The sequence below is a fragment of the Phaenicophaeus curvirostris genome, chromosome 6 (genome assembly GCF_032191515.1).
Source record: "Phaenicophaeus curvirostris isolate KB17595 chromosome 6, BPBGC_Pcur_1.0, whole genome shotgun sequence".
Classification (NCBI taxonomy): Eukaryota; Metazoa; Chordata; class Aves; order Cuculiformes; family Cuculidae; genus Phaenicophaeus; species Phaenicophaeus curvirostris.
The window spans coordinates 48,676,344-48,789,276 of NC_091397.1; the positions used below are offsets into that span (position 1 = coordinate 48,676,344).

General features: G+C 42.8%; 2 protein-coding genes across 6 annotated transcripts; one reads left to right on the forward strand and one right to left on the reverse strand.

Annotated features, from left to right (window-relative positions):
• Nucleotides 1–6,053: 6,053 nt before the first annotated feature.
• Nucleotides 6,054–63,964, forward strand: SH3BP5 (SH3 domain binding protein 5). The gene is made up of 9 exons (XM_069860145.1): nt 6,054–6,186; nt 9,478–9,540; nt 20,663–20,791; nt 43,969–44,133; nt 51,955–52,085; nt 56,734–56,776; nt 59,462–59,681; nt 61,551–61,811; nt 62,502–63,964. Exons 1-9 carry the CDS (start codon nt 6,106–6,108, stop codon nt 62,681–62,683), a joined length of 1,275 nt encoding a protein of 424 aa, XP_069716246.1. The 5' UTR covers nt 6,054–6,105; the 3' UTR covers nt 62,684–63,964.
• A 1,071-nt stretch (nt 63,965–65,035) lies between these two features.
• On the reverse strand, nt 65,036–99,466 carry CAPN7 (calpain 7). 5 transcript variants are annotated; one of them, XR_011337678.1, is made up of 22 exons: nt 99,327–99,466; nt 95,142–95,250; nt 93,564–93,721; nt 91,301–91,368; nt 90,813–91,013; nt 89,362–89,448; nt 88,350–88,476; nt 87,525–87,610; nt 86,496–86,589; nt 85,391–85,537; nt 83,400–83,506; nt 81,832–81,952; nt 81,435–81,579; nt 79,515–79,614; nt 77,767–77,902; nt 77,266–77,341; nt 73,816–73,961; nt 73,216–73,278; nt 70,552–70,682; nt 69,279–69,371; nt 68,987–69,196; nt 65,036–65,257 (listed from the first exon to the last, which is right to left on the reverse strand). XR_011337678.1 is itself a non-coding variant. In XM_069860105.1 (21 exons), exons 1-21 carry the CDS (start codon nt 99,426–99,428, stop codon nt 69,052–69,054), a joined length of 2,442 nt encoding a protein of 813 aa, XP_069716206.1. In that variant the 5' UTR covers nt 99,429–99,466; the 3' UTR covers nt 65,036–69,051. The 5 variants fall into 5 exon arrangements, 4 of the variants coding, with proteins under 4 accessions (XP_069716206.1, XP_069716209.1, XP_069716207.1 ...); XM_069860105.1 differs by having other exon boundaries at nt 65,036–69,196; XM_069860108.1 differs by lacking the exons at nt 73,816–73,961; nt 77,767–77,902 and having other exon boundaries at nt 65,036–69,196.
• Between the last annotated feature and the right edge of the window lie 13,467 nt (nt 99,467–112,933).

A 112,933-nucleotide genomic window follows, 5' to 3' on the forward strand; every position in this document is an offset into this window, starting at 1 on the left:
TCCCCAGCATCTATTCAGAGATGTAATACGTAACCCACAAACCATCCTTCGGAATGAGGCAGAGAATTCCTCTCTCTACTCCTCTCTCGAAGGACAGATGTTTCCCTCCTTTCCCTGCCAAGGGCTGTCTGCGTACTGAGGATTTCCATGCAACCTAAAAATGGGGTTATCTGGCAACATCCCCCCAAAGTAAGACAGTAGTAGTGCTCCTGGCCAGTGTCACTCTTGCCTATGGATATCTGTGCACCAGGATTTGGTATTAATGATAAAGTTGTCCTCCAAATGGCTGTTGTCATGTCGCAAAACAGAGGTTTTGCCTGGTGCAATTAAATTGGTTGCCAGAGTAACTTGGATCATGTCTCTCCCTGCACCAGCACTTCTCCTTGTGCTTTTTCGTTGAGCTGTACCACCGCCAGGACAGCTCGTGTCAAGCTGCAGCCCAGCCTGGCAGGTCTGGGCTAATTTTCTGCTGCGGCTGCTCTGGAATCCCATTAGTGAAGGAATGAGCTATTTCTTCCTGCCTTAACTACACAGTGCTTTGTTCAAATATTGAATGCTTGGGACTAGGGTTTTGAAATATTGATGCAGAAGAAAGCACAGGCGGTTTCGGTCAAGTCCTATGCAGGCTTTACTCAGCTGCCTTGGTGCATGTAGGACCTTGTAGGGGAAGTGAAAAGGTCAGTATGACTGGATTTCAGTGTCTGGCTTTTAGCATATGATGTAGGAGAGCTTTGCTGGGGTGAGATCACTCGTGACTTGGCAAAAGTAATACCAAAAGCCATTGTTTGCAGTGGACTTCTTGTACCATATTGACTGGTGGAAAAGCACCTGGGGGTATTGGTCAACAGCCAGCTGAATATGAGCCAGCAGTGTGCACAGGTGGCCCAGAAGGCCAACAGCTTCCTGGCCTGTATCAGAAACTGCATGGCCAGCAGGACCAGGGAAGTCACTCTTCCCCTGTACTCAGCTCTGAGGCTACAACTTGAAAACTGTGTTCACTTTGAGACCCCCCCCGCTACAAGAAAGACATTGAGGCACTGGAGCGTGTCCAGACAAGGGCAAAAAAAGTGGTGATAGGGCTGGAGCACAAGTCTTATGACGAGTGACTGAGGGAACTGGAGTTGTTTGGCTTGGAGAAAAGAAGGTTGAGGGGAGATCTTATCGATCACTACAACTACTTGAAAGGAGGTTGTAATGAGGTGGGTGGTGTTGGTCTCTTCTCCCACATCATAGGTGATGGGATGAGAGACCAGGGAAGGTTCAGTTTAGATATCAGGAAAAATTTCTTCACTGAAAGGTTATCAGGCACTGGCACAGGCTGCCCAGGGAAGTGGTTGAGTCACCATCCCTGGAGGTATTTAAAAGTATGGTTTAGTAGTGGACAGGTAAGGTTGGCCTTGGTGATCTAAAAGGTCTTTTCCAACCAAATAATTCTATGATTCTGTGACTTCAGTGGAGCATGAAGCCTGCCTACATGCTGTTCAGGACTGTTCCTTGGATACTTTGAAGGCTCTGCCACCCTTTGCATAGGACAGCAGTTTCAGCCAAAACTATATCATGAGGGAGAGAAAAAAAACTGAGCATGCAAATAATATTCTCAAGTCTTTCATTGATCTTCATGTGTACTAAATAGTCTGCCTTTCCCTTTTCCATCAAACCTTCATCTTAGAGCCACTTTTCTCTTTATGCCTTCGTGATGTCCTCAGTGATGACAGAAGGATGACCTGTGCATTCTTCAGTGGGTTTTTTTTATATATAAATCTTTCTGTTGTATTAGCTTGATATAAAATGATCTCTGTGGCCTTGTGGCTCTGTGTGAGATTTCAGAGCTGTGGGGAAAGAGGCCTGTGTACTCATCCCAGCGCTGAGCTCTGCAGGCAGCCTTCCCAACACGCTAATTCCACTCTACAACTGAGGAAGGAAACAGTTTGCTCTGCCTTAATGGTAGCAGGTTGATGGATTTGGCAGAAAGGGTTTTGAGCTGTGCCAATCAGGGGAGTTGTTGTGGTGGCAACAGAAGAACAGAATTCTTGCTCAAACTTTACAGATCCCTTGGGGAGGGCATGGTCTGCATGGGAGTATTTTGCATACCCCAAGCAGCAGGCAGTGCTTTGCGTGATGTTGTGGGTCATACTGAAATGTGGCCAAGCTACCGTAGCTCTTTTACCTAGCTTTGTTTTCTAGAACTGTAAGCAATAACAGCAGGATTGGCAGCATTAGCTCTTCCATAGCCTGTTTCATGTTCCCTGTGTTCTTTTAAAATGATGAGAACTTTGGACATCTGACCACCATAGTATTGGCATGAGCCACAGCACACCAGGTATGAGAGACACCAGGGCCCTGGAAACACCTGGCTGTTTGTACGCATTGAATTCCCTTAATGGACAGCAGTGAGAGTTAAACACTTTGCTTTCGCTGTTAGAGGCTTCCCCCACACACTTCTTTCTCCTTTACATGGTTTCTTCTGCTGTAAGAAATGAAGATGTTGCAAACAACCCATCTGCGTTTTTGCAACACCTCCTCTGTGCCTTGATTATTTTAGTTTGTTGGTGTCACTTTGCATGTTTATGCTATTTTCAAATGTTTGTGCCACTCTCCTCTTCCTCTCTCTTATTTTCTTTCCCCCCTAGTTGCTTTACAGTGTTTGGAAAATCTTGACTGCTTTCCCTTTGAATTTTTATCTTCTTGTCTTTGCTGAGATTTTTATTTTCATCTTCTGTCTCAAAAAGGTTATTCCTCACACCTAAACTTTTTTTTTTTAATCTTCTGAGAAGTTTCCTATCAAAAATTGTAGAATCATTAAGGTTGGAAAAGACCTCCAAGATCAAATCCAATTGTCAGTCCAACACCACTGTGCCTACTAAACCATGTACTGAAGTGCCGTGTCTACATGCTTTTTGGGCACCTCCAGGGATGTTCACCACTTCCCTGGGCAGCGTGTTCCAATGCTTGGTAACCCTTACAATGAAGAATTTTTTCCTAATATTCAATCTAAACCTCCCCTGGCACAACTTGAGGCCATTCCCTCTTGTCCTAATGCCTGTTATTTGGAAAGAGACTAACACCTACCTCTCCACAACCTCCTTTCAAGTAGCTGCAGAGAGTGAAAAGGTCTTTCCTTGTGCTTCTCTTCTTCAGGCTAAACAGCTCCAGTTCCCTCAGCCGCTTTTCAGAAGAGTTGTGCTCCGGACCCTTCACCAGCTTTGTTGACCTTCCTTGCACACACTCCACCACCTAAATGTCCTTCTTTTATTGACAGGCCCCAAACTGAACACAGTATTTGAGGTGCGGCCTCACCAGTGCTAAGTAAGATTAAACCCAAAGTGACACTTTCAAGGTGGGCATCTTCCTCACCTGTTTGAAATGACTTGTTACACCAAGAGGGAGTCAGAAAGTAGTTCAGCACAATTGTGAGATTTGAGGAAAGGTCTTGGTTCAGCCAGTTGCCACTTCTTGCCTTATTTTTCACATGAGAGTAGCCTAGCTCACGTGCTCTGGTGGGACTGTCTTCTCTATGTCTTCAGGAGGGCAAAGCATAATGTTTTTCCTTTTCAATTGCAAGGGAAGACACTGCTAACCTCTCTCTGGGCTTGCTGCGTGGGGGGAAGAGGAAATAATTGTTTAAAATTTTATGTCTTTGCTGCAGTCCACTGAGGAAGTTTCATCCGTGCTGGAGGTAGGTGAGACTTGGAGGCACTGAAGCCTGTCCCTGCTGGCTCGCTGCTGGTCAGAAGGGTTACCCACTCTTTTCCCGTAAGTGTTCACACGGTAGTGTGGGCATTGCCCCATGATTAAGGAGACCCTAATATGAAATGCTCTGCTAGCCAGGGGACGTGCAGGTACAGAACATCAGTGCTTCCTGTAAGAAATTCCTCTTCACTGGCAACAAGAGGACATGTCTTTAGTGTGTCTTTTCCTGCTTCATCCAGGAGGTACAACAGCGGCTTGCTCAGCTGCCACATAATGGAAGTCTCAGTTTCATATGAATTTCCAGAGTTGTTGGAAGTGCCTTTGTTATTTTTATCTTGGAGAATCGTGGAATCACTAAGGTTGGAAAAGACGCCTAAGATCATCCACTCCAACCAACAGCCCAGCATCACCGTGCCTGCTAAACCATGTCCCAAAGTGCCACGTCTACAGGCGTTTTGAGCTCTTCCAGGGATGGAGACTCTACCACTTCCCTGGTCAGCCCATTCCACTGCTTCACCACTCTGACAGTAAAGGTATTTTTCCTGATATCCAATCTAAACTTCCCCTGGTGCAACTTGAGGTCATTTCCTCTCACCCCTCTTTTCTTCTCCATAGACACATCAGCCTCAAGTAGAATGTGGAAAAAGAGGAATGAAAAAAAGAAGGGAGGGGGGATAAAATAAAGAAAATAAACAGGTGAAGTATTGCTTTGGAAACTGTTATCCTCTGGACTGGACAGGCGCACACTCTCCTGGGTGGAAAACAGTTTGGATGGCCAGGCCCAGAGAGTGGTGGTAAATGTGTGAAATCCAGCTGGAGGCCAGTGACAAGTGGGGTTCCCCAGGGCTCAGTGCTGGGTCCAGCCCTCTTCAATGTCTTTATCAATGACCTGGATGAAGGCATCGAGTGCACCCTTAGCAAGTTTGTGGACGCACTAAGCTGGGTGGGTCAATCTGCTGGAGGGTAGGGAGGCTCTGCAAAGGGATCTGAACAGGCTGGACCGCTGGGCAGAGTCCAATGGCATGAGGTTTAACAAGGCCAAATGCCGGGTCCTGCACTTGGGGCACAACAACCCTATGCAGTGCTACAGACTAGGAGAAGTCTGTCTAGAAAGCTGCCTGGAGGAGAGGGACCTGGGGGTGTTGGTTGACAGTGACTGAACAGGAGCCAGCAGTGTGCCCAGGTGGCCAAGAAGGCCAATGGCATCTTGGCTTGGATCAGAAACGGCGTGACCAGCAGGTCCAGGGAGGTTATTCTCCCTCTGTACTCGGCACTGGTGAGACCGCTCCTCGAACCCTGTGTTCAGCTCTGGGCCCCTCACCACAAGAAGGATGTTGAGGCTCTGGAGAGAGTCCAGAGAAGAGCAACAAAGCTGGTGAAGGGGCTGGAGAACAGGCCTTATGAGGAACGGCTGAGAGAGCTGGGGGTGTTTAGCCTGGAGAAGAGGAGGCTGAGGGGAGACCTCATTGCTCTCTACAACTACCTGAAAGGAGGTTGTAGAGAGGAGGGTGCTGGCCTCTTCTCCCAAGTGACAGGGGACAGGACAAGAGGGAATGGCCTCAAGCTCTGCCAGGGGAGGTTTAGGCTGGACATTAGGAAAAAAATTTTCACGGAAAAAGGGTCATTGGGCACTGGAACAGCCTACCCAGGGAGGTGGTTGATTCACCTTCCCTGGAGGTGTTTAAAGGACAGGTGGATGAGGTGCTGAGGGGCATGGTTCAGTGGTTGATAGGAATAGTTGGACTCAATGATCTGGTGGGTCTTTTCCAACCTGGTGATTCTGTGATTCCGTAAAGAAAGCAGGTGAGGTATTGTTGGTGTTTCTGGAACGACTCATTTTGGCTTCAGGCGCTGCAGTTGTGAGCATTCGGGGAGGGCTGTTCACAAAGGCTTGTAGTGATCGGCCGAGGGCCAGTGGGTATAAACTGGAGAGGGGCAGATTTACACTCGACATTAGAAAGAAATTCTTCACGCTGAGGGTAGGGAGGCGCTGGCACAGGTTGCCCCGGGAAGCTGTGGCTGCCCCATCCCTGGGGGTGCTCAAGGCCCGGCTGCATGGGCTGCAGCGGGAGGTGTCCCTGCCTGCGGCGGGGGGCGCTGGGACTGGAGGGGCTTTAAGGTCCCTTCGAACCCAAACCACTGCACGACGCCGCGAATGCGGGGAGGACGCGGGGGGAGCCCCGAGCGCTGACACACGCCCCCCCCGCGGGGCGGGGAAGGAGGCCGCGAAAGAGGGGAAACCCCGCAGGCCGGCGCTCATTTCCTCCGCGCGGCGCGAACGCACAAAGAGCCGCGGGGAGGAGGAGGAAGAGGAGGAGGAGGAGGAAAAGGAGGAGGAGGAGGAGGAGGAGGAGGGAGAGGCTCCCCCGTAGGCGGGGCGGCGGCGCCGGGCGCGGAGCGGCGGGGAGCGGCGGGATGGAGCCGGGCGGCAGGCGCGGGCGCGGCGGCGAGGAGGCAGCGCGCCCCGAGGAGGAGGAGGTGGATCCGCGCATCCAGGTGAGGGCCGGGGTGGGGGACACCGGGGTGCCGGCCTCCCTCCTTTCTCCCCTCGCTCTGGCGTTCTAGTGCGTGTGTGCGCGCACAGACCCGCGTAGATGCGCGCGTATAGAGGGGGGGTGCGCGCCTAAAAATGTGCGCGCACCCCTGGGTGTGTGCGTGTGTGTGCCCGCATCGCTAAAAACGGGAATGGTCGAGTCTGTTTATAGATAAACACTGGGATTTACAGGTGACGAGGGAACAGGCTGTTCAGGGAACAGGCTGATGTGGTTTTATCTATATAAAACCATTATTTGTAATAGATATTAAAATATTGCATGAAAAATCGTTATATAATCTTTCTTATAGTGATTTTATATATGTATTTTAATATCTATTACGTATCATGATTATATAGAATATGTATACAACACGTGTGTGTGTCTATATATAAAAATATATACATATATATGTGTGTATATAAAATATATGCATGCATATGTGTGTGTATACATCTTATATATGTGTGTATATAAAATATATACATATATGTGTGTATACATCTTATATATGTGTGTATATAAAATATATGCATGCATATGTGTGTGTATACATCTTATATATGTGTGTATATAAAATATATGCATGCATATGTGTGTGTATACATCTTATATATGTGTGTATATAAAATATATACATATATATGTGTGTATACATCTTATATGTGTGTGTATATAAATTATATACATATATATGTGTGTATACATCTTATATGTGTGTATATAAATTATATACATGTATATGTGTGTATACATCTTATATGTGTGTGTATATAAATTATATACATATATATGTGTGTATGCATCTTATATATGTGTGTATATAAATTATATACATGTATATGTGTGTGTACACATCTTGTATATAAAATATATACACACATATTTGCACACACATGTATTTTATATATACACATGTATTTTATATATATACGTACACACGTGTTGTATATATAAAATGTGTGTGTATGTTTTATATGTACAATGCATGCCTATGTGCATGTATATTAAATATATGCACACATATGCGTGTATGTGGGTATATATTCAAATATATGCACACATATATATGTGTATATGTGTATATATGTATATGTAAAAATATGCATACACACATATGTGTATGTGTATATATTAAAATTATATGTACATGCATGCATATATGTCTGTATGTGAGGATATATATATATATGTACACATATGTATATGTATGAGTATATATATATTTATTTGCGGGTGCCAGGTGGGGATGCAAGCAGCCCCAGGCTTCTAGACACCCACTGGGTGCTGGGGAAACAGCCCCAGGGTGCCCCAGCCCTTTGTTGCCCCGAGCAGTGCTCTGCTACAGGCTCCACTGGGCATCCTTCCCTTCCTTCTTGGAATCACAGAGTCGAAGAATTCTATGATTTACCCCACAGTCTCAGGCTGTGCTCTGCTTCAGACTGCGCTTGGCGTCCTTCCCTTCCTCCTTCTCCATCTGACATCCCCCACCCCATTTATATTTGACCATGACAGCGTGACCTTGCTTGTGAAACAGGGCTGATGGTCAGAAATTCGTAAACGGGGGAAAAGATAGATTTTTTGTTTTAAATTATTATTTTCATTTGTTTAAAAAAGGAGCCTGAGTGGGAGTATGAATGCCTTCTGAAATGCTTTTTATTCCTGCGTGGTTTTCTAAACAAAGCTTTTCTCCCCCAAATCATGCCTTGACGAATTGCCTGGTGCAAACTCGAGCATGCTGTAGTCCCTGAAATGAAATGTATTTTTAGGTCTCTGCAGATTTATGGCTTTTGCTTCCAGCATTGCTGGGACCGCTTGTCATTAGTGAATATAAGCGCGTGTGTACATTGCTGAGCGGATTGGACCCTTGGCGTAGGGCCCTCTTTGCTTAATTGTCATTCTTTTCTCCATCGTGAAGCATTTCTTTTCCAGGGCTGAGTAGAGCGATTGCAAAATTCACAAACCGTGATTACACAGAGCGAGGCCCTCAGACAAAAGCTACCCTGTTACTGCCCTGATTTTGGGAAGCTGAGCTCCCGTCGTGCCTATTGATCTAATTTTGGCCTCTGTTCTTCAGTTTGAAACACGTTTCCACATACCTGATTTGCAAGTTGTCAGTGAAGCAGGGTTTTTTGAGTTTTCTGCTTGGTTGAAAGAACAGGCTGCTGTTTCTGCCTCCATGAGAGCCTTTAATGTTCTTAGTCTTACAGTAAAAGGCAGTTAGGTAATTTCTGTATGAGTGTTTCACAAAACATGGATTTGCAAATATGTATCTTCCAAATCCTAGAGGCTGGAATTGAAATCTGACCTCTGAGGAAAAGAGAGCTAAACTGTTGCAATTAATTCCTTTCTGATTGTAACCAGAGTAATTCTTGTAATCCAGTGGGAAATCACTCAAGTGACAATCAATTTACAGTGTTTGGTTTATACAGCTGAAGGTTTCAAGGCAGATACTGTTACACTGGTTGAAAATTAAATAACATTTGAGTTAGAGAACACTCTTGTTGAAATCTGGGACCTCACATGGAGTAACATGTTGCTCAAATAAAGAAGACTATTAGAGTCTGCTCCTGAGGATTGCTTTTTGTTGTAAGAAAGTAATTAAGAATGAGCTTTATTTTTACAGTAACTTCATTCATGCCTACACCACCTCTAGTAAATATTTATTCAAGGGATTTAACACCTTTGTTTTTGCTGTTAAAAGATCAAAATGTTGGCACGAAGGCAAGCTAAGTAAACGTAATCCTATGTCCCATTGACTGGCTGTGTTATAAAATGGTTTGCCAAAACCCAGAAAAAAAACCTCCTCTCATGCTGCAAAACGTCTTTCTTATCAATGCTGGGCTCTCACAGTATGTGATGCTACTAACTTTATGGTAATCCTTTTGGGAGGTGTGTGTATATCTCACTGGCAAGTAGCAGATACTGACTACATTGATTAATACGACAGAACTTGCTGTACCCTGTGTTTATTTTTAATAGTGAGCTATAAGCCAGAACAGGAAATGTAGTGCCTTAAGATAAAACTATAGAGCTTCTCCTGATTATTTGTCTTGTGAGTAGCAAAACAGAAGACCAGTGGCAGAGTTATTCTAAATGTCTCAAGGTTTCCTCTTTTCACTGACTCTGTACGCCACAGCCATTATGAGCTTTCGGTGGGGATGCTAAATGAGAACAGACACGTTCTTAGTATGCCTTAATATGCCTGATTTCTTAATATGCCTTTGACCTTTCTTTCTTTCTTTCTTTCTAGGGAGAGCTGGAAAAACTAAATCAATCTACAGATGCTATCAATCGGAGGGAGACAGAGCTAGAGGTACAGAATTCCTACTTGCATTTTCCTTTGGGGCATGTTGGATTTTGTGAGCAATAGAACAGTATTTCTGAGTAGGCTTCCCCATGAATTGTGCTGTCCTGAATGGTAGTTTGGCAGCAAGTCTGGTGATGATTCTTTAAAGGTGTGAATTGAGCTAGCAGCTGGAATGGAAAGGGAGCTGGAAGGTACAGGGATGCTGACCCTGTAAAAGCCTGACATGGAGAACCCCACCCCCCTCACGCTGCCAAACCCTATTTTTAGGTTTTGAAACTAAAGTTAGACAAGTTCTGTCTTTCAAAGTCACCATTCTGGGCTTGTGATCTTGTGATTACAGACAGTGAAAGTTTATTTGGTTAAGAGGTCTTTGCCATACAATTACCTGCCAGGATCTCCTCCTCCTTGGTGGCTGGCTTTTTTAGCTTGTTGGTTTTGCTGAGTAAGGAAAGTAATAAAGGAATTGAAGGAAAAGACTTCCTAGATGGAAAAAGAAGTTTTCCTGGGTACTTAAAAATCTAATAGAAAGTTCTGAAGAAATTGTTTCTAAAGCTGCAAATTTGAGTTTCAGCCACTTGGTAGTTATTCTGGAAGGCTCAATATTATTGATCTAACAACAAGTAAAACCAAACTGTCCTACTTGTGTGTCTAAGTTTTCTTTTGTTAATTGCAAACCAAAGAAAATAAACCCGGGGGAACTGTAAGATAAATATGCTCCTAAGGGAAAACTGGCATAAAATGCTACTTTACATCCTGAATAATTTTGATAACATTACAATATTTTGCATGCTGTATCAAAACGTGGTGAGGTTGCCGTGATGAACATACTCTAAAAGTACTGCATCTTCAAAATGTTCAAGTCTGGGTTTTTTTTTTTTTTCTTGCTTGTATATGTGTTTTTATAAGATGAGTACCTGGAGCATGCGATGGTTCCTGCTAGTATTTGGGAATATTGAACTACTCACTGTGTGCACTGAACAGAATATAGGGTGGTGAATTTCTTTAAAAACAAAGCAGCCTTGTATGTGGTTATTTCCTTCTCCCTGCTCATTTGCATTTTCTGTGCTTTGTGGTATGAATTTATTGGCAAATAAACTTAGTGGAATGGGGGACGATTTGTTTTGCAAAATTAAACTATATTTCAGCTGTGAAAACCGTTAAGTGTCACCAGCTGATTTAAATTCTGTGAGTAAACTTTAAAAATCAGTATGCTGGTCTGCAATGTTTCCAATTAAATGGACTTCAGGACTATTTCTATACATGTATTGAAAAAAAATCATTACATATATCTCTTCAGTCTCCTTATTTCATGCTGAGGTACTGAAATTGAGAGATGGTGCTGTGAGTAGTTGCCTGGATTTCATTAATCTTGTCATAACCTTGCACTGAGGATGTATTATGAAGCAGATAGAATAGTAATAATAATGCAAATGCATACTCATGAAATAAGGCCCAATGATTTAAGATGGGATTTTACTGCTTGATTAAAATTATTCATGTGTTCAAGTGTTTGTAGAGCCTGGAGATTTGTACCTACTCTCTGTGTGTGAGACATGCTGAGCTCTAAAGGCCGAAAGGCTCCTGGATATATCATTGCAAATAAGAACAGTGTTTCCACATTAGCTTGATCATGCATTGTTGCTTACCCAATTTAGGAAATATTAGGTGTCCAGTATGCGGAGAATGGTTATGTGATGCTTTTCCACCTCTATGTCATTGAATGTTTACTGCAGATCTGTCTATAGTACTTAGTGTAAGCAGTGTTTTAAGGAATTAAGTTGAAATATCATTAGCCGTACGCTTTCATATCATTAGCTGTACGCTTTCATGAATGTTTTCTCTTTGCTTTTCATCCAAAAAAATCTTACTGGATTGAAGCGAGTTTGTGGCATCAATGCAACTGCATAATTTTTAATCTGGAAAGATTTTCCTTACTTTTGATCTGCTTAAATTTTGAGGATAAATGCAGCTCGATGATGTAAGCAAGGCTTAATTTATATAAGTGTTGATAAATGTATTTTAAATAGACTTAAGACCTTTCTAGAGGAAAGGTATTAATAAAAACCTCACAACGCTTGTGGTTAGAAGAAAATTCCTGCATTTCATACTCTGGACAAGAAAAGAAAGCTTTGCTAAGCAACCTTACAGGACAAATCGAGAGTTGGGAAGGGGGAGCTTATGACCTGGATCATTCTGCTTCAAAGACTTCCAAAATATTTGAATGCTGCTGAAATCCTGAGGTTTTGGGAGAGCCACGCTGAGTTTGCCTTTGAAGATTTGCTGTTGTGGCTGTTATTAGCTGCTTCGGGTCCCTCTTGCTACCACTTCCTAGTTTGTGGTGTTGCTGATATTGCCAGATATTTCATTAGAAGAAAGATATGGAGGGGTTAAACAGAAAATGGACTTATATTTATGCTATTCTTCTATTATTATTTTCTTCATCTTTTCAATGAGAATGTAGTCAGTGTCATTAGGCTGTTGACAGCACAAGATGCAGATCACCAGCTTCCTGTAGCATTAGTTTGTGGTCCATACATTCCTACTGTTGACTTTTTTCCTTGGAATAATCTGGAAAAGCAATAGGAGCATTTGAATAGAAGGAATACTTCTTCGAAGGAAGTCCAGAAAAAGACACCCATGTTTTTGTGACTTGATGTACACTCTGATAAGCAGGAAGAGTAACCTTGTGGCATTGAAGGAGTGCAAGTGTGTTCTGGACTTCCTGTAGCTTTGCACGAGTCTCACTAACTGGGACTGCTGACTGTCTCCAGTTCCCATTAACTGGAAAAAAAAAAAAAAAGGCTGTAGGTGTTAAATGCTTCTAAACCCCATGCTTCTGTTCTCACTGTGCCACAAGTCTAAATCTGCAAAACAGAAGTAAGAATGATGCATTACCCGGTGGAAATGTTACGGTGCTGAAATCAGTAGAGGCTTCTGGGGTTTTGAGACTTGAGAGGAGAAGGCTTAGGGGAGACCTTATTGCAATGTACCAGTACCCAAAGGGCGTCTACCGAGAGGATGGAGACTCCCTTTTTAGAGGAGTCACATTGAAAACACAAAAGGTAGTGGGTATAAGTTGCTCCTGGGGAGATTCCAGTTGGATTACAGAAGAAAATTTTTTACCTTTGACCAGTTAAACGTTGGAATAATCTCCCTAGGGAAGTGTTAAGATTCCACTACACTGGACATCTTGAGGCTCAGCTTGACAGGGTTCTGGGCCATCTCACTTAAACTATGCATCACCTAAAGCAATTGGACCAGATAATCTCTGAGGTCCCTTCCAACCTGATATTCTATGACTATGCTCTCTTGGTGTAGTCACAGACATGACCATGTTTGAATGATGTAGAAAATATTGGTGCTTGCTGTTTACAGAGGTGATAAAATAGGGAATTCTGTTTTATGTTGTTCAGCCTGACATTATTTATTTATTTATTTAAAGTTCTGTACCTGAACTGTTATGGAATCTGTTCTGAACTTATGAGCCTGCATTTTTTTTCTTAATATTTTAAAGTAATGTCTGCACCCAAACCACCTGGGAGAGGGGTGGATTTACCTGTTTGGCATGACTTGAACAGACACGTTGAAGTTAGCTACATCTATTCTTTTAATAATTACTCATTTTTTTGCTCTTTTGACCCCATCCTGCTAAACCCTAGTGAAATACCCTGACTTGATGATGCTCACAGCCTGTTCAGGAGTTGTGGAGCTGCTAAAGGGCACTGAGATGCTGATAGTTGTATATTGTGTTAATGTATTGCCTGTTAATGAATCTTTGATTGGGCTTGATTTAAAATCCATAATGCTGCTCTGTGGTAAGTGCCACGCTGAGCATTACTGACACAGCAAAAGGATGATAAGGGTCCTCTGAGAGATTTAACACTTGACTTCGCTAATGTCCCTGTTTATGTTTGAAGTGTCTTTGAGGAGGAGGTGGGGGAAACATCTTACAGTGGAGGTAAAAGTATATTTTGCAAGTTAGAGGTGCACCTTGCTATTGGAGGCTTTTTCCTGTTTATTGGAAGTGCGCTTCTGCCTGAACTTACATCAGGAGTTGCAAATGTACTTAACAAATGTGCATGACTTGCCTGTCCAGCCAACTCATGCTCTTTGGCTCCTGAAAATATAATTCCAATGTAACAAACTCACCCAGGGACCCTCTGGCAGAATTGCGGGGAGGGGAAATACAGCACATGCCATTAAAATTACCACTGGAATCTCAGCTATCCCAAATGTGGTTTTTGTTAGAGTTTTTGTGTTGCCGGAGCTACGAGCTTGCTGATGTTTAAGGGGAGATGACTGCACATGAAAACTGGAGCTGAACAGTGCTGCTTTCAGCCATGCTTGTCATAAGTAGGGCTTGCTTAGGATCCTTGTATGCTTTCTTAGATCCTCTAGTGCTGATCTGCAAGACTTCATGTTACTTTTATTCCTGGATTCATCCTAAAGGTCACCCTGAGTTGGTGTTGGATAGAGTCAAAGGAAAGGGGGTGTTGTTATCAGCTGTGGTGCTCTTTCACTTGTGAGACTTGTCCGCATTTGAACCCTTCTGTGAAGAGGAAGGGCTATTTTAGTTAAAGTTGCTTTTACTTCCTTACTAAATACTTGAGTTCGGGGTAAAAAGCTCAGCCTTCTGACCGTGTGGCACACAAGATTTTTAAGTAGACTTAAAAAAAAAAAAAAAATAAAATCCTCTGTCTCCAAACTTTTAGAAAAATGGGCTGTCAGTGGCAGGAATCTTGTTCTGGACATGCCTGCTTGGCCTGGGGAAACGTTTGCCTGTAGAAACATCCATAGCCTTATCAGCATTCTTGTGCAGCTTTTTCCAGTGTCCATAAAAGAGTACACAGATAAGAGAGAAGCAGCTCACTGGCTTGTGTTCCTGCTGTTTTTTCGAGTGCACATGCACGACGCATTTGTCCAGCGCTAGACAAGTATTTCCATATCTCTTATTTCCAGAGGAAATGGCTCCTGCGTATGGATTGCTTGTTATTTTGCCTTCTGCTTTTATCCATGGATGAGTAAGGGAAGGCTCCTTCCTCTGCTATGGCTCTGGAAAGATTTTGTCGCCCCAGTGAGTCAAAGGGCTTTACTTGGTTCACGTTCTTGAAGCAGATATGGGGAGGAAGAGAGGAAGGAAGGGTTAGGCAGAGAAATTTTGCTTTGGAAGGAGCACCCTGCCTTTCCCTGCCTGCTTTCCTCTCCTTTATTCTAAGAGGACTAAACATACCAGTGCATTTGTAGTCTCAGTCTGTAAGTGCAAGCAGGAGGTTAGAACAACTTCCAGATACCAATTTGTATTGTTCCTAAGTGACAGATGCGTAGTTGTGTGGAAAAAGACTTTTCCCCATGCTTAAAAATTGAGATGTTACTTAACCCCTTCCTTGCACTTTTTTTTTTTAAGGTTCAATAGTCAATCTGGTTTACTTGAGCTGCTCAGACACCAAACAGATATGTTAAAGATGTTGTTAACCTGTTCAGTGCTCCGAGGTAGATTGCTGAGCGTGTGCATGTGTGTCTTATCTGGTGTGTATGTAATTGGGAAGCCTACCTTCTTTAACACTTGGACATTGTTGATACTGATGCTATCTGAACTTGGAAATGAGCTTTTGCAGTTGGTAGGTCTCTGTAGCAGAGGAAGGCAGGTATGAATGCTGCCTGCCTCTTGGAAGTAGAAGCAGCCTGTCTCTCAGTCAGCAATTTCATTTCCCGTTCATCTCCCAGGCTGGTTTAATGGGTTGTTGGAGGTTCTGTACACCAAATTCTCAGAAAGGTCCTAGGTCAACCTTTGTAAATGAAATTTAGATGTACTTGGTGCTAAAATGCTTCATACCCAGTTGTTAAGCTTATTCAAAAAAGAGAACTGTTTGCAAATACATGCTTCACTTGATGGGCAGAAATAGTTATTTGCCTGTCATCTGGCTTCTGACACCAGCTTATCTCAATCGCTCATGAGAAGGGAAAACAAGCATGCTTTATTCTTCAACAGGTGCAGTGTAAGTGTAAAGTTGTGTTTTAGTTTTTTTCCACATTTGAGAGTGGATCTCCAAAATGCTGCTGTATGGATGGCTTCTCGTTAAGTGTGGTCCCTCTTTTGGTGGAGTACCAGGCAGCTGCCAACAGCAAGTTACTGGAAACGAAGTCTGTATTTAATAATGAACTATGGTAGCAAAAGCATATATGGGATAAAAGTCGGGCATGCTTCCTAAAGCTTGTGAAATCTGTCACTTGGGAGAAGAGTGCTAAGGATTTCCAGGAAGGAATTTGATGAGAGTGGAGCTCTTGCACCTGTAAAACAAGGTGATTAAAAGTAAACTGCTGTTCACACGATGTGCTAAGTGCTACACCTGCTAGAGCACATGTATGACAAACACCTTGGTAGTGAAAGCCTAGTTATTAAGACTATAACTTAAGTGAGTTACTGCTACTGTTTTTCATATACCTTGTGACACACATTGAGGTTCAAGTGCCTTAATTAGCTTTTGTTCAGCCTTGAAAAGGTTTATCGTCATCTCATTTGAGCAAGTAGGAGGGAGAAAACATTGGAAATGTTAGCCAGCCAGCTTTCAGTATCCACTTTCTGCTTGCAAAATCAGTAATGAGGCATTCTTAAAAATGATCACAGAAGATTACGAGCTGCCAGAGGGGAAAACATGCTTTTGAAATGTCGTCTGGGCGTTTGAGATGTCTTGTCGGTTACTTTGCTTCTGTTGCAGTTTATCTGGTCTGTGCATATATTCAGTGATGAGAAAAACAAGCCCACGTGGGTTTTTTTCCAAAAATCCCCCAGAAATGCTGAGTGTGACTCACAGGGTTTGTACCTACAGCTGACTTCTTGCTTTTATCAACAACTTGCATTTCTGCTGGAAAAGCATCATCTATCAAGGCACTGAAAACTAGGAATTAAGGACTGTGCTAAAAAAGTTGCATGGCATGTGCTGCGCTGTCTCAGATGCTGGCAACTCACAGCAGCAAGATGCAGAAATTGTCATCTTTTCCTTTTTCTATTATCCGTATGTGCTAGGTAAAGGTCTGAATGAAGCAAGAGTTTGGTAGCTGAGCGGTAGCACTTGTAAGGAGATGCATTACACCAGAGGATTTCATAAGTAAGTTGAAGGTGGTGCGATTGTTTTCCTGACTTCCCTAAGGCTTCCCTTGTGCTGGGACCATGGATGAACTGCACTGCTGTGGTGTTCCTGAGTCTCTAAGTTTTTGATCTGACTATTCTTACAGAAAACATGGTTAAGAGGATTTATAGCTTTGAATCACTTCACATGTGGGTCGGAGTCTCTCACTGACAGTAGCACAGAAAGCTAGACGTAGAGCAGGCAATTAAATTGGTTCTCAAGTTAAGTTGAGTCCCAAGTTACTGCCTTGACCACAGTCCCATCCTTCCTGTGAACCACAAATGCGCTTTTCATGTCACGTAAGTAGCAATTGCACCAAGCCAAGTGCTCCTGGTGAAGTTGGCTTGGTGCTTCTGACCTTCCCAGTTTCACATGAAGAGTAAAAATAGCTGCTGCATTTGTACTTCTTACATAAACTTCCCCAGGGGCACCTGCCCCAGGGGATTTTAGCACTGCCCCGAGTGTGATGACTTTCACAGATGCTCTGCTAGCACGTGGCAGGGCCGATGCATTGAGGGTGGCTGCACGTTTGCAGGATGGAGCTGTGCCCCTGCTCACAGGAGATGTTGCTGTAGCTCCCAGATCAGAGCTGCAGTCACAGAGACTGTGAGAGCTGAACTGGTTTGGACTGAGAAGGCTGGGTGCTGTGAATGCAGTGGGGGGCTGCTGGACCACACGTGGTGTAGATACACAATGTGGAATTGCTTGCTTTTGAAGTGTAGTTGGGGCTAGGTAGAATAAACGTGGTGCGTGTTGTGCAGGAGAGAGCATGGCTTTGTCATTACACCTTCTCAGAGACATCTTGTAGTGTCCAAAGAGGATGGCCGGAAAGCTTCGTTAGGGGGACTCATCCCAGTAGAGTAGGATCATTTGCTTATTCTCTCATCCAGAGGGCGGTGGAGTCTGTAGGCTTGCGTTCCTGACAATCAGGAGCCTGAGAACAAATGTCATTTTAAATAAGTCAGGTGATGATAATGTGGGTATAAAGTTTTGGGGTGTTTTGGTTTTTGTTATTGTTCTTCGCTGGAAAAAATGAGGTTGGTTGGACCCCAATAAGCCCTCAAAATAGGAAGCCAATGTTTTTTGGGGAATATGATAAATTAGAAGTTCACACCAGTATATTCTCTAGCTAGCCCTGTGGAGAAGGACTTCGGGGTGCTGATTGATGACATGAGCTGGCAATGTGCGCTTACAGCCAACGCCAACCGTATCCTGGGCTGCATCAAAAAGCAGCGTGGCCAGCAGGGTGACAGAGGTGATTCTGCCCATCTATTCCACTCTTGTGAGACCCTACCTCTGGAGTATTGTGTCCAGTTCTGGAATACTCAACATGAGATATGGAGCTGCTTGAACGGGTCCAGAGGAGAGCTACAAAGATGATCAGACGGCTGGAGCACCTTCCATATGAGGACAGGCTGAGAGAGTTGGGCTTGGGCAGCCTGGAGAAGAGAAGGCTCTGAGGAGACTTTATAGCAACCTTCCAGTATGCAAAAAGGCTGAGGAGGGACTTTTTACAAAGGCTTGTAGTGATAGGACTAGGGGCCATGGCTTTTAGTTGGAGAGGGAATATTTAGACTAGGCATAAGGAGCAATGTCTTCGCCATGAGGGTGGTGAGACACTAGCACAGGTTGCCCAGGGAAGCTGTGGCTGCCCCATCCCTGGAGGTGTTCAAGGCCAGGCTGGATGGGACCTTGGGCAGCCTGGTCTGGTGGGATGTCCCTGCCCATGGCAGGGGAGTTGGAACTGGATGATCTCTAAGATCATTCAAACTCAAACCATTCTATGATTCTATGACTCTGTGTAACAGACTTCTGTGTGAAGTGGCGTTGTGCTCATGGATAAACATGCGCTTAACCGTTTTCCAGACTTATGCTTCAGGTGCCAGTTACAGTTTTCCTTATGGTTTAGTAATTTGTGTGTGCTTCAACTGGATCGGTAGGAGATCAGTGGGTACAGAAATTGCTGTTAGTTTCTCTGCTCTATCCTTGGTGGTTTTTGGTATGTTTTTTGTCTGGGTGGAAACTAGTCCTCTTTTTCCTATTGAATAAGAGTGTATGTAATTATCACATGAAGAAATTTGGGGTAGGTCTCTTAAGCTCAGATTTGGTAATGTTGGCTTCTGTGTTCCAAGTGCTTATCTGACAAACATGGGAATAAAATTTTGGAATGAATCACAGTGTAGGGCTTTTTTTACTTTATGCCTATTCATTTATATTTAACTATTTGCTTTCCACAACAAGTGTCCTAATGCAGCTTTCAGAAAGAAAGTGAAAAGCAAATCTTCAGGCTCACTCATTTATGAAATAGTTTTTAACTTTGTTCCTGCGTTTGTAGGAAAAATAAATTGTTAAATATACTTCAGTACTTAATGTTTTTCTTGCAACACAGTCATCATGCTTGCAGTCTTATTTCAGTTTCTTGTGAAATTCATTCTGTGTAGTGAACATGTAGCGTCCAGTACTTTATTTGGAAATATTCGAAGTCTTATTACTGAGAAAATCATAGACTCAATACATATTGTTTCAGAGATAGATTTCAGGCTTTCATTCAAAATTGAGATTATTGACTGGGTTGGAGTTAATAAAATACTAAGCTAATGTGCATTTAATTCTTGATTTTTGACCATTTAAATACTTCCTTACAGAAAAGTCAGAGAACCATAAGAATCTAAAGCTATTTGCATAGGACTAAAATATAAGTGATGCTGATTAAGGTTGCAGGTAACCCTTAAAAGGAAGCAGAGAAGCTTGTACTTAAGTATAGGGTTTTTTTCCGTTAAAAATAATGTATTATAGCAGGTTTTTTTCCTCTTCTGAGAGCATAGTGGTAGGTTCCAAAGTATTTCAGTTCTTCCAGTGAATAAACATTTGTGCATTCTAGAAACCCTGAACAACAATGACAAAAACCTCCTGAATTAGAGCACTTCTTGAAGCCATCTGCTTCCTGATAATCAACATGTCACTCCAGCAGTCTGCGCAAATCCTGCTCTCTAATTAGAATTACAAGGCTTGTCAAGAGCTCACATGGCCCTTCCTCTTCATCTCCTTAAATCCTGGGTCAGGTCCCAGCCTGAATTTGCATCTCTCTGCAATAATTCCATAGATTTAGAATCTGTGTCATGTGCTGAGATCAAAATCAGAATCACTTTACTTAAAGGTGTGGAAATTTCAGTGGAGTGGAGAAAATATTTTGATTGTTTGAGCTAATCCTGTAAAAGAGTGCAACACTTCCAGTTTGGAAGTAGTTGGAATTTACTTTTCTTATATACGTAGTAAATAACGATGAAGTGGAAAGTAGGCATCCTTACACATTGATACAAACCATAGCTGAAAAAAATGGGCATTTGTGGCTGGAAGTCTTGCTATGAGGACTTGGAAGCTTTTTTGCTGCTGTGGAAGCAAGTAGGGTGTGTTTATAAAAGGAAAGAGGAGCTGACTTGAAAACATACCATGTGGGTAGCATCCAGTTCTTCCCACAGAGAAGCAGATCCTGCCCATTCTCACTTACATTGTGAAATGGGGTCTCTGGGGGTAACAGTACTAGGGATGGGACACACTGAGGTTTAAGAGATGTAGATTCCAGATGACTTGCCTGCCTGGTGTGGGATTTGGCCTGCCTGCTAGCCCCATCCTAATGTTGTCTAGATGAGATATCTTTGCCACTAAACTCGTTTTAGAACTGATTTATATACAAGCTGTTCCTGTCTGAGAAACCCTGCCAGAAGTGACATCTATCACTGGCTATCGCAAGCTTTGTGTAAAAGCTGTCTACGAAAGACAAAGATTTGGTGTCTAGGATGTGAGCTTTTGGATGTGGTTCTGGGTTCCTATTATTACCTCTGCTGAAGAAATCTGGCTTAGTCCAAATGACAGTGGTTGTTTTGAATGTATCAGGTTGTGTGTGAATACAAAGAGCAACCTGAAGGTGGGAACAAACAGGTAGAAATAAATTTTAAAGCTCTAATCTTTGTCCTTTCTTTCTCTTCTGCAACATTTTGAAGGATGCACGCCAGAAGTTCCGCTCTGTGCTGGTCGAAGCAACAGTAAAACTGGATGAACTGGTAAAGAAGATTGGAAAAGCTGTAGAAGACTCTAAACCTTACTGGGAAGCTCGGAGGGTGGCCAGGCAGGTGAGAACTTTCTGCCTTACAGGCTTGTGCTGGTGATTGGAGAGCACATACTGATTGCATTGCTTTCTTGCTATTAATAGCATCTTAAGCACATGCACTTGGCTAACCATGTCTATGTCTTGAATTGCATGTCAGCCATGTGAAACAAAGGCAAAAATGTGTTTCTTCATAGCTACAGCTGCTCATGTTCTTCAGTTTAGGAACAGCCACAGCAGACACAAACTATCAATCGCGAAAGACTAATTTTGTTCTCCTTTCATTATCAATGGCCTTTCAGAGCCCTGCTCTTTCCCATCAGTAGTTGCAATTATTTGAAAATACAGTGTAGACTTTGTGTATCTGCTTTTTCTTCTTAAAGCAAAATGCTCAGCAGCTGAATTGGCTGCAGCTGGAAGCTCTTGGGAAAGAGACTGGAGTGGGGCAGACCTGGGAAAACCTGCAGGGTTTAGTGCTGTATTAGGTTGTGCGAAGGAGGAACATGCTAAATGTGGCTCTAAAATGTGCTGGTATGGGGCGAAACTGAACTCTGCTTTCTGTATTGCCACCAGGACCTTACCTCCCTTGCCCCACCTTCTACTTGATTATTAATAGGCACCTAAAATAGTTTTTTTGTGGGGGTTGTAAAGGGCCTGTGTGGCTGAGACAGGGAGGGATGAGGTGTGGAAGTAAGGGTGTGACCTGCTAGTTGCATGGAGAGCAAGAAAGCTTGTGAGGTGTTGGGCAGCTTCTTGCTTCAGGGAAAAAGTAGCTGAGATTTGAGTGTGTGGTGGCTTAGGCAGTGCTTCTGCTTGGTGTCTGTAATGGGGTTTGCTGGTGTTTGAGGCTTTTTGTTTTTTCCCCAGAGGGGAGAATGTTCCTGAGTGCTGCTCCTGTTTTCTCTCAAGACAGGGAGAGGCAGAAGTAGAGGAAGAGTTGCTTAGAGGGGCTGCTTCTGTGTTTGGCTAGAAGGATGTTTGGGGTGGCATCTGGCTGGGTAGCCAGGATGTGATTGTGTTCAAGGTGGGAGTAAGAGATGGGTAGCAGGTGTGATGTACGTGAAAATTATGGAATTCTAGGAGTAGCTAGGAGGTGAGGTTGAGGGATGAGAAGAGTCGTGTAGGGGTGTGCCCGAAGACAGAATGTAAACTCACAGGATAAGAGAAGGGGTGAGAGGGTAATACCCATAAGTCCTCAGAACAAGACGCAGCAAAGGGAGGCCTGAACGCAAGCTTTATCAGTTTGAAAGCTGATGAAGCAAGACTTGGGTTGATGGAATATGGCATGCAAGATAATACATGACCATGTTGATCCTTTAAATTGCACAGCATTGTTTTGGAGGTATTGTCTCAAGCAGTGGGGTTGATGTGTGTGGGGCTATTAAGCTTAATCCTTCAGACTAGAAGCACGTGGCAAATAGGTAAACTTTGCTTCAAAGCACAGTAAGCATAGTATCTACTACTCATCTGTAGCTGCTGTGAAAGCAATCCCTGCTCACGGGGTCTGTGGCGTGTGCTCGAAAGAAACCAGTAGTGAGCTAGAGGGGACGTTAGCAAAAAAATAAGATCAAGAGACCAATTGATCAATAAGATCAATTAATTATATTGTGTTAATTAGCATGTGCAATTCAAAAAAAAGAAAAAATCTCCAAACCCCACCTCAAATATGAACGTCTACTTCTGTTGCTATAAATAGCTATGTAAGGCACAGAATGCATAGGACTCAGAGTTATACCTGGAAAAGTCAATGGCAGAAGTGTGTACTCTGCAGTACAAAAAAATCAGTTAGCTTTGAAGTTTGTAACATCAGGCATTGAGAGCAGTGAACTTTGTCCTCTGTCCTGAAGCTGGCAGCAGATTGTGTCCTGGAAATGGATTTTTTTATTCCTGTGTCTTTGCCCCAGAAATCCATTCAATCATGCTGGTTCAAAGGTGCTTTGTAAGAGCACTAAAAAAATCCAAACGACTTAAGGCCCTTCGGTTTGTGGAATTGCTATTCCAATACTGGGCTTGTTAGAGAGAACCATATTTTTCTCCCAGTCCATACTGTCATTAGTAGGGTTTAAATGCTCCTTATCCCAGATATGCTGATTTACTGCACACTCAATTTTCTTTTAATTCCTTGATAGCATTTTTTTTTTTTTAAAGCTGGGATTCACTTTCTAAGTGTTCATTTCACGTTTTCCATTTTCTGTTACGGAGCTGGTCGTGGAACAGAGCTCCCTCTTTGTATCTGCTCAGCAGGAAGAGCTGGAGGACGGTCTCTGGTTTCAACCCCTTTGGCTCTCTGTCTAATAAAACCTTAAAATAGGAAATGTGAGTGCCAAGAGGAATATTAGTGTTGAAGGGCAGCAAATCTGTGTGGAAACCAGGACACTGGAAAAATTAATACCAGTCATCAGCAAAAAGCATCTGCCTAAAGAGTTGATCCAGTCTTAATTTAGTCTAGAAAAGTTCCATTTAACTGGGATCAAATTTTCTATGTTACAGTGGGGAGAAGGAGTGAGTTGGGAAAATGGAACTGAAGGAATGTACCAGAATGTTAATAAGTTGAGGTGCCACCCCATCTTTATTTTGTACTTTGATTTCTAAAGCTGTAGAGAAATCATGGGAATAGCTTGGTGTTGTTCTCTTCAAATTTATAAAACCATCTAGCTTAGGAAGACTGTCTTCTGGCTTTTGTTTTTATGGTTATTTTAGAGCCACTAGGCTACCTCTGAAAGCACAGGCACAAGGTTCTTGGTGGCTGAACCAGCTTTAGTTAAACAATAAGGGAAAAATGCATGGCTGTGCCTGTAAGAGAAAGGGAAGTGTAAATTCTTGTTTGTTCTCAGTAAAAGGAAGTAAAAATATGACCTATAAATTGCAGTCTTATGGGAACAAAGAACTGCATAATTAATGCTATCTAGTTTGGCAGAAATGCAGGAGTCATCCAGACTTACTTGCATTTAAGAGGTCAGTTGTAGGGTGAGTTGGCTGATGCAAGCTGTGTTTAGTCATACTGAGGGGCTTGTTTTCATTTGGCATGAACGTGATTCCCTAATGGAAATATCTGTTTAAAGATAAAACCCATTAAAATGGTAGAAGGGCATTAATGTGGGGTCAGCAAAAACCAGGTTCCTGAGTCAAGTACTTCCCTGGAGAAGCTTTAGGACCTTGAGCCCTTTCATCTCCTCACCCTTATACCCATCTTGTGCAATCCTCTGTTGGCAGAAGATGGTGGATTCAAAACAAATTAATTCTCCCATGCAAGAGTTCTGTAGCATCTTGTTTGTGTAACATATGCCAAGAGAATTTCATCTTGTCCTGTCTCAGGGTGAAACTTTGCTCTAGCTTTAACAGAACAATGGACTCTTGGTATTAGGATTTGAGTGCTTTGCCCTCTGAAGAGGTGGTGTAGGGAATTGGGATGCTGTTTGTTGGCACCAAAGCAGTAATATCTAGCTTTTGCTGAGGCTGAAGTGAGAGCTGGCTAATATTCTTGCCTCTGCAGATTTTGTGCAGCTTCTGCCGAGACATCTTTGTTGTGATTCCTCATTTGGAATGCCAGTGGGCCTTTCATGTTGACTGCAGGGGCACCTTACTGGCTTGGAGCATTTCAGTCCAAACTGGTTGTTTAATCAAATTTTAGTTTATTTCTGCTGCAAGAACTTCTTTCGCATTTAGCGTATTCTCTTTTCATATTGTTCTTTAATTTATGCCATAGTTCAGTGGAAGAACCTCAGCATGTAGCTGAGGGTTGTGTATGTACACAAGCAATGACCACATTGCAGCGATATGAAATTTGTGTAATCCAGAAGATGGTCCAGGTCCTAAAGGTTGGGAAGACCAGTCTTCCCATGTATGCATTATCTTTCCCCCCACCCCCAGTAATCTGCTTCCCTGGTTAACTAGTCAGAGAATTAGACTTTTCATAGAATCACAGAATGTCAGGTTGGAAGACACCTGAAGGATCATCTGGTTCAACCTTTTTAGATGATGTATGGTTTAAGTGAGATATCCCAGAACCCTGTCAAGCTGAGCCTTGGAAGTATCCAGCGTAGAGAAATCTACCACTTCCATGGGGAGATTATTCCAATGTTTAATTGTTCCCATGGTGAAAAGTTTTCTTCTAGAATCCAGTCAGAATCTGCCTAGGAGCAACTTATACCCTTGTCTTCTCCATGTGACTTTTTGTAAAAATGGAGTCTCCGTCCTCTCAGTAGACACCCTTTATGAACTGGTACGTGGTAATAAGGTCTCTCCTAAGCCTTCTCCTCTCAAGGCTGGACAAACCCAGTTCTCTCAGCATGACTTTGTATGGAAGGTTTCCCAATTATCTGATCATCTTAGTAGCCTTTCTGTGGATTCTCTCCAGCCTGTCCACATCATTTTTGTATAGTGGGGACCAAAACTGACGGTAGTACTCCAGGTGTGGCCTGGCCAATGCTGAGTGGGATAACGACTTCTTTCTCTGCTGGTGATGTCCTTATTGATGCACCCCAGCATCCTGTCGGCCTTCTTTGCTGCAGCAGCACACCGTTCACTCATGTCGAGTCTGTTGTTCACCAAGACCCCCAGGGCCTCCTCCACACGGAGAAGAATGGTGAAGTTGCCAGGAAACAAAAATAATGTCAACAACATTGTAGGTCTTGAGCCTCTGAGGTAAGGAGTGTTGTAAGCCACTGTTGACTTAGCATTTTGCAGGGCTGGGGCTGGAAAGTGCCTTCGCAATAGTGTCTGGGCAAGTGATAGTGTTCGAGAAGTGTGTTACCTCCCTAGTGACAGCGTGCTCTGGAACAGGATGCTGTGCAAAAGCGAGTGTGGTGTATTGCATAAATCACTGGGCTGGTGGAAACCCATCTTGTGCTGCTGCATGGGGTAGATAAATTACTTCATCTCTCTTTTAGTTCCCTTGTAAAGTGGAGCTGTCAGGCTACTGTGAAGCTGAGTTCATTAAGGAAAATAAAAGCACTTTGGGGTTGTTGGGTGAAAGGTGCTACTAAAACACTGTGATCTGTATGTCATCACTTGTGAAACCAGGGAGAAACTTAACAGGATGATTTGCCTTTTTGCTTTGCCTCTGCTGGAAAAAAAAATGTGATAGAAGTATGTTCCCACCCACTGTCACAAATAAAACAATCTGTGCATTTGTAGTGACCCCAAACAGAATAAAAAGTCTGAGAGCATTGCTTATAGTTGAGCTTCAGCTCCTATTATGGAGCGATTTTTTGCAGAGTGAGGAGTTACACTTTATTCCCCAGTACTGGCTCACATTGGGAGTAGGAGCGAGCAGATGCTTTGCTCAGCTTTAGTATTGAGCTTGTTTGGGAGGGACATGGTTTTGCTTTGTGATATTCCTCTCACCCTCTCCGCACCATTTAGCTTTTACAAAAGAGTGTCAGAAAACTTGCTTCAGGCAAAAATAGATGAAAGGTCTATTCTGGGTCATCTCTACATGTATCTCTCACTAAGGGTCCCATCCGTAGCAAGCGTTCACAGAGCAATGTGTTGAAGGGAATGCATGTTCTGCTTCCTCTGGGTCGCTCTTCCTGGTTTGGTTTTACAACTAATGCTTCTTTTCATGTTGTTGGCGTACATTCTTAAGCAGTTCTCTTTTATCGCAAAAGGCTCAGAAAAACACGCTAGAATCCGTATGTATAATGGTTCTTCCTATCTGATGTCAAGGCATATTTGAGAGGAAATGAAATTGGTAGACAAGTAGATGGTGTTCAGTAGTGACAGGTAACCTGTCCTGTCCACTGCCACTTTTTATGTAGTAGAGCTCCTTCCTCTCACTTCACTAATAATCTTTCTCTCATGTAATATTTTTATACTGGATTGCTGTATCTGTTTGCAGAAATCGAGTGTTGGGCTTGTTTAGGGTGGAGACGAGAAGGCTGTGGGGAGATCTTATAGCAGCCTCTAGTACTTAAAGGGGCCACAGGAAAGCTGGGAAGGGGCTCTGTATCGTGGAGTGTAGTGATGGGACTAGGTGTAATAGTTTTAGGCTGAAAGAGGGGAGATTTAGATTAGACATTAGGAAGAAGTTTTTTACTGTGAGGGCGGTGTGGCACTGGAACAGGTTGCTTAAAGAAATCATGGATGCCCCATCCCTGGTGGTTTTCAAGGCCAGGTTGGACGAGGCTTTGTGGACAGTATCTCTGCCCATGGCAAGGGGAGTGGAAACGGATGAATTTTAAGGTCGTTTTCAACCCAAATCATTCTATGATTCTATGAGTCTAAATCAGCTGACAGGGTAAAGAATTATTAGGAGTGAACTTTCAGATATTTAGACCCTGGGTCTCTATTCTGCCTGTCTTCACAAAACTTAAGGCCCTTAATAACTGACTGTAGTCAGTGGTGAGAGGCAGGTGTATTTGAAAAGCCTTTTGAGGTACATACATCTTCCTTAAATGCAGAGGGAGTTAAGACATCTTGTCTTGGGTTGTTTAGCTGTCAAGTGGTTCTATGAATCTTATGTCCAAATTGAATCAGGATGAGAAGTAGCTACTGTAACCTTGCAGAACAGGAACTGAGGAGGAATTGAAGCGTATATAAACACACTTGCCAAGTTGGAAGGATTTTCCTAAGCAGATGAGACTGATACCATTCTTTGCAGAAGTCAGGATTGCAGTACCTATAAAGGAACAAAACTTTGAAAAGTGTCTGTTGTGTCTCTTTTTCTAGGTGCTTAGCTTGAGATGTCTGATAGTTGAGTGGCAAGTGTGGAAAGTCACAAATGGAAACTTCCTTATCTCAGGAGACAAAAGCTCTTTGAATTCACATGACTTGGAGGTTCAAAACTGCCAATCACCCTTAAAAATTAATTAGGAACTGGAAACTGTGGTCTTGCCAGTGTTGCTTCCTGCAGTACCCAAGTTTCCCATGCAAATTTGTTCAGTGAGTGAGAGCTAATTGGATCATAGCACCAGCCAGTTCTCCTGTGGACAAGAGGGCGGCACTGAGTGTGGGTGACAGCTCCTGGGTCCAGATCCAGCAGTGATGGGTTACCAGGTCATTCTCCTCTGGTTTATAGACACTAGATATGTTGTTATCCATCAGTATGGAGGTAGCCATGTCATATGGAGTCTCCTTTTCAATCCTGTTTTTATGAGCTGGAGTCCTCATGCTCATGTTTAAGACAACAAGTAGTTAAACTGATTCATATTATCTGCTAAGCTTATCTTGGCAAAAAAGGTGAAGGGAGAGGGAACTTGAGAAGCAAAAATTAAATGTCAGCAGAACTGTGACAGACTTGCATTCCTGTTTGGCAACTTGCCATGGAGCTAGTAAAAGCCAAAATTATTGGCATGGTTACAGTCGAACAACCAACTGACCTTGCCTGGTGGAAGGAGTGTTGCTAGTTAACTGTTTAGAAACCAAATGGCTACCTCCTGGATTCGTGTTTTCAAAGCAGGGGTTTAGAAACTTGAAAGTTGACTTTGACAGACCTTCTACAAATCCTTCCAACTGTTTAAGAAACAACCCCAAGACCCAGAACACTTGACTGCTTTCCATGGCTGTAGTTCAGTGCTGTGTTTTCTTAGATAAGTGATCATCATCTGGGCAGTGTTGCTGTTAGCAGAGTATTAATTCCAGTCCCTCTTAACGATTTGTTCATCTTGAACATAGGGAAAGCAGTAGAAAATGATGTGTGTAAAATTGTCTCTTTTATCAAATGAGAACAACTCCTGTCAATATGGAGACAGTAACTCCCATCAGCTCCTGTTTGTGGTGGTGGAGCCATCAGAAGGTATTTTATATGGACATTGGTCCTCTGGCCATTTAAATAATTAGTTTAGGCTGGCAATAGAGGTTATGTTATTTGTGGTCTACCTATGCAGATAGCTTCTGTTTTAATTGAAGATGCTGTGTTGCAGCTGCCCTGGTGGCTCCTGGGGAGCCTCACAGTAGTGTGAGGATAGCAGAGGTAGTGATTTCTGATTTAGAAAGGTGGGAGAAATGATGTGAGAAGGGGCTTGCTCTGCAAATGTGTAAATCAACCATACAGAAATGGCTGTTATTTGGGTTTTTTTTGACTACTCAGGTGAGTGGAGTGGTAAGGCCACTCAGAGACATAGGAGCAGCTCTTTTCCTGAATTGGGACTTAACCTGTTGGTGGTCAAGAGACCTGTCTGTTGGGTGGAGGCTGACACAATGGCCTCGGTTTCTGCTGAGGCAGGCCAGGCATGGGAGGGGGGCAGACAGATAGGCAGCACAAGCCTTGCCTGGGAAGAGAGGGCTGGAGTGCTCCAAAGGGAAAGGAAGCATTGAAGTTGCCAGGTGGGCAACTGGGAAAGCCAGTGCTGTATAGAATGGGTGAGGAGATGAAGTGCAGGTGAGCTGAGCAAGAAGTGGTGCCCCAAACGATGAAGCCTGGAGGTTTCATATTGTATCTGATGGCCTAAGAAATTTTCTGTGTCCTTTTACCCTTTCCGCTCCCTGTGGACCTGCTCTAGACCTGAACCCCTTCTTCCCACCAAGACTTTAACTTTTTTGTTATGAAAATACATCATTAAGTCTTAGGGAAACCATGCTGATGTGACGTCAGTCCTCTTGTGAAATATGGAGTTCCTGTTGCTGTGATCCCAAGGGCCGTTCTCAGTGTATACATCTCACTTCCCACATGATGCGTGGCTTGCTGTAGGGGCTGGCACCCATCTAAAGAGGAAATAAGCCAAGCAAGGGAATCTGTCATCAGTAATTTTATTATTGAGGGTGAGGAGTCACTTCCTGGATTTCCACCAGGGAATCCACTGAGTTTCGTAAACTGTGTTTCTAAAGTTGAATGCACTTTGGGTTAAGTAAAGAAAATATTTTGCCACATTCAAAATTTGATGGAGTGCCTCTTGTGCTCTCTGGTCATGTTGGCAGAGTTGTGATTGAAATCCTGGAAGTAGCATGTAGAAGTAACAACCCCACGTTCAGAGCTTGTGCTCAGTGTATTCAGTTTGCTCCACTTGAATGCTTAAAACCTTAAAACTGTACTTCAAGTCTTGCATTATGGTTCTGTTGCATTTTTCTTCAGGCCAAAGTTGTGATGATGCTTAGGAATCAGGGAGCTCAGGGAGACTTACCTGGGTCATCCTGATGGGTTTTGCCTGGCTGATTTACTAGCACTGTTATCCGAGGCCTTAAAGTTTAAATAAATAATCTTACATTTGTGTTCTGGCTCTGTCATCTGGTTGAGCAGTGTGGTATCAGAATGTCTCAAACTAGCTGTCCTTAAACTGATGAGAAGATAACAGATGTTGCCTGGTCGGATTTGGAAAGTTACACCAAAGATCTGATCTGTGATGGAGAGCTCCTGAATGTGCTTGTCTTCCCATCCTAATGCAGGATAGTAGGTCAGTATGACTGGCAGGTTTCTGCCCTCTTAATCCTGAGCAGCTGGAAATCTGTCCGGTGTTTGGGAACACTGACAGCTGCTGCTTCACAGCTGAACTGAAGAAAAACCTTACCTGACTCATATTCAGTGCTCTGTGACTTGGTGTTTCCTTCAGACTAGGTGGCACCTGTAGCAAACCCATCTGCAGATACTATGTTCTTGGCACCTTTGGATAATAGGGACTAATTTTTAGCTACTTGGTTGTTGAAATATCTGCATGGATCAGTTCTGAGCAAGTATGTGCCTTCTCTGAATGTTAGACCTCCTGCGTTTGTCTGTGCTTTCTATGCCTCACTGAACTGATTTGGTTATTTTGAGTTGGTATTTATACATTCTACTTTTTCATTTATTGTGAGCCTTACTCTGTTGGTGGATGGTTAGTTTGTATAAGCTATTGATGCAAAACCTGTAATTGGTTTTCTTGTCATTACTAGAGGATGTGCCTGGTAGGGCTCCGTTATTTAGATTTGTTAGCTCCATACTGTAAATTAGAGGTTCTTCCCTCTTCTGCTTTTCTTTCCAGAAATAGAAGAAAGTACTGTTTTCATCTAAGTGTTTTAAAGAATTTATCTAGAAGAGATGGAAAAAATTACTCTCTCTTTTTTTTTGGTGTCTCTCTCACTTGCTTTCTCCTGTGTCACAAAGCATCCACCAGTTCTTAGCTATTCTGGATGGCAGCAATACAAAGCCTGCTACGGCTGTTCAACCTTCTCTCCAGTAATTTTCAACAATGCAATTATTTTCCCTGCCCTTCAAGAGTGTTTTTTTCACATTCTTTTTCTATTGTGAAATACTAGAAGTGTTGGGCAAGTAGGTCTGAAATATGGGAATGCTGGGGTAAGTTAATGTAGAAATAGAATTATGGTTTGTGTTGGAAGGGAATTTAAAGGTCGTCTAGTTCCAGCTGCCTTGCCATGGACAAGGACACCTCCCACTAGATCAGGTTACCCAAGGCCCCATCCAACCTGGCCTCGAACCCTTCCAGGGATGGGGCATCCACAACTTCCCTGGCCAAGCTGTTCCAGTGCCTCACTACCCTCATTGTGAAGAATTTCTTCCTAATGTCTAATCTAAATCATCCCGCTTCCAATTTACAGCTGTTCCCCCTAGTCCTATCACTATGTGCCCTTTTCCAAAGTCCCTCCCCAGCTTTCTTGTAGGTCCCTTCAGGTACTGGAACGTCACTATAAGGTCTCCTTGGAACCTTCTCTTCTCCAGGCTGTACAACCCCAACTCTCTCAGCCTGTCCTCATAGCAGAGGTGCTCCAGAAATCCCCTCAAATCATTGGAGTAAGAAGGAAAGGGCTAGGGCAGGAAAGTTGTATTTGGCTTTTTTTTTTTTGTTACTTGTCAGCTGTTTTAGGCAGAAAGAAGTAATACAGTTGATATGGCTATTGTGCTTATCCACAAATGCAATAGAAGATGCTGGAACTGTCAGGAAAGGTATAAGCAGTTCTCAAAGGGTGCTGGGATGTGAAAATAGAGATGAATTCCTTTTTCCTCTGCTGTTGTCTAAAGATTTCATGAAGAGGATGCAAAATTATGTTAAAGTTGGAAAACCCCAAGAGATTTAGATGGTGGATTCCTTTGCACAGCTGTAGCATTTTGCATAGTTACGGCCAAAAAGAAAATCTACAGCATTTGGAAAAACAATAACTTAAAGGAAAGAATTCGTTGCTTTGTTCATTCTTAGTGTTTCCCCTCCCAATCTTTTCTGGCCATTAGTAAAGGCTGTTTCAAGAGTTTGGATGCCACAGACAGGATCATCTGTTAAAGTTAGTAGCTGGTATTTGAGCCTGGGTGACTTGATGTCAAGGTGATACCTTATGTACCTGTTTTGTGAGGTAATTGCTCAGGGATAACTGCTGTGAAGGCAGCACAAGTCTTGCAACTCTGAGGAAGTTGTTCAGCCATCCCACAATCTTTATTGTGTACAATGGTCTAAATAGGTGGGAGTTTATTATGAAATTATGTGTTTATGTTAGAGGCAGCTGCCAAAACAAATCTGATATGGATGTTTACTGCCTTCTGAGTGTGTTTTGTTTTATCTTCTAGGAAAACAGTAAGAATTTATGAGCTCTTGCTTATTGTTGCTGGAAAAGATTATATCTGGAGAGTCTTAATTTCTCTGCAACGTGTGTGGGAATGGCTCTGTCTTGACTCAGTTTCTCTAAGAAAAGTCTCTCTTAATTGCCTCAAACTCACAGTTCTACTATTAGAAGGTCAATTTAACGGCCAGGATGTGGAAGAAATTTATCTGCTTCTGGTATTTGGGTTTTTTTTTGGTTTTTTTGTTTTTTTCACTTAGTAAAGGGTGCTAACAGTTTGTTCTTAAAGCTGGATTTCATTGCTGTCTAATAAAATTAAATTTTTTGACTGTTCCTGCTGCTACCCAGGCTGTTTCCTTCAAAGAATGGAGTTGGTCCTTCATTGGTCCAGGACACCACCCCCAACTTTTTCCTTCCTGTTATTCACACAGGCCATGGAGACATAAATAATTCTATGAGGAAAGAGTTTGAAGGATCAATAGAGCAATTATCTTCAACAGGCCCCTTAGGAAAATGACTGTCTCAAAAGTAGCTGTGAGCATGCTGTCAAAGATGTACAACATCAGTCTAGGCTTTTCTTCCAGAGTGTGCCCCTGCTGTTGAGGATGGGCAGTTGCTGATGGCTCTGAGGCTTTCTGAGGACTGGGAGAACATGCCCAGAACAGCCTGTCACCCAGGTGGAACTCCTCACTGTGCACGGTTTCTCTGCTATGTTGCTGTCCGTGCATGCACAAAATGTTCTTTCAGAACCAGTCTGCCATTTCCTTGGCAAACCTCTGGAAACTTCTGTGAACAAACACTTGCTGGTTTTGTAGCAATTAGGTGAGATAACCATCTGGTGTTTCTCCTGAACATATCTGTTGCATTTATATGTGCTGAAGGTTTATTTTCTTGGATAATTAGCAGTGTCCACTAAGGCAGGCTGTGTAAATCTTGCCGTGTGTATTTGTGGGAGTTTATTGCTTGATTCTGTGTTTGATTTCAGGAAAGGCAGCTCCTGCCAGGTGCAGATAAGCACACAGAGAGCCTCTGTAAACCTAGAAACCAGATGTAAACCTAGAAATCATCTGTAAACTCTAAACTCGATGAGTCACTGCCTAAGCCCTGAGAATGCAGGTGCATGTGTGGAGAGGGTTATCTTGATATTTTTTTTCTGTTAATAAGATATTTTACCTTGCAGAGAAAAACATGGAGATATTCTATGATTCCCTCTTCCAGAAGGCAGCAGCTTTATGCTTTTGGCCACAAACAAGTGCACAACTAACAAGCAGATGGCAGCGAGTGCCCAAGAAGGCTGTGTCTGGATGATAATAGGATGAACAATTTGTTGTATTCTGGTGCCATAGACTCATTAATTAGCGTGAGTAACTCCAAGCAGACCAGCATCTTGCAGCAATCTCATGAAAAATGAGGGAGGGCCAAAAGGCTTGCTGTAATATCTCCCATATCATCTTTGTGCCTGAATGAGCATTGCCTCCCTACTGCTGTGTAGCAAGGAGCTAGATCAATTAAAAACAACAAGGACTCCAGTAAGTTTCAAATGTCTCAGTGCACGATGGTGATGATTGGCTCAGAGATTATATTATTGCCCTTGTTTCACAAGATCCTGGTGTACAGCCTAGATGGGAACCACGGGAGAACAGAGGGTGGCTGGCAACTGTTTGTTCAGTCCAGTCCAGGGCTGGTCTAAACAGCATTTAAGGGAATTGTATGTTTAGATATTTTCTTTCTCATTTCCTTCCATAGCTCCTAAAGAAGAGAGGAGACCAATGCTCTGTATGCTGGTAACAGAAGTAGTAATGAAGTGCCCTGAATTTTTTGTCTCTTGGAATGTAGCTTGTGATCCTGTCTGAAGAGGAGTTACGCATATAACCTAACTTTAGCACAGAGTTAAATATCTCTCAGAACATGCTCTGTAGGTCTGCTCTGATTTCCTGAGCCTTTTTATAGACTACAGGTTTACTAGAAAATAAAACAGAGCCAGGAGTCAGGTCAGTTCTCTAGTAATTAAGCTGTTATAAGAGAAAGGATGGATGCATGAATGGGACCAAAAAGCCCTGCATGAGAACAAGAGACCTAATCACAAGCAGAGACTAAGAGATATCTAGTCATTGTCTTCCACAGGCAGTTCATTAGTTAAGCAGCAGGGAGAAGATGGCTTATGCTCCAGAAAACTCTATCAAGGCTTATTTTCACTTTCTCTCTTTCCTCTTCCCACCCAAATAAAAAAAAAATATTCAAATCTGCTTTTGAAAAAGTAAATTTTAAACTGTGTACAATTGTGTATTTTCAATAAATAGCTTAAATAATACAAGGGTGTTTCATATTCTTCAGAGATTGTATTTTCTGCCAGTAATGTGAACCATCGTAGATTAGTATATAGCTCACAAAAAGCCTCATAGATCTGCCAAAATGAGGTCACTTCTGAGGCTTTGGATTTTATAAGTTGTTTATTAGCATCTGGACATGGCCTATAGCACAAAGGAGTTTCTGGTTTTTACTTGCAGTTCTGGTTTGGCTTGGTATTTTTAGTCCATAGAGAGAGGGGAAGGAAGGTCGTGGTCCTTGAAAAAAGCAAGCAAAACCTCCACCCCATACTGCATCACTATTCTGATTATTCAAACAAATAAATGCGTATATGTGAGAATCTAGAAGAACATTCAGCATCACTGCAAGTTTTTCTACTATGTTATTTTTTCTTTTTTTTTTTTTTGTGAAAATGTAAGAACAAGTGGTGGTATTTGATAGAAATGCTAGTCATACAGGACCTCTAAAGGTCATCTGGTCAGCCTCCTGCTCAAAACAGGAGTGTCACCATTGCACCATTGCTTAATCACATCAATGGTGGCTTTGCCAAGTCTTGAAAACCTCTAGAGATTTGTCACCTGTCTGTGGGTCACACTGCCCTCCTGGTAAGAAATGGTTTTTAACCTGAACTTCTGGGCTGCTGTCTTTGGCTGCTGCTGCGTATTGTATCATCCCCTAGTGCCAAGAAGCATTTGTTTGACTCTGTCATTTCTGCAGCTCCCCTTCAAATTTTAGCTGGCAGCTAATTAGATCACTCCTTAATCTCCTCCTTGCTACAATAAAACAGCCCACACCTCACAGCACTGCTTGTAGGAGTCACTGTAGGCCCATCTTGACGTCGCTCTTGAACTTGGGGGCCTGGTCGTGATATTTGGTGTGCAACCTCACCTGCGCTGAGTCAGGAGGAGTGATAACTTTCCATGGTCAGCCAGCCATAGCCCTCCAATGTGGCCTAGGACATGGTTTGCCTGGCTTGCAAGAAGATGGTACCTTTTTGAGCTTTTTCAGCCTGACAGTCGTAATGCGCAGGTCCTTTTTGGCAGGGTTGATCTTCCTGTCTGTGATGATCATGGGCTTAATTCATGCCAGGTGCAGGACTCCACGCTTCTTCTTGTTGAACCTTGTGTAAATTCCCTTGGCCCAGTTGAGTTTCACAAGGTCTATTTGGGTTGAGGTTCTGCTATTTGCCTTTTCAACCACATCCTCTAATTTAGTATCATCTGCAGATTTGTTGGGGGTGCAGCTGCATTGGTTTTGAGGTGGTTATTAGGATGCTGAACATTATGGAAGAGGTCGGCCAGGGAAGTTGTGGATGCCCAGTACTTGAGGTGTTTTGAGGCCGGGCTGGATGAGGCTATGAGCAGCCTGGTCCAGCGGGAGGTGTTCGTGCCCATGCCAGGGGGGTTGGAACTGGATGATCTTTGAGGTCCCTTCCAACCCAACCCATTCCGTGATCATGGGACCTTGTGTTGATGTCTGAGCCACTGCTTTTGTTACTGGCTGCTGGCTGCATTGAAACAGGCTGAGGAAAACTGGAGCCAAAATAGCAGCACTCAGTGGTCAGTTACTGTGAACAGTGCAGCAAACACTTAACTACTTCCACCTTGTAGGCTTCTGGATTATTGAACCCACTGCAGTGATGGGCAAGACAGGTATGCCATGGTCAAGGCATGGTGATCCTGCAGTCCTCATCCCTGCTGGAAGCTTGTGCGGGATGCAGTGGTGCAATCGCTGTGATCAGAGTTATCCTTGAAGGCAGGCAGTGCCATGGCAACTCTGGTGGGCGACTGATGGAGGGAAGTTTCCGTTTTGAAACATGTTCCCCTGTTGTACTTTGCGCAGCAAATTAGCTGTGGAATGTTGTTAAATGAATAAGAGGAGGTCAGAATGGAGAGATCTGAAACTTGCTTCCTCCTGAACACTGTGACTGGAACGCAGTTAATCATTATCTCTTTGGTAGGAGCATGTATGTGTTTGCTGCTAGCAATTAATTTATTGCTTTAAAGATTAACAAGTGGGAGAGCTATTGGCTTCACAGGAACAAACAAGCAAGTTTCAGAGCGAAGGCCTTGGGTCAGCACGTAATGTGCCGGTGCCTTGTTCTGAGTGGCAGCTGTGTATTCCCTTCATGCTCCAGCTTACAGTGATTTTTTGTAAACAGAGATTGTTCCTGTGTTCTATTGGTAGTAACACACAGAATGTTGAAATAAAGTGGCTGTCAAGACCTTGGCAGTGTGGGATGAAAGGTTCACCTGGATAAATGAAAAGCCAGCTTAGTAAATACTTGGAAATAATTGATCCTTGCTGACTGCCATTTCTAATGGGGGATTTGCTGGTTGTGTCAATGATGCCCTTCTCGTGAATTTACTGGCACTTGTGGTCTGGCCCTCTTGTGAGGGATGCTGGCCAAGGGGAGAAATTCTGTAGCAGGCTTGGCCCCACAAAGATGTACCCTCTGCATCTATTTCTGACAATCTGGCTTGGCTGTTAGCTGTGTGCACATGTGCTCATGGGTCAGAGGCTCGGCAGTGTCTGCCAGGGTGTATTTGATGTCACCTAACCTTGGAGGAATGCTGTAGCTGAGTTGCACCATGCTTTTGATATTTTGCAGTCCAATATAACAAGGTAGGCAAACAAAAATTGAAGACGAGGTGAAATGAGGAAAAGGAGTATATGTCTTGGTTGATGTTACCGCAGAAGATTCAAACTGTGTGTGGTAAGTGGGGAAAATTTTCTATTAGGTCTGTAGAGCAAAGACACTGGCTATACGGCGAGATTGGGCCAATAAAACCAAAGTGGACTAAGCAGAAAATTGTATTTTATAATTAAGGAGTACAGGTTTTTCTGCTTTGAAAGCGGACAAGGAGATGTGTCTGTGCTGGCCTGAAAATCTGCCTGTATGCTGCTGCCAGTTCCAGAAGAATGACTGCATTTTCAAATGTGTCTAGTTTTGTTTCATTCTATTAGCTTGACATGACCGAGCTTTTTTGTTTTCCTCCCTATCTTTAGCTAAAAACATAATCCAGCTGTTGTGCACGGTTCCCTTCTGTGCAAGTCCCTGTGTAGACTAAGCAGAGGATTACACACGAGGGGGCAGCTTTTATTGCCCCAAGAGGGATTTGTCAGGACTGAGCTCCTTTCTGGAATACATCAATAGGTTGCAATTATGAACCCTGTCAGTACCCCTTTAATTTTACATCTTTGTTTTAAAAGTCGACAGATTTTGTATCGCAGTGCTCCATTTGCATCTCTTGAGTGCTGCTACTGCGTTTCGCCTCTGAGTCTTTGGGAGCTGTCTAGGAGATTTGAGGCTGTGCATATCAGAGCCAGGGAGATCGGCAGCAGATGAGCTGGTGAGAGGAGGTTGCCTGTGTGGAAGAGTGCAGGGTGAATAGTGGTGAAGAGAAAGGTCTTCGGCATGAGGAGAGGGATAGGTGTGCAAAGAAGGGCCCTTGGGTGTGTTGCTTGTTGTAGGGAAGGGATTTACTATTGCACGAGGCTTGTTTGTAGTGGATTTCTTGTAGAGTATTGAGGTGCAGAGGAGGGATGAATGCAGCAGCAGAAAGAGTTGGTGCTCTGTGTGGACGGTGCTTGACAGAGGCTGCTGTGACTGGGGTTTTCCTTAGTTGAGATCTCTGTGGCTTCTTAATTGCATTTCTCAAGGGGTCCCACTTGATGTTTTATGCTGATGGGGGAAGGGTTTGCAGTGATGAAGACTTTCAGGTGAGTTTCCTGGGAGAAAGCACTGATGATGAGGCACAGTGAGCTCCCAGTCACTGTGTAAGTGGGAGCTGGGGCACAGGTTCCCCAGTTCCCAAGGTCTCAAGGCTCTCTTGTTTTCAATAAAGGGTTTCCCTAGCCTAGCTCGTTCTGACTTCCTTTGAAAGAGATGCTCACTTTTATATTGGGTAGACTCCATCAAGCACCAGAGATACGGGTGACAGGTAGAAAGTTGACATCCTACTTGCCTCCAACCTCCCTTGGAGATTTTTGTCCTCATCCCTGATACATTTTCCCTCATGCCACCCCAGGGCTAAACCTCTATCAACGCAAGCACTGGTTTGTTCTTGAAAGCAAAACAACCTTGTTTTCAACCATTCATTTGAATTTTGAATTCTGATCTTTTGAGAGAAACAGTGTCTGTCTAAAGTGGTGAAGTTTATACGTAATGTCAGGAGGCTGGATGGAGATGTGAGTTTCTGTTGTTCTCTCTAGTTTTAAAAGTACATGAAGAACATGGCTACGCTCTCTTCCATCAAGCTGAGTGACCTACAGGCTTGAGACTGTCAGCGTGAGAGCAATCTGTTGGTGATGGTGCAGAACAACCTGTGCGTGCTAGAGGGAGTTTTAAATGAAGGCTGGTTGTTGAGTAACTGTACTAACTAAAGCGTGTTTAAATATCCTTTTTCACATTGGCAAAACCACAAACCTGTTGATGTTTTTCTAATGACTAATGCATCATTCTTCACCCTAGTGTTTGGCTTTTTTCTTTCCCAGGCTTTCAGTAAGTAGCTTAAAACAAAAGCCTCTAGACTGACTTAGGATAATTGTTGAAGCTAAATTGCTGTTTGGACTAACTCTTTAGCTTAAACCAAAAAACTTCTGTGTTCCAAAACAGTGTTTCCAAACGGCTATTGCAGAGTACCATTCAACAAATACAGCTGGGATACGATATTTAAGTACGGTCTTGTTTCAGTTTTCCATTTGCCCACACAATTACAGGGCACAAAGCTGAATGTGGCCAGAGTTACGGGCTTGCCTGTTAGTAGCTTCAGCTCTCACTGCCCTGCCGGTCCAGGTGCAAGTGGAAATCTAGCTGAACTGTAAATTTAGCTTCTGGTTTCCTTATCATAAAGAACGTTTTCCTGCTGTGCAGCCAATTATGCTTTAGAGGCTTCGTCAGAAGAGCTACTAATACTGCAGGCTATCAGTAAATGTTGTTTTCTGTGGAGTTTTAGTAACTTGACTCCTAATGCTTTGCAGACTTTTGCTGGCTTAGATGTGTTGATCCCTAACGAGGGTATCTGTGCCAACAGAAACTTCCAAGCGCTGATGCAGTTACAGCGAGAAAACTGTACTACTACTGAGTTCACATTGCCCCTGGATCTGGTTTTACCAGAGTTTCGAAAGCAGTTACTTGGTAATGCAGTTCTGCCTGTGCTAGGAATGGATCCACCAGCCTGTTCTGTGTTTCTAAGTTGGTTCTTGTGTGGGCAGCCCACTCCTGCAGCAGGGCAGCCGTGGAGTAGGAGCCTTCACTGAGTCTGGGCTTTGACAACCTTACTGAGTGGAAGTTATCGGGGCTTGGCTCCTTCTGTTAGAGTCTTCTGTGAAAATAAGTCCTTCTTTTCTTTCCAGCATCCTTGACTTTTTTTCTGGGTGCAGACTTTTACTAGAGTCTTGCATTTTATTTCACTTTTTAAAATCCTAGCCTAAACTATTTTTATGGGAAACTTTTGGCCTTTGTTTGCATTTGAGCCCTTTACTAGCGTAGGTCAAACTTACTGGAAGGAATAAAAGAAAAAGGTCTTGAATTTTCAGGGAGTTCATAGAATCATAGAATGACCTGAGTTGGAAGTGACCCACAAGGATCATAGGGTCCAATTGCTCTCTCTGCATAGGACTACCCCAAAATTCACACCATGTGTCTGAGGGCATTGTCCAAATGCTTCTTGAATATTGTCAGGTTTGGCACCATGTCTGCTTCCCTGGGTGAAGAAGCTTTTCCTAATGTCCAACCTAAACCTCTCCTGGAACAGCTTGCTGCCATTCCCTTGGGTCCTATCGTTGGTCACCGGAGAGAAGGGGTCAGCACTTGCTCCTCCACCTCCCCTTGTGGGAAAGCTGTAGACTATGATGACTTCTCCCCTCAGTCTCTTCTCCAGGCTGAATAGAGCAAGTGTCTTCAGCCGCTCCTCATATGACTTATCCTCTAGACCCTTAATCAACTTTGTGACCTTCCTCTGCAGGAGGTGTTCTGGTGACTAAGATTCAGTCTTCCTGCTGTGTCCTTTGTTGGAAACTTAGGTTAAGCCTTGTTTAAAGACCCTCAGATGGCTTTTCTGTGCTTGGGTGGGTACCATGATTTTAGGTTAGGCAGTGGATGAATTAAAATATTCTTCAGTCAGGCTTATTCTGAATTTATTAAATGTGCTAATATGTTTGAAATGGGTATCTCTGACTGGGATGGTGACAAGATATAATGTGTTTTGGGTTTTTTTTCTAGACTTTCTAAAAGACCATATAAATGAGGAATGTATCCCAGGATGCTGTTCCTCCACAAACATTGCCCCTAAGCTCTGTGCTGCTTTGGGATGTGCAGTCCTGCATAGAAATGAACATTTTAATGCCTTGGTCCTTCATGAAGGCTTTAGGCAGGGTGGTGTGGTGTAAGCAGCCTGAAGCAGCGAAGGGCATGGTTAGATGAATTTCTCTTCTGTGGAAAACAGCAGCAGCCACTTTAGAAGGAAATGCATCAAGAACCTTGGTTGAAAGGAAATCACTGCACTGATTGTGATTACTTTGATTTCCGTCCCCAGCTTGTAGCTGAAGGACCTCTGACACATAGCTCCTGTTTTTCCATGGTCACTTTGGGGTGAAGTACCTCTCTGCGACAGGGGGAAGGAAGTAAGACGAGCTTTGCTGCTATTTCAGGGCATCGTGAGGGAAAATAGTGTGCTTTATTTCCTTTTGAGACTTCATGTTTAAATTGGGAGTCCGTCTCCCCTGCCACAGGGCAGGGAGGGAAGGATTTTTTCCATTACCTTTACAAATGACTGTGGTTTCTCAGGTGTGGAGGTATTTGATGCAGCTGGTGTTAAGGATGTGTAGCCAGATATTTGCTGGTGAAATCCACCATTGTTCTACTTGTTTCCCACTTTTTTTATCAGAGATTTTTAGCTGCTTCCCAAATGACCACCATTTCTTCACTCTAAAACTTCTTTCTTAATCAGAAGACTTCATCTTTCTCTATTTAGTATTCTGTATTTCAGAGTTCTTTCACCTCTTTCAGCCTGAGATGACTCATCTGTATATCATGACATGTAAAGTTTTATTCACTATTTTGTTCTGCCAGTCACACCAGGTTAAAGACGTTTCCTGTAGGTACGAACTGGGTAATTCCATTCTATTTTTAAAAAAATCATTGAAGCGTAAATGCGAACTGTCCTAATTGAATGTGAAGCTTACATTGGATGGGTGGTGTTTCAGCGCAAGACAGCTCAAAATTCCTACTTTACATGGAAATTTATGACATAGATAAATCTTTACCTGAACTTTTCTGCATTTACTTCTGAGCTGAACGAGGTATTTGTGCTTCAGTCTCAAAAGGGCTCAAGAGCAGGAAAGTGCTGGTATGTAGTTAAGAGACAGTGAATATGCATAAAGACTTCAGAAATTAAAAATTTCTCCTGGTTTGGGCCATTTTGTCTACATTACTGGAATACAGAGGCTCTGCGGAATGTTCAGACTAGTCACAAAAAAGTGGTATGGATGAGAGTGTGCCGGTTTTGGTTCCTCTGCTCTTCAACACTGGCCTTCAGCTTTATCTCAGCAGGCTTTGTGCCTTGAAGCTCACCCTGCATGCCTTCATGCCATTCCCACCAAGGGAGGCAATAGAAATTAAAAATTTCTGATGAAGGAAAACAATGTGAAACGTGCTCATTTGAAAGCCTGAATATTAAAATTGCTAGTAGTTCAGTGGTAACTATAAAGAGATGACATCTTTATCTTACTAAAGAAAAAATCATCTAACCAACCAGCCAACACCAGTAATTTGTTTATGGATACACTTTATCTGTTTGTCCTAGTGTCACCAATTTTGAACATGTAAGTGTTGCTGCTGATACTAAAATGCAACACTGCAGACTGTTAAACTCTGTGATGACTTTTGTCACCACGGTACTACTGAAACCTGCAGTATGACTTGCATTATCTCTGCTTTATTGGCCACTCTCCCTTTTTGGGCTGAATAGGTAAGGACTTGCTGCTCTGTTAGGGACCCTGGAGGGCTGGCGCTTGGCTGTGAAGGATGGAGGCATCTCCAGCCTGTTAGATGAGATGTGAGGGTTTTACTTGAGGATGGTTCAGAGTGGGATTTGGATACTGTAAGATCATAGAACCATAGAATGGTTTGGGTTGGAAGGGGCCTTGAAGATCACCCGTTCCAACCCACCTGCCATGGGCAGGGGTGCCTCCCACCAGACCAGGCTGCTCAAAGCTCCATCCAGCCTGGCCTTGAACACTTCCAGTGATGGGGCCATTCACAACTTCCCTGGGCAACCTGTGCCACTGCCTCACCACCCTCATAGCAAAGAATTTCTTCCTAATGTCTAATCTAAATCTTCCCCTTTCAATTTAAAGCCGTTCCCCCTCATCCTATCCCCCTCGCCTATGTAAAAAATTCCTCCTGAGCTTTCCTGTAGCTCCTTCAGATACTGGAAGGCTGCTATAAGTTCTCCCTGGAGCCTTCTCTTCTCCATGTTGAACAACCCCAACTCTCTCAGCCTGTCCTCATCTGAGAGGTGCTCCAGCCCTCTGATCATCTTCGCGGCCCTCCTCTGGGCCCTTGTTAAAACCTTCAGGAGAGATGAAGGTGGTCTGTAAATGTAATGTATTGGAGATTTTTTTTTCCTCCAGAATAAAAGAGATCACAGCTCGTTGATTAGATGGCTTCTAAGCTGTGCTTGTTTTACTGGGAAAGTCTTATGTTGTTCTGGAGGAGTATTTGCTCAAAGGAAGAACCGTGTAATTCACCAGGAGACTGTTCTCCCCTGCTTCCATGCAGATACTTGAAAGTGCTTCCTTCAAGCTCAAACTTTGTGTTATTTTGCTGAAAACAAGCAGCAGTTTCCAAAAGGACATAGCAGGGCCTTTGTCTGTGTTTTACGTGCATTGCAAATTCCCTTGGTTACCTTCGTGGCTGTGTACTGAGGACCTGCTGTACCAGTTGTGTCCCAGCGGTAGCAAAGTAGAAAAACATACAGTGAATTAGCAGCCACCCTCTCAGGAAACTTATTTAAGCTGTATAGCAATGTAATACTTCCAAAACATTTTCTCAGCACTATTAATTGTGCTCCAGATGACAATCCACCCTGACTAAACTTGGGGAGTGCCATTCTCTGTGTATTCTTGACACGTTACAAGTTTGCTATTGCATTTTTTTTTGTTTTGTTTCTCGGTGATTAAACCTATATCGTAAGGGGTTTGTGCCTTAGCCAGATGCTTATTTGTAGACAATCAGCTGTGTACTTTTTAACTATGAACACCAGGAGACAGTTGTTTGGAAATTACCTGTTTGAGTGGGAACTACTGTCTTAGCAGTACTTATTCCAGTGAGGAAATATGTGTCATTTCCAAGAAAAATCTTGGGAAATACTAGTGCCGATATGTTTTTAAGGTCCTGGGATTAGTGTGGTAGATGTTCTAGACGTGACTGTGAGGGTTCCTTTGATTCTGATCCCAGCTTCTCTTTTTTAGGCACAGCTGGAAGCTCAGAGGGCGACTCAGGATTTTCAGAGGGCCACTGAAGTGCTGCGTGCTGCGAAAGAAACCATTTCACTTGCTGAGCAGAGGCTACTGGAAGATGACAAACGTCAATTTGACTCTGCCTGGCAAGAGATGCTCAACCATGCTACTCAGAGGGTAATACAAACATGCCTTAGTATCTCTCTTTTCCATGTTTTGTGTTCTCCTGTGGTGTACGACACCTGGTTTCTGAAAAAACAAATTTTTCATAGGTCCAGATACGTGACATGTAGGAAATGAAGCTACAGAAAATTATGAAGCCTAAGATTAAATGACTGGGGCCTTGGGCTGCTACTGGGACAGCTGTAGTTCTCTGTCTGGCTGTGATAGTAACTAGTAGAGTAGCTCTCTAAAGAGACAAAACTTGCCATCTATATAATGTGCATAAACAATGTCTTAAGGATATCTACATTTGAAATCATGCCAGAATGATTGCATGGGGATGCCGATTCCTGAATACACGTTATGGAAACTCTTACTCTGGAAACAGGTAAACATTCCAGTTTTAATATAACCTGTTCTTAGTATGGAGTAACTTGAACAAGGCACTTTGCTTCAGAGATGTGTGTTTGAATGTGTAGAATTACTCAAAAACGTGTGTTGAATTTTAAGCTTGCAGACTGCTCTGTCCTGAATTAACTTTTGAATTTAAACAAGGTCTTACCTCCTTTGTAAAGTTTTTGTTAGTCTACGGAAGAGATGCACCGTCTAACAATGAAAGGTACTATTCATTTTCGCAGCTGTCAAGAAGAATTTTCCTGTCATTTGCCCTGTCTCTTTTTCCCGTCTGCTTAGAAAAAGGCACTTTTTTAACATGAAAGAACTAAAAATTGAAGTTAAAAACCTTTGTTCTGCTGCAGTTCCCTTAATATGCCAGTGAAGCTGAACTTGCTATTCCAGATATGCTAGCATGCCATACAATGTTCCTATTGTCTCGCAGTCCTCAATGTCACAGCTCTGTTCTGCTGCAGAAGCTTCTCAGTTACAAGAAAGCCTCTATTTCAGAAGGAATTGTAAAAACCAGCTGCCTGATGAAGAAACAGTGAACAAAAGGAACGTTGGCGATGTGTAGGGGAGAGATGGAAAACCTGGTGTATATTAAAAAAGAGAAAACAGGCTTCAGGGCACTGTTTGTGTTATTTTCCCTGTTATCCTTAAGTATTTGCAGATCTGGTAAGCTCTGTGTATTTCTGAAGGGAGCCCCACAATTTTGCAGTGCACATGCACCAGGGCACCAGCAGCTGTCGTTTTCCCCAGTTGTTCTCCCTGCTCAGTATGAGCAAAGTCCAGAGAAGCATATGTGATTTTTGATTCTCAGAATAGACAGGTGAGAAAACAGGAAGCATCTAGGGAGTTGTGTAGAGCTCCTGACTGTTAAACTGCTGAGGTCTGGTGGAGAGTGATAGCAACCGTGGATCAGCCACCTCTTTCTAGCTGGCATAATGAAAATTTGTCTTGGAGTGGGTGAGGAAAGAAATGCTAGCAATTTTGAGAATTCAAGTGGATTCCACTTTTCCTTGGATATTTCAAGGGGATCTCTGTGTTCTTGTACAATCCTTAATCCTTCCCTGATGGTTTGTGAGAGGAGTATAGCTGAGATGGGCAAACCCAGTGATTTGGAGCAGGAGGTAGCTCCTGACCGTGTTCGGTGGAGTCAGAGTACTGACTGAAACCATGTCTCTGATGGTTAGAACTGAAACAGTAAATAGGAACCTTACCCTTCTATACTGCAGTTAGAAAATCTCCAAGGCACAGACTGGATTGTATGGAGCAGATGATGGCTCCTTGATTGGAAAGTGTGTTACCCAGCTCTTCTGGTGCTTAAAATAGTCTGGGTAAGCTGAGTTCCAGAGAGCACCCATCTGCACCTTTCCAGGGTAGAGCAGATTTTGAAAGAGCTACACGGAAGTTTGTCTCGTGATTTTCGCTGGCCGTATCGGAGGCCTTAAGGGTAAGGCCAGAGCCAAGAAGGGTGAAAATGTTACTGGAAGTCCTGACAGAACAGAATCAGCATTTGTTTGGAGTGCTTGTCTGTGTTTTATAACTTCTTTAGGAGCAGAGTGGATACTTCCTTGGTTTCAGTGCATGCAATTAGTGAAGTGCTTAGTGTTCAGTGATGTAAACAGAGTAATTGTTTGGATTTGCCAGCTTTTTTGCATGTAGTTATAAATGACAGTTGCACTGGGCAGAGAAAAATCTTGCACTGGGCCTTGCACAGCAATGAATCAAGTGCAGAAAAGCACCTCTGTGCCAAATGTTAGAAGTGGGCTACTAATTCATTTGATTCTCTATTGATAAAAATGTCAGGCAAGAATAAAGTGCTTTTATTTGCTATTCTTAGGCAGATGTAGCAGGCTCTGTTGAATTAATCTGAAATTTGGAACAAAAGCTGAGCCCTGTAGCAGATTGGTAGCTGACAAAGCAAACAGCACAAAGGAAAAGGGTAAGCAAGAGAACAAATGAAACACTTATTTTTTCACAGGCATATATGGAAATACTGCTAGGTTACTTGTGTACTTGATCCAATGGATGTGGACAAAAACTTGAGTTCTGGAGTACGAATCAAGAAATTTTGTTTGCAGACCCTCACTGGAGGGAAGTGGAGATATGGGTTGCGTGTTGTAATTGCTTTTTGATTTTGTCATAGACTGGGAAGCTATTAACACTATTTTTAATGTGATGGTCTAATGAGTTACTGTGGTTTTTGTAGCCACTGATATAGAAAATCGTATAATTTAACTGATGAAAAATGGGAGAGTTACTTACCATGGGTGGGCTGGAAGCATAACAGGTGGAAGTTGTTTGTTTTTATTCACGGAGCAAACAGGAGCAGGATGAATAGGTACAGGGAGTACAGGCTGTCACAGAGCATTTTTTTCCACCTTGCAGTTTGAGCCGTGTTTCCAAAGGAAGCTGGGTGCCTAAATAGAAGCTAGATGCCTCCCTGTGGAGATGCAGCTACTCCCTGTAGATGTCTGTGCTTGAACTATGTGTTGACCACAGTGAAACAGTGGACTGTGATGTGATCCTGCAAGTCAGGCAGCTGCTTTACCTGCTTCTACTCTTAACTTGATATGTATTTTTGGGAGAATTCCTGTGCTGTTTTTTTTCTAGGTGTCCGTTTCTTCACAGGTCTGAAATGTGTAATGACACTTAGGCTGGGATTTAGCTCATCAGTTGCAGGTGCCTAGAACATTACTTTGTACAACCCAGTTACTTGCCTGAATTACTGTTGTAGTCAGAGGAGGTCTGGTCAGTAAGTTGATGGGGTCTGGAGAGCAATTCATGCGATCAGAGGGGCAATTTAATTGTAAGAAGAATTGTAATGGACATGTAGTCACCTAGCTTGCATGGAAATGGATTTGATGAGCTTCTAAGCTACCTGGAGAAGAAAAAGTGCTGTTCACTTTTAGCCATTGCAGTTACCAAAAAGCTAGTAAGCCAGTTTGTCTTCGAAATTTAGAAAAAATATTTTTGGGAAATGGAAGTGTGTTGCCTACCTGCTAGTATCTTGAATTATAATGCTGCAGTTTAGGGTGCAGAGAGTGGGACTATAGAAGGGCCAAAGGATGGGGAATTTTGGAGGGATAAAGGAGAGAGATCTTCACATTTATACTGCTGTTGAAAATCATCCATAAATGTATACAAAAGGAAAGTGCTGGCAGATGTGTTACCTCAAGGTTGAGACAAACTGGAGCAGAAAGGAACATACCTCATGAATTTCAAGAGAAATTTCTAATTTCTAATTGCCGATGCAATCTGCAATCTTAAAAAAGTTTTGCTTTTACAGTCTTTCCTGAGATATGTTCAGTTCATAAATTCTGGCAGGGAGAAGAAATGTTTTGGCTCTTGATCATGAGACATTTTAAAAAGGAAGGAATGAGGGGAGAGTGAAGAGGGAGGAGGCACGCTCCCTCCTGGTTTCATTTGGCTTGTGAAGCTCCCTTTGATATTACACCGTGAAGTGCCATCTGTCAGTGAAAAATGCGTGGGTGCTCTCATGATATAGAGAGAAGAGAGACTTCCTGCACTCAGAAGTACTTAGAGAAAAGGCAGGGGGGAAGAACAGTCTGTAAAAGAAATAACAAAAATATCCACATCCTTCTCTGCCCTCACCTTTGTCACTTCACCCTGGAAGTGCAGGGGTTAAAAGCAATCCCTTGTATTATCAATTCTGTCCTTCTGGTGTACCTCTCTTACCTCTTTTATTTCAAATTCTTCCCCTGCAAGAGCCATCAATTTAATTTTTTTGAGAAAGAAACAGTTATTCAGAGTAATTCTGTGGCTTAGATGGTCAGCTTTGCTTAATTTCGCTGACAGATTTTTTCATTTGCATCTATTGTTATTACTGAATTTTTGCCTGAGTCCATCTTTGATTTCAGATCATGCAAATCTTTTGAAGGAAACAAAGCTACTTAGATTCATATAATTGTTTCATTGGAAAAGACCTTTGAGATCATGGAATCCAACCATACCTGTCCATTACTAACCCACATCCCTGATCACTGTGTCTACCCATCTTTTAAATATCTCCAGGATGGTGATTCAGCCAGTTCCTTGGGCAGCCTGTGCCAGTGCCTGATAATCCTTCCAGTGAAGAAATTTTTCCTGATATCTAGTGTGAAGCTGCCCTGGCACAACTTGAGGCCATTTTTTCTTGTCCTGTCACTTGTCACACCCACCTCTCTACAACCTACTTGCAGGCAGTTGTAGACAGTGATAAGGTCTCCCCTCAGCCTCCTTTTTGCTAGGCTAAACAACCCCAGCTCCCTCAGCTGCCTCTCATAAGGCTTATTCTCCAGCCATTTCACCAGCTTCGTTGCCCTTCTACTTGTACAGACTGATTCACTACAAATATATACTCTACGCTGACCTTCCTTTGCCAGACATCTGGGTTGGAAATACGAGGAAATACAAGAGAAGATTTGATTGATTCCTGTGCTGGTTTTTTTGGTTTGGTTTGTTTTCCAATAGTTGTGTCTTGTTGCCTGTGCTGCCTGGGAGAATGAGTTCTGCCTGGAATAGGTGATCTAGTAATTAGGGACAGATGTGGGCTACAGAGATGTGAGCAACAGTGTGAGCACCCTAGAAGTTCATGCACCATGAATGTTTCTGTAAGAGTACTATATCCCCTGCGTGCCCCAAGGGTATGGATGGCAGGTACAGCTAAGGAGGAAAGGTGTGTCTAGAGCACTCTTATGTGAAGAGGCATCCTCGCTTTTATCTCTGCCTTTTTCTAAGTGATGCTATTGCATCTGTGATGGCTTAGAAGCATCAGCAAGGCAAGCTTTGGTGGTAGAAGCATAGCGGCTTTTATTAGGTGAAACAACTTATTCGGTAACTGTAACCAAAAGCTTGTTTACAAGTCCGTATAAGACTGCTTTTCCCCCAAACATATTATTAGGTCTGATCAAAAGTACTTCTTTCCCACACAAGCCTTGTAAGACTTTTTTAAAAGGTGAGGGGTTTCCTTAGCTGGTCTGAACGTTGAACCTCCCAGGTGCAGAGTTGGCAGCATAGTTTGCAGTCTGTTTCTGTCCAGCTGCCCTGAGGGAGAGCTTCTTTATTAAAAGGCCGTTTGGCTTTTGTGTAAGGCTGGACGATCTTGTTTATTCTTGTCCAAATGAAATACTTTAAATGCATCTTGGTAGATGATGGATCTCCGTGGAGTTACCTCACAATCTTCCAGATACTGTTGTTGGTTGTGGGCGGGCATCTTGAGCTGCTGTCCTGGGGAAAGGAGTCAGGCTGTTTCTGGCCTCTCCACAGACATTTGTGGGTAATGTAAGTGTGGTGACAGAATACCTGCAGGAAAACAAGGGAGGGGGGAAAGATGGTTTTCCTTACATCATTAATTTTGCAAAAGGATGAAGTATGCAACCTTTTTTTTTCCTTTCTGTAAAGCATAATGAATGTGGGCATACAGGGCTGGCAGCAAATTTCATATTTTGTAAGATATTTTGAGGTGTTTACAATCTGTCATCCTCAAATCCCAGTTCTGTGGGGTTCAGCATTTCTGTGATGTTTGGTATGAAAGATGTGCAAAAAACCCCATGATACTGGACACCTAGCCTGGGTTATGACCTTGATGCTGGTAGCATTATCATGTGGATCATCCCAGATATCAAAGTTGGTGCTAATTTTGCCCCAGGAATGGATGCGAGGGGTTGACATTTAATTGAGCTTTGCAAATTCCAGCCACTCCATTATTTTGCACCTTCCAGCATTTTTACGCTGCAGTTCCCTTGCCACACTGCAAAGAAGGCAAACCAGCTTTTGTGCAGCCTTTGGAGACTGCATTTTAATTTAAGACAGTTCCATGCTGAAACTGCCTTTCCTGACATTTTTCACTGAGGAAAGTCATTGCATCAACCTAGCTTTCAAACATTTGCTCAAGATGAAGCTGCAGCTTATTTTCAGGATGCAGGAGACGGCCTGTTATGAATCTGAGATACATATATAGGTATATTTTGCTTCAAAAGTTGATGCCTCATTTATATATAAAGTAGTTGAAGGGCACTGGAGTTGAGTATATTATTTTACGTCTGGTCAAAAGAAACTTTGGAACCCTTACTTTCAAATTTGCACAATAAAAGTACCCTAGATAGAATTACCTGCAAAATGTGACTATAGGGTACCAGCTGAACAGCTAATGGAGGGATGTTCACTTTTCGTGTTGCTTTGTAGACTCCTGTTTGTTGCAAAATGCCATGTTTGGTTACAAAGCTTTGAAGAAATGATTGCTTCTGTGTAGGGCTGCAGCCCAGGTGGCCAGAGAAGACCTAGCCTGGCTGTGGAGAGCCACTGATGTGTGGGGCCTGGGACTGCAGTGCGTTATGCATCTGCCTGTCCCCTGTGAGGACAGGCTGAGGGAGTTGGGGTTATTCAGCCTAGAGAAGGCTCCATGGAGACCTTATGGCAGCCTTCCAGTACTTAAAGGGTGCCTACAGGAAAGCTGGGGAGGGTCTCTTTATCAGGGATAGGACAAGGGGTAACAGTTTTAAGCTGAAAGAGAGGAGATTTAGATTAGACATTAGGAAGGAATTTTTTACTGTGAGAGTGGTGAGGCACTGGAACAGGTTGCCCAGAGAAGTCGTGGCTGCTCCATCCCTGGAGTTGTTCAAGACCACATTGCATGAGGCTTTGGGCAACGTGAGCCAGTGGAAGGTGTCTCTGCCCATGGCAGGGAGGTGGTGGGATTAGGTGATCTATTAAGGTCCCTTCCAACCCAAACCATTCTATGATTCTTTAATAGTGGGTTGGTCATCAGCATAGCTTCAGCCATCTGCATGATAGGTGTGTCAGCTCAGGGCTCAAACCTCTGGGTATTTTCAGTGTTGAAACTGTGATTTGAGGTTGGTCAGCTGTTTTAAGAGAAAAAATAGCTTCCTGACCTTCTGCAAACAGGCAGTCATTGGACACACTATTTTCTGGCGACAGGTGATTCAGGCTGAATTGTGTTTTAGTCCTTCCACTGCCTTGGTTGGTTTTCAACCCTTTCCAGACTGGTGGAACTGCAAGCTGGGGGCTAAGCAGCCTGTTGGCTCCCTGCGGGGAGAGGCAGGCTGCCATAAGGGAACAGAAACAACGCTGTTAAATGTAACTGGGCAACTTCTACTAGTGCTGTTCTACTCCTGAATGTCTAACTGGGTTAAATAATGGATGATCCCAAAATCTGAGGCTTTTCTGAACTTCCCATAAGGTGCATTATGCAAGAACCTGCAACACCTCTGTCAAAATTAACAGTGTTTGCAAATCTGACACGCATTCCTGCTCCTTTCAGGAAACACTTTTAAGTAGGTTCATTGCAAGTAATTTTTGTATACTCTCACTTTCCTGACATGAGCTGATTGGAGAGGTTATGAAGATGCTGTTAATTAAAATGATAAGAATGGATCATTGTTTCTTTCCACTCAACCTGGTTTTTCCCTCTTGAAGGTCATGGAGGCAGAGCAGACCAAAACGAGAAGCGAGTTGGTTCACAAGGAGACTGCAGCCAAATACAATGCTGCCATGGGAAGGATGAAGCAACTGGAGAAGAAGCTGAAAAGAGCCATCAATAAATCTAAGTACGTTTTGCATTCGGAGATGGGTTTAATGGTGAAATCTGGTTGGGGGAAATACAAGTTCTGTGGGGTTTTTGAAACTTGTGAAACTGTGTTGCCCTTCGTACCTCTTCCTTTGGGCTCCCGTCTGTGTGCAACAACCTCACTGCACAATTGGTTCTGCGATTTGTCTTTGCATTTGTTGGCCTTCTAAGTGTCTTTTGAAGCTCCGGACTTGATAGATTCGTGAACTAAGTGGAACTAGGAACGTTTTCTGGGCATATTCTTGGTCTTGTTCTAGTGCATTGAACCCTTTGTAGCGTCTGAGGAACAGTCTCATGGGATTGTATAGATGCTGCCTGCAGAACTGCAGAGCTCTGTGTGTAAATGTTTTGCAGCTTAGGATTGTTTACCGTTTAGTACTTATTTTTAGTTAGGAGATCAACAAAGCAAGTGACAGAAACCCAAAAGGTGTGAGACTGCGTCAGTGTAGCATGCCATGCATCAGACTTGTTTATTTCCTGACGCTGCCGTAGCAAAGCTGTGCGAGAGCTGTTCTTAGGGAAGGAAAGGTGCTTCTGAGAGCATAGCTAAGCAGCAAGCATCATTAATAAATGCATCTGCACTTGCTGTGCAGTTTTGCTCTGTTGTAGAGAAGTGAAACAGTTTTTTTGCTCAGAACCTGTTTAAAATTTTGGCTCTCTTTCCAGCCAATTCTTACTCCTCTTTGTATTTTGCAGTCTGTATATTCTTTATATTTCCAGACTGTAGCTTGTCTAAACAATCTGCTTGCTGTATTTAGCTTTAATCCTTCCATCCAAAAATGTCTTTTTTGGTGAAATCGGTCAACTAAAGATCTATTTTGGTTGGTGTTTGTTCAATTCAAGAAAGGGCTAGCACTTTCCAAGGAAGACTGGAGCATGTTTGAAACAGTGTAGCAGCCTGGCCTCATAGAATGAACTGCGTGCTGTTTGTCTAGCAAGGCACTGCGGCTGCGAAAGACACCATCAGATCACTAAATGACACATTCCTCTGGATAAGAGCAGTATTTGAGAAGTGGTTTTGCTGCTAGGAGTTCCTTCCTTATGTTAAGATTTAAGATAAAGACCCTGGTAAGTTGTCAGTGGGGTCCTATGTACCATTTTATACAAGTGAAGGTGCAGAATCTGATGACCCAGCTACCTCTTGTGAGATTTGCAAATGAGTCTTCATTTCCTTGCTGGATCCACCCTCATGGGGCTGGTGTCTTGTGTCAATCTCCTTGGGACAAGCTGTTTTTTAGTGGAGTAGAAAGATTCCCACATATTCATTTGTCTCACAGCATAAACCAACCAGCTAAGATGTTTCAGAGATCCTTTAATAAGGGGTGTACAGAAACACCAGTTCTTAACTAGTATTAAAGTGGAAGATGCCTGATGACACAAACAGGCTTATTGTAGATGTGTTTGAAGTCATACTACATAACTATGTTGGTAAAGGAAAATTAAAACTGAGCTGAAAACATCGCTGCTGTCAATTGCCTACATAAAACTGGGAAATGAGGCTGTTGAATTTGTGGCTGCTTATATTGTAGTGTGTAACAGGCTAATAGCCGCTTTTCAGGAAGGATTTAAAACTCACAAAATGCTCTGCCCTTCTCCCTGGATGGTGTGGAAAGGTTGGCTGTAATGCCTGGGCCTTTGAGGCCAGTGTTGTCCATCCTCTCTCTCCATAAACTTGCAGGCAGATGTGCTGAAAGAGTTGTTCTTTTCCATGCAAAAGCCAATTTGCATTAGCTCCTCACTTCAGTCTGCATTAAGATGCTTAAAGCATTGCTATTTGTAAGTAAGACTGGGACAACCTGGAGGAAAGTAATTTAGATAATTTGCCGTGTAAATTTGATGAGTGGATGATTATTGGATTGTTTTGTTTTGGTTTTGCTTTTAATTTTGTTTCTGGATGCTTACTTGTTTGTGAGCTATGAATTTGCATACGGCTGCGTGTTCTTAACAGTCTCAGGATCTCCTGGCTCAGTGTCTCTGAGCTGTAGGATAATGAATTTGCCTGTGTTAGTGGGTTTTTGGAAGTCACTTTCTGCTCTGGTGACTTGGGCAAAGTGCCTTTCAGTCTTCCTGTCATCTACTTATCTTCCTGTCATGACTTTGCTTGACTATGCAATGTCAGGATCTTAAACAACGGACACCAATTTTATCAGTGAATGATTCACCATCCCTGCTGTGTCATGGACCAGGTTTCAATAGTTACACTGTTGTGGATGTAAGAGATTGAAGTGTCCCAGGTAGATGTGAGACCCTACTCTGCCAGTGCCTTGCTTTCTGCTGCCCTTGGATGCCCAGCTGTGCTAGCAGTGTGTGAGGAAGAGTGCTTACGTTTTAAAACCCACATCTCAGACTGCTGATATCCTTCTCCTGACTTAGGTGGCATCTTTTTCATCTGTTACCTGTAAATATGCCTGCTCATATGCACATGTGTATGTGTTTACACACATGTGTGTACACACACGTACACATGTCTGTATATGTATTATCTTCTTCACTCCACACAAATGTACATGTGCTTGTTTGCTGATTGAAAGGGGACTTTTTCCCCTAGGCTTGTGGAAGCTGATGGGAGGTTAGGATTCAAGCCTGGTTGCTCCTTCCCAGTTTGCACCAGGTTAAAGAAGGGAGAAAAGAGAATCGAGTCATTTGAGGTGAGTGGGTTACGCTCTGTTCCCTGCAGGTGTTTCCCTGCAACACTGTTCTGTCAGTGTCTCTGCCCTCCCATTGCTTTCAGGTGTGGCTGAAGGAGTCCTTCAGCCATTGGGTTCAGACTCTCAACCGCAGTTTTGCCATGCCTGGCAGGTCCATCTGTGTAGATAGACTTTGGCAGGGTTATATCCCAGTGAGGGTAGGCAGAAGTGAAGTTTGACTGGATCAGTGTCACTGGAAACGTTGCAGACTTGGCTGTGCTCTCCTAGTGACAGCAGGGGGTTGTTGAGTGAAAACAAAGAAGCTGCAAAATAAGCTGCTCTCAAGGAAATGCAACTCGGTTATTTTGTGTGTGACTTTGTAGTGAATTCAACCCTTCTAAGTATCAGAAAGCCAGAGTTTCACACTCCTGAGTTCTGGTGCACAGTCCAAAATGTAGCTGCAGTAGGACTTACAGCTCAGAAGAGGCTTTCTGTCAGGGTAGAAATATGACAAGGGTAGTTCACATTCTAGTTCGTATGAATCTGTACCTAATTGTTTATCTCTCCTATACTTTCCAAGAGAGCTTCTGAGAGGTGAAGAGGGTAGGGAGTGTGCCCTGTTAAAAAAAATGGCTTTTTTGCTGTCGAGTGTTTTATCAGATGATGTTTGCTTGTGGGCTTCATAACTTTGAAGCTGGAATGTGGTTTCTAGGCTTTGTACTGAACCTCTTGTTGTCCCTGTCCTCCTGCACCTTATAAGCAAGTTTTGTTGGCTATAGTGGGAAACAGACTGGGTGTGACAACTGTCCTCTTCTGTGTCCAAGCAAAGTATTGCAGAGCTATGCAGTGGGAGGGAAGAGCCTGGTGGGCCGCTGGTGGGAAGTGCTTTGCCCTTGCATGTGGTGCTCTGACCTCTCTTCATCCCCCTCATCTCCACTGAAAAACTTCAGAACTGCATCTCCGCCCCAATATGTAAACATGGGGAAATCTAAGGTTTACCTCTGTGGGGAATTTCTGTGTGCTGTGGGCTTAAAAATTAGATGGATACAGAGAGAATACCTAGGCCTGATGCTGGACATTGCATTTAATATGACTATGAGCCAGCAGTGTGCCCAGCTGGCCAAGAAGGCCAAGAGCTATTTGGCCTGTAACAGAAACAGTGTGGCCAGCAGGACCAGGGAAGAGATTCTGCCCCTGTTCTCGGTATTGGTGAGGCTGCACCTCGAATGCTGTGTTCAGTTTTGGGCCCCTCGCTACAAAAAAAAAATTGAGGTCATAGAGTGTGTCCAGAGAAGGGCAGTGAAACCGGTGAAGGGGCTGGTGCACAAGTCTTAGGAGGAGCGGCTGAGGGAGCTGGGGTTATTTAGCCTAGAGAAAAAGAGGCTGAGGGGAGACCTTATCACTGTTTACAAGTACCTGAAAGGAGGTTGTAGAGAGGTAGGTGTTGGTCTCTTCTCCCACGTGACAGGCTATAGGACAAGAGGGAATGGCCTCAAGTTGTGCCAGGGCAGGTTCAGATTGGACATTAGGAAAAACTTCTTCACTGAAAGGGCTATTGGGCACTGGCATGGGCTGCTCAGGGAGGTGGTTGAATCACCATCCCTGGAGGTATTTAAAAGACAGGCAGATGAAGTGCTTAGGGATATGATTGAGTAGTGGACAGGTATGGTTGGACTTGATGATCTGAAAGGTCTTTTCCAACCTAGTGATTCTATGATTCTATGATTTTAATAGCTTGCAGAACCTAGGCCTGAAGGAATTCCGCTGTCAGCTCCAAAAACTGTGATTTGTATTTAGGTCAAAAGACCCATGAGAACTTAGATAAGTTAGAGGAGAAAAGAGAGACATTGAGAACACATGTAGGTAGGTGTTCTGTCATCTAGATAGTACTCTCTTGGGGTTGCAGTAAAAGACAAAATAGCTGTGTTACTACTATGGAGAACAACTCCCACTCCCGTGCTCTGCATTGATTGTAAACAGTTGCTCTTTGTTTTTCCACAGACCTTACTTTGAACTCAAGGCGAAGTACTACGTCCAACTAGAGGTATGTGTGTAACTCGGATCCATCTGAAACTGCTTACAGTAAATACTGAAATTGCATCTAATGTGCTCTGACAACTGTGTTGCATTTCTGCACAAGACCAGTTCAATTCAAATCCTCTTGAGCAGTTTGCTAAGCTCATTTTGAAGATAAAAGGCTAAGAGAGGCTTTGTTTCCTTATGTGAAATAAGCATTTGAACCCTGCTGCTTGCTGCTAGAACTGAACAAATACGGTTTGACTGTTTACTCCCTGTAGTTTGAAGTCTCTGGGGTTGGTTGGTTTGATTGGTTGGTTTTCCCCTATGTTTTATGTGTCAGACTGTTTAACTGTGCTTGGGATGTTCTTTTCCATTCACTGAGTCAATTGACAGAAGCAGTAACCTGCTTCTAGTACTCAAACATCATTCAGATAATGAATTTCTGATTTTTGGTTTTGCAGAAGAGGGATTTTGGGTTTGGCTAGGTAGGCTGCCAGGGCTTTTTTTGGCATCTCTGTGCTGCACTCTGTGTGGTGCAAAATCATGTCTGGCCAGTGCCTGAGCACAGTACACGCCTTGCAGTGCGCAGTGGCCTCAGGGTGAGTATTGCCATTGTGCATGGGATGGTAATCCCTGCTGTTGCAGCCCTTAATCTTGGAACTGCCAGGGGTAGGAGAGCAGAGTCACACTGAAAAGTCAAACGCAAGAACTGCTGTCTTTATTGTATTTGGTTGACTTTTGCTGCATGTCCTCCCTCCCCCACCCCGAAACAGGGAGCCTGGCTCCTCTGAGTTCAAGGGTAGTGGCTGGTGCTGCAGGCACTGATGGCCATGGGTGCAGGAAGGCTCCAGCAGGGCGCTAGGTTAGCAGGATCCTGGCTAGGAGGTGATTCCCATTCCTTGCCTGGGATGCAAAGTATGTCCCACACCTGTTTTCTGAGCACTTCCCTGGGCTCCTTGAGACACAACAGCTCTTCGTAAGCCTTGGAGACTCTGGTGCGCATCTTTTCCTTGCCAGGATCCAGGCTTGGGCTGTCCTCTGCTCCTCTATCTTGCCTACCTGTGTAGCCATGGTCAGCAGCTGCTGCTGCACGGAGCTAAACCCTCACCTGTCCTGGGCTGGGCAGCAGCCCAATAATCCCTTCTGGCTAGAGGCGTCTTTTGAGAATTCCCCTTTTCTCCATGGGCAAAGGCCACTATTTGAAGGCCTGTTTCTTCTCTGGAACAGCTGCACAGTGCCCTCCTGAAGCAGAGTGATCGTGTAAAATGTAATACAAAAGCACAGGCTGCTTTTAATGTACAATATAAACCAGCGTAGAGACAGCTACAGATACACAGGCAGTGTTTTACCTTTGGGACACGGGGTGTACAACACTTTTGCCCTTGCTGTAGAGTGGGGTGTGTGCCTGGGAACACGGAAAGTGTGTTGGGGTCTGAGGCTGGCTGCTTTCTGGTCCGCAGGTTTAGTAACCGAGAAGTGATGGGTTTGGTGCTCAGGTGAGGGGAGAGTGAGGCTTAGCCCATTTCGTGATAACCAGCGGCCATGCTGTGCCCTGCAGGCAAGGAGCTGTCAGAGCAAACCCTGTAGGGGTTGTGGGAAAAGCAGCGACATCCTGTTGAGAGGTGCACTCGCTAACAAGAGATCCTGTGCGTTACAAGGGAGACCCCTGCTCTGTGCTTAGTCAGAGGACATTACCCCACTCTGGAGGCAGTCCCAGCCCCTGGCTCCCAGGGTTTGCCTTGTTGCTGTCTCCTTCACAAGCGCCACTGCTTGCGATGGGATGTACTTGAATTACAAACTCTCTTATCACCTGAACATCAACCTTGGTTTATGCTACTGTGCAGAGCTAAGTCATGTGGACTCATAAGGTTAAACTTGAGGTTTAACAAGGCCAAGTGCCGGGTCCTGCACTTGGGGCACAACAACCCTGTGCAGTGCTACAGACTAGGAGAAGTCTGTCTAGAAAGCTGCCTGGAGGAGAGGGACCTGGGGGTGTTGGTTGACAGCGACTGAACATGAGCCAGCAGTGTGCCCAGGTGGCCAAGAAGGCCAATGGCATCTTGGCTTGTATCAGAAACGGCGTGACCAGCAGGTCCAGGGAGGTTATTCTCCCTCTGTACTCGGCACTGGTGAGACCGCTCCTCGAACCCTGTGTTCAGTTCTGGGCCCCTCACCACAAGAAGGATGTTGAGGCTCTGGAGCGAGTCCAGAGAAGAGCAACAAAGCTGGTGAAGGGGCTGGAGAGCAGGTCTTACGAGGAGCGGCTGAGAGAGCTGGGGGTGTTTAGCCTGGAGAAGAGAGGGCTGAGGGGAGACCTCATTGCTCTCTACAACTACCTGAAAGGACGTTGTGGAGAGGAGGGTGCTGGCCTCTTCTCCCAAGTGACAGGGGACAGGACAAGAGGGAATGGCCTCAAGCTCTGCCAGGGGAGGTTTAGGCTGGACATTAGGAAAAAGTTCTTCACAGAAAGGGTCATTGGGCACTGGAACAGGCTGCCCAGGGAGGTGGTTGAGTCACCTTCCCTGGAGGTGTTTAAGGGACGGGTAGATGAGGTGCTAAGGGTCATGGTTTAGTGTTTGATAGGAATGGTTGGACTCGATGATCCAGTGGGTCTCTTCAAACCTGGTTATTCTATGATTCTGTAATGGAGAACTGTGTCCTTTGCATTGTTCGTGATGAAAGCACATCTAATACCTGCATTTCTTGTTAGCAACTGAAGAAGACGGTGGATGACCTGCAGGCAAAACTGGCCCTGGCAAAGGGAGAGTATAAGACTGCCTTGAAAAACTTGGAGATGATCTCTGATGAGATTCATGAGAGGAGGAGGTCCACTGCCATGGGGCCCCGAGGATGTGGCGTGGGTGCTGAAGGGAACAATACCTCTGTGGAAGACCTGTCAGCAAGTAAACCGGAGTCAGACACTATCTCCAGTGAGTACAGAGCTCCCCCACGCCTGATACAACCGAGTTGACAGTTTCCTTGTGCTGTACGAGTTCAGGGGCCTGGAAAGTAGGTGCAGAAAGATCCAATAAAGTTAATTCAGAGCAGCCAGTTGCCGGCTTTCCTGGCCGCTGCTGAAGCTGCCCACAAGGATGGCAGCATGGGCTCATCCTTCTCTTTGAATGGCACAGTCTGACATAGGTGTAAGGACTCCAGGTTGCGTCCGGTGCCAACGCAGAACTGGGTAACAACAGGGCAGGACTAGCAGCCTGCCAGACATAATAACGAAAATAGCCTCGACAGGTTAAGCTCTTGTGCATTGTAACGTGTTGGGGAGGTTCCACCAAGGCCATTCTGTGTCTTGATTTGTCTGATGGAGTTTAATAAAGCACCTCAGCAGCAGCAAGAGTTTCTTAGACCTACAAATGCTCCTGTGGTAAATTTAGATGGTGATAAAATAAGCTACAGTTTAAGTTGTGCTTGTTGTAGATTGGCCGGTGGCAGTGCTTCTGGCCAAGTAGAGGATTCCTGTAATTGGAAACATCTTTCTTGCCCAACCTTCTTTAGCTTTCACCCCTACAAAGTTATCTGTATTGCTTACCATATATTGATAAAACACAGCAAGTGAGAAGAAAGGCCGCTCTGCAGTCTTGAATTTGACAGCATTAAAAACAAAACAGCAAAACCCAGACCACAGTGAACTGGCTCTGAACAGAGCGCCCTGGGTGCAGCTCAAGAAGGTGGTTAATGCTTTTAGCCGTTCTGTGTTTGAAGCCTTTTAGGTCAATTCTGCGGTGCGCAGGTGCAGTTCTGCAGTCTGCAAATAAAGCAGAAAGAGGCTGAACATCTCTGCAACCCCCATGACAGCATCTGCCTCTTTTGGCACCCTTCGTGTCTCAGGCTGCTGGCGTAAGAGAAGAACTACTTTGAAACTTCTGCATTGAGCCATTTTGTTAATGTTGCTGCTTTGCTCCTGCTGCTCCTTCAGGGCAGTTCTGAGCCTCTCTTACAATGACAGGAATCACATGGAGGCGTAACTGAAGATAACCTCAGGTCACTGTAAAGGTCTTGTTATTCCTGAGACTTCTTCAGACGAGTGTGATTCCAGCACATGCTTTTGTTGTGTAGAGGCAGATGCACATCAGAACCCTTCTGATCCCAGTGGGACTACTGGTGTGCAGAAGTCTTTGGTTCACAGGTCCCCATCCTGGAATGGGGCAAGACTGAAAGATGTTGAATTTTAGCAAAATCTGCACCCCTGTTTTGCACAAAATAGAACCTTCTTTAATGGATTCCTCCTCCTGTTGCTATCAAAGAGCCTGCAGCTTAATCTAGCCAGACAGCTTGGAGTTGGTTTGCTTCAATTACACTTCAGATCTGAGCAAACATGAGCAGGGAAAATGATGTATCTGCATGGGGCACTTTTAAATTTGGTGTTGGTTGGTGATCCTCATCCGAAATCTTGGAAGTTCATGCTGGATTTTTTCTGCAGAAATGGGAAGATAATGTGGAAGCAATCAGCCCCTAGAGCTGTCTAAGTAGTACGTTAAGGGGGCAGGGTATGAGAAGAGGCGCCTGTGGATTATCATGCTTGTACAGAAAGAGTGGTGAAGCCCTGGAACAGGCTGCCCAGGGAAGTGGTGGAGTCTCTATTCCTGGAGGTGTTAAAAAAATGTGTAGACATGGCATCTGGGGACATGGTTCAGCAGGCACGGTGGTGCTGGGCTGGCGGTTGGACTGGATGACCCTAGAGGTCTTTTCCAACCTTATGATTCTGTGATTCCATGAAACTGTCTCTGCCTGGGTAGGTGCAGGAGGGGGGTTGATTTGCTAAGTGGAATATGCTTTGAACATTGCAGTGGCTTCAGAAGTGTTTGAGGATGACAACGGTAGCAGCTTTGTATCCGAAGAAGATTCAGAAACTCAGTCAGTGTCCAGCTTCAGCTCTGGTCCTACGAGTCCCTCTGAGGTGCCCACTCAGTTTCCTCCCGCAACGCGACCTGGAAGCCTGGATCTGCCCAGCCCCGTATCCCTCTCTGAGTTTGGGATGATCTTTCCTGTCCTCGGCCCCCGAAGCGAGTGCAGCGGAGCATCGTCCCCTGAGTGCGAAGCTGAAAGAGGTACGCACAGCTGGATACGCCCTGGGCCAATGTTTTTCAGCTTTATAAAGGGAGTGGGAAAACCTTCTCAGCTCCCTTAGGCATCGCCAGCTCACTGAGCTCTGACCCGCTGGCCACTTCCTTGGGGAAGGCAGTTCTTGAAGGCCCAGCGTCCCACAGTTAACGATGGCATCTAAAATGTGTCAGTTATTCTCCTGGCTGGGAAGGTTCCCCGGTTCTGTCTCAGTGGAAGGGTTTGAGGTTTCTCATGAAGTAAGTAAGTAAGCGGTCAGTGGGATTCTGATGATATGTTTATTTTAAGGAAAATCTGAGTCTAATTTATTTTTTTTTTAAATTACTGCCTGCTTGCTGAAAAATCCTGCTTTCCAGGAAAAAAAAAACCCAAAAGAAATAACAAGCTAAAAGGAACCTCTTGCAGGTCTTACCAGCCCTTGCTGACACATTCAGACTAGAGAATTACTACTGCTCTTGTACTCCAACCTAAGGCTGTTTGTGCTGTAATTTGCTGATGTGGTACACAAGACGAGCGTGGCTTGGAAGGCCAATTCCAGTTTCCTTAAAGCGTCTTGCTCCTGCTCCTGTATTTTTTTTTGCGCACTTCAGCAAAGGGAGTTGCAGAGGTACCCGCTTGAAGCCTAAGTTGCCAAATGAACTCCAGGTTTAACATCCAGTTTAATCCTTTCTTTGCAGGGGATAGGGCAGAAGGGGCTGAGAACAAGGCAAGCGACAGAGTGAACAAGAGTAGGAGCAGCAACAGGAGCGGCTCCACTGAGGGGCTGGCTTTGGAAAACCGAATGAAGCAGCTCTCCCTTCAGTGCATGAAAATCAAAGAGGGAATATGCGCAGGCAGAAAAGCTGCCCAGATTGGCTGAGTCCTCCTTGGGCCCCGTCCTGATTAATGGGAGTATAAATATTTATACATGAACTTCTAAGTGTTTGAAGAACATTGTGCCAATAATATATGCCAAATCCTAAGCGTTTACTCTTAAGAATTTAAAACTGCACTAAGAAGTTGAATTGATGTGGAGGGCTGAAGTTTTTATTCACTAAATCCTTTGCAGGCCGGACAAGTTATCAAATGTTTAAGCTGTGCTCGTATTTCACAGACTTTGTAAATTGTTTTGTAGCAGCCTGGCTGAAGCAATAACTAGGAATGGTCCCGTGTAAATTCATGCCAGCAGGGGGTCTGAAATTCAAGCCAGACATTTGCAGAGAGCAGTTTGGCTTTGGTTTTGTAGAATGAAATGCTCTTTAGATACGGTGGATCTCGAGTATAAGTGGCATCTTCTTTAAACCTCTGTATGTGTCTGTATTACGCTGAAACTGTAGAAATATTTTGTATACAAGAAAGCTGTTGCATGTGTGGGGTCTAAAAGCCTTTGCTCTTCCCTTGGTGCTCACAGAAAAATGAGTCATGCCTATAAAAACTGGTGTCAAGAGACAGACAGCAGGGGGATGGTAACACTCGGGGGTCGTAGGCCCTTTCTAGCCACCTTTCCCAGTCTGGCTTGGACACTTGAGGGTGATTCCAGTGACCAAAAAGAGTTGATTGGCCCCTTGCCCTTCCCCTCTCCTGAGGAGTGAAATATTATTTTTCAGCACTTTAAGTGGGTCTGGATTTTTTTGGTTTTTTTTTTTTGCTCGAAAATGGGAGTCGTAGATGTTTTCAGGACAGTCATGAAAAGGGATTCGTCCTCAAAATATGCATGAAGAAAAGGAATTGCCAGTGTAGATTGACAATGTGTTCTTAAGCTTCTCCGTAGCTTGTACTGTGTGGGGTTTTATAACTGTTAAAGGGACATGGGGTTTTAGTATGCCCAGCAGAAAGTGTTCAATAAAATTAGGAAGGGCATGGGCATGTTTTGCCAGCAGCTGTTAGGCAGTAGTAGTGTCTGGTAATTATGCTAATAAGTGGTAGTAAAAATCCTAGGACTCTTCCATTTTGGTGGCTTAAGCATTTCTGAAAGCACCATTTTATCTAAGATGTCAGTTTCTATTGTTAATTTGATGGGAACTTTAGTATTGCCCAAAGTATTTTCTATTCTATGTTTTTGCAGTCCTGTTGTATTTCATCCCTGCCACGGCTTGTGTATCTATTTGCAAAGTTCATGTTAAAATTCTTCACACTACAGTAAACATTTTTGTTTTCCACATTTTGAGTCTGTGCTTCATCTGTCTCAAGTGCTAAGAACCGAACCTTCTCCCACAGCAAACCGAGTTTTTAAATATCCACTTCTAGTCCAAGATTGCAGCCTGGCGTCACTCTGGTATAGAATCCTTTGCAGTGTGTGGAGAACTGTTACCTCCTGTGTCTCCGCAGCCACGATTCACCTTTCATTCTGAACTCTGCGAGACAAGAGCTTTGTCAAGTTTTCCAAAATCCCTCAGTAGGCAGAGAAGAGGAAGATATTTTGCTACCCAGCACCTCTGTACATTGTGCTACTGCTGGAATCTGCTGTAAGGCCACACAGCATTGGAGGTACAGAAACCTGTTTTGATAAAAATTAGACTCAACCCCTTATAGCTGTTAGGGTGTAATTGGTTTAAATATTTATGTGTTTACATTGTGCAAAGACCAAAGGCTGAACTCTGCCACTGGGAGTAGCTCCTAGCCCAATAAATGCTTAGGAAAGAAGTCAGTGGTTCCAACTTCTGCTGTGACCAACAGCTGGGGAAAAGCTGGGATTGACAGTATTAAATACAAAGTGAAAAGCAGCAGGGAAGCACCACACTGCATGAAGTGTTTTTACTTAAACTTCTGTAGTAAAGCTGGTGCCTGGGCTGCATACAATTAGAAGGAACGTGGCCGAGTATCTTATTTTTGCAGACTTGCCAGATCACCCCTATTATGCTTTCCTGGGTTGCTTGGGTAGTTTGAATTTTGTGCTTGCTTGTTTTTTATTTGATTGGTTTAACCTCTCGCTATAAAATTTCCTCTCACCTTGACAGTTCTTACTGGAAACCCAAACTCCCGGCACTTGGGCAATTAATTTGATGTTCAGCAGGACATAAAACCAGTTGCATGCGCTGCCCTGCACGTGTCCTGATTGGGTTCAGCTCCCAGCAGGAAAGAACCCACCCTACCCTCACTTTTACACCATGCTTCTGCAAGATTTGTTTAAAGGTCCTGTTGCAGCCTTCTTCCTTTGATGACCTCCTGGACTTGGCAGATAAATCACCCTTAAAACATGCAAGCAAAAAGGCAAAACTCCATGCCTAATAAATTAATGGAAAACTCATTTTATTTTAAACTTCATAAAAGCCATAATTATAAATACAACAAACTTAAATGAAAATACATCACTATGGAGGCACAGGCCAACAAACAGGCTTTCTCCAGCTGGAGCTCCTTCTGCATTCTGAATTGGACCAGGGTGGTAGCTGCGCTCATGGATATAAAAATAAGCCTCTGGTGTATCAATGTATATGTGATCACTTCAGCTGCCCTGAAGTGAAAATGTATAAAGCAAATGTTAACCTAGGAATTCTGCTTCTTTGGTATTATTGAACAATTAAAATGTCCTTTTTCTGACTAGTGGAAACCTCTACAATGCACACGCACACTTAATTCTAAACAGCACAGACGGCATTGGTCGAGTGCATAATCGCTGTACAAAAAGTTACACGACACTTGCATCAGGAAACTAGGACAGAATCTCAGACTCCTGGGGTGGATGGAATAGAAGCTGTTTATAACATTCATCCACGTACTGCTGCTCACTGAGTCTTTGACAACTGAGGGATTGGATTAACCAAGGACTAACCTGTGTGTTCATGACAAAGCAGCCAGGGGCTGTGTCAGGTTATGTGCTTCACCCTGAGCTATAAACAAACAGCAGCATTATGGGGGGTTGGAGGGAGCTTTAAGGTAGGATTTAAAAGAAAAAAAAAAATACACAGAAAAGGTTTTGCAGTGTGCAAATGCATAATGTCAAAACTTCTGAGGAGGCTCTCCAAGTTATCCTTCTGCACCACTAATAGAAAATGAAAAGTAATTTCTTTGTGGTAGCCTTCCCTTAGTGAATCAAAGGATGTATAAATCCTCTTAAAGCCCCTTGCAGCACGTGGATTTCATTTTGGGATTTATGCCCCTCATTCTGTAGCTTGGGCAGTAGTTCAGAACTGTACAGTGTGTGCCAAACAACTGAGGGCAGGATGCTTGTTAGTATAGTTTATGAGGCTTTGTTTATTAATGGTTAAAAGCTTGAATTGTGTGTTTACGGGCACAGAAGACTTAAGGCTCAAGAGGTGCACGACTTAACGGGGAAGTAAAACAGGAGCAAAAAACCTTTGTTGCACCCTGAGCTGTTACACAGCCATTTCAATTTTTGCACATGCAGACCTTGTTAAGCATCCTGTATAACATTCCCATGCTTACATCAGCATATAATATTTTGTCCTATGGACTAAAAAATGCTCAATTGTATACAGGAAAGAAAAGCTCAGCCTAGGCGTGGGCCTGAGGCTGTGTTAAAATGCAAGGATCAGTTCACTTCCCAATATTTTTTTCAGATTTGTGGAAAAATTATTGAAGTATTTGACAGAAAATATCAAAGCAGATGGTAAGTGCGTACATGAACTTTTTTTTCTGAGAAAAAAAAGGGGCAAGAAAACTTTTTTCTAAAATCAGTTTGCCACAACCAGAAGGTAAAGACTAGGATTTATAAGAATATTTTGTATTTCCCTCTAAATTCTTCACCTGAGTGTTCCATCCTCTATCCAAGGGGAAGTGTATACAGCAGTGATGTTCTACTTGACTACGTGGGCACAATTTTGAATAGGACTTGTGTTACAAAACACACTGATATGAAGCATAAACTCGATGCACCAACTGTACTGTATTTGTTAGCACACTGACAGTGTATTGTGGTGGGGACAGGATCCTTTGTCCTTAACGCCTTTGTCTGGCATTAAGAAAGTGAGCACGTTCCTTGCTTTTAGCTTAGCACGGTAGGGACTCTGAGCCTTACGCTTGTTTCATCCAGCATAAGCTTTGGCACTAGTTTGTGCTCAGGGACAGAAGGGCAGGGAGAAGAAAGAAAACCCCTTTCCTGCAGAGCAGAAACCAGCTACAGAAGAACAACAACAGATTTTACTGTAGGCAAGTCTGCCAGCTTGATTTCAAACAGCAGAGGATGTGCAAGAACTTAGTCCTGAAAGCTGGCAGCTTTGACATCTGCCTTTTGTACTGTGAAAAATATACCCAGTGGAGACTGCCTAATTAATTCTACCTTCCTAAGTGGTAAAAATCTATGAAGGGCTCCAATGCCACACTTGTTTAGCCTGAGCTAAAAACTTAACACAAATCTGTAGGTAAAGTGCAGTGAGCTTGAAATTTTAATTTTTTTTAGGGATGAAGCAGTCCTTGGCACAGACTCCAAAAGCCAAGGATAACTACAAAGGATCTAATCTGTTTTTCGCTCAGCTTATGCCTGTGCTCTTCCCTCTGTTCATTTGTTGTACTAATCATCAGAAATTTCCCTGCAAAAGAAGGTAAGTCACAGTGACAAACGTGTCACAAATTTCCTAGCCCAGATGGTCTTGGAGAGTGCTGCAGTCAGAAAGGCGTCTGCTTCCAAAGGCGTCTGTTTTCATACGCCTTTAAAGCTAGACATTTGTTAAGCTGTTGTCTGATGAAGGAAATGAAACAAAAGGCTCCTGTACCTTCTGGAGAGGGTGAATAGCAGACTTCAATGGGAATAATTTTAGCCCACAGGTATCTCTGGTACTCCTGTGGCACAAGGGCTCAGTTTCCCAATGACCAAATGGCACCTGTGCTCTAAATTAAGATTCAAATACTACCGTTTTTCTTGGGAAATGGCCAAACCAACCTGAATGGTAAAAAACTTCCTATGGCTGTTTTAAAAACCACTCTCTCCCCTAGCTGTCAAATGCCATTTGTGAAAAGACAAAAAGAAAGCAATAATGCATTTTAGGATTAGTGAGGTGGGGTAGTATTTAAATTAAAAATAAAAACTTGGTTATCATTAATCCTCTTCAGGTACAATGTATACACATCTTCTGGACAAAGAGCACAGATAGCAGGCTTCTAGAATAGTCTTATTCTGGACTAATCCCACTTCCAGTGTTTTAAGAACTTTGACCTTACTCCCACTGATGGCACTGGTTCAATTCATTCACTGGTTTCAACTTCAAAGGAAAAGGTACCTTTTAAAAGATGTTTTGTGTAATGGGATCAGCAAGTGCATTTCTTGCTGCTGTGTGGTTTACAGGGGGAAGAGGGTTAAGTGATCCTTCCCCTACAAGCTGAGTACTATGAAAGAGTCAAGGATATTTCTTAGCTGGGATGCTGCTGGTGGGTAGTTCCCTACCTCCTCACATCAGCAAATGAGACCATCTCAGCAGATATGGAGAATCTTACAATGCACCTCTAGATGAAAAACTTTCACACCAGCTAGATGAAGGGTGCACCGTGCTGTCTGGACACTGCTGCCACCTAACCTTCTGATTTTACTGTCGATCTGGATCAAGCGAGGTCTTGCAGCTCATAGGAAGAAAGCCATAGAGTACTTTGTGCTGTGAAATCATGTATTGAAGTAATACAAATATGAAATAAGAGCTCTCAAGTACATGTAACATTAGTGAAACCATCGTTTTCTTTTAGAAATAGCTTAAAGCAGGAATATTCCTTTTCCTTTACTCCTATATACATATTTGAGATAAGCTGAGCATGTTATTCTGGAGTACTACATGCTCAGCAGTAGTAAATTTACACATTTAGAGGTGAGAACTAGTTAAATGTGGAAAACATTCAAGACAGCAGCACAAATATGTACCAAGAGCTATTTGGTCCTGAGACTGAATAAAAAGAATACACATGAATATTCTTTAACGTGTTTACTGTTAAGGAAAAAAAAAACAACCAAACTTAAACCCATATACCCTGTGTTTTGGGAGAACAGAATTTCAACGTTTTTCTCTTAAGTCACTAGACTTTGAAGTGTAGAAAACCTGCAGTAAATTGATTTCTACCAGTTCATTTGCATATAAACATTGTAGCCCATTCACAAGCCTATTGAACAGTGCTCACTCTAATACCATAGCAGCAAAAACCTGTCTACCACCATTAACTGGCCAATCAGGGATTCCATGCTTTTGACTATAGCTCAGAATGTAGTTTTCTTTTATGCATATGTGCATTAAGAGTTATTCACCTGTTCTCAGACTGTGCGTCAGACCCAAACGACCTCCTTAAATGTCAGTACACAGATCTATTTCCTCACTGCAGCTGTGATACCTTAAGAGGAGCAGTACTGTTAAAATCTAAGAAAAAAGGACCCTCTTGTTGAGGCAGGAATGTGGTGGGGATAATGTTGTAAACTCCAGCAAATAAGTTCTCCACTTCCAAGTAGCAAAATCCACACCTATGATGAAAAACTTCCTGTTAGAACCAAGATCTGAAGTATGTTTCAAACATCCAAGACTTCATTAACTGAGTATTATTACCTGTAGTCACCACTGCTTTTTTTCTGAAAGCCAGAGGAACCAGGATCGCCTACTGTCGAGACTGTGATGAGTTCAAAACCAACGCTGTATTGCCTGCAAGTGACAGAGTTACCTGGGTCATCAAAATTGCCATGAGGAGGCCTAATTATGAAGAACTACACAGTATAACTGGAAGACATCTCAAGTTTTGTCACATTTGTGACAGAAGCATTATGTCAAACTTACCGTGACTTGAAGGTAGGATTTGGAGGAAGACACACTTTGGGTTCATAACTAGACTATCTGGCAAATGCCTCCTAGAAGTCTGCCTCTGCATTTAAGCAGACTTCAAGTAGTTAAACTTGTGGTGACGTATTCCCTGCCACATAGCACAGATCCTGGAGTGTGATCTGATCACAGCCAGAGAAATCAACGTCAGGGATCTCAGCAGAATTTCCCATGTTGCACTGTAACTTGGGGCAGTTTGTTTACTATCTGTTAACACACGTGACGGGCACCAATGCCCCTGTCATTCAGACTACTCAAATACAATCTGCAAGCGTTGAAAAAGAACGCATACAAAACCTCGCTCAGTTAGTGGAAGAGCAAAGCCACACCTTTACACTCATCTTCATTCCATGACATGAGTTTCTTCAAAGACTGAAGGGTGGATAAAGTGCTGTCATTTTGTGGGGCCCACTGTACAGCTTTGCAGAAGATAAACACTTGACTGCATGTCAGATGTTGCCATTTAGAAGCACTGTATAACGGCTTTCTGAGGTAGGTCATGAATTTTGCCAAAGGGATTTACCCGTGTAGGTCTGCTGTAAAAGGTATTGACATCCAATACTTCTCGCCTGCCAGTGGCAGAGTAAATGCACTTTCAGAGATGCAGCTACTGCACAGGCCATTATTTGAGACCGTGTTAGGATTTAGTATCCTGCGTGTTAGTTCTACTACAAAAAACCCACTAATTATGACCATAAAGAGGAGCAAAAAGTCCTTTGTACCTTCATCCCTTCTGTGTTCTGGTCTAGCCCTGCTTAGACCCTGAAACTAAAGAGAAAGAAGGCTCCTGCTTTCCTTGTAGGCCAATGGTTTCCTCAGCAAACAGGTAGGTTTAAAATCACTATTGATGGTGAAGTTAGAAACAAACAATCTGAGCCACCTCCATTATGTTGTCTTCTAGATTTTCAGGGAGCTTCCCAATCTCCCCATGGATGATGCTGACAAAGCTTCATCTTTAGGATACAATATTCTTGCTATGTTGATGCACGCTTAGTTCTTTACAAACCTTGGTCCCCGTAGTTCAATTAGTAACGGCCCATTCTTGTCCAGCTGGAACTGATACATGGGGTTATTTTTGTAGGTGTCTCTGAAATTCCCACATCCTCCAGCACTGTGACCTTTCCACTGACCATTAACCTGAAGTCAAAAGTAAAGAAAATACTTAATATCTTGAGAATTTATGTTTCTTTTTTTATACACACAAGCAACAGTAGAGGCTCATCTCACTTTAAAAATTAATGAAGTTGGTGACCTCTAAAGTGCAAGTGAAAGACCATGTTAAGTATTCCGAAAGTTTCACTGCAGCCCACCTCGATCCAACCCTTCGGTGCACTGTATTTTTCAGCCTACATCAAGTAAGTACCACGTGGCTGTTTCCAACTATGACAAATTGCATCTAATGAAGGGTCTGTATTCCCACCTATCGTGCAACTATTGGACTATATAGGTTCATTTTTTTTTTACTCAGACAATTCTGTTGTGCTAAATCAGAAACAGAAGCAGCACAGAAGGACAATGCTACTTGCACTGCAACCTTTCCTTATGAAGTCACTGCCTCCAGCACTGTCTATTCACCTCCTTGCACTCAGAGAACCAGCATAACAGTGACAAGATATCCATAATGTCAAACTCCACAAGGACAAAGACGTACAAGAGGAAAAATGCTGCTCAGACTTTGAGAAACAGGCCATCTGTTTACAAGTTCCTCCTGGTCATAAAACTGAAAGGTTAGGCTTGTAAGACATGCCAGGCATTCACAAAAATTTATAGCCGAGATCCACTTCTCCTGTTACTTCCCTCCCTTTTCTGTCAGATCAGCAAGGAGAAATATATTTTTTTTTTTGGTGGTTTAGTTTTTCACTCTGTCCAAAAACCTCAAACACGGCAAGTTTGGAAGCAAGGGGGATTTCTCCTCTGCCATACTACTAACCCAGCAACCTAAAACTGCTGTGTCATTTCTGCTTTGCAGGCCTTTTCCACCTCTGCTGGACTTAGTTCAGGGAATCCCCGTAGGGCTTGGTGAGCTCCAGAGATGACCACTTAACTTGAGTAGAAGACATCTAACAGAGTTTGCTTCTACTAGTAAACTGTAAATTAGTTATCTGCTTGTTTTAAAGTGTGATGACTGCTAAGTAAGCACCAAGTAAACATTAAGCACAGGCAATGAACTTTTTGGATTTAATCATAAAGACAGAGCTGGCCTTGAATAGCTAGAACATGGCTTTTATTTGAATACTAGACAGACATCTTCAAATAATTAACAGAACGTTTCCACATACTTAATTTTCTTTTGAAACACAATACAACATGAGAGATGTCCTGCCTCAAACAGGCTGGTTGCCTTCAATGAGTTTTTGACCTCGTAAAGCATTCCCCCAAACTAAGTCCAGTTTTTAAAAGCTAAAAAGGACAATGGTTTCTAGAATAACCAAGCAAATCATCTCGCTGTTCCCAGGAATCTCTCCAGCTACTTACCATTCTCCAGAACAGATTAGCTTCAAGGGGCTGCTGCAGAAATAGCTGATACAAAACACTGTCTGAACTCAAAAACCTAGTTGTAAGCCAACGTGTCCCCCATACCACACAAAGAAATGTAATCCTTGGCTTCAGGGACAAGTGTCCTAGAAAATGGACTGTTCCACTGTGACTCAAACTAGCCTTGTTTCTCTCTTCCTGATAGGATTCCCCAGGGCATGCTTGGTAGGTACGGAGAATAAAGTTAACAACTGCTGGCTTATTCTTTCTTGAGGATAAAATTGCTAATACACAAAAATATACGCAAGTTATGTTATCCTGTGAGTTCTTGGCTATATTTATACTTCATCCTAAGGTATAACTGAAGCTCATGTTGACAGCTGAAATATGAACAGCAGCTGGCCGCGAAACTGCCTGGGTTTCTGGCTTAATTTCAGACAAGTTTTTTTGCTCTCACCCCTGCTGCTGTACTAAAGGTGCACTTCTACATGAAGTGTACCACAGGTATATTGCCTTGATCCTGTTTGGCAGTGTAAGTACTTATCCCAAGGATAACAGACCTTTACAATGCCTTAGCAAAATTTAGGAACAATGTCATATTGTTATATCGCCATCCTAAGACTTACTACTGCTGCCTTTGGTTTGCCATTGCTGCTTTTGTCCTGTTCTATCAAGAATTCTTCCAAGAAAATCATGCAATTCTCTTAAAGGAAAATAAGCAAAGCTTTTGCAGGGTTTTTACCCTGCAGTAGTACTAGTGCAATCTGATCACCGCAGAGCAATTACGTATTAGGGTACAGGTTATTATTCTAAAGGCCAGTCTATTCTACAAAGTCTGTAAGTGTACAGCCATAACAACACACTCTGCAATGAAGATGGAGCTCACCTACCAAATGCCACCATCCATGCACAGTGTGGGAATACAGTGAACCAGCCAAGGGGTTTTATATTGGTAAGCTAACAGTGCAGCTAATTATTTGGCAAATTACACATAACTCAAGTACAGTATTGGTCTTGTGCTAACAACACTTAGATTTAAGCTTTAGTTAAGAAGTTTAATTTGTTAGAAGATGGCATAAACTGGCATTTTTGAGCAGTAGTATAAAAATATATTTAAAAGCCTGTACATCTCAAATACTGAAAAGCCAAACCAGAATTATTAACCACTGACTCATAAAAGAAAAGATTTCTTTACCCGTTTGGATATGTTGTAAGGTGTAGGAATCTTGGAAAAGGTGAACTTGCACAAGGAATACACCTGTGTTGGAAAAGAAGAAGTCGGTCACAGATCCATCTTGTCATGATTTCATATGAAAAGTGCATGCTAAAAAAGCAAAACTGCCTACATGTTATGTTTAGATACTTGTTAGCTACATGCCTATATTACTCAGATGACTTAAACTGAAAACTCAGAGTAGTGCTGGGACTAACAAGACTTAGTTCTAGGTAAATTTTATTCAAAAAAGCAAAATGGGAGTGATCTGCCCTTTACTTTTTTCAGCATCAATCTCTGCCTGTACACATTTGGGGTTTTTTTTATTCTAAGAAATAGAAGTATTTTTCAGATGATTTCATTGCTAAAATTTCATTACTAAACCCACACATACTATATCGTCTTAACTACAACAGAGAACATTATCAAGCACTTCATCCAGTGGTTCTGCCCCATCATTTGTAGGGCACTCCCCCCACTTAACAACTTGGATCCGGAAGTACATTTGTTTATCAAACTTGCAAATAAAGGATACTTTATACTTTAATTGTTTACATTCATTATGAAATCAACACTACATACCCTGATGGTGTAATGGATGGTGTTTTGCTTCTCATACTGTGACACCACTAAGGTAAACGTATGAGGCCCTGGAGAGGTCAGTTTTATCTTGGTGAGATAATGAGGACTGTTGATCCGAATACCATCAATATAAGGAGGAGGATCAGCTGAAAGAAAAGGACAAACACTTTCCCTGAACCAAAAAAGTCCCCCAGCTTGGTAAAATTTGCCATTTTATATCAGTGCTGGTCCTAAGGTTAAACTGCAAGCAGACTTGAGTGTTCACAAATGAACAGAGTCTCAATATTTGCGTATAAAAAGGACAAATAATCTTAATAGCAATTATTTTCAGGAGAGGCACACAGCATCATAGAATTGTTTACAATGGAAAAGAACTTGAATATCATCCAGTCCAACCGTAAACCTAACATTGCCAAGTCCACCACTAAATCATGTCCCTAAGCATCACATCTATGGCTCCTTCCAATACCTCCAGGGCTAGTGACTCCACCACTTCCCTGGGTAGCCTGTTCTAGTGCTTGACAACCCTTTCAGTGAAGAAATTTTTCCTAATACCCAGGTTTTCTAAACTTCCCCTGGCTCAGCTTGAGGTCATTTCCTCTCATCCTATGATGCATTGCTTGGGAGAAGAGATCAACACCCACCTCACTACAACTGCCTTTCAGGTAGTTTCAGAGAGCAATAAGGTTTCCCCTCAGCCTCTTTTTCTTCAGACTCAACAACCCCAGTTCCCTCAGCTACTCCTCACAGGATTTGTGCTCCAGACCCTTCAACAACTTCGTTGCCCTTCTCTGCACACACTCCAGGACCTCCAATTCTTTCTTGTAGTGAGGAGCCCAAAAATGAGCACAGTATTTGAGGTGCAACCTCATCAGCACCAAGCACAGGGGCAGAAGCACATCCCTGCTCCCGCTGGCCACACCATTCCTGACACAGGGCAGGATGCTGTTGGCTTTCTTGGCCACCTGGGCACACTGCTGGCTCATGTTCAGCTGGCTGCCAACTAGCACCCCTAAGTCCTCTTCCTCCACATGGCTTTCCAGCCATTCACCCCCAGGCCTGTAGTGTTGCATGGGGTTGTTGCGGCCCAAGTGGAGGACCCGGCACGTTGAACCCTATACAGTTGGCCTTGGCCCATAAATCAAGCCGGTCCAGATCCCTCTGCAGAGCCTTCCTTCCCTCACGTGGATCAACACTCCCACCCGACTTGGTGTCATCTGCAAACTTACTGAGGGAGCACTCCATTCCCTTGTCCAGATCATCGATAAGGATATTAAATAGAACTGTCCCCAACACTAAGCCCTGGGGAATATTGCTTGTGAGCAATGGTATTGAACTCCATTCACCACAACTCTTTGGCTTGGTCATTCAGTGAAAAATCACACGACAGGACAGAAATTCTGCACTTGAAAGTATGGCTTTAATCCCATGATTTGCAAGTACTACTTATCCATCTCCCACCAACGTCACCTTTCAAAGGAGACCTACTGCCATCATGTTGAAATTTAAAAAGAAAGATAAGGAATGCTTAAGCACTCTTTAAAAATTTGAGGAATCTGCTCTTTCTCCATCAGTTGGGCAGTTCTAGAATGCAAGCTGCCAAAATCTTTGGCCACTAAGTAAACAAGATTTTAAAACATGTTAATTTCTTTAATTAATTCATGCTTTGTCGCTCTCTCCAAATCCTTGTGATCGTTACACAGATGTAGTTGCATCCCAGTACCAATGCACATGCAGGACTTATTACAAAGATCCCAAATACTTGCTTTTACAATTAGACAATGCAATTTGTTATTTGGTTAGTAATTGGTTCTTTCCAGACTACTTTTAATTTCAGCAAAGCATGAACAAGCCTAGCCAATTACTTCAATAAGCCTGGGATCAGGTCCTTTTATTTTCTTCCACAAAGCAAGATGGGAGAGGGAAAAGGATTAATATAAAACAATAAGAAGTTTATGAATGGGAAATCCCAGCCTCTCTGCCAAAGGATTAACTTGGTTTGTACTGATCATATTTTAACAGATGGTAAAAATAATCCTGCAGCTTGACCAATCTATTTCCATGGAAAAGGGTTTTAAATGAGTCTGAGCTCATGAGATTAAAGTTTACAAAAGAGTTTGGGTAGCGAGACAAAACATCTGAATCACCCAGTTCTTGCTAGTGGTCTTGCTGGAAGTCTGTCTCTTTCAAGCACACCCAACAATTCCCTCCACTATACGAATGTTTTTGGTTTGCCCACTTAAGAATAATTTCAGTAAGATGTATTAAATAAGCACTGCTACAAGTATTAGCAACACCAGAAACATGTGTTGGGCTGTATGAAGAAGCAGGTGCTTTAACATGATCAGATCTTGCAAAAACAGATAACGATTTGGTCAGGTCTCAACAGATTCTTCCTGCAGAAAGACAGCTTGGATTCTAAGTGAGTTGGTTGGCAGAGTTCACTGAACAAGATCAGAGATGAACAATGCAACCCTTAGCATCCATTTGAACAGAAAAAACCCCACAAATTCCACTCTTGGTTGAAAAGAGATTTAAATGCTCTAATTAATTGTTACTCCCTAATTAATTGTTACTATTACCTGGTGCATGAGCAGCTACCTAAATGCAACTGTGGTTCTAAAGAAGCTGCCCAACTGCAAAAGGAAAAGGCTAAATCCTACCTACCCTAGGATGCACCTTCACCAAATTCTTCCATAGAATATTTTTATACTGAGACCTCTAACTTGTTGTAAGGAATAAACAAAAATATGACATCATTGGCTCTGCCTTGCAGTCTACCTTACCCGTTCAAACTGCACATTACCTTTACTTCCTGTGTCACAACCTGTGTTTCATATCTGCTACCTGTCTTGAAATAAAACACACGTGGCTTTTTCACAGGTACAACAAAGTTGCAAAAGCCAAGCCCCTTCTCTGCAAGATGAGTAGAATCTGACCTATAATGATCAAGAGTAGTATCTAATAAACTTTGAATACCTCAATATTTTCCTTACATGTTCCATACTTGATATTCTGAAATATGTTGAAGTGCTCAGCTGTATCCCATAACCTGGCTTAGGTAATTTACTAAGTCAAGTTCATAGAACACTTAACTTTGATTATTTTCATTTAGCACAAGATGCAAGTGTTTCAATAACTTCACAAACACGGGAAATAACGATGTGATCAGATAAACAGAAGCACAAGATCTGTTCCCTCTAAGTATTAACTACTGCCACTGCGAAGTACACAGAATAATAAAGAAAATGCTGTGCCAAATTAAGTGTCAGCAGGACTATGCAGACTTCTCACCAGGCTTTCAACATGTACAGCTCAGTTTATTCCTTCAGTGTAGACTGTGAGCAATCTACAGTTTAGCCCTGTTCAACAGGGCTTTAAAACTAGATGTCTCACTCTAAGAGGTCAGTCTTTTTAACACCATCTTCTTGACAATTAAGGTACACTAACCTGGATAGTAAACTTTTTTGCCATCTGTCTTGTATACAACCATTGTAATGAATTCCCGATTGTGTGCAAAGTCATCCTGTAAAAAAACACAAATTGAGTTGTACACTTCTGTGGAATGTAACTAATGCTGAAGCAGAATCAAGCATGCATTCTATCATCCCCTTCAATCACCACATGCTGTGATCTGACATTTGTATTTACAAAGATACCTGATCCAATTTTCTTAAAAAGTACCCCAAATAAACAAACTACTACTAATTTCATTACCTTTATGTTGGAGAAAATAATCACCTCATTCAATTTTTACTCTGGATCTATTTCAACAATCTTGTATACAATTATGTGGACCTGCTGAACTTAAAATCTATACATATAGATAGGTGTACATACTTGGAACATGAAAATATAAACAGTAGTATACCAATAACAGAAAACTATGTAAAAAGATTTACAGAAGACGCTGCAGAACGCCTAGAAAGTGTAAGAAAAAGAAGCTGGCACCTTATCAATGATGTGCCTGCTGAGCAGAACCCAGACAGCAGCACCGCCTTGTGGACACTGGACCTCTAGCTTGTACTGAGGATTGTTAGCCAGGCTGTAGGCATCCTTCACTGGACCTTGCTTTGCATCCCACGTACTAAAAGTAATACAGACACGTTATTAGATGAGTAACATGACAATTAGTGCTTTGAAAACTAGCTCCAAATCCTATCCACGCACAGGTATCCATTGTCAGTAACAAAGTTACGGAAGGCTAATTGTCTGCAGGAATTATGGCAGTGGTTATATACTGCACTGGCATCAAAAGCATTATCTTATAATTTTGTTTTATAAATGACTTCACTGAAATACAAGTGTAATAACAAAACATGCTAAATACAAACAAGCTGTTTGGTATGGTGACTACAACCACACAAACCATGAAAAAGCTGAGTCACTTGGAGAGCCCAGGCTAGCCAGTTATTGTAACGATTGCACACACCACATTTATTATTAAGGGAAAAATACCTATGCTGTCTGACTTCATATTTAAGCTACAGTGAGCTCAAAAAGCTTGCGACGTTTTTTCCCTCCAGCTTTTTATTCGGACGGTTTTTCTTTTAAATTTGATCTAATTCATCTTTGGAAGGGTATCTACATGAAGTGTTAAAAACTCCCTAATCTTGGCAGTACCCTACTTCAAAATCTGCCCGCTGCCTCATGAACTGCCTAGGCAAGGAAAATAAGGTACAAAACCCCTTAAAGTGCTGACGACTGACTGCAAAGTGTGGTATGCCAGGAACAGAAGATAAAACTACTCCTAAGTCCCAGTGACCCTCCCATACTTTGAAAACTGAATGGCACATGTGGAAAGCTGCATTATCAACTAAGCTTCATATTACTACCATTATTACTCCACTTTTTATAGCAATAGTCATTGTGCTAGGCATTTCCCTACACAACACTTACTAATACAAGGAAAGACAGACCAATAGATTAGCTTTGAGATTAGCATGCACCTAACCTCATCTTGCTACATCACTAAAGTGCATTTTAGAATTGATTAGAACACAAAAATAGAAGGAGCCTTTAGAGATAAACTCAGCAGTTGTATGATGGATAAAGGAGCTTGTGCAGAGCTAACACAGCAAAAACAGTGTGCGAGCAGCGGCAAAGTAGAGCATAGTGGAGAGGACAAATAGACACTCATTTTCAGGAACTGAGACACAGACTTATCCTCAAACTGGGTGACAGAAAGACCGAATGTGATGGATACCAGGCAGAAGACAGGTATCGTGTTCAGAAAAATCAGCCAGCAAGGAATATTACTTATGATAACCACAACTGGTGAAAACCCAAATTAGTTAAACTACTCTCACATCGGTGAACACACTCTAAAAGGACAACATAAACTGCACAAGTGACTTGCAACTGCCTAGGAAAATAAAAGTTAGGTCACTCAAGCACTGTCTGGTCATTGCTTAAAGATGGACTACACAGAAATTTGATTTCTATTCAGACAGAGATGTGGGACTGAGGTTGGAATCTGGTTACACAATCCTAGGTCCACAGCAACATCACAAAGGTCACTGGAATTTCAATGTTACTAAAGTAGTTAATAACAAAGCTTCGGCTCAGAATTTAGAGGTATGAAGACAGGCTCAAGATCACGTGGTTAGAGTTCAACCCGTAACCAGGAAGAATGGAAAGAAACACCACATCATAACATTTAGTCAAGTATCGACACAAAAGTTCTCTGTTGAACCAACCTGTGAATACACGTAGATTCTTTAAAGAGACTTGGGTTCCAGCTCAAATAAATAACATCATAGTACTGGCACAGGTCCTCCCAGGCAATCCAGAAAATGCCTAAAAAGGAAATACTGTTATTGTTTGCTTACCAGACACCTTGATTTTACCTTTTTTTCAAAGGTCTCTTTGCAGGCAAATGATATAGCTTGTAAAATCCAACATCTCTTTAAAACTTAGTAGCAATGTCTGCACTGCCCAAATGTATAAATATAAACATAACCCCCATAACAAACAAGTTAAACAACAAAAAAAAGTCTACACTTATCATCAGGGATTTTTTCTGAAGATATGAAGACACTTTTCCTTCTCAAGCACTAAGCAGAAGTCATGAGAAAATGTGTTGTATTGGAAGAGATGCCATTAATTGACCTGCCTTCCCCTTTCCTAGGGACTTGACAAAGAAAAAATTACAGCCAAACAGGTTTCCCCAGTTCAACCACCTACTTCAGTAGTCATCCAGCACAATCAAGTATTCAATCAACATGTGAGTACATCTGAAGGTATCTTTAAGGTACTTCATGCAACATCCTGGTAACTTCCTGAGCACACTGAATCTGCTTCATTTCTACAATATTCTCCTGCACGTATTCTAATTCTCTACAGCTCCCTTAATTGCAACTCCAGCCAACAATGCCTGCAAGCTGATAGATTCCTGATGAAATCCACTCTCAAAAAGGTAACAGCCTCATACAATTATTCAAGCCCCTGATGCAGTTGCAGATCTTGCAGTACTAAAAAAAGCAGTCAGAATAGCTATACATTTACACAAGACCAGAATGTCAATCTAGTCAGAACTCCCTTAAAATTACTAATGTATTTCTATATAAATTTTGACTACTAGATGTTACAGATATAAATTGCTTACTAAGTCAATTGGTAAATAAATAGTAAGCTAATCTCATAAACACCACAAAGGCAGGGCTGCTATTCTTATGTCTAAATCAAAAGCTTTCCTTACAAATTTGCATGAGGCTTATCACTAAATGCTATAAATTATTTTGAATGCATGCTGTTGTCAAAATAGTGTCCCTGAAGAAAAGGGCTCCCTCAGAGATACACCGACAGCACCTAGGATACGATAAAAAAGAGCAGACATCTCCTTCTGAATGCAAAATGAAGCTTCTACAGAATTTCTGAACTGTCAGCAGCCTGCCCTTCCACTACTAAACCCACACCAACTTCTGAGATGTTACACTCTACTGTTCCCTAGGGATGATGGGATAGGACTACACTTGGCATCATTCCAAGTGGTTTCTCTAGACAGTGACATAGTAGTGCCACTGCCTCAAAGACAGATCTCAAGCTGCAAACAGAATGTATGTAAAGATTTGTTAATGTAATAATGCAAAGGAACACATCCTCTCCCCTTACCTCCAGTGCATAACCTCAAATATAGAGAAGACTAAATTCTATGATTCTAAATACTGATTACACCAAGCATATTGATACACATTTGCAAATATTGGAAGAAAAACCTGCAAAAAGTCTATTTGCATATAAAAAAGCAGCATTTACACAGCTGATTATCCGAATGTTATCGTTGCACTGAAATTCCCCACATTCAGATACTGAGATAGCAATACCTAAGCAAAGAGGTAATTTCTTGGTCTTTTCCAACCTGGTTGCTTTATGATTCTATGATTCTTGTCAATGAATTTACGACATTCAAGACAGTTCAGATTACTTAAACCCTAGACAAATCTGAAATGGCAGATATAAATACACAAATACTTCCAAGAGTTTTCTCATATTTAGTTTCTAGTACTTGTTATACTGCCTCTTTCCTTGTGCTTAAGCATTTATTTCCAAATTCATGCAACGATACACTGCAAAGATCTATATTATCTGAAAGATAGTAGCTTTTAAAACCTTATTACCATTGTCTATTTTCTGAGCTGTTCTGGGATCAAAGTTCAAGTATTTTTGTAAATCTGGTGTCCAGTTTCTTATGTCATTTTCACTGTATCGTCCCTTCCAACGTAAGTGGCTCCAGGGATTTTTCAACTGAAGAAATCGAAGCCCCTAAAGAGATACAAAAAAAACCTGCTAGATTCAACTTGTCACGGTAAATTTTATATTCATATTAACATGGAATACGGATCAATAGCTCAAAAAAAATATCTAACATCATTAAGCCTTCTAGAATTTCCCAGTGGAACTCAAGACAAAATAAACTATGTAAGCTATTAGAGAAAAAAAAATAAAATCAGCAGCTACCCATCACACACAGGTTTTAAACAAGCATCTGAAAACATCTTCAGTTTTACTTGATACCTTATATTCTCTTATGTCCAAGACTGCATATGCATGGGTTGGAACTAAACCCCATTTTTCTCCTTCCTCTTCGGACATCACCCCTGTTGCTGTTGTGATAAGGACATCTCCTTTGTGAAATCTGTTCAAAAAGCAGGTGAAAATAACTCAATAAAAATTTTGCAAGTTGCAAACTAACACTTTCCAGACACTGCAATAGTATGTTTTCACACTGCCCATTCCTGTGACCCTGCTTTATAAAACTGGAAGTCTTTTTTATGCAAGCAGAAATCACTCCTGAAAAAGCAAAACTGCTTACTTTCAGTACAGGCTTTAAAAGTTATTTTAATTATAAAATAAAAATTAGCATTTATCAATCTGAAGTCCAATCTGTGTTACTTAAAGACTTCAGCTAAACACAAATGTGGTTTCATGAACACTGAGCTAACCTCTGCATAGAGCAAATTAACAACTTGGTCACAACCACAGGATTCTGAAGGAACTTCCCAAAACCTAAAGAATGAGAAGTTTCTGCTTCTATGCTTTTGCAGTTGTTCACATTGAAGTTGCGTCCCCCAGCATAGACCTTACAGGGTCTGAATTGCCAATTCACAAACAATGAGTTCTCCAACTGTTCTGAATTGCAATTATTAATTTCACAACAGTTGTGAAGACACACTAGCATGTGCCCCAGTCCATGCTGCAATCCATCCACACGCTCAACATACTTGGACAATTTAGAGGGCCACCGGACTAGAGATTGATACATTTTCAATTCACATATACAGCTAGATCCCATCTTATTTGCAGTCACACCTCCAAACTGCAATGCCAAAACACCTAAGAAGTTGTTGACAACCAACTGAGAGCTCCTAACCTACTGAAAAAGCACTGTAGAGAGTCACACTCTTATCATGAATGCAGATGTTTCAGTCAACGCAATATGCATTTCAGTGCAGTGAAGGGGGCTAAGAAACTGGTTCAAAAGAGTTTTGAAAGAAATCAAAGTACTTGCTAGCTGACATTTAAAAATTACAGCTGTATCTTTCACCATAAGCAGAATTGTTATGGTAGGTCTGAAAATCAGTAATGCAATTTTGATAGACTTTTGCTATTCCTCCAGATTTACTAATGGAGCATAACAACCAAGATCTTGCGATAGGATTAGAAATACTATATTACATCTGCGTGCTAAACACAGCAGATCAATGCTGGGGAACTGTGTGGTAGCACAGAACATGTTTCATTAATCTTTTTAAATGCTTCTAACTTGGAAATTGATTCCACACTGCTCTTCTCCAACTCTGTATTTTCTTCATCAAGAAATGGGCTATCATTTTTTTTTCCTTCAAATGTAAAGAAGGAAAATCACATCAAACTAAATTCCACAATATTTTACTTTTTTACCAAAGCCACCAATACCTCAATTTTCATTCTTCCAGAAAGCACACAGAGGTCTTATAAAGCACAATTTGTGGTGGTACCAAAATGCTATTAAAGGATCTATGGTGACTGTACTGATTTTACAGTGGTAACGCAGCTACTACACAGCAAGCATTTTAATTACTTAATAAAGAACAAACTTCTACCTCTGATAAAGCATTCTGAAAGTGCTATCCTTATTGAAAGCTTGATTGTCAGAGTGCATAGCAATTCTTTCAGGTATCCAACCCGTCAGTGCATGTAGATCAATATTCTGAAAGGCAAGCATTCAAAAGAAATCAGAACAGATAATTATTTATAAGCATAAGATGTCTGTATGTAAATTATAAAAGTGTCTTAAAAGAAATAGAGTATACACAAGCCACAATACAGCTCCACACATAAAAGGCTCAAGATTAAAACCATATTAAAAAAAAAACCCAAAATGTTATTTGACTAGTTTAGGACAACATTTCCAAACAGCCTCTCAAAAAAAAAAAAAAAAAGAAAAAAAGCTGTGAATTAAACTGATGGAACAACAACAATTTCAGAGCAATGAAAGCATAAGAAAATGATCAATCACGCTCAATTCTGCAATGCGTTCTATTTATTTCATTGATTCAGATAGTTAAAGCACAGTCTCAGAAGCACTACTTGGAACCTTGCTAGTATATATTTGTTTTAAATAATTTAAGTTTTACTTCTAAGGCTCATGGTTTGGATTTTTTATTCTTTTTGGTAAAGCTGACACTGACACGTATTTCCATAAAAAGAGGCTTTAATCTCTCTATTTCATTTCCTTGAAATATTGCTTATTCTCTTTTCTTTTGCTTTATACTCATCAAAGCAAAAGGAGAGACTATAAATGCTTGAAGTGTCAACAATCATCACTACTGGGTGGGACTTGCGGAATTACAAGTACAACATCAACGGAAAGTAACTCCAGTTACACATGGAAGCTATAATACAGTGGAGAGGACAGGGTGCAGGAAGGGTGGAGATAAAGTGCCACAAGTCAAGCTGCTTTTCCAGATAGTAAGTTAGAAGCTGATGATGGGAATTAACCACAGCAATTCTCACCAGCTTGTCCTCCAAAGCAAAGCAGCCCAACACTGACAAACACACATAAAAACGTATGCTGGTTTTAGCCCTCTGTATAAAGCCACATTTGTCTCCAAAATACTTTTTCAGAAGGTGATGATTACCTAGCATACCCTCCAAGAATGTGATTAACAGGACATCAACTAAAGTATGAACAGCACCATGAAATAAGAAACATACTGTTAAAATTTTAAAGGATTTTAAAATTAAAATCAGAAATACTTCCCAAATAATGAATGAGGACGATGTGGGCTACTCATTTCAGTAGACTGGCCCTCTTTTAAAGAATAATTTACACAAAATCATAGAATCACCAGGTTGGAAAAGACCTCTTGAATCATTGAGTCCAACCATTTCTATCTGCCACTAAATCATGTCCCCGAGCACCTCGTCTACACGTCTTTTAAACCCCTCCAGGGATGGTGACTCAACCACCTCCCTGGGCAGCCTGTGCCGGTGCCCAATGACCCTTTCTGTGAAAAATTTCTTTCTGACTACCTGCAGTATGATGACTGTTTCTTTAGTAACCACTTTATAGGAACCCATTACATGTTTATGTAAATGAGTGGAACAATCTGATAAGCAAACTTGCACAGATCAAAGTACTTGCTCCCTCTACAGACATGTACAACATGACTATCTTGTTCCGTTCCTAGCTGACTTCCCTTACCTAATGAGAGAGAAGTGTCCTATTTATGAATGACAGTCAGAAACCAAACCCAGAGCACTGATATGGGGAAAAAAAAAACCCAAAACTTTACACAATACTCTTATCTAGACAGTATATAAACACATACACTTCCCAACAATAAATGCCAATCCTACAGTCAAAACACTAACATTAACTCTGCCTGTCAAGATGCCTCATTTATTCTAATTTGATGGCATAAGTCTCATCAAGTAGAGCTAATTGTATTTGTGAAAGCAAGAAATAGGAAAAAAAACCCAAAACATCAAACCCACCGCTCACCTACACTTCTTTCACTAGAAGGAAAGCTATTTGACCCAAGATTATCTAACTGGAATTTTTGCATCTTGGGAATAATCTCTTACTTACAGAATTTGATCCAGGAAAATCATATCCTCCCATGACCTTCATGTAAGCCTTTTCTATTAGTGATACCCATAATTCATTCTTGTTGTTAGAATAAGAGCAGAGAAGTTCACCACTGTGATCAATAGGTAACTGGTCATCTATGATTACCTGTGTGAAATAAACAAATGAAAAATCATCATAAAGCTAATAAATTATTCTGGAAGCATTTAAAAAAAAGAAAACTAAACTCTCATTAACGTACAGTTTCTTGGGCAGCTAGATCTGACCATTGTGCTCAGATGTGGACACCTCCACCAATCCTGCAGCGGTTTGTACAAATGAACAAGAAATTCTAATGTCAATTCTTAACTTGCACTGGTCCTCTGGATGATCTGTCAATGATACCTCCCTGAAACACTCATTCAGATTCTGGAATTTTGCAACTCGAAGACTTCCTGACCCAGGGGTTATATCTCATTGATTAATTAATTAATTAATAGCCTTTGACGACCTTCCCCTTACTCCTGTGCCGTATGAATACCACCACACAACTTCTAACTCCCACAAACATCATTTGTCACTCTGATCAGCAATTATCAGTGCTACAGTTATGAATTATACTAATAAATACATTATTTTATGCTGTTATTCATCGCACTGAAAAGAAAATGAAGCTGTTTGAGTTTATGAAATTCTATCACCTATCTTCAGGCATCTCCCCCCACCCAAAAATATTGTGGTCATTCAAGTTATTCCTCTATAGTCATTCCATGTCTATACTCTTCCTGGACACACCTCCCCGTTCTTTTTAGTTCTGTTACTTCCTGAATTGTGAAAGTAGATTACTTGCATCCCCTGCTCATAGATATGGGATGCATAATTTCGTTCTTGTATGGTTGTCGTAATTCTTTTAAACAATATAAAGATTTTTAAAAATGTATTTAATGTAAGGCTATTCTCATGAATGCCTGCAGAATAAATACTTACATTCTTTAACAGTTTAAAACTCCTTTCCAACAAAACAGATCTCAAGTTTTTGCTATGCAAGCATAGCTTCACAGTGAATCAGACCAAGCCTTTAAAATACATGGCTTAAAGAGTACTAAGTTTCCCCAAACCCACTTACCTTCCTAGGTACACCATTGATGTGAAGCTTCACCATGTATTTGCCACATGGATTATACTCTGGTTCTCCTTTCTTATTCTGAGGGTAAATTATGCTGTTAAAAAAAAAATAACAAAAAACTGAGGAAGTTGCGACATAAATGACTTAGCTGTACATATACTGATAACTATAAAAGTGGGATTAACACTGCCTGTTTCTGGGATTTACACTGAACATAAATATGGAATGATATGGAATGTCTAATGCAAGAGCAACTCAAGTTTAGTGAAAATGACAGTGATATTTAAATAGGTTTTATTTTTCAGGCCTGGCTCTTGCTGCAGTTCTCTGCTTAATTTAGTAACAAAAAGAACACAAGTAGCCTAATTGTTTCTCCAACAGAAGGAAGGCAAACAAATTTATCTTCCTATGAAACAAATGGTACTTTGCATATAACTGTAGTATAAATAAGTATTTGCCTGAATAACAGGTCAAACATTTGAAGAAGGAGAAGACAGTGCAGAACTCGCTGCTCTTAAAGAGAATACAAGTTCAGGTCTAATGAGTATTGGTTAAAACAAAGAGGTCCAGGAGCAATGCTCACACACTGACCTGACAATGGGCTCCTGGCAGTCTTTGTCAAACCTGTGCCAAATTTATCATGGGACACCAGTTCAGTGGAACTAAGATAGCGTTAACATTAATTCTGCAGCGAGACACAAGTTGGACCACATGTTGCACAGTAGTTGTTACAGCAAAGTAGGAAAATAAACCTATACAGCATTATAAGTAAAATGCCTATTAAAAACCAAACAAAGCCTTCCAAACTATTTATCCCTCCTGAAAGGGCATCTAAAGTTGGAGTCCAGTGTTTATATACTCATCTGTATAAAGCTGGCTTCCCTCTGAGACATGTTAAAACCACCCAAGTCCCAAGAGGATGGAGGTGAAACAAATGCTAGTTTTTACTGTGTCTATCTGTCACGTAACACACTGCAAGCCCACGGCAGAATTATCTCTGAAAAGATCTTAGAAAGAACTGCTACTTACCTTGTGATCAATTTTTTGTTATATCTTCTTTCATATGCTGCACTGATAGCTAGTGATGCCACGAAAGAACAATCTGACACTATTGTCTATTAATAAAAGAGAAACAGTGAGGACATTTATACGTAACTTAGATAGTGAAAGACAAACTGGGCATGTAGAGGGAAGAAAAATCATCGATTAGTCATTCCCTTCAAGAGGAAAAGGATTTGAACCAAGAGAAGCAAAGTTACTACTAAAAAGGCAGGAAATGTATGCTTGCTCTATATTATGTCCCTACAGATCAAATCAGTGTTAGAATTGAATGATAATCATAGGCAAGTGCAGATACCTCAGCATTCACTGATGCCTACTCCCTTCCAAAACATGCTGTGTAATATAAAACATATCCAATGGCATAATCTGTTGCTGGTTTCAGAATAGCTTGGGACATCTGCAGCTTAACACCAAACAACATTTCCACTATTCCCAGTGGGCCACTTTGCTTCTGTTCAAATCAATATTTGAAAATCTTGCCCGTCATTTTTTCCATGCAGTAAATTAAGTGAACAATTCACTGCAGAACTCACCTTGCCTTTTTCCCTACTAAACATATCACTATTTCTAGAAAAGAGGATTTTTAAATTCTCATTTTCACTTTCACTGCTAGCATACCTGTTTATTCTGCATGGAATCTGAAGTGATAATATTTACTAATTAATTCATTTAATATGATGACAGCCAAGATAAGCACTCTCATATTTAGAGATTCTTTTTTTGAACAATAAGTTCTTATATGCCCTGCAATAAACTGCTAGCTGCACACCTTTCTCTTTAGGAACAATTTACCTGTTTGATGCTGAAACTTGATACAGTATAAATCATCGTGGGGTTATTTGTTATGTCATCTGGTCGCACCCACTTGGCAAACATTGCTTTCTGTTTGGGGGATAATGGTAACTTCCCACATTTATCACTAGGTTTAAGAAAGAAAGAAGAAATATATCAACAGCCAGTTTAGAAAAAGCTTTTCATGATATATTCAGTCTTACATATGTCTAAGATGGTGCAAAATACATGCAGAACAATCACACAACTTTGTATACCGGGCTTTAAAACAACTTCAAAGGACACTACTGCCAAGTTTATGATTTTTAGGGGAAAAAAAGCAAAACTATTAAAAACAAAAAATAAACCCCAAGAGCTTCCTTCATACAGGACTGAACAGGAGAATGAAATTTCAAAAATCCATCTATACCAGCAGAATTCTAATTCTTCACTTTCTTTCATTATTAGTTCATCATATTGAAATGTTTCTTTAGTTCTGAAAATACTGAGGTTTGCCTGATTCACAAGCCTGTAGCAGAAAACTGAAAAACCTCAAACCAGCCCCAGGCATCTTTATCTATTACAGCTTTGTAATCTCAATATGCTATTAGTGCTCGTGAATGAAGGTCTTGCAGCTACACTTCACTCTTCTTTGGAATAGTCCTTTCCAGAGGAAATGGCTTTCACCTCCCTTTTACAGGTAACTGAGGCAGAGGGAGCAAAACTCATTCGCATTCAACAGAATGGACCTGAGTTGCCAGCCCAGCCCAATATTCCAAAAAGCCAAATACAGTGTCGTTCTTAAAATGCCTGAAGACATAAATGCGAAAACACCACAGAGCAGGATGAATGTAGATTAAACAGTTTAAGATCAGACTGGAAAATGGTAATATTTAAATAATCTCTGCCGGAATTATGCTTAAAAACCTACTTAAACAATTTCCAAATCTGGAAAAGAAAACACAAATACCAAGCACATGAAAGCTTTGGAAACAAAAACAAAAGCAAAGTTCAGTAGTTGAATCAAACTTACGAAAATGGCATAGGGAAGGCAAAACGTTCCCTCAGATCAACACTCATGAAAGGCACATATTCAATGCCATTAATTTTTGAAGTCTTCCTGCAAGTCATAAGAAAAAAAAACCCCATAGTTACAAACCTATTTATCTATCACCTATCAAAGACTTAAATTCCAGAAGGTAACATCAAAATTAGTTTTTAAAAAAATAACAAGACATGGTGCTTCTGAAGACACAACTGCTACTCTTGAAAATGAAACTGCTTTATTTATTTGGGCTTGAAATGTGCAGTACTTCATGGCTCAATCACTAATCCTGCAAGAACACACCTGCAGAGAAGTCACTGTGCCAGGATGGAAATGATCAACCACAAATCTCTTCATAGTTCCAGAACTGTCTAAACAGAATTTCTAAAGCCCCTTAAGCTCTCATTAATAAGTCTTAGAATAAACTGACAGCAATTAACTATTAGCAATACCTAGGTTTCATCTAAGTGAGTCAGTATTTTGGAACACTTTGCCAAACAAAAATACTGCACATGTTAAGTAGTACATTTTTGACTAAAGCATACAAACCACTAAATAGCTAAAATCATATGTAAATGTGATCATAGTTTAAGTTTCAAACAAGGAGTTAACTGAAAAGGTATGTGAAATACTTCTAAATCCAATGATGAGCTGTTAAACAACTAGAAGCTCTCTCGCAAAACTTAAAATAATCAAAACCACAAAAAAACCCCAAACCATCCAGAAAAAAACAGAAACATTCACTGCACAGACACTACAAGAAGGGAAACTGAAATTTCAGTAACGTAATTCTTAGTGTTCTGCAACTTTTTAAACGTACGTACATTTCTATCTTCATGACCATAACCTCAGTCTATTTAAATCCCTTAAAGTCATGAAGCAGACCAAATATTTTGTGACCAAGTCCTGGGAAGTGTTGAGCCCCAGCTCTCTCCCAGCCTTTTTCATTGCATGGGGAAGAGGAAGTTTGAAACACGTCTCAGATTGCTTTTTTAAAACGTATTTGATAGTTTTAATTCATAAAACCTTTAGCCTAGACTTATCTGTAGCTTATTCTATGTATAATAAAAATCAAAGCAGAAGGAACTGGATGCAACAGAAGTTGCAATCCTATAAACTACTATGCTTCCTCCATTTCCAGTGAGGAAGCAGTTGTATAATCTATAAAAACATCTTTGTACCTTGGCTTCTCAGAGCCAAACCTTTTGTGAACTCACTTGGGTTAGTATAAAAAAATAAGGGTATGAAAAATAAGCCTGGCAGTTACCAGAAATTGCTTTCCAAATACATTTTAGAAAGCATGCTCTGTGAATAAAAACGAGTAATCACCCTACCTGTTTATATACCTCATGCTTCAGCTGCTTCAATCTATCGTGTAAGATCCACAAAGGACATGAGCACAAGCGATAATATTTCAGAAAAACCTGTCTTCAACTTACCTGAGTACTTCAATCTCCTCGGCAGTGTATCTCTGACCTTGAGGTTCACTAGCCTGTACTGCTCTGATTGTCTGTGGCTTATCATTTAAGGAAAAATCAGGTCCCAGTGGGAAGAACGTTCTGACTGGCTGATTTGGTTTAGCTGCAGTTGACTTTTCCTTCTGAGATGACTTTGACATAGACTCCTTCAGTGCCTCTGCTCTAAAGCAAATAAAAATGCATTTTGTTTACAACAATTATAAAAATATAGTTATGGTTCGATTTATTCCCTTAGTTCATGTTCCTTTCCTAAGTCTGCACACTCCAAGATTCCCAGAGGGTTGGCACAAGAGCTGCTATGCTCTGCTGTCTGTGAGAAGTCCACAGGAGCTAGGTCTACACAAAATCTATACTCATTACAGTACAGAACAGACACACTGGATTGACAAGCTCAGAGACTGCACTTAGACCTGACAACAAGTACATTTACCAACAGTAGCAATACTCACCTATCCAGTGCTTGTCGAGCCAGCTGTTTCAGTTTAGACTGGAGGCCTGCTTCTGAAGTTTCAGTAGCCTTAAGTGCAAAATAAAAAAAGAAAGCTACACATCCAAAAAACCCCACAGGTTTTATAAGCTATCTATCAAATTCCACACGTATAGATTACAGAAAACAGTAGCTAGCCTTTTTTTTCCAATTCTCTTTTGAAATAAGCAAATGTTTGGGTTTTTTTCACATCTCTGCATAAAAAGCACACTAAGTAAGCAAATATCATTTTGCTGTTCTACTGAATGTTTATAGAATGGAAGTGATATTTAAAATTCTTCAGCATGTATACACAAAAAAAACTGCCAGAAAAAATAACCATATTAAAACACTATGGGCAGAAAGCAGACAAAACCAAACACTGCAAATGCTACTGAGTTAAATGTGTTCCAATTCTTTTCCCCAAATGAGAAAAAAAAATAATCATGGTAACTTAAGAAAAAATTTTGAATGTTTAATTTCATAAAATACAAACAAACAAGACTGCTTGAAAGTTAAAAATCTTGTTCTTGCACACCTAAGGCATAAAACAAGCCATGATAAGGCACCAAAACAGGTATGAAGAATACTAAATCTGATTCCCAGCTGGAAATGCAGCTGTGACAGTTTACACTCTTGTTTTCCTTACAGATGAAGCATGACTACTGCAGCTAAACAATCTGCAAGAGGCACAATATGAGGTGTAGTTTCTCCTGTGACACCCATAAGTTGTTTTCAGGTTCTAGATTTGTACCTTGACCAATTCTCCCAAGTCAGCTAGATCAACTGATGAAACAAAAGGCAAGCAACTTTCACCCCAAGAAACAAAACTAGAAACACTTTCTATAAGCAGCTCTTTTCATTTGTAAATAAATTACATTCTAGAGCTGCTGGCTGGAAAAGACTTTGAAAGATGTATGAAGGTAAGCAGTGGAGATGGAATACCAGTACACTCATCTACGAGTCAACCACAGAAGAGTAACAACGGCTACTCTCTGAGTACTTCAAGTGTAAGGAAGAAAGAAATCTCTCCACCTGAATATACTGAGGAAAAATACAGAAGCAAAGCTTCAAGATAGCAGAGTTCCTTCAATCTTCTTTCATCCTGGGAAGAAGAAGGTACTTTTTTGATCACCCTGAGGGACAATGCCTATGCTCACCTCAACAAAATAATACGCTAGTCAAGATTTAAAGAAATTTCAGCAGTATATGGACCTAACAAAATACCCAATAAAAGCCGTTGCTGATGACATAATTTCAAACTAACTTCAATATGTTTAAGCAATATTTGCATGCACTGACACAACAGCAGAGGAAAAAGAGCATGCTGCCACAGTAAATTTTACATAATAGAATGAAGATTTTTCTGCTCCAACAGCTCAAGCGGAAAAACTGGAGCAGCTACACTAACTCTTCATCTGGTTACACTGTATCACCAGGGCTTTTAAACCTACCTAAAACCAGTTTACAGAATTCTGAGAAAAGATCATTTTACTCTAGCATGTAGCAAAAGTAACATTCCCCTCCCAACAATCCACGCATATTTACATTATAAAAAGGGAAGAGAAGAGAAAGAGAAAAACAGACTTGGTGGAGTTACATTATGATGGTGAGCTCTTCCTGTAACGAGTTAGTCAAGGCAACTGGACTTAATTGAAAAAGGCAGTACCTGTAATTACATTCTCTATTTACAGAATTCCCAGTTCATCCTTACTATCAATTTCAGTCTGAATTGAATTCACTTGTAAATGCTTTAATGCTGAACACTGCGTAATCAAATATGACTTTTACTAGTTTTGGCATCAATAGACTGCAGAAAGTGTTACACACAAAAACTTCCCTTAAATTACTTCCTTTGACATAGTCAGAAAATAATATAGCTGACACATTAGCAGGTCACCTTCAGTTTTAACAGTTTCAAATTTCTGTTTTAGTGTTGCATTTGCTTCAGGGCAAAAATATACATGAAAAAAGTTCCAGAACATTTCTAGGTTTTAGCATAATCCAGTTTAGGAAAAACACATAAATCACAAGGCCCCATAAATTTACAGTGTTGAATAGCAATATAACGAAGAGTAGAAGAAACACTTAAAAAAAAAAAAAACAGTGGAAAAAGATTAAAAATAGTTTTTAACAATACAGGTACTCCATTTTTAAGCCAGCCTTTGAGGGTCAGTCACTTGTGCAAGTGGAAGAATTTCTTACCATCACATAATTCCACCAAGTTAACCTGTAGCTTAACATACTGTTTTCAAACAGAGTTCCACCGCTTCTGTGTACAGCTCTATAGCTTCTTCTGCATTGCCTTTATCATCTTCATCAAAAGCCTGGGTAACTAGGAAGTGAGCACGCTCCAAGTCCAACTGTTGTTTTGACTTCAGAGGACCTGTGTTCTGCAGCTGAACTGAATGGAAAAGAAAGCGTTTTAGCTTTCCACAGAGTCAGACATGCAAAACCTCCCTTAACATGGTACTGAAACACTAGCAATTCTAATTAGATGGATAATATCTGTCTTTTGGGTGGAAAACTTTGATAAAAACATCTTTGCAAGGAAAAGAAAACATCACCACCGTTCCCCAAAGCAGAGATACATTCTCAGGATATTTCACATGTAAAATAATGTAAATAAAATCTCTTTAATACTACGCTAAGGACAAGGATGTTTAATCAAGTAATATTCAGCATCATTTGTGATAACACATCAGCTACGGCAATATATGAGCTCCTTAGATGTCCACCTCATTTGATACCTTGATTAATGACCTGAAGGAGAAGATGGAATGCAGACTTCATCAAGGCTGCAGACCCTGCTAGTCAAAGGGACACAGACAAGCCGAAGTAACAAGTGGACAGGAACCTCAGGAAAATTTTAGGCTAGGCTGGATGGGGCCTCGGGCAGCCTGACTTAGTGGGAGGTGTCCCTGCTCATGGCAGGGAAGTTGGAATTAGATGATCTTTAAGGTCCCTTCCAACTCAAACCATTCTACAATTCTTCAAAAGTCAGCCTGGGCAAATGCTATGCCCTGTGCCTGGGACAGACAAACACCCTGCAGGGTACAGCTCTGTGGAGGAGGGCCTGGGGTCAGCTGAGACCTTATTGCTCTCTACAATTACCTGAAAGGAGGTTATAGAGAGGAGGGAGCTGGCCTCTTCTCCCAAGTGACAGGGGACAGGACAAGGGGGAATGGCCTCAAGCTCTGCCAGGGGAGGTTCAGGCTGAACATTAGGAAAAAATTTTTCATGGAAAGGGTCATTGGGCACTGGCAGAGGCTGCCCAGGGAAGTGGTTGAGTCACCATCCCTGCAGGTGTTTAAAAGATGGGTGGATGAGGTGCTCAGGGACACGGTTTAGTGGCTGATAGGAATGGTTGGACTCAATGATCCTGTGAGTCTTTTCCAACCTAGTGATCCTGTGAACTCTTTTGCCCTCTCAAAGTCAGTAATTCTACATAAATAGAATCCACTTGTTTCAAATCCATCATGCAGCTGAGGCTTAGATGCAAATTTTGATTTGTTCCTCATCAATTTTTGTTAGTATATTTAATTACTTTCTCAGGTTTGCTCTGCAGGTGTGGTTCCTAAGAAAAATTAAAAGAAAGAACAACCATTTCCAAGTCCTTAGGACGCAAGTCTTTGCTTAATTTCTGATGTATTTCAGAATTCAAAGCACTGATGTGCTCATTGTATTTGCGGTCCTTCACAAAGGACAAGAAAACTAGAATAATGAAAATCAGAGCAAACACCATTGATACATATTTCACAGCACTGAAAGCTTTCCACTCAATTAATTTAAGCAGAGGTTTAATTAGAAATCTCCTTACCCACCTGCTGAATGGAGAGCTTGAACTCTCTCCAAGTACTCAGTTATTTTTTCTTGAATATTTTCCAAGTTAGAACCTGCCATCCCAGCATAAATCAAGGCTTGTGCAGCTTCCTAGAGTGAAAAAAAATTGAGACAAAGTTAATGTTTACTGCCTAGAAAATTAGTCTCCATAAACTGAGGGCCTACAACAGCAGCCATGAGTTACATAAAAGTAAGCTTCTGCATCTACAGAAAGACTTAGCTGCTGCAGGGAAATTCTGCTGGAAAGAACAAGTTTCAAGTCATAAGTGATATCACATTAAATTTCTAATACATGGGCCAACCTATAGGGCTATAAAACACCTTTTGACATTATGTAAGGCCAAATCTTGGGTTTGTCTGTATAGTAACATAGAATTCGGAAATTTTAAGTAAAAATTTTCAAGCATGCACCAAAATCAGTTAAGTAAGAAGAGGAGGCTGAGGGGTGACCTCATTGCTCTCTACAACTACCTGAAAGGATGTTGTAGAGAGGAGGGTGCTGGCCTCTTCTCCCAAGTGACAGGGGACAGGACAAGAGGGAATGGCCTCAAGCTCCGCCAGGGGAGGTTTAGGCTAGACGTTAGGAAAAAATTCTTTACAGAAAGGGTCATTGGGCACTGGAACAGGCTGCCCAGGGAGGTGGTTGAGTCACCTTCCCTGGAGGTGTTTAAGGCACGGGTAGACGAGGTGCTGAGGGATATGGTTTAGTGTTTGGTAGGAACGGTTGGACTCGGTGATCCGGTGGGTCTCTTCCAACCTGGTTATTCTGTGATTCTGTGATTCTGTAAGCTCTCAAGTCACAAACAGCCTTTTATTTTTACAGCTGCAGGTTTAAGGTTAGGGGAAGAAAAAGCGCTACTTCCATGTTATTGGCATTTAATCTGATAATAATGAAAGGAAACCAATATAAAAGCTTTGCAAAATCAAATGCACAAAATTTTGGTTTAGGAAGTCTCTTATTTTAATATTACATAAAGCTATCAAACCTGGAAAGTCTCCAAATTTAAAGCTTTCTAGCTCCACAAACTTTGGATTTTTTAAATGCTTTTGTGTACACAAAACACTGGATGTCGATGAAAGTCTACTTCCAGGAAGCAGCGCAGGCCTCCAGCTCAGAAGCACAGTACGTTATTCCTATTAAAGCTTTTCCTATCTTGCACAAGTCTTGTAAGTAAATAAAATCCTTCCATTGCGTAAGTCATTTATCCATTCACTAAATTTATGAAAAATATGCAATGTTTGGCAAGGTTGTAATAAACAGTCAGAGCTGACAAAGTCTCAGAAGCATATGGAGAACTGAGATTTGTCACTCACAAATATGAGGACAAAATCCTTACTTTGTACTTATTATTGGCATGGAACACCCCCCCCGCCCCCTTCTGTGGCAGCGTTCATCTTCCCAGCAGCCACAGAAGAGACAAGGCAGCAGTCGTGTAGCAGGCCAAGTATGTAGGACACAGAACAATAACTAGGGAGCTACTCCACAAAGATGGTGCTCAGCATGTTCGCTCTGCATAGGGCAAGCACAGAGCTGTGGCCAGAGGGTCTCCTGCGTGATTTATGGACGTGATTTTTGTCAAGCTTAGCAGTTTGCTCACATACACATCTGCCTAGTTTTCCTAAGGTTAAAACCAGTACTGATACAGCCTGTACTTGTATCTGTTTTCACTGACATGCTCACAGATATACTGAGAAATATACTGTAATAAAGTAGTACTGCGCACAGCTGTCAGACCACGTGCACACACTGTTTTTACACTCTGTGTTTATCAGTATTATTATAGGTAACTAAATTCTGCATCTATATACTTCACATATATATGGTTAGCTCACCCTACATTAACAATCAGATTAAAAAAAGCCAAACAAACATACACCTCCTCTGATCTTCCACACTTACACGCATTGGCCACCAAGACAATTACACTATGCTTTCTACACATTTGAAAGTCACCTAGTACTCATTAAGGAAAAGCCAACTACAGAGCTGTTGGCAAGCTATGGAAGAGAATTACTTTGCCAGGATAATGGGATACTTGGAATAATCACTGCAACAGGTGTATACATAGGCTCAAAGAAATCCCTTCTTGCAGGTAAGAATTAAAGCCAGTGAGAGAACTTTAATGCAACTTTGCAAAACATAAATCCAACAAAACGAGACAACTTACACTGGTAGAAAAATGCACAATGGTTGCACAAGAATCTACTAAATATCAGTAGCAAGTCCAGAGATATGGAGCAAGACACTGAATCAACCTCATCACACCCTCGGTTCCACCACCCTGAAGCTGTACTGAAATAATAAGTTCAGCTCCCCAACAGGAAAAATGCTCACGTGTAGTTAAAAACACACCACAGGCATCTTGTGATGTGCTGATCTTGATCACTGTTGAGCATCTTTTATTTCACCGGGCACCTTTCTACATATAGGTGACTGATTATACAACAGAGCCGTTTCCAGCTGTGATACGGCCACTTGCAGAGTTCTCCAGAGGGGTTAGCACCTACATCTCTGACATAAAACTGAAGTGTTTTTCAAGTCCTGGTAGGAGAGAGGCCAGGAATGGAAGCGAAGAACCAGCAGGGCAGAGAGGCTTTTACCAAGGTTCTGGCTTCACTTCCCAGAATCACCAAAGGGGATACATCTCCAGTAGATGGGAGAAGTGTCCACACCTGCTTTCCAAGTGCCACAGGTGCCAAGTACAACCCCTAAGCCCACAGTAAACAGTGGCGCACAGGCAGTACTTGCGTTACTGAAAATGCCAGCAAATCAACTCGGACTCATTTTGGAGTTTTAGAAAGCAAGGACCCTTTAATCAGGCCTGGACAACGTGAGGGATTGTGCAGCAACACAAGAGCTGCTTACAGAATATTTTTCCCCACTTACATGTACATGTATACATTTTCCTAGAAATCTTATGCATGTTCTGTTACTTTCCAAGGACTGATATTAATCAGAGAATCATAAGGTTCGAAAAGACCTTAGACATCATCAACTCCAACCGTACTTGTGCACTACTAAATCATGTCCCCAAGCATGTCATCTACCATCTTTTAAACACTTCCTGGGATGGTGACTCAATCACCTCCCTGGGCAGCCTGTGCCAGTGCTTGATAACCCTTTCTGTGAAGAAATTTTCCCTAATGTCTAATCTAAACTTCCCCTGACACAGCTTAAGGCCATTTCCTCCTGTCCTATCACCTGGGAGAAGAGACCAACACCCACCTCTCTGCAACTTCCTTTTAGGTGGTTGTAGAGAGCAATAAGGTCTCCTCTCAGCCTCAACAACCCCAGTTTAATATTATTATGAACTTCACAAGAGTCAAATTTCTCACTAATTTAGAGCTTTGCAGACAACTCTGCCTGACCTTGCCTTTGAGATAGGGAAAGACTGCAAACAGGTTACAGAAGACAACTCCATCCAGCACAGATCATACTTAAAACAAGACATTATCATCTCGAAAAGAGTGAAGAGCTTAACAGTGTCTGGAAAAACACTTCTTGAAAAAAATCCCACATGCGCTTTAAGAAAAAACATACAATCAGAAGGACATTCTAACTTTCAGGAAATACAGTTCTTTAGCTTAAATAGAAACATTTCACTTTTTTGTAATACTATTTTTAGTAATACTACTTTTTGTATCACTTGCTCCCACCTAAAAATAAAAGGCAGGGAAAACACATTGCGCAACCTGCCCTGGAAGGATGACGGGAGGGAGAGGGGGGAAGAGGGGAGGGACAGGGGAGGGAGGGAGGGGGGAAAAGGGGGAAAAAAGGGGGGGAAAAGGGGGGGGAAAGGGGGGGGAGGAAAAAGGGGGAAAAGGGGAGGGGGAGGAAAAAGGGGGAAAAGGGGAGGGGGCAAAGGGAAAAAAGGGGAAAAGGGGAGGGGGAGGAAAAAGGGGGAAAAGGGGAGGGGGAGGAAAAAGGGGGAAAAGGGGAGGGGGAGGAAAAAGGGGGAAAAGGGGAGGGGGCAAAGGGAAAAAAGGGGAAAAGGGGAGGGGGAGGAAAAAGGGGGAAAAGGGGAGGGGGAGGAAAAAGGGGGAAAAGGGGAGGGGGCAAGGGGGAAAAGGGGGAAAAGGGGAGGGGGTGATGGGGAGCGGAGAAAGGGGAGAGGGAGGGGGGAGGAGGAGGAAGGAAGGGGAAGAAGCAGCTGCCCGCCCCGCACCTTGTAGTAGAAGGCCGCTTCCTGGTAGCGCCCGCTTTGGTCCCGCTGCACTGCCAGCTGCGCGAATTTCACCGCATCGAGCTCCAGCGCGGTGGCGTCCATGGCCGGTGCCTTCTCGGTGCCGGCACCGGCCCTGCTCCCCCCGCCTCCCTCTCCCTCTCTCTCCCCGCGCCGCTCCCCAAGGCCCCGCCCCCATCCCCGCCGCCCCGGGGCCGCCGCGGTGCGCACGCGCGAAAGGCGGGGTGGGCGTGGTTTGCGGGGAGGTGGGCGTGGCTTGTCGATAAGTGGGCGTGGTTTATGGAGACAAGGTGTTCCCCTAGAAGTGGGCGTGGCTTCCACAGAGTGGGCGGGGTTACAGGGGACGGGCGGGGCTATACATAGGTAGGCGGGGCTTGTGATGCTTGTAGCAATATAAAAATACTACGGGTTGTAGTAGAGAGAGAAACAGAAGGTTTCTTCAAGTCTCACCCCTTGATGTGTGAAGACTTTGTGAGTGTATTGAAGTGAAATTTTGAGTCAGTTGAATTGCTTTGCTGGGAATAAGGTTTCCCTCCTTAGGGACCGGTGGGGGAGGCTAATATACCAGTGTTTGATGATCAAAGGTCCAGCTGGAATCTTTAGTCTTAGAAAAAAAATTGTTGAATGCTATTTTCTCTGCTAAGTGTAACATGACAGGTGTGATAACGGTAGAGTCAGTACAGTAGAAAGGTGAATTGTAATTCCTATGTTGTTTTTCACTTTTTTATGTTGACGTGGGACCAGGAAAGTTACTCTGTGAACCAAAAGGCATCCAGCATGCTGTTTGTAATTTAGTTCAGTTTCTTGCTGTGACTCAGCTCCTTTGACTTTTCTTTTATCGCACTCACTATCTACTGAATGCTCATTTTCTTCCGAGTGAATGGAAGAAATAAATATACGTATATGCAACAGTGTCTTAATAAAAGCTAGATTCTCACTTAACACCAATTATTTTTTTTCCCATGTGCTGCATTATACACCTAGGAAGTGCTCTGAAGCAAACTTGACACCTAAGCATTGATATTTTCTCACTAATATTAATTTTCCATGTTATTCTGTAAAACTGCCGAAAGTAATCAAAATAATGAACTTAGCCCTAGCTAGTTTTCTAAGTTTCAAGGACAGAAGGTGTCCAAAACAGATGCTTAAATGCATCTCTTTCATCTGCTGAAGAACATCTTTGTAAAGAAAATGGTATTATTTGCAGGCCAGCAAATTTTTACCAGAAGCAGCTCCTAATGGGTTATATTTGCTGATTTTTTTTCTTTTTGAAGAAAAATAGTAAATAATTCAGACTGTGTGTATTGAGGGGGATGGGGGCTTTTTTTAAGGTGCTGTTTACATTCTCATTTTCAATCAAAAGCTTTTAATTAGCATGAATAATGTTGTTTCCAAGTGACTGGAATTTAATCAAGCAAGTCTTTTACTGAAACAGCTTGTTATACTGGAAGATTTGTACTTCCAAGGAATTACACATTGAAAGCTTTATACACATTCCTCACTGTGATGGGTTGGCTTCAGCTAGCAGCTGAGATTGCACACTGCCACCCCCACCACAGGACAGGACTTGGGGAGGAACTGGGAAACGAGTAAGAATAGGAGTGAGAAAACGTATAGGTCAAAATAAGGACAAGGAAATCATTCACTGTTGTTGGCAAAACAGACTCCAGTTGGTGAATTTAAATTCATTTATTGCCCATTAGCATAAATGTTTAATTACTGATTTGGGCACTGGAAAACAAAGATAACAAACATTTAAATACTTTGGAAAAACACTTCTCTTTCCCTTGTTCTAGGTTTAACCTCACTCCAGACACCTCTCCTCCCGCCTTGTTATTGATGCATTAGGACAGTCACTGAGGTGATGGCTGACACAGGAGTCAGATGTCAGTGTGTTGTGCTTTATTTTTGTTGTTCCTCATTTCTCTTTTCTTCTGTTGCTCCTTTCTGGTTATTTCTTTGCTGTGCTCTGGTGTTGGTCCTCCACCACCTGTGATTCCCTTGGGGGCATAAATGCTCCAACATGACATGTAGTCTCTTTGGGGCTGCACCTGCGCCTCCTGCTCTGACCTTGTACCCTACATCAGTTCTCATAGTCGTAGTTTTTTCTGCCCTTTCTTAAAACCGTTTTAATAGAGTCCATTGTCAAGCCAGATGTGTCTGACACAGGGCAGCCCTATAGCTCTTCTCACAGAGGCTACCCCTGCAGCCCCATCACTGCTACCAAAACATCAAAAATTACCACAACAAGGTTTGGCTTCACCTATGTCAAAACCCAAGAGTTTAAAGATAAAGCAGAATGTATAGCCTTAAATTTTTGAATATTTTTTTCACTGTTAAAGATGTAGAGGTATTACTTATTACACTTACTGGCTTGAAATATCTAAATTTTATTTTATCTGTAGTAGGATGCAAACTTAATCAAATGGGAATATGGTTTATTAGCTCAATGTGTGTTCTTCTGGACACTGCACACACCTTCAGATCAAGACCTTAAAGACATGATGAAGATTTAATTTGCTGGAGGGAAAATGTAATGATGCAGGAATGGCATGGAAGGACATGGTTAAGGGCAGCTGAGTTCTCACCTTAAGCCTGAGTTTGATCCCTTCAAAATAATCACATAAAAATTGCATTGGACTCAAAACCTAGCCTCAAAACCAGCAAAGTCAACCTGCCTGTTGCTCCCTGCCCCCAGTTTGGTTCTGTCTGTGAAGTACCTCAATGTGTCCAGCAATATAGGCAAAAAGAAACCAGGATCCCAAGAGACGTAGTTAAAAGCTTTGCTATTCATCATAAGAAAATCAATTATACAGTATTTTTCGATTGTGCTTTGAGTTAATTAAGAAATAAAGACTCATCTTGCATTTAATTATGAAAGGGTGTACAGATGCACTGTTTTGGTAGACTGGAATGAGTTTAGTCATAGAACTCAGTTATAACTGGGTGTTTTAATAAATTTATTTTATGAGGACATATTGATGGTATTAATACAGAGTGTTAATTCACCTCTTCCTGACTTCTGCGATACAGATATAAAGCTTCTTGTAATGTTATCCATGTGATGGCTTCAATCCTCTGAAACTACTAGACTGGCTGCTTGAAACAGATAGCCACGCCAGTGGGACTGCCTGTATGGGGTCCAGAGCAGCTCCCACCACCCCAGCAGCATCACTGGGGCTGCCCCGTGAGCAGGGGGGATGGGGGCAACGTCTCTGTGTCGAGGGGGCAACCAAGGAGCCTTACTGCCTCTTTTAGAAGCTCCTCGTCAGCCACGGCAAGGTCACCATCCAGGTCCCCAATGCCTTCTTTGTCAGGGGCAGCAGAGTAGCTGGAGGGTACATAACTGGCTGTGGGGATGTTGCTGCCTGGGGCTGTCCCCGCAGGGCTGTCTGTGCTGGATATGTCACTCTGTGCAGATTGGCCCTGGACGTACTGGCAGCGGTGGAAGGATGTTGTTGGCAGCACCGGGGGAGCTGGGGCTATGGCTCTCCCATCTCTGCCAGTTTCAACATGGTCCCCAGGCATGGGGTCACTGCTGAGACCATCGTTGCTTGCCCCCACTGTGTTCCCCGGGTAACCAAAGAGCCTGAAGGCCTCTTCGAGAAGCTCCTCTTCAGATGCTGTAATATCATTGTTGGGATCCACAAGGACTTGGTTGTGGGAGGCAACAGAGGAGCTGGGGGGGGCACCACTGCCAGGGGGGATGTTGCTGCCCTGGGGCACCCAAGTGGTGGGTGTGGTCATGCTGGAGATGTTTCTTTGTGTGGTTTGTCCCTTGATGTGCTGGTGGCTTTGGATGGATGTCATCAGCAGCACTGGAGGGTCCTGGGCCACCACTCTCCTCTTTTTTTTTGTGGGTGGGAGGTGTTTGGGTTGGCCCTCGGGGGTCCCTGTGACTGTCCAGACAAGAGGAGTCTCACAGCCTCCAGGGATCCACAGGACACCACCTGGCAGAGAAGTGATGTTGCACCCATGGGTGGCTATGGCTGATGGAGGCACGTTGGTGCTGGTCCACTGGAAGCCCTGGGAGTCGATGAAGCAGTTGTATGGAGCTGTCTGCAGCCCTGTGTGGGTGAGAAGGAGCCATGCTTGGCTGGGGGACCCTCCAGGGACACCTGCCAAGCAGGGTCCCATTGCCAAACTCCCCCAGATTTGTGCGAGGCAAGTGGCACTTGCAAATCAGGGAGGAGACACACTTCTAGGAGATGAAATAAGAGAGATGGCCCCAGGTAAATGGCTGATTCTCTAGAAATTCAATTTAGTTGCATGCAACACCCAATGATGCTCGCCCTGACTTGCCCAAGCCCTGCACTACATGTGCCAGGGTGACAGGGATGGTGGGGTTGCTGGGAATGCCCAGGCGTAGGGAATGCTAAAGGTACTGAAGGTGCTGGGCAATCAGAAGTCACAGGGGTGCCATACCTGCTGGTGGTGCCTGGAGTTGCTGTGGGGCATGGGCTGCCACTTGCACTGGGGCTGCCAAGTTTGTGGACAAGGGCTGCTGCTGTCTGAGCAGTTGCCACTGCATGCCTGAGCCTGGAAGAGAGACAGCAGCCATGGAGGTCAGCTTTAGAGGTCTTCAAAAGCCTTTAAAAGTCATCTAGTGCATGTGTCCTGCAGCAAGCTGGGACATCATTCTTACAGGTCCCCTTTAAGTCTTGTAGGGCCACAAAAAGTCCCCCATCGCTACTGTCCCCTGGCTCTAGGCCTGGCACGTGCAGTGATTGTGGCTAGGGTGCTCCTCGTGGGGAGAGCTGCTGTGCCAGTGTGATGGCGTGGCAAATCAGGGACAAGACTGGCCTCTGGGAGGTGAAGTAGGAGAGATGGCCCCGAGTCACTGGCAAATTCTCTGGAAATGCCAATTAAATGCAAACACAACACGCGGGTGAGGGCAGAGATGCTCACCCTGATTTCCCAAGCCCTGTGCCGTATCTGCTAGGGAGACAGGGGTGGTGAGGTTGCTGGGAATGCCACAGGGTAGATAGTGCTGAAAGTACCAAAGGTGCCGGGTGTCCAGAAAAGGCAGAGGTGCCACAGTGCCATACCTGCTGGTGGTGCCTGGAGTTGCTGCGGGGCATGGGCTGCCACATTCACCGGTGTTGCAAAGGCTGTGGGCAAGGGCTGCTGCTGTCTGGGCAGTTGCCACAGCATGGCTGAGCCTGGTACAGAGGCAGGAGGCATGGAGGTCATCTTTAGAAGTCTTTAAAAGATCGTTCAAAACTTTAAAATGTCATCTATTGCAAGCTGCCCTGGGGCACTTGCATCTGCAGTACCAGATTAAAACCATTACCCCTTGTCCTATCGCATCGGGCCCTACTAAAATGTTTGTCAGTATCATTCTTATGGTCCCCCTTTAATCTTTGGAAGTCGTCAATAAGGCTCTCATTGCTGACGTCCCCTGGCTCTGCTCCAGGCACATGGGGTGCTCGTGGCTGGGGTGCTCCTTGTGGGATGAGCTGTGGTGCCGGTGGGAAGGGGTTGCAAACTTGGGTGGAGACTCACTTCCAGGATGTGAAAGAGGAAAGACGGCCCCAAGTGAATGGCAAATTGTCTGGAAATGCTGGGCACGCCTCAGCCAGGTGAGGGCAGGGATGCCAGATGTGGCTTCCTGAATCCCCACGTCTTATCTGTTGGGGGACAGGAGCAGTGGGAGTTCCCCAGACTTGGGGATGCTGCAGCGCTGAAGGTGTGAGAGCAGACTGGGGTTCCATACCTGCTGGTGGTGCCTGGTGTTCCTGCAGGCCCTGGACTGCCACTTGAACTGGTGGTACAAAGGCTGTGGGCAAGGGCTGCTGCTGTGCAGGCGGTTGCCACGGCATGGCTGAGCCTGGAAGAGAGACAGGAGCCATGGCTGGTTGTCACCTCCGCTCTTGTCCCCAAGAGCTTTCCCAGGTTGCATAGCTTGGGGTTGCTCCCTACCTTGAGTGTATGAGGTATTTTGTATCACCAGGTTCTGAAGTGTCTGGGGACGCGTGGTGGCCCACGGTCCATGCATTGCAAGCTGCCGTGGTGGCTGTGCCATGGTGCCTTGTGGCTGCTGGTTGCTAAGGACTCTTTGGCATCTCCCAGGGCAGCATGTGGGGTCTCCCCACACTCTGCCTGTCCCAATAGCGGGAGGGAGAGGGTTCAGGAGGGCTGGGTTGTCCCACTGTGTGGAAGAGAGAGATGTGCTGGTACAGCTCTTCCAGTCAGCAGTGATGTGGTTGAGAGGCTTTGGGTGAGGACGCAGGGGGCAGAAACGAGGGCAGATATAGGGGTTTGTGCCTGCTAGCCATCACCCAGCCAGGATGCCAGCTCTGAGTGCTTATTCTGTTGGCCATGATGCGAAATCTCTGGATGAGTAGCCCTTCTCCTTTTTGGGGATTTAAATTCCCAGACACAAGTTGGGAATGCCAAGGGTTCTGTGGCTTGCTGCTGTGGGAAATTCCAGATGTTTGTGGCAGTGAACCTCTAGTCGCAAGTACTTGAGGAGGCACATAGGAAAGGTGTCTTGCTAGTCTTGCTAGTAGTGAAGAGAGGAGGACTCATGGGAGATGGGATGGTTTTGGCTGCAGTGCTTGTGAAATGGCTGAGTTTCAAGTTATTAGTGTCATAAGAGAAAAGGGCAACAGAGCTGCTACCCTGGACTTGTAGAGAGCAAACGTTATACTCATCAGGGAGGTCCTTATTGGAGTCCCCAGGCAATCTGGTGTTGAGGGCTTAGGAGCCAGCCAGTACTGGCCAGTCTTTCAAAAGCCCCTTTGCAAAGGTGGAGAACGGGTACTTCCCCTGTGTCAGAAGTCAAGCAAGCAGGGCAGAAGCATGGCTTGACTGAACAGAGAACTCCTTTCAGAGCTCCAGAGGAAAAGGGAATTGTGGGATCTCTGGAAGCAAGGTCAGGCTTGGTGGGACGATGAGAGAACTGTGTCTCGCATATGCAAGGAGAAGGCCCAAAAGGCCAAAGCTCAGTTAGAGGTGAAAGTGGCCAATGCTGTTCCACCCCAGGGAACTGAAGGGGCTTTCAGATGTTATTGGCAGACTCCTCTTGATTACCTAGCAAAGGTCTTGGAAGCCGGGGGGAAGTTCCTGTAGACTGGAAGCTAGCAAACATGGTTTCTGTTGACAGGAAGGATGTGAGGGAATCCCAAAATGATGGAATATTTTGTGTTGGAAGAGATCTTAAATAGTCATCTGCTGCAACCCCCCTGCAGTGAGCAGGGACATCAAGCAGTACAGCAGGCTGCTCAGAGCTGTGTCCAATCTGACCTTGACTGTTTGCAGGGGTGGGGCTTCTACTAGCACTCAGGGAAATGTGTTTCAGAGCTTCAGCCCCTCCCTCATTGTAAAGAAGGTCTTCCATGTATCCAGTGTAACTCTACCCTCCTTTCAGATTTAAAACATTACCCCTTATCCTATTGCACCAGGCCCTGCTAAAAAGTTTGTCTGTATCATTCTTATGGTCCCCCTTTAATCTTTGGAAGTCGTCAATAAGGCTCTCATTGCTGACATCCCCTGGCTCTGCTCCAGGCACATGGGGTGCTCGTGGCTGGGGTGCTCCTTGTGGGATGAGCTGTGGTGCCGGTGGGAAGGGGTTGCAAACTTGGGTGGAGACTCACTTCCAGGATGTGAAAGAGGAAAGACGGCCCCAAGTGAATGGCAAATTGTCTGGAAATGCTGGGCACGCCTCAGCCAGGTGAGGGCAGGGGTGCCAGCTGTGGCTTCCTGAATCCCCACGTCTTATCTGTTGGGGGACAGGAGCAGTGGGAGTTCCCCAGACTTGGGGATGCTGCAGCGCTGAAGGTGTGAGAGCAGACTGGGGTTCCATACCTGCTGGTGGTGCCTGGTGTTCCTGCAGGCCCTGGACTGCCACTTGCACTGGTGGTACAAAGGCTGTGGGCAAGGGCTGCTGCTGTGCAGGCGGTTGCCACGGCATGGCTGAGCCTGGAAGAGAGACAGGAGCCATGGCTGGTTGTCACCTCTGCTCTTGTCCCCAAGAGCTTTCCCAGGTTGCATAGCTTGGGGTTGCTCCCTACCTTGAGTATATAAGGTATTTTGTATCACCGGGTTCTGAAGTGTCTGGGGACACGTGGTGGCCCGGGGTCCATGCATTGCAAGCTGCCATGGTGGCTGCGCCATGGTGCCTTGTGGCTGCTGGTTGCTAAGGACTCTTTGACATCTCCCAGGGCAGCATGTGGGGTCTCCCCACACTCTGCCCCACCCCAACAGGGAGAGGGAGAGGGTTCAGGAGGGCTGGGTTGTCCCCAGCCCCTACTGGCAGCTGTCAGGGACAGGTTCAAATGGCCTTGGCTATAAAGTCTTAGTCCTTTCCCAGAGCTGAGCTATCCTTGGGATGATTTTGACCTGGTGGAACACCTTTCATGCTGGGAATACTGGGATCTAAAGGACAGTGTGCTTCGAGGGGTGGGCAGGGCAGGTCTGCTGTGCACTCCTTATTTGGCTCAGTGGTGATCCTGGTCTTACAGACTCACGTTCTATCTGTAGGCTCTTTTCCCACAGATTGCTGAAATATTTTATGAGTCCTTGTTCTCAGCATGTTTGTCCAGAATTACACAGCAATGTGAAGAATCCCATGCATGCTCCCCACTCCTTCTTTTCCAATATGCTTCAGTTTTGATTAATTCTAGAGAAGGTTTCATTTGAAAAAATAGAAAATAGACTCCAAGAGGACCAACTGCCATATTTCCATTAGCTTCAAGATTGATCCAGCTTTTACTGAAACTGGTTTTGATAAAAACTGGTTTCTGTGCCTTAAAAGTCAGTTCCAAATATGAAGAAATTCTTCCAATACTTTGCTTTGGGATGTTGCAGAGGTGGCCACAGACACAGTTGTGGTATAAATCTTCCAACACAACAGTTACCAAGGCTTTGAGTCAAAATAGATTAAAAATAAGTCTTGAAAGATGTAAAGTACAGGCTGTATTCACGTTACTTTTTCTTTTAATAAGCAGGGTTATTTTTACCCTTGTGTTACTCTCAGAGCTTTTTGGGCAACTGCTTCCATATCATTCATCTGTCTGTCTTCATAACTGTGTGAAAGAAAGCCTTCTTCTGGAGGATTTGAAACATGTTCTGTCAGAGTTTGTCTGATGTTTTCAAAGAAAAGACTGGAGGAATTTCTCTGTTTAGAGATTATATTGAAATCAAAACAAGAAGCCAGAATTCCTGAAATAGTAATTTCTATGTGCTTTGTCATGTTAAGCTACCTGTGGTGAGTTGAAGCAAGGACAAAGTGATCCTTCATAGCTGTATTTTAAAAATAAGTGCTGAGCTCTGCCAGCATGACTCAGGGCTGTGCTGCAGGAGCCAGAGGTGCTGACTTTTTGCCAGGGATCCCAATGGCTGTGGCTGTCCCTCTGGGCTATGCTCAAGGCTGGCACATTCCCTGCTGCAGCTGGTGCAGGCATGATTGTCTCAGCTCAGTCAGGGCAAAGCACTTGGATGCAGAGAAGGGAAATCAATATATGTCTTGCAGAGAGTTTGACCCTGTGTGGAAGGAATGCGGTGTTTGGGTTACCTGTCACAAGACGTAACAGCGCAGTGTGGGGATGCCTAAGTAGCAGAGCAGGAGGTAGAATGTGCAGCTCAAGGAGTGACCATGTCGCAGGGAGGACCCAGGAAACTACAGGCCTGTGAGTCTGACCTCAGTGCCAGGGAAAGTCATGGAGCAGGTGATCTTGAGTGCTATCATGAAGCACATGCAAGAGAACTGGGTGATCAGGCCCAGTCAACACGGGTTCACAAAAGGCAGGTCTTGCCAGACTAACCTGATCGCCTTCTATGACAAAGTGACTCGGCTGCTGGATGAGGGAAAGGCTGTGGATGTGTCTTCCTGGACTTCATTAAAGCCTTTGACACAGTTTCTCACAGCATTCTGCTTGGGAAACTGTCAGCCTCTGGCCTGGACAGGCGCACACTCTCCTGGGTGGAAAACTGGTTGGCTGGCCGGGCCCAGAGAGTGGTGGGAAATGGTGTGAAATCCAGCTGGAGGCCAGTGACAAGTGGGGTTCCCCAGGGCTCAGTGCTGGGTCCAGCCCTGTTCAATGTCTTTATCAATGACCTGGATGAAGGCATCGAGTGCACCCTGAGCAAGTTTGCGGACGACACTAAGCTGGGTGGAAGTGTGGATCTGCTGGAGGGTCGGGAGGCTCTGCAAAGGGATCTGAACAGGCTGGACCGCTGGGCTGAGACCAGTGGCATGAGGTTTAACAAGGCCAAATGCCGGGTCCTGCACTTGGGGCACAACAACCCTGTGCAGTGCTACAGACTAGGAGAAGTCTGTCTAGAAAGCTGCCTGGAGGAGAGGGCCCTGGGGGTGTTGGTTGACAGCGACTGAACATGAGCCAGCAGTGTGCCCAGGTGGCCAAGAAGGCCAATGGTATCTTGGCTTGTATCAGAAACAGCGTGGCCAGCAGGTCCAGGGAGGTTATTCTCCCCCTGTACTCAGCACTGGTGAGACTGCTCCTCGAATCCTGTGTTCAGCTCTGGGCCCCTCACCACAAGAAGGATGTTGAGGCTCTGGAGTGAGTCCAGAGAAGAGCAACAAAGCTGGTAAGGGGGCTGGAGAGCAGGTCTTACGAGGAGCGGCTGAGAGAGCTGGGGTTGTTTAGCCTGGAGAAGAGGAGGCTGAGGGGAGACCTCATTGCTCTCTACAACTACCTGAAAGGAGGTTGTAGAGAGGAGGGTGCTGGCCTCTTCTCCCAAGTGACAGGGGACAGGACAAGAGGGAATGGCCTCAAGCTCTGCCAGGGGAGGTTTAGGCTGGACATTAGGAAGAAATTCTTCACAGAAAGGGTCATTGGGCACTGGAACAGGCTGCCCAGGGAGGTGGTTGATTCACCTTCCCTGGAGATGTTTAAGGGACGGGTGGACGAGGTGCTAAGCGGCATGGTTTAGTGTTTGATTGGAATGGTTGGACTCGATGATGCGGTGGGTCTCATCCAACCTGGTTATTCTATGATTCTATGATTCTATGATTCTATGATTCTATGATTATGAGCAGAGCAAGAAGACTACTGAGTCGAAGAAATCTACAACAAACACTCTGTCTGCCTTGTGCAGGGTTGCTTGTTAAAACTGTTCCATTGTATGTCAAATTCCAAAACCATCCTGTAGTGCCAGAAGTGCTGAGTAAATAAAACTATGTGGTTTCAGCCTTTGGTACCATGACAAGTGATACACTGTCCCAGAAAGGTTTGTTTATGTGATAGGTAAAGCTTCAGTGGAGACAAGTTCTCTTGATGTTGGGTACTATTTCAATAAAGAACAGAGAAGGGTGGTACCTGTTGAAGGAACTTGAGGTTTACACTCTGCTTTCTAACTATCAGTGTTTCAGGGCTTTTAAGTTATCTGTGCTAATCAAGAATAATGTCTTTTCAACTTGCTTTTCCAATAACCATCATCGTATATTAGATCGTTATTACTCATTAAGCAATAATGATTGTGAAAAAGGAGTCTCAATTATATTAATCTTGGAGAAAGGTTGCTGTTTCTTAGTGTTTTTAGTATGTTTTGCTTTTGTGGTAATGTTGTGGATGGAGATGATGTCGTCAGGTAAAGTTTCAAATTTTGTGTTTTGAAATGGAAAACCATGAAAAGATGTGCTAGTTTTAGAGATATAAGCGTATTTAAAAAAAAAAAAAGAAAAAAGAAAAAGAATCTTAATTCTAGACTACTTAATTTTCTCTTCCCCTCTCCTCTATGCTTTGGGACAGCCTGGGGAGTTTGTGGGAACAAACGCCTGGGAAAGCAATGAAACTGTTGATCCTGAAATTTAAAGCTAGCTTATACAAAGTGACAAAAGTCTCTGTGTTTCAAGTGAACGTGAAAGTCTGCAGTTCATGCTAAGCTCACGGTTTACCTGTACATCTTTGTCACGTACAAAATGACATTCTGTGAATTTCTTACAGCTTCAAAATAGGATCATAGCTGTAATTAATTGCAGCAGCCACCTACAAAATTTCCTGGATGTACTAGGGGTTTGGCCTTGGAAACAAAAATGCTGAACCTTTTTCCACTCTTACTAAAATAAGAATGCACACAGAAAACAGTTACTAGAAACCTTTAGTTTTACTGTAGACTTTTAATATCCACATTTCAAGGTGGACATTAAATAAAATATATCAGGAATCAAATTGTGTAGTTGATACATATATGCTGCTAGCACAGAGCATTTGGAAACTAATGAGGTGCAATTTTTATGGTTTCTGAGCTTCTACGCAACTTAATCTTTTGTGTCCCTTGTGTTAAATGGCACTCTGAAATGCAGCTTGGAAAAAGTTATGGCTGAGACTTTCAAAAATCCCTCAGAAATTTGAGAGGTGGCAGTAATTTCAAAGTGAATGGCACATCCAAATCTTCTTGCCAAATCAGAATTCTGAAGTCCTCCATTTGACTATTTTATACAATTTTAGAAACAATTTTAAGGTTTTTTTTGGCAATTTCAGATTAAAAACTGTTCTTATTTTAAAGTGTTTTGAGGTGTTTTAGTAGAAAACACTAATAAAATTATTATTGCCAATATTACTTTACATAGTAGTGTCTTTCCCATGACTTTCCTTTCTAAATTATGTGCCGGTACTGTAGTTCTAGCCTTTCTGTACCATCTACTAGGAACTGTTGTAGTTTCCCTATACTGGAAAAGTATGTTTGACTAGGTAGTTATTAGAGTCATTAAAAAAGATTGATGACCATTTCCCACCAGTTGGCTACGCCTGCGGTTACATACGTATTGTAGAGTCCGAGCCTGTCAGCTGTGTGGACTGAAGATCCATTTCATTGTTCCAAACAGGGGCCGATAGAAGATGCTGAGGGAAAATTTTGAGAGCAGCAACATGAAGTGGTAATTTGCTAGAAAACTTCTATCACCTTCTAGCAGCTTGCAAAGAAAGGAGTTTTGGCCCTAGAAGTGGAGTCGTTGTATTTTATAGTCTTCAGCTTAGTTTCCACTTCTGGAATTTTACACTTGTTTTTTGGATTCTCATACTTCTAAGATCTCTTGTTCCCTGACCAGTTTTACAGAAGTATGCGGCATGTAGCAGACTTACCTTTTTTATTAATCAGGTGCACCACCTACAGGCTTTTTCTATGCATAACGCCCTAGGTTTATGAATTCATTTTACTTTGTCTTTAACTTCAGTGGTATCTTTGCCCTCCGCCCCACTCCCTGTACTATATGGAAACAGTAGCAAATGCCTTTATTGATTATGGAGAAAAGCAGGAGAATGTAGATGAGTTAGTCAACAGGACATGTAAATATAGCTGATAATACAAATATAAGGGCATTTGCAAATTTTTGTATGAGACTTAAAATGATTAAAATGCTTGCAATAGTCATTAAATAAAATATTACAAGATTCATTCATCACACAATTAAAAAGTGAAATTGCTGTGGAAAAGCACACCTGGCTTTGGTACATATATAATATTTCCTTAAGAAATTAATGCCTCTTCATGCACTGAAATAACAGAGTGAAATGAGCTAGTCATGGTTCAAAGAACTTATGCACTGTTTTGCTTTATTAGCTGATTAGTGAAATGAAAAGTATTAGCAGGTAAATCTTCAATATATGTGACTTCCTTTGTTCCAT

Bases quoted from the DNA above. Each gene is read 5' to 3' on its own strand.
- SH3BP5 (XM_069860145.1), top strand. From the start codon at position 6,106: ATGGAGCCGGGCGGCAGGCGCGGGCGCGGCGGCGAGGAGGCAGCGCGC. The intron at 20,792-43,968 runs GTGAGAACTTTC...TCTCTTTTTTAG, and splicing joins CTCGGAGGGTGGCCAGGCAG to GCACAGCTGGAAGCTCAGAG. The intron at 61,812-62,501 runs GTACGCACAGCT...CTTTCTTTGCAG, and splicing joins TGAGTGCGAAGCTGAAAGAG to GGGATAGGGCAGAAGGGGCT.
- CAPN7 (XM_069860105.1), bottom strand. From the start codon at position 99,428: ATGGACGCCACCGCGCTGGAGCTCGATGCGGTGAAATTCGCGCAGCTG. The intron at 91,369-93,563 runs GTATGTTAAGCT...TTTGCACTTAAG, and splicing joins TGGAACTCTGTTTGAAAACA to GCTACTGAAACTTCAGAAGC. The intron at 73,279-73,815 runs GTATGTAGTGTT...TTTCCAACACAG, and splicing joins CCATCCATTACACCATCAGG to GTGTATTCCTTGTGCAAGTT.